The sequence below is a fragment of the Anolis sagrei genome, chromosome X, assembly GCF_037176765.1.
Source record: "Anolis sagrei isolate rAnoSag1 chromosome X, rAnoSag1.mat, whole genome shotgun sequence".
In the NCBI taxonomy this organism is placed as follows: domain Eukaryota; kingdom Metazoa; phylum Chordata; class Lepidosauria; order Squamata; family Dactyloidae; genus Anolis; species Anolis sagrei.
In genome coordinates this window covers 50,185,803-50,296,044 of record NC_090034.1, presented here as the reverse complement: position 1 = coordinate 50,296,044, position 110,242 = coordinate 50,185,803, and the positions used below count along the sequence as shown (strand labels likewise).

Sequence of the window (110,242 nt, the reverse complement as noted above, 5' to 3'; positions counted from 1 at the left end):
TCCCATTGGACTCTATAGGCTTCCGTATAACCTGTTATGGCCGAATTCAGTTGGACTAGATGGCCTTTGGAGGTCCCATTGGACTCTATAGTCTTCAGTATATCCCTTTATGGCCAAATGGAGTTGGACTAGATTGGCTTTGGGGATCCCATCAGACTCTGTCGTCTTCAGTATATATCCCTTTATGGCCAACTGGAGTTGGACTAGATGGTCTTTGGGGGTCTCATCAGTCTCTATAGGCTTCTGTATATCCCTTTATGACTTAATGGGGTTGGATCAGATGGCCTTTGAGGGTCCCATCGGACTCTATAGTCTTCAGTATATCCCTTTATGGCTGAATTCGGTTGGACTAGATGGCCTTTGGAGGTCCCATTGGACTCTATAGGCTTCCATATAACCTGTTGTGGCTGAATTCGGTTGGACTAGATGGACTTTGAGGGTCCCATTGAACTCTATAGGCTTCCATATTACCCTTTATGGCCGAATTTGGTTGGAGTAGATTGGCTTTGGAGGTCCCATTGGACTCTATAGTCTTCAGTATATCCCTTTATGGCCAAATGGAGTTGGACTAGATTGGCTTTGGGGGTCCCATCAGACTCTGTCGTCTTCAGTATATATCCCTTTATGGCCAATTGGAGTTGGACTAGATGGTCTTTGGGGGTCTCATCAGTCTCTATACGCTTCCATATATCCCTTTATGGCTGAATGGGGTTGGACTAGATGGCCTTTGAGGATCCCATCAGACTCTATAGGCTTCTGTATAACCCTTTATGGCCGAATTCAGTTGGACTAGATGGCATTTGGAGGTCCCATTGGACTCCATAGTCTTCAGTATATCCCTTTATGGCCAAATGGAGTTGGACTAGATGGCCTTTGAGGGTCCCATTGAACTCTATAGGCTTCCGTATTACCCTTTATGGCCGAATTTGGTTGGACTAGATGACCCTTGGAGGTCCCACTGGACTCTAGGCTTCAGTACATCCCTTTATGACCGAATGGGGTTGGGCTAGATTGGCTTTGGGGGTCCCATCAGACTCTATAGTCTTCAGTATATCCCTTTATGGCCAACTGGAGTTGGACTATATGGTCTTTGGGGGTCTCATCAGTCTCTATAGGCTTCCACATATCCCTTTATGACTGAATGGGGTTGGACTAGATGGCCTTTGATGATCCCATCGGACTCTATAGGCTTCTGTATAACCCTTTATGGACAAATTTGGTTGGACTAGATGGCCTTTGGAGGTCCCATCAGACACTATAAGCTTCAGTATATCCCTTTATAGTTGGACTAGATGGTCTTTGTTGTCCCTTATTATTAGGACTCCTTTATGGCTGAATGGGGTTGGACTAGATGGTCTTTGAGGGTCCCATTGGACTCTAGGATTCACTATATGACTGAATGGGGTTGGACTAGATGGCATTTGGAGTTTCCTTCCCACTCTAGCCCTCTGTATATCCCTTTAGTGGCTGAATAGATGACCTTTGGGAGTCCTCTCTGATTATGATTCCTTTACGGGCCGAATGAGGCTGGATTAGATACCCTTTGGGGGTCCCTTCCCACTCTAGATTCCTATTTCTTCCCCTTTCCTTGCCCTTTAGGCCTGGAATTGGATGAGCCAATGGTTAAGCCCTGCAGCCAGTCCCCTTTCCTCCAAATCCCTCCTTCTTTTCTCTTTCTTTTCCCCCTTCTCTCTTTTTTTCCCAACAGAGGGCTGAGAAATCCCAAAGCGAAAGGTTCCCACCACTTCGGCCTTTTCCAGATCTGCGGAAAGTAGGTCTATTTCCCTGTTATAATCCCCTCTTTTATATTGATTATCTATCCATTGATATATTCATTGCCTTTATTGATTAATTAATTGATCTCTTGATCTCTTGATTGATTAATTAATTGATCTTTAACTGTCTTTCTGTCTTCTTTGCTCTGGTTTATCCTTTATTATTCTTCCTGGTCATTTCAAAAGTGTATTGATAGATTGATTGGTTTTTCATCCCCATTGATATTTCACTCCAATAGTTTCTATTGATTCTTGACTCTTATTGTATTATTACAATATATTCTTATAACAATATATTCTTGACTTATTATATTTTTATAATATTTTCCTACTATAATCTGTACTATTATTAGCATAGATCATAATAGGAAAATAAATTATTATTATTAGATTTTCCTATAAATATAGTGATTAATAATATAGTATTATAATACTAGCATAATATATTATAATACATATAATAAAGAATTAATATTATATGCATTATTATTAGAGCATATCATAAGAAAATATAATAATAACATATGTTTATTTTTATATAATAATTTATTGTATTATATATTTATTATATTATTGTATTTTTATATTATAATATAATAATGTATATTATATATTAATAATATAATATTGTATTATTATGTTTTCCTATAAATGTAGTGATTAATAACATAGTATAATGAAATAATAATAGTGTAATGGTATAATAATATAATATGTTACACAATTATTTTTTCATTATATAATTTTTATTTCATGGTATAATATAATATATATATATCATATATTATATAATTATTATTTCATGGTATAATAATAATATAATAGGAGCCCCCGGTGGCGCAGTGGGTTAAACCCCTGTGCCGGCAGAACTGAAGACCGACAGGTCGCAGGATTGAATCCGGGGAGAGGCGGATGAGCTCCCTCTATCAGCTCCAGCTCCTCATGCGGGGACATGAGAGAAGCCTCCCACAAGGATGACAAAAAACATCAAATCATCCAGGCGTCCCCTGGGCAACGTCCTTGCAGACGGCCAATTCTCTCACACCAGGAGTCATTCCTTACACAATAATAATAATAATAATAATAATAATATATCAATAATATAATAAATTGTGGCTATACAATAAATTAGTATTATTAGAACATTATAAGACAATATTATATTATATTTTTATTATTATAACATATAATAATAAAATATTATAATATATTATAATTTTATAATAATAATAATAATTTATGATTATTATTATAGTTTCCTATAAATATAGTGATTAATTGATTTTTTTAAAACCCCAATCAGCTTTTCTTATTGGCGCTCCGTTCTTTTAAAGCATTGGAATTTTGACTTTTTCTTTTAAGTTGAAACATTAATTTCAGTCCAAATATTTGCAGGATCTTTTCAGCTGGGATTTAAATCGGGTCTAAACATGTCATATAATGAAAACAAAACATTTTCCAGCCTCATCCGTCAAAATAAGGTTTTAAATGCTTAGACTTGGGAATGATCTAAAGTTCAAAACTTGGTAAAAAGTTTGGGGCCATTTTCCCATTGAATTGTATGTTTACATAAATAGATAGATATAGATATGTTATCATTCTTGCACAAACAAAACATCCAGTTCTCTTGTCAAGTCAGTACAGCATTGGGGTTATTTTTAAATGGGGAAACTTAATATACTACAGATCCCAGCTTCCTTCCTCCTTTGCTTATGATGGGGATGTGTAGTCCGGTGGCTAGCTTGGGAGCAGTTCCTGGGTTATTAGAAGAATGCATTGTTTGTTTTGGGATGTTAGGTAATTTCATCCAAATCCATCATTGGCTGGGTTCGGTTCTCTCTGGATAAGAGAGAACTACAATTCCCAGATTCCCTGGGCAATCCCTTCCATATCCTGACAGTATTTGCAGTTGGCCATGTTGGGTCTGTGTGCCAAGTTTGGTTCAGATCCGTCGTCAGCTGAGTATGTTCATGGGACGTCTGTGTGCCAAATTTCATCCAGGTCTGTCATTTGTGGGGTTACAGTAGTCTGTTGAAGTTAGAGCTGAATTGGGTGAAGGTACTACAAATCCCATCATCTGTGGTCCATCCTCCCCCAATCCACCAGAACGTAAAGAGGCTCACGGGGCATCTCTTTGCCAAGTTTTGTCCAGGTCTGTCATTTGTGTGGGTTCCAGTGATCTGTAGAAGCTGGAGCTTAATTGGGTGAAGGTATTCATAGAATCATAGAATCAAAGAGTTGGAAGAGACCTCATGGGCCGTCCAGTCCAACCCCCTGCCAAGAAGCAGGAATATTGCATTCAAAGCACCCCTGACAGATGGCCATCCAGCCTCTGTTTAAAAGCTTCCAAAGAAGGAGCCTCCACCACACTCCGGGGCAGAGAGTTCCACTGCTGAACGGCTCTCACAGTCAGGAAGTTCTTCCTCGTGTTCAGATGCAAATGCCATCATCCGTGGTCCATCCTCTCTCAAATCGGTACCAAGACATAAAGTGGGTCCCGGTGGTGGGGGCGTCTGTGTGCCAAATATGATCCAGGTCCATCACTCATGAGGGTTGCAGTGGTCCGTGGGAGCCAAATCAGGTGAAGGCACTGCAAATCCTATTATCCGTGGTCCATCCTCCCCCAAACCAGGACATAAAGTGGGTCACGGGGGTTCTGTATGCCAAGTTTGGTCCAGATCCATCAATGTTTGGGTTCACAGTGCTCTCTGGATATAGGTGAACTACATCTCCCCCCCCCCACACACACACACACACAAAGATGTCCAGTATTTTTTGCTGGCCATGGGGGCTCTGTGTGCCAAGTTTGGTCCAGTTCCATCTTTGGTGGAGTTCAGAGTGCTCCTTGATTGCAGGTGAACTATAAATCCCTGTACATACAACTAACAAATGTCCAGGCCAATTCCTCTCAAAACCGACCAGTATTCAAATGTGGGCATATCGGGTATGCATGCCAAGTTTGGTTCAGATCCACCATTGTTTGCGTTCATAGTGCATTCTGGATGTAGGTGAACTACAACTCCTCTCAATCCCTCCAAAGGCCTCGAGTATGTTTTGCTGGTTATGGGGGTTCTGTGTGCCAAGTTAGTTGCAGGTCCATCGTTGGTGGAGTTCAGATTGCTCTTAAATTGCAGGTGAACTACACATCCCGGTCCCTACAATTTCTATAAATCATGGGGAATTCTCTCCGAACCTCTCTAGTGTGTATGTTCAGTTGCTGATCAATTCCTCTATTTGCTGTGTGCCATAGAAAAGAATAGAAAAGGGTTAAGGGAGAGGCGGTGGGTGGGGTCATGCAAATTCCACACCAATGGAGAGAGTCAGAAACACTGGGATGTATGTGGTGGAGGAAACACATGAAATCTAGGACGGAATTGTACCGAATGAAAGCCTTCACTTGGGTGGTGGGCAGCATGGTGTTTGGGGAGAACATTGGCAGGGCTCTTGGACATGTTATAATATATAATACCTAATAATAATAATAATAATAATAATAATAATAATAATAATAATAATTTCATCTCTCACGTCCCTTTGAGAAGGAGGCATCCCTGGCTCTCCTTCCTTACATTCAATTTATTATTATATTATGCCTTGCCTTTGCCAGCCCCGCGCAGGCTTTACGATGCTACAAAAGGCAATGAGCGTCCCATCTCTCGCCTGGGACCAAAGCCATAGATCCAGGATGGATGTAGTATCGCTTTTCTGGAAACCGACCCAAGACGAATTATGACCCGTCTTGTTGGGCTTCCTTGCCAGGTTCCCCAAATTTGGGCCTCTTGAATAAGTTATTTGGCCTCCCATCAAAGCATGAAGACTTGGCACATAATCATAAATATCAGGGCAAGTTGAGAATCTCTTCTCCGAAATTCTCAGGAACAGAAATATTCTGGATTCTGGAATATCTTTATTTATCTATTGCAGGGAAAGTAATTCCACTTAAACATGAGGAAGAACTTCCTATTTCTCCATGAACACGGGCACACACACACTCACACACACACACATATATGAGACTAGATGGCCATCTGTCTGGAGGGAACGGATTGTGCCTTCCATGGGGTTGGATTAGATGGCCTTTGAGGGGTCTCTTCTGATTCTATTTCTCCATGAACCCACTAATGCATATACGGCTGGATGGCCATCTGTCGGGAAGGATCGGATTATTATTTTTTATTTTTTATTATGATATATGTGTGTGTGTGTGTGTGTGTGTGTGTGTGTGTGTGTGAGCCCCCGGTGGCGCAGTGGGTTAAAGCACTGAGCTGCTGAGCTTGTTGATCGAAAGGTCGCAGGTTCGATTCCGGGGAGCGGCGTGAGCTTCCGCTGTCAGCCCTAGCTTCTGCCAACCTAGCAGTTTGAAAACATGCAAATGTGAGTAGATCAATAGGTACCGCTCCAGCGGGAAGGTAACGGCTCTCCATGCAGTCATGCCGGCCACATGACCTTGGAGGTGTCTACGGACAACGCTGGCTCTTCGGCTTAGAAATGGAGATGAGCACCACACCCCAGAGTCAGACATGACTGGACTTCATGTCAGGGGACTACCTTTACCTTATATATGTGTGTGTGTGTGATATTATATTATATCATATTATTCTATTCTATTACTTTATTATTTTGTTATATTTTATTACTTCATTATTATATTATGTTACATTATTATATTTTATTATTTTTATTATATTATGTTATGTTATATTATTATATTACTTTATTATTTTTATTATATTACATTATTCTATATTATTTTCGGAGCCCCCGGTGGCACAGTGGGTTAAACCGCTGAGCTGCTAAACTTGTTGACTGAAAGATCGCAGGTTCAAATCCAGGGAGTGAGCTTCCCTGGATAGTGAGCTTCCACTGTCAGCCCCAGCTTCTGTCAACCTAGCAGTTCGAAAACATGCAAATGTGAGTAGATCAATAGGTACCGCTCCGGCGGGAAAGTAACGGTGCTCCTTGCAGTCATGCTGGCCGCATGACTTTGGAAGAGTCTATGGACAACGCTGGCTCTTCGGCTTAGAAATGGAGATGAGCACCAACCCCCAGAGTCGGACACAACTAGACTTAACGTCAGAGGAAAACCTTTATCTTTACCTATATTATATTATTATATCATTACATTACTTTATTGTTATATCATTATATCATTTTATTATTTTATGTTATTTTAATTTTAAAGAGATTCCACTTAACCATCAGGAAGAACTTCCTGATGGTTAGAGCTATACAAAAGAGTCCTATTGGAGTCTGGATGGTCATTTGTCGGGAAGGATCGGATTGTGTCATCCTTCCTGGCAGAACTGGGTTAGACTGGATGGCCTTTGGGGGTCTCTTAGGACTAGAGCAGTTTTTGATTCCATAGCTCTATTTCTCCATGAACCCACTGGTGCTTATGAGGCTGGAGGGCCATCTGTCGAGAGGAATTGGATTGTGTCGCTCTTCCTAGCAAATCTGTTTAACAACCCCTGGAGTGTCATCTACGGGACGCACGAAACCCCATTAAGCTCCATTATGGATATAATGTGCTTACATTGCGGTTTCAGGCATTTGGGACCAATGTACAAGCTGTGGTCTATTGGATGCATTTTTTCATCCCTTTTCTCATATTAAGTTTCAGATCATATAAGTTTCAAAACTAATCAGATTTCATCGCCAAAATATCATATCATCTGAATCCATCCCGTTCTTGTCTTCTATTTCAGATCATATTAGTTTTGAAACTTATAGATGATAGAAGGATAATAAGAGTTGGAAAGGGCAACCAAAGGCCATAATTACATAATGCAAGATATTATATTATTGTATTATTGTTACATTATTATTATTTTATTATTATATTGTATTCTATTACTATTATATTATTATTACATTCTATTTATTATTTTATTATTATTATTACATTCTATTATTATATTTTATTATTATTCTATTTATTATTTTATTATATCACTATTCTGTTATGTTAATATTATATATTATTTGATTATAATTTGATTATAATTATTATGATATAACAATATAATAACAATAATATAATAGTATAATGTATATTGTTTTATTTTTATTATTTTACTATTATTATATTTTTATGTTATTATATATTATCTAATATTATATTGTTGTATATTATTATTATTTTATTATTTCATTATATTACTAAATTACCATATTATTTTATATTAGTATTATTTTATTATTATTACATTTTTATTTATTTTTATATTATTATATTATATTATTTTTATTATTATATTATATTATTATATTGTTATATATTATTTTATTATTAATAATTATAATAATCCAGTCCAACCCTTTTCTCATTTGGAAGACACTATCCAAACCCACCTGACAGATGGCCATTTTAGTTGGAATCCTGGCTATTATAGATAGCATGGTTTCTGTTTGTTCTTCATCCAGAGCCTCCCAAAGGGTCGTGTCTCATTCGTCATTACTCTTTTGTCAGCTTATTTTGCATCATTTTCCGGAACGACGGGCATTGAGCATTCCTTCTTTCTGACGCATTTTGATTTATGCTTCCAGAGGCTAAACATGGGCCAGATGTTGGAGATGTCAATACACGAAAAAGCAGCTGGGATCCATCTGACAGCCTGAGACGTTGCCGTATCCATTTGTTTCTGGAAACAATCTTTCAAGCTAAACATAACCCATTCCCTAAGCCACTCCTCATTGGAATTCATTGCTTTCAGACATTGCCCTGCATTGCCCGTCTTGTCCCATCGCCTTCTTGAATTGTGATCCACTAAGATTCCTAGATCACAGACTGTTTCCAAGCCCAATGTCCAGACATTCATCTAGAATCCATTAGATAGATAATGCATTGTTAGGCAGGGAGGCATTGGCGGTAACCCTCTTGTGTAAAACTGGTGGGAAATACCGTTCAAATGGACATGTGGTCACACACCTGCTGAATGATTAAGAGGGTTGTGTGATGTGTAACTTTAGGGAACAATCCCATTTAGCCATAAAGGTGGAATATATTGAATCCTAGAGTTGGAAGGGACCCTCAAAGCCCATCCAGTCCAACTCCATTTAGCCATACATTGCATAGAGTTGGAAGGGACCCCAGAGGTCATCCAGTCCAACCGCATTCAGCCATAAAGGAATACATTGAATCCTAGAGTCGGAAGGCACCCCTCCATCATAAAGGAACACACCAAATCCGAGAGTTGGAAGGGATCCCCAAAGGCCATCTATTCGGCCATAAAGGAATATTATTTTTATTTATTTATCATGTCAGAAGCAAATTGAGGGTATAACACACAAAAAGTTTAAAACTTGGCATTGCTCTAAATGTCCTTTGATCAGAAGCTGGCCACTTGGAGTGCCTCTGGTGTCGCTGTGAGAAGGTTCTCCCTTGTGCATGTGGCAGAGCTCAAGATGCATTGAAATAGGTGGTCTGTGGTTTGCTCTTCTCCATACTCGCATGTCATGGACTCCACTTTGTGGCCTCATTTCTTAATGTTGGCTCTGCGTCTCATGGCGCCAGAGTGCAGCGTGTTCAACGCCTTTTAAGTCTCCCCGTCTTCTGTATGCCCAGGAGGGAGTCTCTCATTTGGTATTAGTCATGGATGAAGGTTCTGGGTTTTAGCCTGCCATTTTTGGACTCTTGCTTGCTGAGCTGTTCCTTCAAGTATCTCTGTAAATCTTAGAAGGCTATTTCTTGATTTAAGGTGTTGCCGTGCTGGTTGACATCCAAACAGAGGATAGGCCTTGGTTCTTTCATTGTTGGCTGCTACTTCCCAGCGGGTGTCAGGTGGTGCTAAAAAGTTTAATTTCTTCAGCGCTGTTGAGCGTAGACATCCTGTAATAAAGCGGCATATCTCAGTAAGAGCCACATCCACTGTTTGTACATGGTGACATATGTTCCACACTGGGCATGCATATTCAGCAACAGAGGAGCAAAGCCCAAGGGCAGATGTCTTCACTGTGTCTGGTTGTGATCCCCAGGTTGTGCCAGTCAACTTTCGTATGATATTATTTCTATCACCCACTTTTTGCTTGATAGTCAAGTAGTTCTTCTTGAAGTCAGAGCATGGTCCAGAGTGACTCCCAGGTATTTGGGTGTGCTGCAATGCTCCAGTGGGATTCCCTCCCAGGTCAATCTCAGAGCTCGAGATGCTTGTCCTTCTGATCGTGAAAAACGCACGTCTGCATTTTAGATGGATTAGGACCAGCTGGTTTTTCTTGTAATAGATAGCAAGAGTACCCAAAGCTTCAGAAATCTTCTGTTCAACGATTTCAAAGCTCCCTACTTGAGCGGTGATGGCACGATCGTCAGCATAGATTGAACTCTCTGTCCCTTCTCGCAGTGGCTGATAAACACTGATGGAGCAAGCACACTCCCCCGAGGCAGGCCGTTCTTCTGTTTTCACCATCTGCTTCTCTGACCCTGGAATTCAACAAAAAAGCTCCTGTTTTGTAGCAGATTTCCTATGAAGCAGGTGATGTGGGAGTCTTTTGTGATATTATACATTTTTCTCAGGAGAAGGCAATGAATTACAGTGTCATAGGCTGCTGACAGGTCTATGAAGACAGCTCCTGTAATCTGCCTTTCAAAACTATCTTCTATGTGCTGAGTCAGGTTCAAAACTTGTGATCTGCAGCTTTTGCTTTTCCTGAAACCAGATTGCTGTGGAAATATAAATCAGTCTGTTTTTTTCCATAATTCCATGCAAAATAAGTCTCTCCAGAACCATAAAGGAATACACTGACTCCTAGTGAGAAGGCACCCCAAAAGCCATTCAGTCCAACCACAATCAGCCATAAAGGAATATCATGAATGCTAGTGTCAGAAGGGACCCTACAGATCATTCAGTCCAACCCCATTTAGCCATAAAGGAATATAATGAATCCTAGAGTCATAAGGGACCCCCAAAGGCCATCGAGTCCAACCCCATTCAGCCATAAAGGAATACATGAATTCTAGAGTCATAAGGGACCCCCAAAGGCCATCGAGTCCAACCCCATTCAGCCATAAAGGAATACATGAATTCTAGAGTTAGAAGGGTGTTTGCAAAGTCAATCAGCAAGAGTATCTGCCTGGAGGTAGCCTAACCTTTGTTGCTTGGAGGCACCCTCTGCTTGGGAGGTGTTCACTGACCCTTGATTGTTTGATTAATTATCTTATTAATTCTCCCTGTCAGTTCTTCTTTGCAGCAAACTCGACAAGATGGAAGAGTCGAGGCCTCCGAAGAGTGATGTCACCACTTTAGGAGGCAACGGCCCAATCTCTCACCACTCGAAGTTGGGCTGAGGTTTGGCTGCGATGTGGGACAACTCAAGCACCACTGGTGCCCACTTGGGCTCCTGCTTCCGCTCAACGAATGCCACGGAGGAACCCCCGGCCCCCATCGCCTCGCCGTGGTTCTCAGCCATCTTCGGCGCCATCGGCTTGGGCTCCAACCTCTTTGCCCTGTGTGTCTTGGTATCCTCCTCCCGCAAAAGGCACAGCCGCTCCCGCTCCTCCTTCCTGGTCTTCCTCTGCGGCTTGGTGGTCACTGACTTTCTAGGCCTCCTGCTCACCTTCTCCATCGTGGTGCCATACCACTTCATCCGCTTCGACTGGCGGCGACTTGATCCTGATTGCCACCTCTGCAGTTTCATGGGCCTGGTGATGGTCTTCTTCGGGCAGTGCCCGCTCCTCCTTGGTGCCACCATGGCTGGCGAGCGCTTCGTGGGCATCAACCGGCCCTTCTCCCGTTCCACCAGCATGTCCAAGCGCCGGGCCTGGTCCCTGGTGGGCATTGTCTGGGCAGTGGGCTTCCTTTTGGGCCTCTTGCCCATCTTTGGCCTTGGCGACTACAGCCTACAGTATCCCAACTCTTGGTGCTTCCTGACACTGGTTCATGATGCCAAGAATGTGGCCTTCAACCTGATTTTTGCCCTCCTGGGCCTCTTCTGCGTCGGCCTCTCCTTCCTCCTCAACACTGTCAGCGTGGTAACCCTCTGCCGTGTCTACCATGATTCTGAGGCCATCCAACGCCGCCGGGATAGTGAGGTGGAGATGATGGCCCAACTGGTGGGCATCATGGTCATTGCCAGTGCCTGCTGGCTCCCATTGCTGGTGAGTCGCCTCTTTTCGTTTAGCATCATGGAATCCAAAAGTTGGAAATTTATCCAGTCCAACCCCTTTGCTATGCAGGGGCACACAGTCAAAGCCATCCTGACAGATGACCACCCAGGCTCTGCTTCATAATAATAATAATATAAATAAATAATAATGCCATAGAATTCTAGAGTGGGAAGTCCATCCAGTCCAACCCCTTTGCTATGCAGGGGCACGTGGTGAAAGCCCTCCTGACATGTTAGGTAGATAATGCTGCATTAGAATTACATTGTGTGTGAAAAAATACAGTTTGAATGGACATGTTGTCACAGCACAGTCCACTGAAAGGGTTAAGAGAATAGAGATGTGATCCAAGAGGGACAGCTGAGTTATTTCCTGTTGTCTGGATGGAAGAATGAGAGTAGCTTGTGTGCGCACTTCCTCTCTGACATGTGCTTGCTCTCTACCATCTTGGATAGCTTTCATCTGTAATCCATCACCATCCTCGATGTGTAAGTGCCTTGCTATGCTTGTATCTCTTTACTGACAGCAGACCTGTAAATAATAGGCATGGGCAATCCATGGTTCAAATGGTTCTAAAGTACTTACAAAACTAAAGTTCTGGTGGTGAAAACTAGGGGGCGCTGGTGCTTTCTACAGTGTTGCTAAAGTTCTGGTGGTGAAAAATTCAGAACTCTTAACAAAACTTTCAAAATTTCATTCTAAATGGCAGTTCCTAATTGGTTCTGTCCTAAAAACCACCAATAATGAAATAATAATAAAATTTTGAAAGTTTTGTTAGAGTTCTGAAATTTTCACCACCAGAACTGTAGAAGCAAAGCACCTGGACACTAGGACGCGGAGCAATGGCTTCAAACTACAAGAAAGGAGATTCTACCTGAACATTAGGAAGAACTTCCTGACTGTGAGAACTGTTCAGCAGTGGAACTCTCTACCCCAAAGTGTGGTAGAGGCTCCTCCTATGGAGGCTTTTAAACAGAGGCTGGATGGCCATCTGTTGGGAGTGCTTTGAACGCAATTGTCCTATTTCTTAGCAGAATAGGGTTGGACCGGATGGCCCACGAGGTCTTTTCCAACTCTATGATTCTATGTTCTATTGGTCATGGGGAATCTGTGTACCAAATTTGGTCCTGGTCTGTCATCCGTAAGGGTTGCAGTGATCTGTGGGGGCCAAATTGGGTGAAGTTACTGCAAATCCCATAATCTGTCATCCATCATCCACACAAACCGCTGCAGGACGTAAAGTGGGTCACAGGGGATCTGTGTGCCAAGTTCTCCGGTCTGTCATTTGTGGGGGTTACAGTGATCTCAGGAAGTGAGTGAAAGTACTGCAAGTCCCATTATCTGTGGTCCATCCTCTCCCAAACTACACCAGGACGTAAAGTGGGTCATGGGGGTCTGTGTGCCAAGTTTTGTCTGGGTCTGTCATTTGTGGGGGTCGCAGACTCGCAGTGGTCTGTGGAAGTGGCAGTCAATCAGAAAGCTGCCACATACACACATACAAAATTGAGTTGGGCTTTACTTTTGTAAGTGTTGTTTATGTTTTGATATTATGTTGTTACTAATGTAGTTAGTAATTTTACTTGTGTTTTATGTGTTTATAGCACTAATATGTTCTGTTTTGTAAGCTGCCCTGGGTCCCTTTGGGAGATGGTGGTGGTATATAAATAAAATTATTATTTGAAACACAACAAGATGAGATCACCAGACAAGATCACTCTGCTGGCTGTTGTATTGGATCACACGTCAGACACTTCCCAAGTGTCTAGGACTGTGTGATGTATCGGCGAATGATGCATACAGATCCCAGTAAGGTGGCCTTTTGCAGCTGGCAAATGGTAATTTTGTCAGCGCCAATTGTATTTAAGTGCAGGCCAAGGTCTTTAGGCACTGCAGCCAGTGTGCCGATCACCACTGGGACCACCATTATTATTATTATTATTATTATTATTATTATTATTATTATCCTGCATATCAGATGTTTACATTCACATTTCTTTGTCTTTTACTTGCATTGTATTTTGAAATGGTCATATGATTGGTAAAATAAATAAATTATTATTATTATTATCCTGCATATCAGGTATTTACATTTACATTTCTTCGTCTTTTACTTGTACTGTATTTTGAAATGGTCATATGATTGGTGAAATAAATAAATAAATAAATAAATAAATAATTATTATTATATTACGATTCATAACAGTAGCAAAATTACAGTTATGAAGTAGCAACGAAAATAGTTTTATGGTTGGGAGTCACCACAACATGAGGAACTGCATTAAGGGGCTGTGGCATTAGGAAGGTTGACAACCACTGATTTAAGTGAATGACCTGGAAACTAATGTAAGTGACGGGAGTAAATGGGAAAGAAATTACATTTTATTATGTTGTTTAGTATGGCTCTTAGAAGGCTTGATTTGTGTCGTATCTGTATGTTTTCCTGCCGCCACCACTATGCTATATGTAATCATGCTTGTTCTCTCCTCCTCCAGATCCTCATTGTCCAGACGGCACTCCAGGGCCCAGCGCCCAACGTGGCCCCACATCAGATCCCTCGTGCCACAGAGGAGCTGCTCCTGATCTACCTGCGTGTGGCCACTTGGAACCAGATCCTAGACCCATGGGTCTACATCCTCTTCCGGCGGGCCGTCCTGCGCCGCATCTACCCCAGCTTCAAACCCAGGCCCTCCATCGTCTCCTTGTACCCCGTGATCAATCCTTCCCTCCGCCGGAAATTCACCCAGGAGTCTGTGCTCCAGTAAGAGAGAGAGAGAAGAAAGTGGCTGCATTGAGAGCTAATGGTTACACATTGCTTTGCAATGGTAGCCGCAACCGGGAGGAGAGAATAATTGCATCATTGCGCCACCACGTTGTCCGTCCCTAAAATAGCATGAGCGCTTTCAACCCTGTCGAGTCTCAGAAGGGCAGAGAAATGAGTACCACACACTCTCAGTTAACAGCAACTCTCAAAGTAAAATAATGTTAAATTAATATTGCACTCTCCATACTGTTTTTTATAGTCTAGCAAAGTCAACATAGGTGTGTATGTTTGTCTGATGTTGTGATTGAAGTGGCCCTCTGTGACATCAGTACAGCCAATGGCCTGAATCCAAATGTAATCGACTGTTTGGATGTGGCCAATGATTTGGATATGGTCCATGGTTCAAATTAGATCAACAGTCTGGATATGGCTTATGGTTCAAATGTGGTCAACCGCCCTGATGTGGTCTACATCCTAATGTGACCTATTGTCCAGATGTGGTCTATATACAAATGTGACCTATTGTCCAGGTGTGGCCCATGATCCAGATGTGGCCTACATTCAAATGTGACCTATGTCCAGGTGTGGCCTGCATACAAATGCAACCTATTGTCCAGAAGTGGCCTGTGGTCCAGATGTGGCCCCCACACAAATGTGACCTATTGTCCGGACATAGCCCATGGTCCAGATGTGGCCTACATTCAAATGTGACCTATGTCCAGGTGTGACCTGCATACAAATGTGACCTATTGTCCGGACATAGCCCATGGTCCAGATGTGGCCTACATATGAATCTGGCCTATGTTTAAGAGGTGACCTGTGGTACAGATGTGGCTCATAGTCCAGGTGTGGCCTGCATACAAATGTGACCTGTTGTCAAGATGTGGTCCATGCTCCGGATGTGGGCTACATACGAATATGATATATTATCCAGATGTGACCATGGTCCAGATGTGGTCTACATACAAATATGATTTACTATCCAGATGGCCCGGGAGTGGCCTACATACAAATGTGACCTATTGTCCATATGTGGCCTACATACAACTGTGACCTATGGTCCATATGTGGCCTACATACAAATGTGACCTATTGTCCATATGTGGCCTACATACAAATGTGACCTATTGTCCATATGTGGCCTACATACAACTGTGACCTATTGTCCATATGTGGCCTACATACAAATGTGACCTGTTGTCCAGAGGTGGACACTCCGAATTGGGGGGGGGGGGGGAAGGTAGATACAAAGCTTGGAAATGGGATATATTTTGGACTACAATTCCCCCCAATCCCCAATCCAGCATAGCTGCTAAGGCATAGAGACCATAATGCATGACTGTGGTGACAATAAATACTATGAAGATTTTCTCGAATTTGCTAATTTTTTTTCAAGTTGAGAGTAAGGTTTCCCATTTGATTCCATCTCATTTGGGGTTTCTGGGCCTAGACCTGGTCCTTTGTGAAACTATAAATCTATTACACTATGTAATACATTTTTTGTTCCTGGGTTATCATATGTCATTTCCTAATTGGTTCTATCACAAAAACATGGGAAAGGTTTAACACTTTCAAATCAGGAACAGAATTTTCAAATTTTGTTACATGGCATTATGCATTCTTTGTCTCTCCTTTATTCCAGGCCACATGAATGAAACAGGGCCATTTTTTAAAATAATGATTTATTATTCCAAAAACAAACCAGCTTGGGAGTGAGCGCCGAGAAGACGTCACTTTCAATGGTTTCATAACCCTAAAATAGCCTCCTCTCCCCCTATGTTTTGCCACGCTATGAATCCAAGGGTGGGATGAATGGGGAATCGTAGAGGGAGAAACTGGGAATGCAAGGAAAGAGAAAAGGGGGGTACATGAAGAAGGTGACCCCAAAAACACCTCGCCATCCATTCATTCCTTAGGGACACCTCGGGCCTCGCAGATGGCTGTCCAGACCTCGGCCACGAACTCTTCCGGGAAAGCAAACTCCCCCAGGAGCGAATCCAAGCCGCGGGCAAAGTCGTCAGGACGCTGCCGCTCTTTGGCCATCTCCACCATGGTGGACGCTGCAGAAAGCAGGCAAAGGGGGAGGAACACAATTTGGCCACCGATCCACAGCCCAGATGTAGTCTAAGATGCAGATCTGGCCTATGGCCCAGATGTAGCCTGTCGTCTGGGTGTGGCCCATGGTCCAGATATGGCCCATAGTCAAGACGTGTACCATGGTCCAGATGTGGCCTACATTCAAATGCTACCCATTATCCAGATATGGCCTGTGGTCCATGGTCTGCATGTGGGCCATAGTCAAGACATGTGCCATGGTCCAGATGAGGCCTACATTCAAATGCGACCCATTGTCCAGATGTGGTTCATGGTCTGCATGTGGGCCATAGTCAAGATGTGTGCCATGGTCCAGATATGGCCTATAGTCTGGATTTGGCCGACATTCAAATGTGCCTATGGTTCAGATATGGGACCTGGTATGAATGTGACCCATGGTCCAAATATGGCCCATAATCTAGATGTGGCCCATGGTCCGAATGTGGGTCATAATCAAGATGTGTATAATGGTCCGGATATGGTCTATAGTCTGGATGTGGGCTACATCCACATGTGATCCATAGTTCAGATGTGGCCTATAGTCTGGATGTGGCTTGTGGTTCAAATTAGGTCAATGGTCCAAATGTGGCCCATGGTTCAAAAATGGCCAATGCTCCAGATGTGGTCCATAGTTCAGGTGTGGACTGTGATCTGGATGTGCCAACATACAAATGTAACCTATTGCCCAGATGTGGCCCATGTTCAAGATAAGGCCTACAAACAAACTTGTCTGAATGTCCAATTGTGGCCCATGGTCCGGATGTCGCTTACATACAAATATGACATATTGCCCAGATGTGGCCTGAGGCCTAGACGCAGCCTATCCCAATATGGACCAAGGTCTGGATGTGGCCCATAGTTCAGATGTGGCCATCATTTCTGCATAGGACACTACCCTATAAATTTGGGGTTCTGTATCTCCCCAAACCCTACACCCAGTTAGCCGAATCATAAATTTTCAAAGCCAGGGTCTCAGGTAGCATGTCTTTGAATGTGGAGGGACCCATTGATGTGCTATCCCTCCTGTCCCACGCTACTCACCCAGCTCCACGTCTCGGATGCCCATGTAACTCTCCAGCAGGTCATCGACTTTCGCTGCCGCAGCTTCTTCAAACTCATTGGGCTGCAAGCAGGAGGAGAGCAGGTGAGAAAGTAATCATAAAGAGGCTGGAATATGATTGCCCCGTCTCCTTCAGGCCTTACTCACCGCCTCTTCCAGGGTGGCGTCGCCCTTGGAGCGCAGGCGCAGCGTCTCCCGCCCACTGGAGAGGCTCCCCTCGCCTGCACACTTGCTGCCACGGCTCCGCTGCCCAATCATGTCTGGAAATGGTCAGACAGAAAGGGAACAAAGCTCACTCACAACCATCCTTAGAAGGCCCAATCCAGGTTTGTTGAAACTGTGTTTATTGAAACCTGTTTTGTTAAAACTGTATTAGTTGCAACCTGGTTAGTTGAATCATAGTTTGTTGAAACATAGTTTGTTGAAATATGGTTTCTTGAATCCCAGTTTATTGGAACCTGGTTCACTGAAACCAAGTTTGTTGAAACCCAGTTTATTAAAACTGAATTAGTTGCTATCTGGTTTACTGAAACCTAGTCTGTAGAAACCTGGTTTGTTGAAACCTGGTTTACTGAAACCTAGTTTGTTGAAACCTAGTCTGTAGAACCTCAGTTTTTTGAAACCTAGTTAGTTGAAACCCAGTTTGCTGAAACCGAGTCTGTAGAACCCTGGTTTATTGAAACCTAGTCTGTTGAAGCCTAGTTTGTTGAACCCTAGACTATTTCTAGTCTTTAGAAACCCGGTTTGCAGAAACATAGTTTGTTGTGACACCATTGATCTGTTCTTGCCACAACTCACCGAAAGCCCGCTTGGGTTGGACAAGGCGCAGGGTGAAGGGCTGGGCCTTGGGCATCTCCCTCAGCATCTTGGCCACCTCGTAGTGGCGGCAGCCCACAATGGTTTGCTCGTTGATGGCCTCGATGCTGTCCCCAACGCAGACGGAAGGGATGCGGTTGATAATGCTTCCCTCCTTGATGCGCTGCGGAGGCAGGAGGAGAGAGACGGTCATTAAGGCCACCCTGTGCTATATCCGTCCCTACGCAACCCCAAACAAACCTCCCCTTCCTGACCTTAATGAAGGCATATCCGGCCCCATTGTCGGTGATGGTCAACCCCAAGGCGTCCTCCGTCTTGGTTACCTCCACCTCCTTGGTCTCACCCCGGACGTGGGCAAAGATAAAGTCCTCCAAGCCGATCTGGCCACCTAGCAGCTTCTGCATCTCCACTTTGTGTGTGTTCAGGGTGCAAAACAGGATCTGGGTGCCAGAGATGACAAGCACAAGGGAGTGACTTGCCCAGTACTGTTGCATATGTGTATGTGAGAGAGAGATAGGTCTATCATTGAACCATATCTTATTTAACTTTCTCAATAGGTACACACACACATATGTATGGGAGATAGGTATAGTTGGGTGAGACCCCCAAGGGCCATCCAGTGTAGCCCCATTCTGCTATGACATCATCTGATCCCTCCCAACAGATGGACATCCAGCAGTAGATCTGATAGGTTAGATATGAGAAAGGTAAATAAATATGTTTGATTGATATATATGCGTGTGTTTGTATGTGTATGATATGATATGTATGTGTGTGTATATATATATATATGCACACACGCATACGTGTACATGTATGCATGTGTATATATATATAACTATGTGGGTATATATCTGTGTGTGTATGTGTATAGATAGATATTACTCGTGTGTGTGTAGATAGATAGATAGATAGATAGATAGATAAATAGATATGGCTGATATATCTGTGTGTGAGTGTATGTATATGGATGTGTGTATATATATATAGATAGATAGGTATTCTTGGTAGACACGGATCTAGACCCAGCACAGTCTGGCTTTAGGCCGGGACATGGTACCGAGACAGCCTTGGTTGCCTTAGTCGATGATCTGCGCCGGGAGCTCGACAGGGGGAGTGTGTCCCTGTTGGTGCTGCTGGACCTCTCAGCGGCCTTCGATACCGTCCCCTGAGACGCCTCGCGGGGATGGGTCTTGGAGGTACTGTTTTGCAGTGGCTACGGTCATTCCTAGAGGGTCGATATCAGAAGGTGTTGTTGGGGGACACCTGTTCAACCCCACAACCTCAGGGCTCAATATTTTTCTCCTATGTTGTTCAACATCTACATGAAGCCGCTGGGGGAGATCATCCGGAGTTTCGGGGTACGGTGTCATCTGTACGCGGATGATGTCCAACTCTGTCACTCCTTTCCACCTGCTACTAAGGAGGCTGTTCAGGTCCTGAACCGGTGCTTGGCCGCTGTGATGGTCTGGATGAGGGCGAACAAATTGAAATTGAATCCAGACAAGACAGAAGTACTCCTGGTCAGTCGCATGGCCAAACAGGGCATAGGGTTACAGCCTGTGTTGGATGGGGTCGCACTCCCCCTGAAGACGCAGGTTCGCAGCTTGGGTGTGACCCTGGACTCATCGCTGAGCCTGGAACCCCAGGTTTCGGCGGTGACCAGGGGAGCATTTGCACAGCTAAAGCTTGTGCGCCAGCTGCGCCCGTACCTTGGGAAGTCTGACTTGGCCACGGTAGTCCACACTCTGGTTACATCCCGTTTAGACTACTGCAACGCTCTCTACGTGGGGTTGCCTTTGAAGACAGCTCGGAAGTTCCAACTAGTCCAACGCTCGGCAGCCATGATTTTAACAGGAGCGGAGCGCAGGGAGCATACAACCCGCCTGTTGCGCCAACTCCATTGGCTACCGATCTGCTACCAGGCTCAATTCAAAGTGCTGGCGTTGGCCTTTAAAGCCCTAAACGGTTCCGGCCCAAGCTATCTATCCGACCGCATTTCTGCCTATGAATCCACCAGGACTTTGAGATCTTCCGGGGAGACCCTGCTCTCGATCCCGCCTGCTTCTCAAGCACGGCTGGCGGGGATGAGAGATAGGGCCTTCTCGGTGGTGGCTCCTCGGCTGTGGAACGCCCTTCCTACGGACATTAGACTAGCACCATCTCTAATGGTATTCCGCAAAAAAGTGAAGACCTGGCTGTCTGAGCAGGCATTCGAATAATTAGTGCAATGATTGGTTAATGAACACTGGAATGGAACAAAGGATGACGAATCTGGAACATGTTTTTGATGACGAGACGACAGTGAATGGGTATTGTAGTGACTGTTTATTAATTGTGTAATGTGTTGGGTTGTTGGCTGTTTCTATACTGTAGCACTGAATTTTTGCTGTTCGTATTTGTTGTGAACCGCTGTGAGTCGCCTTCGGGCTGAGAACAGCGGTATATAAGTAAGGTAAATAAATAAATAATAAATATATATATATACACATACACTCACATATAGATATGTATGTGTGTGTATATATAGATATATTTATATTATATATGTGTATGTATATGTATATGAGTATATATATATATCATATAATATACATATACATACATTTTATATATATATATACACACACTCATATATAGATATGTATATGTGTATGCATATGTTTGTGTGTGTACGACTGAGATAGATAGATAGAGAGATAGATAGATATAGATATAAACGTAATCTTCATTTGTGGGATTAACATAACTCAAAAACCAGTAGACAAACTGACACCAAATTTGGACACAATACCCAAACAGACCAACGAGTGACCATCACTCATAAAACCTCCCCAAAAAACAGCGGAAAGGACTTAAAAACCCAAAAAAGCTAAATGACGAAAAGCTAAATGATGATACAGAAAAAGGGAAGGAAGAGGGAGGGACAGAAGGGGAGAAAGAAAGAAAGAAAAAAAGAAAAGACAAGAAAGAAAGAAAGAAAGAAAGAAAGAAAGAAAGAAAGAAGCATGGAAGCAAAGAGCGAAGGAAGGAAGGAAAGTGGTAGAGAAGGAAGAAAAGAGAGAAAGAGGAGGGAAAAGAAAAAGGGGGAAGGAAGGAAAGAGGCAGAGAAGGAAGGAAGGAGAGAAGGAAAGAAAAAAAGGGAAGGAAGGAAAGTGGGAGCGAAGGAAGGAGGGAAAGGGAGAGAAAGAGGGAGGGAAGGAAAGAGAGAAGTAAGGATGGAATCATAAACCGAAGGAAGAAAGGAAGGGAAGAGGTAGAGAAAGAAGAGAGGAGAGAAAGAGGAAGATAAAGAAAAAGGGGGAAGGAAGGAAAGAGGTAGAGAAGGAAGGAGAAAAGGAAAGAAGAAAAGGGAAGGAAGGAAGGAAGGAAGGAAGGAAGGAAGGAAGGAAGGAAGGAAGGAAGGAGGGAGGGAGGGAGGGAGGGAGGGAGCAATGGAAGGAGGGAAAGAAGGAGAGAAAAAGAGAGGAAAGGTTGGCCACAATAACGCGTGGCGGGTACAGCTAGTGTGTATATAGGTATATAGGAAAGACAGGTAAATCATAGAACCTTAAAAAGTCATCCAGTCCAAGCCCCTTCAGCCAGGCAGGAAGGCACAATCTGATCCCTCCCGACAGATGGCCATCCAACCGTAAATAGGTGGCCATAGTTATGTGAGACAAAGAGATGATACATAGATACATAGATAACATTGAGGAAGATGTTGATTATAGATATATCACAAGAGTCGGGTGAGAACCCCAAAGGCCATGTAGTCCAGCCTCATTCTGCCGGAACACCACCCGATCCCTCCCGACAGATGGCCTTCCAGCTACAAATCTGATAGATATTTGAGAAAGTTAAATAGATACGATAGATATGGTTGATAGATGTGTCTGTGAGTGTGTGTATGTATACAGATATAGATATAGATATAGATATAGATAGATATATATGAGAGAGATAGGTATATCATAGTATCTTAGAGTTGGTGGGACCCCCCAAAGGCCATCTAATCCAGCCCCGTTCTGCCAGGACAGGACCTGATCCCGCTTGACAATTGACTGTACTGACGATAGATATATCATAAGAGTTGGGTGGCCATCCAACTGTAAATAGGTGACCATGGATATGAGATATAAAGAGATGATACATAGAAAGGATTGAGGAAGATATTGATAACTGATATATCATAAGTCGGGTGAGACCAACAAAAGGCCCTCCAGCCACATATCTGATAGATATCATTAAGAAAGTTAAATATAGTTGATATCTATTTATACATATACATACATACATACATACATACATACATACATACATGAGAGATAGGTATATCATAGAATCTTAAGAGTTAGGTGGGACACACCCAAAGGTGATCTAGTCCAGCCCTTTCTGCGACACCATCCAATCCCTCCCGACAGATTCCCTCCAGCCATATAGCTGATAGATATCATTCATATGAGAGATAGAATTTTAAGAGTTGGGTGAGACCCCCCCCCCCAAAGGCAATCCAGTCCAACCTCATTCTGCCAGGAAACCATCCGATCCCTCCCGACAGATGGCATTCTGCTTAAAAACCTAGAATTAATCATAGAGTTGGAAGAGACCCCCAAAACTCATCTAGTCCATCCGATCTCTCCCAACAGAGCGCTCTATTGCTAATAGATATCTCATAAGAGTTGAGTGAGACCCCCAAAGGCCATCTACTCCAACTTCATTCTTCCAGGACACCACCCAATCCCTTCCAGCCTCTGCTTAAGAACCAAGAATCCTAGAATGGAAGAGACCGCCAAAAGCCATCCGATCAAGCCTCTTTTGCCAGGACACCATCTGATCCCTCCCAACAGATGGCCTGCCCCTCTGACCTCACCTCAGTGGGAGAGATGCCGAAGACCTGGGCGATTTTGGCGTAGAGCTCCTTGACATTGGTGAAGCCCTCGATCTTGCCAGTGGGGCTGCCGTGGGCCAGCTGGGTGTGGAAGACCAGCCGTGGTCGGGGCCGGGGAGGAGGGTCGGCCCTCCCGGACTGCCCGGCCCGCCCGGCACCCGAAGCAGCGGGGGCCCCGTTCTCCATGGGCTGCGCTGCAGGGAACGAAGGGCTGGCCACACCGGACAATAACACAATTCCAGGCTGAATTATTGATGGCCCAGAGCTGCAGGTGGAAAGGGGCAGCAGGGAAGGCGATCCGGGCCTTGGCAGGCTTCCCAGAAACCCGATCCTTTGTAGGATAAGACTCCAGAGATAGGCCACTTATAAAGCTCCAGTGCTATAGAGTTCTGGGAGTTGTAGTTTCCCAAGGGCTTTCCCCAAGCTTGTTTGCCTTCTCTGCCAAAGAGGGGTTGTTGCTTCACATAACCGCAAGGGATGCTTGGTATTATTATTTTATTATTATTATACAATTAATATAACTATTAATAGAATTATTATGTTATATTATTCATTATATTATTAAAATATAAAAATTAATATTTTTTTAAAATTATTATGCTCCATGTAGTCGTGCTGGCCACATCACCTTGGAGTCATCTATGGACAACACCGGGTCTTTAGCTTAGAAATGGAGATGAGTACCAACCCCCAGAGTCGGACACAACTAGACTTAATATTAAGGAAAACCTTTACCTATTATTATTATTATTATTAGGATTATTATTATATTATACTTTTATTTTATGTTATTATTGAAATATAAACATTAAAAATAAGGTCAGCAGTTCGAATCTGAGGAACAGGGTGAGCTCACACTGTTAGCCCCAGCTTCTGTTAACCTAGCAGTTCGAAAACATGCAAATGTGAGTAGATCACTAGTTACTGCTTGGGTGGAGCCCCCGGTGGCGCAGTGGGTTAAAGCACTGTGCTGGCAGGACTGAAGACCGACAGGTCACAGGTTCGAATCCGGGGAGAGGCAGATGAGCTCCCTCTATTAGCTCCAGTTCCTCATGCGGAAACATGAGAGAGGCCTCCCACGAGGATGATAAAACATCAAAAATCATCCAGGCGTCCCCTGGGCAACGTCCTTGCAGACGGCCAATTCTCTCACAACAGGAGCGGTTGCTCCTGACACGACAAAAAAACCAAACAAACAACTTCTTGGGTGGGAAAGTAACGGTGCCCCATGCAGTCATGCTGGCCACATCACCTTGGAGGCGTCTATGCACAACGCTGGCTCTTTGACTTTGAAATGGAGATGAGCACCACCACCCCAGAGTTAGACACAGTTAGACTTAATGTCAAGGGGAAACCTTTACCTTTTTATTATATTATGAATATTATTCATAATATTATTATTATATTTTTATGTTTCTATTATTTTATAAAATATAATTATTAATATAATATAAAATGATAATAAATAATGTTGTTCATTCGTTCAGTCATCTCCGACTCTTCGTGACCTCATGGACCAGCCTACGCCAGAGCTCCCTGTCGGCCGTCACCACCCCCAGCTCCTTCAAGTCCAGTCACTTCAAGGATGCCATCCATCCATCTTGCCCTTGGTCGGCCCCTCTTCCTTTTACCTTCCACTTTCCCCAGCATCACTGTCTTCTCCAGGCTTTGCTGTCTCCTCATGATGTGGCCAAAGTACTTCAGATAATAAATAATATATAAATATAATTAATAATATAGTGTAAATCATGGTAATAAGATATAATAATATATAACATTATCTACTCATATGATATAAATATCATATGAGTGGTGCAATGGGTTAAATTAAGCCTTGTGCTGGCAGAACTGAAGACTGACAGGTCGGAAGTTTCCCGGGAGAGCGCGGATGAGCTCCCTCTGTCAGTTCCAGCTCCCCATGTGGGGAGATGAGAGAAGCCTCCCACAAGGATGGTAAAACATCAAAAAACACCTGTGTATCCCCTGGGCAATGTCCTTGCAGACTGCCAATTCTCTCACACCTGCACACCTGAAGCAACTTGCAGTTTCTCAAGTTGCTCCTGACACACAAAAAATTATATTATTATTTTATTTTATTATTAATATATATTATTATTATTATTATTATTATTATTATTATTATATTAAGCAGAGCCTGGATGGTCATCTGCCTAGCAAAATAGGGTTGGACTGGATGACCCTTAGGGTCCCTTCTAACTATAGCAGTAGTTGTTTCTATAGCCCTCTTTCTCCATGAGCCCTGCAGGCTCTGTTTAATAATAATAATAATTTATTTATTAACCATATTTATATACCTCCTTTCTTAGCCTGAGGACAACTCGGTAATAGTAATAATAATGATGATTAATAATAGAATTAAAGATAATAATAATAATAGAACTATAGAATCCTAGAGTTGGAAGAGACTGATTACAAGGGCCATCCAAGCTAATTCTATGACTGCAATACACAATCCGATCCCTCCTGACAGATGGCCATCCAGTCTCTGCTCAATAATAATAATAATAAAACGATAGATAATAATGATAATAAAATTATAGAATCCTAGAGTTGGAAGGGACTGACCACAAGGGTCATCCCATGAAGACACAATCTAATCTCTCCCGACAGATGGCCATCCAGGCTCTTAATATTATTATTATTAATATTAATAATAATAGAAGTATAGATAATAATAGCACAATAGATTGTGATAATAATAGTAATAATAACATAGGATCCTAGACTTGGGAGGTACCCCCAAAGGCCATCCAATCCAACCCTATTCTCTAGACAGGAAGACACCATCTAATCATAGAATTATAGAATCAAAGAGTTGGAAGAGACTTGGTGGGCCATCCAGTCCAACCCCCTGCCAAGAAGCAGGAATATTGCATTCAAATCACCCCTGACAGATGGCCATCCAGCCTCTGCTTAAAAGCTTCCAAAGAAGGAGCCTCCACCACACTCCGGGGCAGAGAGTTCAACTGCTGAACTTGGAAGGGATCCATAATAATCATAATAGTAATAGTAATAATAATAATATAGATGCTCTTTAGGACAAGTAAAAATCAAGAAAACAATAGCTTAAGTTGGGATCCTGCCATCGCCCTTTTAATTCCATCCATTACATATATATATGAAAAAAACAACTTCAGCTCCTTTCCCGATTGGCTGCCGCTCCACCCAATCCTCGTGCCCCTTTCCCATGATGCGGTATCTTATAGGAGAAAGGACAACAGCCTATCAGAGCTGGGTGGGGGCCGCTCTGCACCAATCGGCGCCCGCAGAACGAGGGTCATTTGCATAAGGAACCCGAAGGGAGGGGGAAGGGAGCGGGGCTTCTCTTGGGAAAGAGAGAGAAAAGAACAAGAGGAAGGCAGCAGAAAAGTTTGGATCTATTCTTTTGATATTCTCGTTATTGATTTCTTAAAGCTGGGATCTTGCAATACAATGAAGGGAGAGGGACCTGGGAGCAAAAATATTATTATTATTATTTGCAGGAATATATTATTATTATTATTGGCAAGGATATATTATTATTATTTGCTGGTATACATTATTATTATATTATTATTTGCAGGGATTTATTATTATTTGCTGGGATGTATTATTATTATTATTATTATTATTATTATTTGCTAGGCTATTGGGTTCCATAAGGGGGAGATTAAGGAACACAATATTATTATTATTATTTTCTGGGATATTGGGTTCAATAACAAAGAGATTGAGAAATAAAATATTGTTATTATTATCATTATTTGCAGGGATATATTATTATTATTATTTGCTGGTATATTGAGTTTAAGGAGGATATTAGGGAGCAAAATATTTTTTTTTGTAGGGATATATAATCATTCTTTTCTAGGATACTGGATTCAATAAAAAGGAGATTGGGGAGCAAAATATTATTTTGTATTATATTGTGAGCTGCTTTGGGTCCATTAGGGATAAAAGTGGGATAAAAATTAAAGTATATTATTATCATCATCATCATTTGCAGGTTTCCTCCATTGATCGCAAACAGAGCCATGGCACACAGTGCGAAACCCACTGGATTCATGTGAGTATCGAATATCTTACAAATCATTGTTATCATTACTACATATTATTATCTGGTATATTGGGTTCAATGGACGGAGAGATCTAGGAAGCAAATTGTCATTATGATTATTGTTATTATTTGCTTCCTAGATCTGGGACTATTATTCTATAATTATTATTATTTGCTTCCTATATTATAATATATATTATATTATGTATATTATAATATATATATTTTTTATAAAATACTAGTTTGGGTACCCGGTGGTGCCTGGATTATTTGAAAAAGGCATTGTTTGTTTTGGGGTGTTAGGAAATATCATTTAGTTAATTAGTAACACTATTTATTAGGAAAAAGCCAGAATGTGATTTTGTTTTTCATGAATGCTCCCCATGAGAAAATACATAACGATGTGGTGGAACTACAATTCCCAGAATCGTCGGTCAATCCTCTCCATACCAGGCCTGTATGTACAGTTGGCCATGTTGGGTCTGTGTGCCAAGTTTGGTCAAGATCTATCGTCGGCTGGGTTCGGTGCTCTTTGGATAAGGGTGAACTACAACTCCTATATGCCAAGGACAGTCACCTTCAAATCCTGGCAGTATTTACAGTTGGCCATTTTGGGTCTGTGTTCCAAGTGTGGTCCAGATTCATCATCAGCTGGGTTGAGTGCTCTCGGGATGCCAGTGAACTACAACTACCAAAACCAAGGTCAATTTCCCCAAATCCCCGCAGTGTGTTCAATTGGCCATGGGGCTTCCTTGTGCCAAGTTTGGTCTTGGTCCATTTTCGGTGGGAGCCATAGTTTCTCTGGATGCAAGAAAAGTACAACTCCCATATTCCGAGTGCAATGACCTCCCAAACTCCGCCTGTATTTACAATTGGGGATGTTGGCTCTGTGTGCCGAGTTTGGTCCAGATCCATTATTGATGGAGTTCAGAGTGCTCTGGATGCAGGGTGAACTTCAACTCCCATGTGGGTGGGTTGATCCCCCACAAACACCTCCACTATGTCTGGTTGGTCACCAGAGTTGTGTGTGCCATGTTTGATCCAGATCCGTCATTGGTGGGGTTCAGAGTACTCTGGGTGCAGGGTGAACTTCAACTCCCATGCAGGTGGGTCGGTCCTCCACAAACACCTCCAGTATGTTTTGTTGGTCACCAGAGTTCTGTGTGCCATGTTTGGTCCAGATCCGTCAATGATGCACCTGGACCAAATTTGGCACACAAACTCCTTATGACGCACTTTATGTCCTGGTGATGGGTAGGGGAGGATGGACCACAAGATTTGCAGTACCTTCAGCCACTTCCACAGACCACTGCGACCCCCACAAATGACAGGCCTGGACCAATCTTGGGACACAAAACCCCCATGACCAACAGAACATACTGAAGGGGTTTATCGGGGATCAACCTACCCATGTGGGAGTTGTAGCTTATCCTGCATTCAGAGCACTCTGAACTGTACCAATGATAGTTCTCTGAACCGCACCAATGGCTGAATATAAATACATATTACTATTTATTACTAGCCGTTCCCTGCCACGCGTTGCTGTGGCCCAGTCTGGTGGTCTGGAAAATAAAATAATGAGAAAGTTTTGGTTTCTAATATATGTAATGTCTTGATGCTTGTGGGTAAACAGTATTTCTTGTTGTTTCTTTGTCAGTGTTGATGTGGAGATTGTCTGGTTTGCCTACTCTGGAACATGCAACATATCATTGTCCTTCTTTAGGGGTCCCTTTCAAATCTATGATACTATATCTCTCTGTGTGTGTGAATCATATATATCTATCTATATCTATGACTGGATGGCTCTTTATCAGGAGGGGTTTGATTACATTTTCTTGCCCTGGTGAAGAGAGTTGGATTGGATGGCCTGAAGTATTTTCTGTTGGTAATGGGGGTTCTATGTGGGAAGTTTGCCCCAGTTCTGTCATTCGTAGGGTTCAGAATGCTTTTTGTTTGTAGGTGAACTATAAATCCCAGTAACTATAGTTGACTGTGAGAGTCGTTCAGCAGTGGAACTCTCTGCCCCGGAGTGTGGTGGAGGCTCCTTCTTTGGAAGCTTTTAAACAGGGGCTGGATGGCCATCTGTCAGGGGTGATTTGAATGCAATATTCCTTGGCAGGGGGTTGGACTGGATGGCCCATGAGGTCTCTTCCAACTCTTTGATTCTATGAACTACAACTCCCAAATGTCAACGTCTATTTTCCCCAAACTCCATGTTCGTATTTGGTATATGGAACATTAGTGCCAAGTTTGGTCCAGATCCATCATTGTTTGAGTCCAGAGTGCTCTCTGATGTAGGTGAACTACAACTCCCAAACTCAAGGTCAATGCCCACCAAACCCTTCTAGTTTTTTCTGTTGGTTATGGGAGTCCTATATGCCGTGTTTTCTTCAGTTCCATCACTGGTGGAGTTCAGAATGCTCTTTGACTGTAGGTGAACTATAAATCCCAGTACCTACAACTCCCAAATGCCAAGGTCTATTTCCCCCAAACTCCATCTGTGTTCATATTTGGGCATATGGAATATTCGTGCCAAGTTTGGTCCAGATCTATCATTGTTTGAGTCCACAGTGCTCTCTGGAAGTGGGTGAACTACAACTCCCTAACTTAAGGTCAATGTCCACCAAACCCTTCTGGTGTTTTCTGTTGGTCATGGGAGTCCTGTATGCCACGTTTGGTTCAATTCCATTGTTGGTGGAGTTCAGAATGCACTTTGATTGTAGGTGAACTACAAATCTCAGCAACTACAACCCCCAAATGACAAAATCATTTTTTTTGAGTGAAAGACATACATTCTCACAAACAAACGTTACATTTTTATTTATATGGAAGATATTTCTATCCTGCTTTTGAATTGTGCCCTGTAGCAAACTGGCAGCCAGTGGAGTTGACGTAACAGAAGGGTTGTATGCTCCCAGAACGCCACTTCAGTGAGCAATCTGGCTGCCACCCGTTGGACCATTTGAAGCTTCCAAACAGTCTTTAAGGGCAACCCCAAGTAAAACGCATTGCAGTAGTCTATATGGGATGTAACCAGAGCATGGACTACCATGGCCAAGTCAGACTTATTATTATTATTATTATTATTATTATTATTATTTTCTCTGTATATATATATATATATATATATATATATACACACACACACACACATGTAATAATAATAATAATCCCTGTGTGTGTGTGTGTGTGTGTGTCTGTCTATATATATATATATATATATATATAACTGGATACTCCCAATTGCTTCTTGGAAGAGATAGACTTTGGCCGAGTTGCAGAATCCAGGTTCTAGAGGCCTTTTGAGCCCAGAACGAAACATATTAAGAATCCCATTCTCCCTTTCAGGGCCGGTGACAGCCAGCCGGGTGGCTTCCTGGTGTCCATCAAGCAGGAGAAAGGGGAGAAGCCGCGCACAGAGGAAGAGGTGAGTCTTTGAGCATGTACAGAGAGTTTGCATTATTAATAATGATTAAGCTTGCCACCCAGGCTTCCACTTTCCTCTTTTGCAGCCGGCGAAGAAGCGGGGCTGGCCCAAAGGCAAGAAGCGGAAGAAGGTCCTCCCCAATGGGCCAAAAGCCCCAGTGACGGGTTATGTCCGCTTCCTGAATGAGAGGCGGGAGCAGATCCGCACGCAGCGCCCGGACCTGCCCTTTCCCGAAATCACCAAGATGTTGGGAGCTGAATGGAGCAAGCTGCAGCCAACCGATAAGCAGGTCAGGGGGCTTCCCCGTTGTTTATTTATTTTAAAAAATCTTATTTATATTATTATTATTAAATAATAGTTATTACTAAAAACATATATAATATTTTAATAATTAATTACATTATTATTAAATAATATATATTATTTCATAATTGAATATTTTAATAATTAATTTTATTCATATTATATTTAATATAACATTCATACTATTTATATTATTAAATAATTGATATATAATATTTTAATAATTCATTTTTCTTATTTCATTATATATTATAATATTTTAATATATTATTAAAATTATCATTCATATTATTTACATTATTATTATTAAATAATTGATATATATTTTAAAGCTGCAGCCAACCGATGATTATAATGTAGTATAATTATTATATAAAGAAAAATATTGCATTTATGATTAGCAAATAGTTAATATATTTTAACATAATATTATAAAATGCTATTTGTTATATAAATAATATTGTATTTATACAATTATGATAAATACAAGATTATTTGATAATATATACCATATTATTACATTATATTTGATATTATATAATTTTAATATTGTACAATTATTAGATAAACACTATTGTATTTATATTATTATCATTGATAATTCATACAGTGTTAATTCATATTATAATATTTATTTTTGCAGCGCTACCTGGATGAAGCTGAGCGTGAGAAGCAGCAATACATGAAAGAGCTGCGGGAATATCAGCAGTCGGAAGCTTATAAGATGTGCGCCGAGAAGATGCAGGAAAAGAAGATCAAGAAAGGTACAGGATTTTAATAATAATAATAATAAATATAAAGTACTAAGTAATCATAATATAAATAACAAATAATACTAGAAAATAATATAAAGTACTATAATATTATATATATATATATATATAATGAGATAGATAATACTAGAAAATAATAATAACAATAATATAAAGTCCTATAGTAATCATAATATAGATAATACTATAATAATATAAAATAGTATAATTATAATATAAATAACGACAGATAATACTATAAAATAATAATAATATAAAGTACTATAATCATAATACTCATCATAACTTTATTCTTCTATCCCGCCACCATCTCCCCGAAGGGACTCGGGGCGGCTTACAAACGGCACAATAAAATAAAACACAGGCGCATGTAAAAACATCAACTCAAACTCAATCAAACTGCAGCCCTCTACCCGTGGTGGTAAGCTGCTGTAAACATAGCCAAGCTGTAAACATTAGGAATGAAATAAGTACAAGCTGCAGTAATGGAGAGAGGGCATGGGATAAAGTGCAAGGATGGGCGACTACTGCGCAGAACAACTAGGGGCTAAACATTCTCAAAGGCTTGTTTGAAGAACCATGTCTTCAGATCCTTATGGAAGGAGGACAGTGTGGGGACCTGCCTAATCTCCCTGGGAAGGGAGTCCCAAAGTCATGGGGACCACCACCAAGAAGGTCCTCTCCATCCTCATCAACCTCGCTTGAGATGGAGGCAGGACCAAGAGGAGGGACTCCCTGGCAGATCTTAAGAGCCCACGTCGGTTCGTAGGAGATGCGATCACGAAGGTAGGCAGGACCCGAGCTGTTTAGGGCTTTATAGGTAACTAGCCGTCCTCTGCCATGCATTGCTGTGGCCCAGTCTGGTGATTTGGAAAAGTAAAAGAGGGCTTTGGTTATGTTTTCTTGCCCTGGTGAAGGGAGTTGGACTGGCTGGCCTTAAGGCAGCATTTCTCATTCTGGGGGTTGGGACCCTGGGGGGGGGGGTATCAGAAGGGTCGTCAGAGACCAACAGAAAACACAGTATTTTGTGCTGGTCATGGGGGTTCTGTGTAGAAAGTTTGGTCCAATTCTATCATTGGTGGGGTTCAGAATGCTCTTTGATTGTGGGTGAACTATAAATCCCAGTAACTGTAACTCCCAAATGTCTATTTCCCCCAAACTCCATCTGTGTTCATATTTGGGCATATGGAGTGTTCTTGCCAATTTTTGTCTAGATCCTTCATTGTTTGAGTCCACAGTGCTCTCTGGGTGTAGGTAAACTATAACTCCAAAACTCAAGGTCAGTGCCCACCCAACCCTTCCAATATTTTCTATTGGTCATGGGAGTTCTGTGTGCCAAGTTTGGTTCAATTCCATCGTTGGTGGAGTTCAAAATGCTCTTTGATTGTAGGTGAACTATAAATCCCAGCAACTACAACTCCCAAATGACAAAATCAATTTTCTTTGAGTGATGGTCACTTCTTGGGTTAGTAGGTGTCTTGTGGCCAAATTTGGTGGCAATTCCCCCAGTGGTTTTAGAGTTCTGTTAATCCCACAAACGAATATTACATTTTTATTTATACAGATATCCTGCACTTTGCATTCAGACCAAAAACTTATCAGCAGCCAAAGGAGCTGCTTTAATGGGGCCGTTGTGTGCTCCCTATAGCCAGCCCCAGTTAGTAGCCTAGCGACCGATCTTTACACCAGTTGCAATTTCTGAGCCATCTCCAAAGGCAGCCCCACGTAGAGTGCGTTGCAGTAGTTCATTCTAGATGTAACCAAGGCATGGGCCACCGTGGCCAAGTCATATCATCATCATATTTAATTACTTATTAATCGCCCTCCATCCGAGATGTTCTAGGCTTTTTGAGATATGGTCACAGCTGGCGCACAAGATTTAACTGTGCATAGGTCCTCTTGGCCAACACCGACACCTGAACTTCCAGTGTCACTGCTTTCAGGAGGACTCCCAGACTATGGACCTGTGTCCTCGGGGAGTGTGACCCCTTCTGTCTAGCACAGGTTGTCACCTTATCCCCTATCGACTGACCAGGAGGACCTCTGTCTTGTCTGGATTCAGTCTCAGCTTGTTGGCCCTCATCCAGTCCACCACAGCTGGCAGGCACTGGTCCAAGATCCAGGGGGCTTCCTTGGATTTCGGTGGAAAGGAGTAGAGTTGAGTGTCATCTGCGTACAGATGACACAGAACTCCAAAACTCCAGATGACCTCATCCAGTGGTTTCATGTAGATACTGAAAAGCATGGGGGATAGAATTGAACCTTGTAGGACCCCACAAGTCAAAGGCCGAGGTCTTCTACCTTCACCAACTGAGTACGATCCTCCAGGAAGGAGTGGAGCCACTGCAAAGCAATGCCCCCAAGACCCATTCCAGAGAGACACCCCAGAAGGAGATCGATGGTATCGAAAGCTGCTGAGATGTCCAAGAGAACCAACAAGGACACAGTCCCCCTGTCTAGCTCACTGCAGAGGTCATCCACCAAGGCAACCAAAGCCGTCTCCGTTCTGTGACCAGGCCTAAAGCCAGATAGCGACAGATCAAGACAATCATAATATAAATCCGGGGTCCTCAAACTAAGGCCCTCCAAGGTCATTTACCCGGCCCTTGCTCAGGGTCAACCTAAGTCTGAAACAACTTGAAAGCACACGACAACAACAACAACTCTTATCTCATCAGCCAAAAGCAGGCCCACACTTCCCATTGAAATACTAATAAGTTTATATTTGTTAAAATTGTTCTTCATTTTAATTATTGTATTGTTTTAAGTGTTTTTTGCACTATAAATAAGATATGTGCAGTGTGCATATAAATTCATTCATGAATTTTTTTCAAATTATAATCCAGCCCTTTAACAGTTTGATGGACTGTGACCTGGCCCTCTGTTTAAAAAGTTTGAGGACCCCTGATATAAATAATGAGATCGCTAATAATATAAAATAATAATAATATAAAATACTATAATAATAAATGAGATAGATAATACTATAAAATAATAATAATATAAAGTACTATAATAATGTTAATATATATAATGAGATAGATAGTACTCTAATAATAATATAAAGTACTGTAATAAAAATAATAACATAAGTAAATATATAGTTATAATAATTATAATTTATTCCAGAGGATGCTGGACCCGGAGGCTTGAATACTTTACTGAATGGATATAAGGTAATAACCATGATTTTGGCTTTTGTTTTTAGTTTGGTTCAATGACACTGTTATTTAATTTTATTATTTTATAAATTATGATAATGATGATGATGATTAAATTTATCTGAAAAAAGCCTAAGTTTCAAGACTAATCCATTTGGTCTCTTTTAATTATGTCAGAGATAGTCGTTTTCTTTGTAATTTCCTGCTATTGCTGCCTATTTGTTTTATCGGAGAAATTGATATTATTGTTATTACTCTTTTTTTCTCATTTTCCAATTAGACCGGTGAAGGTGGCAGTGACGGCTTCTCCTCCTTCGACGTCCCTATTTTTACTGAGGAATTCTTGGACCAGAACAAAGGTATGGAAGGGACCCCCAAACGCCATCTAGTCCAACCCCAATACAATTACTATTATTATTATAAAATAAAACTCCTAGAGGGGCCATAATATGGTATAATAGTATAATATTATACTACTATAATAATATAATATGGTACAACATAATAATAATATACAATAGAATATGGTATAATAATAATATAATAAAATAATAATGTAATAAAACAATATAGCAATATAATAATAATTTTATATAATAATAATAATTTTTAATTCTTATATCCCACCACCATCTTACATGGGGAACAGACCCAGCATAAACAAGGGTTACAAAGTAACACGCTTAAAACATATAACAATAAAATATAATGAACAATAAAACCAAAACAGTAAAAACATCTTTAAAAGACTTCAACTAATATTGTATAATAATAATATAATAATGTAATAAAACAATAATTACAATATAATATGGTATAATAATATAATTTTATAATAATATAATATGGTATAATATAAAATATTGTAATAATGCAATATAATATGGTATAATAATACATTAATTATAATATTATATTAGAATATAACAGTAAAATAATATTATAATTACAATATGGTATAATAATAACTTTTTTTCGTGTCAGGAGCAACTTGAGAAACTGCAAGTCCCTTCTGCTGTGAGAGAAGTGGATGTCTGCAAAGACGTTACCCAGGGGACGCCCAAATATTTGATGATTTACCATCCTTGTAGGAGGCTTCTCTCATGTTGGCAAAGGGAGCTCAACCCGCTCTCCCTGGATTTGAACCGCTGACCTATTGGTCAGCAGTCCTGCCAGCACAAGGGTTTAACCAATTGCACCACCGGGGCCTCAATATAATATGAAATAATATAATAATAATATAATATTTTATATTATATCTTCTAGAGGGACCATAATATGGTATAATTATATAATATGATATAATAATATTATAATAATACAATATAATATGGTAATATAATAATAATATATTATAATAATACAATATAATATGGTAATATAATAATAATATATTATAATAATACAATATAATGTGGTAAAATAAAATATTAAAACAATATAATATAATACAATATAATGGTATAATAATAATAATAATAATAATAATGTAACTATAATAAAATATTATAATAAGACTCCTAGAGGGGGCCATCCAGTCCAACCTTCCTTCTGCTATAAAGGAAGGCACAATCCGATCCTTCATGACAGATGGCCTTCCAATCTGTGCTTCATAATAATAATATTAGCAATAATAATAATGTTTACACTGTGTTTTAATGTATGTTCACTATTACAGGAGTTTTAGGACAGTGTCTATTTGTATATTTTCTTGGTTTTTGTCTTTTACTGTTGATATGGTCACTGGACTAATCAATAAACTTTACAATAATAATAATAATAATAATAATATCAAAGACTCCTAGAGGGGCTCCTTCTTCTGCTGTAAAGAAAGGCACAATCAGATCCCTCCTGACAGATGGACATCCAGCCATAAAACACACACACACACACAGATAGGTATATCATAGAATCTTAGAGAGTTGTGTGGGATCACTGAAGGCCATCCAGTCCATCCCCCTTGTGCTGTAAAGGAAGGCACAATCTAATCCCTCCCGACAGATGGCCATCCAGCTTCTCTTCTGTCTTTCTCTGCAGCCCGGGAGGCAGAGCTGCGGCGCCTGCGGAAGGCGAACACAGAGTTTGAGGAGCAGAACGCGCTGCTGGAGCGCCACACACAGAGCATGAGCTGCGCCAAGGAGCGGCTGGAGCAGGAGCTGGCAGCCGAGGAAAGGCAGGCGCGGGACCTCCAGGCGCAGCTCCAGGCCGTGCGGCAGGCCCTGGCACGCAGCTTTGCCAGCCTGCCCCTCCCAGGTACACAGGAGAAGGAACACACTCCTCCCTCCCTCCTTTCCTTTCTTCTTTCCTCCCTTCTTTCTTTGGTCCAGCTCCATCAAGCCACGGAGGAGCCTTTGTGGATCAAACATTCATACATACATACTTTTATATAGTTAATAATGGATCTTTCCACCCCATTACAGGAACTGGGGAGACCCCAACCCTTAACACCTTGGATTTCTATATGGCCAAGCTCCACAGCGCTATTGAAAGCAACCCAGTTCAACACGAGCGGCTGGTGGTCCGGGTGAAAGAGATTCTGTCCCGCATTGCAAGGTTGTTGTGTGTATAGATTATATTGTGTATATTTTAAAATTTCTATGTTTCATTCTATTGGGTTTATTATTCTTAAATATTTGTCATATTTATATTATTATATTATTATTTAATCTTTGTAGCATTTATATTATATTGTGTAAATTATACAATAATATAATAAATATAAAATTATAATAAAATATAATAATATTAGAAACCACAGTTGTTGTGCTTGTGTTATTATACATTAATATAATAAAAATATAATAATTGTTGCATTATTATAAAATACAATGAAATAATATAAATTAATAGTAATAAAATATAATAATAGAGACCACAGTTATTGTTTTTATATTATTATACAATAATCAAATATAATTATAATCATAATTGTTATACTATTATCATACAATACAATGATATACGTAATAAATATATTATATAATAAAATATAATAATAACAATAATAATAATGGAGACTACAGTTGTACTCATATTATATAATAATATAGGTAAAGATAAACAGTAAGGTAAAGGTTTCCCCTGACATTAAGTCCAGTCATGTCCAACTTTGGGGGGTTTGGTGCTCATCTCCATTTCTAAGACAAAGAGCCGGCGTTGTCCATAGACACCTGCAAGGTCATGTGGCCAGCATGACTGACTGCATGGAGCGCCATTACCTTTCTGCCGGAGTGGTACCTATTGATCTACTCACATTTGCATGTTTTCGAACTGCTAGGTTGGCAGGAGGTGTGGCTGACAGCGGGGGCTCATGCCGCTCCCTGGATTTGATCCTGCAACCTTTTGATCAGCAAGTTCAGCAGCTCAGCGGTTTAACCCACTGCACCACCAGGAGCTCCATATAATAATATAATAAATACAGAATAATAATAATAGAATATAATAATAATTGTTATATGATTATAATAAAATACAATAATATAGTAAAAATAAAATAATAAAATACAATAATAGAGACCACAGTTGTTGTTATCTATACAATAATATAATATAATAAATATAAAATAATAATAATAATAATAATAATAATATAGACCACAGTTGTTCCTATATTATATAATAATATAATAAACATAAAATAATAATGTTATAGTATTATACAATAATAATATAATAGGCTGTAGTTGTTCTTATATTCTACAATAATGTAATATAATAATGGGCACAAATCCTTGTATTGCAGTGAATCTAATGCTGCTTTTCTTCTCTTTACAGTGAACATCTATGAACGGATTCATTCTATGCTATCCAGACTCGCTACTCCTCGCCTTTTAGATTTATTTGCCTTCATTATCAATCAATACAGAACGTGAATTATATATCAATAGGCAGAGATCAATGTATTTATTAGCACTCTTTTCTTAAAGAAACTTTTCCTTTTCAATTAAAAAAATATTCCTGTTTAATGTAGTTACAGCTTTCTTTCTCATCAACTTTCCTGTGCAATGTATGGAGGGGGAGATCTATATATATACATATATATATATTAGCAATTTAATAAGAAGTAGTTCTATTTCTTCTATGTCTTTTCTAAAATAAAGGGAAAATATATAAATCTCACCTGGCTGTTTTTTTTTATTTTATTTGGTGGGAAAGATGGGATGTTATTATTGTTATAATTTTCCTTATTTTTTATTATTTCATTATTATTCTCATTATTTTATTATCTTCATTATTATTTTAATTATTAATTTTGTTATTATTATTTCCATTATTATTAATTATTATTTTCCTTACTATTCTCATTATTACTGTTTGATTATTTTATGGTCGTTCCCATTATTTATTTCCATCATTATTATTATCATTGCTATCATTGCATGGTGATCCACGCTTTGGTTACATCCCGTTTAGATTACTGCAACGCTCTCTATGTGGGGTTGCCTATGAAAACTGCCCGAAAGCTCCAACTAGTCCAACATGCGGCAGCCAGATTACTAACAGGAGTGGGGTACAGGGAGCATACTACTCCTCTGTTGCGCCAGCTCCACTGGCTGCCAATTAGCTTCCGAGCACAATTCAAAGTGCTGGTGTTAACCTAGGGTGTTAAGCCCTAAATGACTCCGGCCCAGTTTACCTGTCCAAACGTATTCTCCCCTATGAACCATCTAGGTTGTTAAGATCGTCTGGAGGGGCCCTGCTCTCGGTCCCACCGGCCTCTCAGGCGCGTCTGGTGGGGACGAGGGACAGGGCCTTCTCGGTGGTGGCCCCTCGACTCTGGAACTCTCTCCCACTGGAGATCAGAACTGCCCCCTCCATTCTGTCGTTCAGAAAACAGGTGAAAACCTGGCTATGGGGTTTGGCTTTCGACGAGTGAATCAATATTTCTGTGATCGGATAGATGACGATGAATGATGGACAATGAATTCACTATGACGACTGACCATTGTTATTATGTGATTGTATTTTGCTGTTTTAACGTTTTAATTGAATATGTTATACGATGTTTTTAATGATTGTTCTGTGATTTTATTGTTGGAAACCGGCCCGAGTCCCCCGATAGAGGGGAGAAGACAAAATTACTAAATAAAATAACTAATATTTTCATTATTATTTAAATTATTTTTATTATTTTATTTTATTGTCATTATTTTCATTATTATTGGGGTCATTATTATTATTTTCATTATTATGTTCTCTATTATTTCCATTGTTTTTATTTTATCGTTATTAATTATTAGCAGTATTGTTTCCATTACTACTGTTTTATCATTATTAATTATTAGCAGTATTATTTCCATTACTATTATTTTATCATTATTAATTATCAGCAGTATTGTTTCCATTACTATTATTTTATCATTAATTATTAGCAGTATTGTTTCCATTACTATTATTTTATCATTATTAATTATTAGCAGTATTGTTTCCATTACTATTATTTTATCATTATTAATTATTAGCAGTATTATTTCCATTACTATTATTTTATCATTATTAATTATTAGCAGTATTATTTCCATTACTATTATTTTCATTCATAAGTCATGATTATTTTGTTATTCACATTATTATTATTCACATTATTGATATTATTTCCATTATTATTTTATCATTATTATTTATATTATCTTAATTATTATTGTCATTGTCATTATTATTTTATTTTTGTTTTTATTCTCATGGTTATTTATTATTTTATTATTATCCTCAATTATTATTTCCATTGTTATTTTATTTTCTTCATTAATATGTCCATTATTTTTATCATTATTATTTTCATTATCTGCATTATTATCCTCATTATTATCTTCAATATTTTTTTTCTTATTTATTTTTGTTATTATTGTCATTGTTTTTATTTTCATTATTTCCATTATTATCATTTCCATTATTATTATTATCATTTTATTATTATTTCCATTATTAGAATTATTATTTTAGACAGACAGTTGTTCACCCGGCTCCCTGGATTTGAACTGCCGACCTTTTGGTCCGCAGTCTTGCCGGCACAAGGGTTTAACACATTGCACCACCGTTGTTGTTCATTCGTCTCCGACTCTTCGTGACCTCACGGACCAGCCCACAACCCCGTCGGCCATCACCACCCCCAACTCCTTCAAGGTCAATCCAGTCACTTCAAGGATGCCATCCATCCATCTTTCCCTTGGTCGGCCCCTCTTCCTTTTGCCTTCCACTTTCCCCAGCATCATTGTCTTCTCTAGGCTTTCCTGTCTCCTCATGATGTGGCCAAAGTACTTCAACTTTGTCTCTAGTATCCTTCCCTCCAATGAGCAGCCGGGCTTTATTTCCTGGAGGATGGACTGGTTGGATCTTCTCGCAGTCCAAGGCCCTCTCAGCACTTTCCTCCAACACCACAGCTCAAAAGCATCGATCTTCCTTCGCTCGGCCTTCCCTAAGGTCCAGCTCTCACATCCGTAGGTGACTACAGGGAATACCATGGCTTTGACTATGCGGATCTTCGTTGCCAGTGTGATGTCTCTGTTCTTCACTATTTTATCGAGACTGGACATTGCTCTCCTCCCAAGAAGGAAGCGTCTTCTGATTTCCTGGCCACAGTCTGCATCCGCAGTAATCTTTGCACCTAGAAATACAAAGTCTGTCACGGCCTCCACATTTTCTCCCTCTATTTTCCAGTTGTCAATCATTCTTGTTGCCATAATCTTGGGTTTTTTTATGTTTAGCTGCAACCCGGCTTTTGCGTTTTCTTCTTTCACCTTGATTAGAAGGCTCCTCAGCTCCTCCTCGCTTTCGGCCATCAGAGTAGTGTCATCTGCATATCTGAGGTTGTTAATGTTTCTTCTAGCAATCTTAACCCCAGCTTTGCATTCATCAAGCCCCGCACATCGCATGATGTGTTCTGCATACAAGTTAAAAGGTTGGGTGAGAGTATGCAGCCTTGCTGTACGCCTTTCCCAATCTTGAACCAGTCTGTTGTTCCGTGGTCAGTTCTGACTGTTGCTACTTGGTCCTTCTACAGATTCCTCAGGAGAGAGACAAGGTGGCTTGGTATGCCCGGACCACCAAGGACTTGCCACAATTTATTATGATCCACACAGTCAAAGGCTTTAGAGTAGTCAATGAAGCAGAAATACATCCCGCATAGATTACTGCAACGTGCTCTACGTGGGGTTGCCCTTGAAGACTGCCCGGAAGCTTCAGATGGTCCAGCGTTCGGCAGCCAGGTTGCTAACGGGAGCGGCACTTAGGGAGCACACCACTCCGCTGCTGAGCCAGCTCCACTGGCTGCCAATCTGCTACTGGGCACAATTCAAGGTGCTGGCTTTAGCCTATAAAGCCCTAAACGGTTCCGGCCCCACCTACCTCTCCGAACGCATCTCCACCTATGAACCGACTAGGACATTAAGATCGTCCGGGGAGGCCCTGCGCTCGGTCCCGCCTGCGTCACAGGCACGTCTGGCGGGGACGAGGGACAGGGCCTTCTCGGTGGTGGCCCCTCGGCTATGGAATGCCTTACCTGTAGACATCAGACAGGCCCCTTCGTTGCTGGCGTTTCGGAGGAAGGTTAAGACGTGGCTCTATGAACAAGCGTTCGGCTAAACAGTGCAACTGAACTCAGGAAGACGGTAAAATCGAACATAGGAAATGGTATAAGGATTATGAGAACGGATTCTGATTTTTTATCGAGGCGTTGATATGATAATTGATTGTTGTTTTGTCTGTTGTATATGATGTGTTTTAACTACTTGCTATTGTTATGATAATTTGTATTGTGTAAACCGCATTGAGTCGCCGAATTAGGCTGAAAAATGCGGTACAGAAATAAAGCAAATAAATAAATAGATGTTTTTCTGAAACTCCCTGGCTTTCTCCATTATCCAGCCGGAGATTGGCAATCTGGTCTCTCCACCACCGTAGGCTCCTTATTTCCATCATTATAATTCGCGTTCTTCTCCGTCTTCAGGCTACTCCCAGACAGGCTTCACTGGCTCCGGCTAGGCCTTGTTGCCAGGACAACGTCCACGCTCCTTTTCTCCGCCCCCTCCCCTCGAGCGTCGCGTTGTATTGATTTGAACGCGGCCAATCAGAGCGCAAGGGGCGGGACTCCTCTCCCGTGGTGCCCCGCACAGGGTGGGCGGGGCCAGGTGGAGCTAGTGGGCGGGGTTTGAGCCAGCCGCCATCTTGGATGGATCAGAGCAAGAGAAGAGGTGCTCTTTTCTCTCTTCTGCAGAAATTCATCTCTTTTTATTAATTTCGCAGGTAGGAGGCGGGGTTTCTTGTTGGTGGGGGGTTTAGGAGGACCTTCCCATATATATATATAACTATAACTATATATAGGCTTTATATATATATATATATTGTATATATAATGGGACCTGTCAAACCAATGGGAGGACGACACTTCCTGTTTTTTAATGATTTTCCATATTTTTAGGTGACATTTTATAATATTATAGATATATATGTTTGTGTCTGTTTGTAATATATGCTTTATATATTATATATAAAATCATGAGATATGTATAATATAATACACACACACACACTAGCGGTCCCCTGCCATGCGTTGCTGTGGCCCAGTCTAATGATCTGGAAAATAAAGTAATGAGAAAGTCTTGGTTTCTAATATATGTAATTTCTTTCTGCTTGTGGGTAAACAGTACTTCTTGTTGTTTCTTTGTCAGTGTTGATGTTGAGATTGTCTGGTTTGCCTACTCTGGAACATGCAGCACATAATTGTCCTTCTTTAGGGATCCCTTTCAAATCTATGATACTATATCTGTCACATACATATATATGTGTGTGTGTGTGAATCATATATCTATCTATATCTATGGCTGCATGGCTCTTTGTCAGGAGGGCTTTGGTTATGTTTTTTTTCTCTGGTGAAAGGAGTTGGACTGGAAGGTCTGAAGGCAACATTTTTCAGCCTGGGAGTCAGGACCCCTGCAGGAGGGGGTGGTGGTTGTGAGGGGGTGTCAGAAGGGTCACCAAAGACCACCAGAAAACACAGAATTTTCTGTTGGTCATGGATGTTTGGGAGGTTTGGTCCAATGCTATCATTGGTGAGGTTCAGAATGCTCTTTGATTGTAGTTGAACTATAAATCCCAGTAACTGCAACTCCCAATGGTCTATTTTCCCCAAATTCCATCTGTGTTCACATCTGGGCATATGGTTTATTCATGCCAAGTTTGGTCCAGATCCATCATTGTTTGAGTCCACAGTGCTCTCTGAATGTAGGTGAACTACAACTCCAAAACCAAAGGACACTGCTGACGAAACCCTTCCAGTATTTTCTGTTGGTCATGGGAGAACTGTGTGTCAAGTTTGGTTCAATTCCATCGTTGGTGAGATTCAGAATGTAGGTGAACTATAAATCCCAGCAACTACAACTCCCAAATGACAAAATCATTTTTTGAGTGAAGGACATACATTGGGTTGTTAGGTGTCTTGTATCCAAATTTGGTGTCAATTCGTCCAGTGGTTTTTGAGGTCTGTTGATCCCACAAACATTACATCTATCTATCTGTCTATCTATCTATCTATCTATCTATCTATATATATATAGTATTCATGTTATATATATTTCTACTAATAATCCGGCGATGCTCGGATTATTTGAAAAAGGCACTGTTTGTTTTGGGGTGTTAGGTAATATCAGATAATTGGTGACACTATTGAGTAGAACAAAGCCAGTCTTTGATTTCGTTGTATATGAATGCTTCCATTAGAAAATACATAACGATGTAGGTGAACTACTATTCCCAGAATCGTGGGTCAATCCTCCCCAAACCAGGCCTTTATGCACAGCTGGCCATGTTGGGTCTTTTGTGCCAAGTTTGGTCCAGATTCGACGTTCCCTGGGTTCAGTGCTCTTTGGATGCAGGTGAACTACAACTCCCAAAATCAAAATAAATTCCCACAAACCCCTGCAGTATGTTCAGTTAATCATGTGGATTCTCTGTGCAAAGTTTGGTCCTGGTCCATTGTTTGTTGGGGTCACTGTTTCTCTGGGTGCAGGTGAATTACAACTCCCAAAATCTAGATGGATTACTACAAACCCCTGCAGTATGTTCAGTTGGTCATGGGCTTCTCTGTGCCAAGTTTGATCCCAGTCCATTGTCAGTGGGTGTCACAGTTTATCTGGATGCAGCTCAACTACAACTCCCAGATTCCAAGGGCAATCACCCCCAAACTCCACCTGTATTCACCGTTGGGCATGTGTGCCAAGTTTGGTCCAGATTCATTATTCAGGAGGTTCAGAGTGCTCTGGATTCAGGGTGAACTACAATTCCCACGTGGGTGGGTCAGTTCCCCAAACCCCTCAAGTATGTTCTGTTGGCTGTCACGGTTCTGTGTGCCATGTGTGTTCCAGGTCCGTCATTGGGGGTCTCTGAATGCTTTCTGTGTGCAGGGTGAATTACAACTTCCACACAGGTGATTTGGTCCTCCCCCAAACACTTCCAGTATGCTCAGTTGGGAACCAGGGTTTTGTGTGCCATGTTTGGTCCATATCCGTCATTGGTGGGGTTCAGAGTGCTCTGGGTGCAGGGTGAACTGCAACTCCCACATGGGTGTGTTAGTCCTCCCCCAAACTCTTCCAATATGTTCTGTTGGTCACCAGGATTCTGTGTGCCACATGTCTTCCAGATCCATCATTGGTGGGGTTCAGAGTGCTCTGGGTGCAGGGTAAACTACAACTCCCATGTGGATGCGCTGGTCCCCCCACAAACACCTCCAGTATATTGTGTTGGTCACCAGGGTTCTGTGTGCCACGTTTGAGCCAGATTTGTCATTGGTGGGATTCAAAGTGCTCTGGATGCAGGGTGAGCTACAACTCCCACTTCGTTGAGTGACTTCCCAAAACCCTTCCAGTATGTTCTGTTGGTCATGGGAGTTTTGTGTTCCAAGTGTAGTCCAGGCCCATCAATCGTAGGGGTCACAGTAGTCTTTGGAAGTGAGTGAAGGTATTGTATGTCCCATCATCCATGACAAGTTTGGTTCAGAGCCATCGTTGGTTAGGTTCACATTGCTCTCTGGATGTAGGTGAACTACAACTCCTATAAATCAAAATCAATTGCCCTCAAACATGGTCATGAGGGTTCTGTGTGCCAAATGTTGTCCAGGCCGATTGTGTTTGGGGGTCACAGTGCTGTGTCTTGATGCAGGGTGAACTACAACTTCCATCATATTGAGTCATTCCCCGAAACCCCTGTTCAGTTGCTGATCAAGTCGTCTGTTTGCTGAGTGCCATAGGAAATGTTAGAAAAGGGTTAAGCGAGAGGCAGTTGGTGGGGTCATGCAAATTCTACACCACTGGAGAGAGAAAGGAAACCTGGGATGTGGCGCTCATTGTAATCTGTAATGTACATTGGAGGGAGGGCCATTGGTATCTCCTGAATTGTGGCATTTTAGCTCTTTGTGGAAACGGGAGTCTGTCTGTGTGGACATCTCCACCACATACACATTTTTCACTTTTATTATATGTATAGATAGATATACAGTATAGGGATCTGTCAAACCATTGAGCCTAAGATAAAGGGATTATAGGGGACCAGGGAAAGAGGAGGATGACACTTCCAATTCTATAATGACTTTTAATAATTTTAAGTGACTTATAATATATACACACACACATACATATATACATACATACACATATAAATTCATAAATTATATGTGTGTGTGTGTATGTGTGTGTGCGTATGATATAATTATATATGTGTGTGTGTGTATGTATGTATGTATATATAAGCTGTACCTGCAACACGTTGCTGTGGCCAACCTTCCCTCCTTCTTTCTCTCCTTCTTTCTTTCTCTCCATCCTTCCCTTCCTCTCTCTTTCCTTCCTGCCTTCCCTTTTTTTCTTTCCTTCTCTCCTTCCTTCCCCTCCCTTTTTCTCTCTCCTTTCTTCCTTCTCTATTCTTGGACTGTAACTCCCAGCAGTCTTCCTGATTGATTGATCTATCTACATACTATCTATCTCTACCTAATCTATATATCTTATCTATCTGGAGGATTGCTGGGAGTTGCAGTCCAGGAATCGGAAATATGTATGGATTGGGAGTCTCTCAAAGAAATCCGAAGGGAAGCAAGCTTGCAGCTTGGAAGCAGTGTATTTGGAGCATCCTCCTCCCCTAAAGGGCCTGATCTAGGGGATGCTGGGAACTGTAGTCCTAAAGAGAGTGTGGATATGCTTTTGTGTGTTCTGTTTGCCTGGGAAATGTTTTTGCGCATGTTCTGTAGCGTCATTTTGCTTTTTTGGCCTTTTAAGTTCCTTCTGTTGTGTTTTTATGAGTGATGGTCACTTGTTGGCCTGATAGGTGTATTGTGTCTAAATTTCGTGTCAATTCGTCCAGTGGTTTTTGAGGTTTTTTTAATCCCACAAACAAACATTACATTTCTATCTATATCTATATCTCTCTGTATGTTTTATACCATGATTTTTCAAGAAGGTGCCCGTGACATCCCTTGATCTGACACTAGTCTTCCCTTGATGCAGACTAGACTCACATTGGCATTTTTTAGCTGCCACATCACACTACTGGCTCATGTTGTGGTCAAAGGCCTCTTCTACACTGCTATATGAAATCCAGATTATCTTTTTTGAACTGGATTATCTAACAGTGTAGACTCACAGCTGTGATGATCTGGATAATATAGCAGTGTAGAAGGGACCTAGGGTCTCTTCCACACTGCTGTTAAAATCCACATTGAACTGGATTATATGGCAGTGTGGACTCATATATTCTATTTTAGATAATAATAATTGCTTTATTATGTTTTGGTTGTTATTTTTCAGTTACGCCTCCTTCTTTGATCCCAATGTGCCTCGTATGTTTTATACCTTGTAGTTAGCCGCTTTGAATCCCCAATGGGGGAGAAAAGCGGGATATAAATTAATAAATAATAAATCATCCTCATCCTCATGTGGATTACCTGCTTTAAGGAGGTAATCTCCTTTCTCCCTTGCCATTATCACAGGCTCGTCTTGTAAGCACAAGGGAGAGAGCCTTCTCCTCTGTGGCCCCCCGACTCTGGAACTCATTGCCCGGTGACATTAGGAAGGCCCCCACCTTAGAAACTTTCAAGAGGGATCTCAAAACGTGGCTTTTCCGATGCGCTTTTGGAGAGTAGCCATACTATCATACACAGTTGCTCCCCCACCTGTATGAAGGTCTATTTCCCCACCTGTACGAAGGTCTATTTTTACGACCCTGTTCCTTTATGAGTTTCTCACTCTCAAACAATCTGCTCCATCCCTATCTCATCCTGATTATTTGTTTTTTTAGTATTTTAGTATTTTATCTTGCACATGCGGCCCGCTCATTGTTATTGTATTGTGTATGATTTTGTTTTATTGCTTTTTTGTACTCATATGTTGTATGTATTTTACTGTGTTGTTATTGTGTTTTGGTTTTATTTTATTGTAATATGCTGTTGGCCTTGGCCTCATGTAAGCCGCCCTGAGTCCCCATTGGGGAGATGGTGGCGGGGTATTAAATAAAGTTTATTATTATTATTGTTATTATTATTATTATTAATCTGGATTATATGGCAGTGAGGAAGGGCCCTCAGACTCCAGATTCCTTTCAGGTGTTCAGCCAGGTATCAGTCATCCTGCAATTATCTTTGGGTGCAGTTCAGTTTATGAGCTACTAGCTTGGGGACGCGGTGTTGCCCAGGTTATTTTAAAAAGTCATTTGTCTAAAAAGTGTAAGGTTGTGGGTGAACCACAACTCACATCATGCCAGATTAACCCTGAGAAACTCCCATCAGTACTTAAAGTTGGTTATGTTGAGCAAGTTTGCTCTAGATTCATCATCAGTGGGGTTCAGTGTGCTCTCTGGCTGCAGGGTAAACTACAATGCCCACTATGGTGAAGCAGTCCCCTCAAACCCCTCCAGTAGGTTGAGTTAGTTGGGGCTTCTGTGTGCCAAAATGTGGTCCAGGTCCGTCATCGGTGAAGGTCACAGTTTACCTTGTGGGTGAACTACAATTCCCAGAAAGGAAGGTCAGTTCCCCCCAAACCCCTCCAGTAATCAAATTTTGACATATCAAGTATGTGTGCAAGTTTGGTCCACATCCATCAGTGTTTGGGATCACAGTGCTCTCTGGATTTAAGTGAACTACAATTCCCCCAAACCAAGGTAAATTTTCCCCAAAGACCTCCAGTATTTTTTGCTGCTCATGGGGGCTTGTGTGCCAAGTTTGGTCCAGTTCCATCTTGGATGGAGTTCAGAGTGCTCATTGATTGCAGGTGAACTATAAAGCCAAGTATCTATAACTCCAAAATGTCCAGGCCAATTCCCCTCCAAACCCCTAGTATTCAAATTTGGGCATATCAGATATGCATGCCAAGTTTGGTCCAGTTCCATCATTGTTTGGGTTCATAGTGCACTCTGGGTGTAGATGAACTGCAACTCCTATAAATCTCTCCAAAATGTTTTGTTGGTCATGGAGGTTCTGTGTGCCAAGTGAGCTCCAGGTTGATTGTTGGTGGAGTTCATAGTGCTCATCGATTGCAGGTGAACTATACAGCCCAGTACCTACATCTCCTAAACATCATGGTGAATTCTCCCCAAACCTCGCTAGTATGTTCAGTTGCTGATCAATTCCTTTGTTTACTGTGTGCCATAGAAAAGAATAGGAAAAGGTTAAGTGAGAGGCAGTGGGCGGGGTCATGCAAATTCTACACCAACGGAGAGAGTAAGGAACACCGGGATGGCTGTGGAGGAGGAAACGCATGAAATCTAGGATGAAATTGCCCTGTAATGAAAGCCTTTATTTGAGTGGTGGCCAGGATGGCTCTTGGACGTGTTCGTGGTGCTTTCTATAACCCGCGATATCATTGGAAGGAGGGCTATTGATGTCTCCTGAGTAGTGGGAGCTATAGCTATTTGTGGAAATGGACACCCCAGCCACATACATACATATTTTCAATTTTATAATGTGCATAGAAAAAGCCTTAAATAGCTCAGGTCCATCATATCTAAATGGCCGCCTCTCCCTCTGTTGAAGGTTGAGACTCAGGCCGTTCCACACAGCCACATAACCCAGAACATGAAGATAGATAATCCACAATATCTGCTTTCAACCGGGTTATTTGAGTCCATATTGCCATATAATCCAGTTCAGTGTGGATTTTATACAGCTGTGTGGAAGGGGCCTCATTCTCTTGAGGGCGACTGTAAAGGATGCTCACCTTTCATGCAGTCACTGCATGGATCATAGTAATAATTGCTTGTATTGATTATAAAATGTTTCGTATATGCCTTCCCCAGTTCTTAAAAGTGTTTTCTTTACTTGCTTAGAAAAGTGGTGATATCCTCTATGATCAAAAGGTTGTGAAGCCGCTCGAAACACACCCTGCTCCCAACCCTTCTAGCAATTGATTTGCCATGGATCAAGACTATGAACGGCGTCTTCTCCGCCAGATCAACATCCAGAATGAGAACACAATGCCTTCTGTACGTCTGCATTTCCTTCAACATAATATTTATTTATTTATTTATTTATTTACAGTATTTGTATACCGAGGGGGACTCAAAGCGGTTTACACAAAAGTAATGGCAAAATTCAATGCCAGTACAAACAATTACACTTATACACTACAATTAGACATAAATCAAGTTAAAAACAGTGCATCCACAAGCAATAAAACCATCATTAAAACAATAAAACTGTCTGATGATGATGGTGATGATGCTTATGCTTGAAAGTGCTGTATGGTCTGCCTTCCAAAGGGCAAACCCCCTCGTTTGTATGTCCAGCTTATTATGTGCTTTGGGAATCCATCTTTCCTTGGCTGGATAAAGAATCATTTTATGATAGGGTGGTTTAATTCTGTAAAGTTGGAAGTAACATAACTCTTCTACCCCAGGATGTTAATTTTACTGATGTATATATTCGGTTTTATCATATCTATTTACTATATTATTATCATAGTTGGTCCTGAAAAGGTCCATTTGTTTGGTTGGCTGGTCGATTGCATGCTTATTTATCATATCAGGAGTGAACCAAGGGTACAGTTGTAATGTATTTAAAAAAACAACAACACAAAGTTTTTAAAAACTTGGCATTATATTAAGTGTCCTTTGACCAGTAGCTGGCCACTTGGAGTGCCTCTGCTGTTGCTATAAGAGATTCTCCATTGTGCATGTGGCAGGTCTCAGACTGCATTGTAATAGGTGGTCTGTGGTTTGCTCTTCCACACTTGCATGCCGTGGGCTCCACTTTGTGGCCCCATTTCTGAAGGTTGGCTCTGCATCTTGTGGTGCCAGAGGGCAGTATGTTCAGCACCTTCCAAGTCGCCCAGTCTTTTGTGTGCCCAGGAGGGAGGCCTGCCACTTTTGGACTCTTGCTTGCTGAGGTGTTCCAGCAACTATCTTTGTAGATCTCAGAAAACTATTTCTTAATTTGGTCCATTTGATCCAACGAGCGACAGCCAGATTACTAACTGGTGCAAATTACAGGGAGCCGTCAACCCCCCTGTTTAAGGAGCTCCATTGGCTGCCGTTTATTTCCGGTCCCAATTCAAGGTGCAGGTTCTTACCTACAAAGCCCTGAACAGTTTGGGATCCGCCTACCTGCGCTACCGCATTTCCATCTATGAACCTACACGATCTCTTCGATCTTCCGGAGAGGCCCTTCTCTACAACTTCCCATCGCGTGACTTGTGGGGATGAGAGAGAGGGCCTTCTCTGTAGTGGCCCCTCAGCTCTGGAACTCGCTCCCCAGAGAGATTAGCAAGCCCCCACCCTGACAGTCTTTAGGAGGAGCCTGAAAACTTGGCTGTTCCAGTGTGCCTTCAATGATTGAATGTTCAATAATCCTTGACCAAACTCTGCATGAAATGCCCTCAGAAGCACTTTATTTTCCGGGTTGTGCAATTAAACCCTACCTTATCCCCCAGATCCCCTGTCCTGATACATTACATTGCCCTTTCACCCAGTGTTTTAAAATTTTAATCTTTGCAATTGGCCCTGCCCACTGTGATTATTTTCAGTGTTTTAATGTCCTGATTTTATATTATTGTGCTTTTTTATATTGGTTTTGTATCTTATGTTATTTTATTTTCTTATTTTCTTTTGTAATCTTGTGTTATATTGTTTTACTGTATTGTTGGGCGTGGCCTCATTTAGGCCGCCCCAAGTCTCCTTGGGGAGATAGTGGCCGGGTATAAATAAAGTTTTTTTTAAAATTATTATTATTATTATTACTATTATTAATTTAAGGCGTTGGCGTGCTGGCTGATATCCAAACAGTGGGTGGGCCAGAGATGTCACTGCCTTGGTCCTTTCATTATTGTCTGCTACTTCCCAGCGGATGTCAGGTTTTGCAATACCGACTAAAAAGTGTAATTTCTCCAGCGGTGTAGGGCACAGACATCCTGTGATAATGCGGCATATCTCATTAAGAGCCACATCCACTGTTTTAGCATGGTGAGATGTGTTCCACACTGGGCATGCTACCAAGTCGCTTCTGGTGTGAGAGAATCAGCCATCTACAGAGACATTGTCCAGGGGATGCCTGGACGTGTTACTATCCTGCAGGGAGGCTTCTCTCATGTCATGTTGAGTTTCAGGGTCAGAGAAGCAGATGCTGAAAACAGAAGAATGGCCTGCCCCATGGGAGCGTGCTTGCTCCATCAGTGGTTTTCAACCTGTGGGTCCCCAGGTGGTTTGGCCTACAACTTCCCAGAAATCCCAATCAGTTTACCAGCTGTTAGGATATCTGGGATTTCAAGGCCAAAACATCTGGGGACCCACAGGTTGAGAACCATTGATCTACACAAATGAGCAACCACTGCTATAAGGGACAGAGTTTCATTCTGACGATCGTGCCATCACCGCTCAAGCAGGGTGCTTTGAAATGGTTGAACAGAAGCTCTCTGAAGCTTTAGGTGCTCTTACTGCCTATTACTGGGAAAACCAGCTGAATCGTAATCCATCTGAAATCTAGATATGTGCTTTTCACCTGAAAAAACAGACAACCATTGCAAGCTCTGAGGATTATCTGGGAAGGAATCCCACTGGAGCATTGCAGCTCACCCAAATATCTGGGAGTCACTCTGGACTGTGCTCTGACCTATAACAAGCACTGCTTGAATATCAAGCAAAAAGTGGGTGCTAAAATAATATCGTACAAAAGCTGACTGGCACAACCTGGGGATCACAACCAGACACAGTGAAGACATCTGCCTTTGCGCTTGGCTACTCTGCTGCTGAGTACGCATGCCCAGTGTGGAATAAAACAATAGATATGACTCTTAATGAGACATGCTGTATTATCACTGGATATCTCTGCCCTACACCGCTGGAGAAATTATACTGTTTAGCTGGTATTGCACCACCTGACATCATCTGGGAAGTAGCAGCCAACAATGAAAGGGCCAAGGCAGGGACATCTCCAGTCCATCCTCTGTTCGGATATCAGCCAGCAAACCAATGCCTTAAATCAAGAAATAGCTTCCTAAGATCAACAGAGATACTCACAGGAACACCTCAGCAAGCAAGAGTCCAAAAGTGGCAGGTTACAACCTGGAACCTCAGTCAGTGGCTGAGACCGGTTGAGAGACTCCCTCTTGGGCACACAGAAGACTGGGCGATTTGGAAGGCACTGAACAGACTGAGCTCTGGCACCACGAGATGCAGAGCTGACCTTAAGAAATGGGGCTACAAAGTGGAGTCCATGACATGTGAGTGCAGAGAAGAGCAAACCACAGACTACTTACTACAATGCAGTCTGAGCCCTGCCACATGCACAGTGGAGGACCTTCTCATCGCCACACCAGAGGCATTCGAAGGAGCCAACATCTGGTCAAAGGAAATTTAGTTCAACTTTGTTTGTGGTTTTTCTATACATTATAACTGTATTCTCAATTTGCTTCTGACACAATAAATAAATACTGTATTATTATAAGGGTTGTATTTAAGTTCTACATAGTGTTTTATTAAGTTGTGACAAGCTTTGTTGCTTGATCCAGTTTGGTGATATGACCTAAGTGCTAATCAGTAAATGTATTTCTTTATTTGACTGATTGTGTATGTTTTCTTCTACTTTTCTCTCTCTGTCTCTATCTTTAGGTGACCGACATGCGGAGGACTCTGACGCCGTCCAATTCCCCCGTCTCTTCTCCCAGTAAACATGGTGACAGGTTCATTCCTTCCCGAGCTGGGGCCAATTGGAGCATCAGTTTCCACAGAATAAATGTAAGCATTGGTTCAGAACTTTAATTGAATTTAATTAATTGAATTAATGAAGGAATACAGAAAATACAGTGGAAGCGGGTGCCTTTCTCAACCCTGTTGTCTTTGCCCACAGGAAAATGAAAAATCTCCGAGTCAAAACAGAAAAGCAAAAGACGCCACCTCGGACAATGGCAAAGGTAGCTGTTGTATCTTCTCTGAATAATAATAATAATAATAATAATAATAATAATAACTTTATTTGTATCCCACCACCATCTACCAAAAGAGACTCAGGGCAGCTTACAAGGCACTACAAGGTGCAGCATAACATAAACGGTAAGGTAAAGATAAAGGTTTCCCTTGACATTAAGTCTAATCGTGTTCGATTCTGGGTGGTGGTGCTCATCTCCATTTCTAAGCCGAAGAGCCGGCGTTGTCCGTAAAAAAAACCCAAGATCATGTGCTTGGTATGACTGCATGGAACGCCGTTACCTTCCTGCTGGAGCGATACCAGTTGAGCCACTCACATTTGCCTATTTTTGAACTGCTAGGTTGGCAGAAGCTGGGTCTAACAGTGGGAAATCACCCATCTCCCCGGATTTGAACTTTTCAACCAGCAAGTTCAGTAGTTCAGCAGTTCAACCCGTTGTGCCACCAGTGGCATGGATATAAAAACAATATCACAGAAAATTTATAAAAACAACCACGATCATCACATAAAAATAAAAATAAAAACACCGTTTAAAATGCAGAGCATCTGTAGTTAAAAGTAAGTGCCATCAATTCACAACTAAAGTGCCAAAGTGTCAACCTCATGTGGGCCCATTTCAGCCTATTTGAGGCCAAAAGCCTGCTTAAAAATCCATGTTTTAGGTTGGATCAGAAGGAGTCAAGGTCTAACCTAATATCTTTTGGGAGAGTGTTCCATAGCCGAGGAGCCACCACCAAGAAGGCCCTCTCCCTCGTCCCCACCAACCATGCTTGAGACGGAAGCAGGACCGAGAGGAGGAACTCCTCGGCAGATCTTTAGAGCCCAAACAGGTTCATAAGGGGAGATGTGGTCACGAAGATAAGTTGGACCCAAACTGTGTAAGGCTTTATAGGTGATAACTTGCACTTTGAATTGGGTCCGGAAACTTATTGCCAGCCAATGGAGCTGCTTCAGTAGGGGTGTGGTATGCTCCCTATAGCAGTAGTTCTCAACCTGTGGGTCCCCAGATGTTTTGGCCTTCAACTCCCAGAAATCCTAACAGCTGGTAAAATGGCTGGGATTTCTGGGAGTTGTAGGTCAAAACACCTGGGGACTCACAGGTTGAGAAGCACTGCCCTATAGCTTGCCCCAGTTAGTAATCTGGCATCCGACCTTCGCACTAACTGCAATTTCTGAACCATCTACAATAGCAGCCCCACATAGGGTGCATTACAGTAGTCCATTCTAGATGTAACTAAGGCGTGGTCATGTCAGGCTTCTCGAGGCATGGTCACAGCTGGTGCACAAGTTTTAACTATGCAAGGGCCCTCCCACCTGAGCTTCAAGTGTCAGCTCTGAATCCAGGAGGACCCCCAGACTGTGGACCTGTGTCCTTGGGGAGTGTGGTCCCGTCCAGCACAGGTTGCCACCCTAGACCCCAATTGGCCTCATGACTGACTGATCTTGTCTGGATTAAGCCTCAGTTTGTTGGCCCTCATCCAGTCCATCACGGCTGCCAGGCACTGAACCAGGATCCGGGGAGCTTCCTTGGAATGAGGTGGAAAAGAGTAGTAGAGTTGTGTGTCATCTGCATGAAGATGACACCCAACTCCAAAACTCTGGATGACCTCTCCCAGGAGTTTCATGTAGATCTTTAAAAACATGGGAGATAGCATGGAACCTTGCAGGACTCCACAGGTCAAAGACCAGGGGTCTGAACATGTGTCCCTCGACATCACCATCTAAAACACAGACATGTGCTTTTCACCTTAAGAACAGACAAGCATCTCGAGCTCTGAGGATTACCTGGGAAGGAATACCACTGGAGTATTGCAGCACACACAAATACCTGGGAGTCTCTTTGGACCGTGCTCTGACCTACAAGAAGCACTGCTTGAATATCAAGCAAAAAGTGGGTACTAAAAATAATACCCTACAAAAGCTGACTGGTACAACCTGGGGATCACAACCAGGCACAGTGAAGACATCTCCCCTTGCGCTTGGCTGCTCTGTTGCTGAGTACGCATAGCCAGTGTGGAACACATCTCACCACGTTAAAACAGTGAATGTGGCTCTTAATGAGACATGCCGCATTAGCATGGGGTGTCTGCGTCTTACACCATCTGACATCCGCTGGGAAGTAGCAACTAATAGTGAAAGGACCAAGGCAGTGACATCTCCGGCCCACCCACTGATTGGATATCAGTCAGCACGCCAATGCCTTAAATCTAGAAAAAGTTTTCTAAGATCTACAGAGACACTTGCAGGAACACTTCAGCAAGCCAGAGTCCAAAAGTGGCAGGCTCAAACCCAGAACCTCAATCAGTGGCTGATACCAAATGAGAGACTCCCTCCTGGGCACACAGAAGACTGGGTGACTTGGAAGGCGCTGAACAGACTGCACTCTGGCACCATGAGATGCAGAGTCAACCTTAAAGTGGAGTCCACAACATGCGAGTGTGGAGAAGAGCAAACCACAGACCACTGACTACTATGCGGTCTGAGCCCTGCCACATGCACAATGGAGGACCTCCTTATAGCAACACCAGAGGCACTCCCAAGTGGCCAGCTACTGATCAAAGGACATCTAATATAATGCCAAACTTTTGAGCTTTGGTTTTTTAAATACATTACAACTGTACCCTTGTTTCGCTCCTGATACGACAAATAAATACCTTCTGGATACAATCCTCCAAGAAGGACCAGAGCCACTTCAGAGCAGTGGCCCCAAGGCCCATTTTGGAGAGCTGACCCAGAAGGTTAGCATGGTCGATGGTATTGAAAGTTGCTGAGAGATCCAGGAGAACCAGCTGGGACACACTTCCCCTGTCTAGCTCTCTACGGAGGACATCCAACAAGGCGACCAAAGCTGTCTCTGTTCCATGACCAGGCCTAAAACCAGACTGCGATGGATTCCAGAATCCCTGGAGTTGAGAGGCCACCGCCAGAACCTGCTCCAGAAACTTGCCCAAGAAAGAGAGATTAGAAATAGTAATTATTTAGTATAGAGGCATCCAGGAACGACATTTTTAGAATTGGTTGAAGTTATTCTCATTAAACGGATAAACGAACTATTTGCCAGGTGGCTTCATAAGGTTTTTGCTTTTGTCCTTGCAGACGGCCTTGCTTATTCTGCCTTGTTGAAGAACGAGCTTTTAGGCGCTGGGATAGAAAAAGTCCAAGACCCGCAGACAGAAGACCGGCGACTCCAACCCTCCACGCCAGAAAAGAAAAGCCTTTTCACGGTAATAATAAAATAATAATAAATTTTTCTTTTTTAACTCACCTTCTCTTCCCAAGGGAACTCGGGACGGCTTCCAAAATAATATGGCAAACATTCAATGCCAGTGCAAATTCACAAAAAATAAAAGTGGAACAGCCACCAGATATCAAATTATACGTATAGTAGAAAACATATCATATATAACAAAAATTATACAGATTAAAATACATATAAAATATAATAATAATAATAATAATAATAATGGGACACGAGAGAAGCCTCCCACAAGGATGATAAAACATCAAATCATCCGGGCGTCCCCTGGGCAACGTCCTTGCAGACAGCCAATTCTCTCGCACCAGAAGCGACTTGCGATTTCTCAACTTGCTCCTGACAAATAATAATAATAATAATAATAATAATAATAATAATAATCTTTATTTATACCCCTCCACCATCTCCCCAATGGGGCCAAACCCGAACAAGAATTACAATATAACAATACAAATTGCAATAAAATAAACAACATAACATTGAAATATAAAACATCAAAGCATATAAAACAATATACACAGAACATAGGAACTAAACATAATAACAGAATGACAGAGGGCGGGCCACATGTACATAAAATGATTTAAAAACTCCGGGTGAGATAAGGGGGCAGAACTAATTGTAAGGGAGAACTCATAGAGAGATAGGAAAATAAGCAAACCTTCGTACATGGAGGGGAGGGGGGACTCCTGGGACAAGAATGTTGGAGGAGCACCGGCATAAAATTTTGTGGCTACTCTTCGAAAATATACACTTTCCTTTTGTGATTGAGCGCCTGCATCCCTATAAAGGTAACTAAAATAGATATAAGCGAAGAGACAGCTGAAGAGAGGAGGTCTCCCTTTCCTCCCCTTCCACTTCTCTTTTGGAGATGGTGGACGGGAGAGAAAAAGTGTCTCCATGAGACTCCGTATTGCCTACTCCTTCCTGATATAGAATCCTAGAATCCTCAATCTGTAAGAGACCCCCAAGGGCCATCCAGTCCAACCTTCTGCCATGCAGGAAGGCACAATCAAAGCACTCTCAATAGACAGCCTCTGCAGAAAAGCCTCCAGAGAAGGAGACTCCACCACACTCCCAGGCAGCCAAAGCCACTCTCCAGGAAGTTCTTCCTAATCTTTTCAGTTGAATCTCTTTCCCTGCCATTTGAACCCATTGTTCCCTTGTGCCCTGGTCTCTAGAGCAGCAGAAAGTCAGTTGGGACACCCTTTAAAATCTTGAAAGTCAATGGGATACCCTTTAAAATCTTGAAACATGGTTCTCATGTTTTCTCTCTGCCTTCTCTTCTCCCAGGTAAACATCCCCCAGGAGGAAGGAAAAAGAGAAGGGAGGGAGGAAGAGAAGGAAGGAAGGGTGGAAGAGAATATAGGGAGGAAGGGGGGAAGGAAAGAGAGAAAGAAGGAGAAGGAAGGGAAGGAAGGAGAAAGAAAGAGGAAAGGAGGGAGGAAAGAGGGAAGGAAGGGTGGAAAGAGAAAGAGGGAAGGAAGGGGTCGATGTAGGGAAGAAGGAAAGAAGGATGAAAGGGAAGGAGGGAGTGAGAAAGATGGAGGTGAGGGATGGAAGGAAGGATAATAATAATAATAATAATAATAATAATAATAATAATAATACTTTGTTTATATACCGCTCCATCTCCCCGAGGGGTCTCAGAGCGGTTCCCAAGTAGGAAGAAAAGAAGAGAAGGATGGAAGGAATGGAGGGTGGGAAGGGAGAAGGAAGGAAAGACTAGAGGGAAGGATGGAAGGAAGGGGAAAGAGTGGGGAATGGAAAGGATAGAAGGGAAGGAAGGAGGAAGGGAGAAAGAGAGAGGGAAGGAGGAAGGAAGGATAGGATAGTAAGACAGAGAAGGGCCTGAGAAAAGAGCCCAAGGCCGCTTCTAGGCGAGGGTTTGCCCATACCTAGGTTAACAACATAAAAGGCAAATATTCAATGCCAACAAGTATATACATACAGACAGAACTTAATAAATAGCATTTAAAATCCAACAACATTCAATAATAAAAAAATCATAATAAACAATACATATATTGTTTATATATGTATAAAAAGATATAGTTGATATCATGATTTTCGTATAAGGTCATTGGGTTTGTCCGATGGAAAAGCAGACGAGAGCAGGCGGCAACGTCTGTAATGTCTGGACCGTTGCTGACGTTTATTCCTTCCGTTTCAGTATTCCCTCACTACAAAACGCTCCAGCCCAGATGATGGGAACGAAGTCTCGCCGTATTCCCTCTCCCCCGTCAGCAACAAAAGGTGAGCTGCTTTCGGAACTAAAAGGCTATTTAGAGAGTTTAAGGCAGGGAGAACAAACTGGTGTATATGCTTGCTTGCAAGTTAAATGACTATTAGGCAATGATGATTTGGGGATTGTATTGTATCTCTAGAGTGGATAGATTATTTGATAATTTTTAATTAGATAGGTTATTAAATGATGATGATGATGATGATGATGATGATATAGGGCTCATATTGTATCTCCGCATGATTAGATTGGCAAAGATTGGCAATTTTTAATTAGATAGATTATTGGAGTTAAATAGAATATTATTATTATTATTATTAGATGATGATGATGATATGGGGATAGTATTGTGTCTCTAGATGATATGTGACAGATTATTAGATTTCATTAGATGGAGTATTATTATTATTACTATTATATATTATACTAGCTTGGGTACCCAGCATTACATAGGCTATTTGAAAAAGTCATTTTTTAATTTTACAAAATGTATAAGGTGTGGGTGAACTACAACTCAAATCATGCCAGGTTAACCCCCTGATACTTCATCAGTACTTAAAAGTTTATCATCTTGGGCAAGTTTGCTCTCTAGATGCATCATCGGTGGGGTCCGTGGGGTCTCTGGCTGCAGGATGAACTACGGAGCATGGTGGGTCAGTCCCCTCCAATAGGTTCAGTTGGTCATGGGGGTTCTGTTTGCCAAGTTCGGTCCAGATCCATCATCGGTGGTGGTCACAATGTCTCTGGATGTAAGTGAACTACGGCTCCCAGAAAGGAAAGTCAGTTCCCCACCAACCCCACCAGTATGTTCAGTTGGTCATGGTGGTTCTGTGTGCCAAATTTGATCCAGGTCCATTGTCAGTGGAGTTCACAGTTCCTCTGTTTGTAGGTGAACTACAACACCCAAAAGTTAAGGTCAATCTCTCCCAAATCCCTGCAGTATTCAAATTTGGTTGTACTGGGTATGTGTGCCAAGTGTGTTTGGGTTCACAGAGCTCTCTGGATAAAAGTGAACTACAACTTCCCAAAATCAAGGTGAATTCCCCCCAATGCCCTCCAGTATTTTTTATTGGTCGTGAGTGTTCTCTGTTCCAAGTTAGGTCCAGGTCCATTGTTGGTGGGGTTCAGAGTACTCTTTGAATGCAGGTGAACTATAAATTCCAGTACCTCCCATATGTCAAGGCCAATCCCCCCCAAACCCACCAGTATTCAAATTCGTGCATATTGGATATGCGTACTAAATTTGGTCCAGATCCATCCTTGTTTGGGTTCATAGTTTACTCTGGATGTAGATGAACTACAACTCCTATAAATCCCTCCAAAGACCTCCAGTATGTTTTGTTGGTCATGGGGGTTCTGTATGCCAAGTTAGTTCCAGGTCCATTGTTGGTGGAGTTCAGGGTGCTCTTCGATTGCGGGTCAACTATACTTCCGAGGACCTACGACTTCTATAAATCAAGATGAATTCTTCCCAAACCTCTCTAGTATGTTCAGTTGCTGATCAATTCTGCTCTGTTTGCTGTGTGCCATAGAAAAGAATAGGAAAGGGTTAGAGGAGAGGCAGTGGGCGGGGTCATGCAAATTCCACACCAGTGGAGAAAGAAAGAAACATTGGGATGTCTCTGGTGGAGGAAACACATAAAATCTAGGGTAAAATTGTCCCTGTTTGAAAGCCTTCACTTGGTGGTTGGCAGTGGTGTTTGTGGAGGACATTGGCAGGGCTTTTGTACGTGTTCACGGTGCTCATTATAACCTGCCATTGGTGTATAGATTATTATTAATAGTATTAATATTATTAATAACAACAATAATACATTTATTAATTACCCACCTCTCCTTACAGCTTATTAGATGTACCTAAAACAGCCACTGGATACCAAAAATAGAGGAAAAATATTCTTCATTTAAAAAACACAAAGCCCCTTGTCCATTTGAAAGTGTTTCCATGTCTCCGTCTTATTTGTTCCCTCTCTGTTTGCAGCCAGAAATTGCTCCGATCCCCCCGGAAGCCCACACGCAAGATCTCCAAGATCCCCTTCAAAGTGCTGGATGCACCGGAGCTGCAGGATGACTTCTACTTGAACTTGGTGGACTGGTCCTCCCTCAACGTCCTCAGCGTTGGCCTCGGGACCTGCGTCTACCTCTGGAGCGCCTGCACCAGCCAAGTAAAGCCTTCCCTCTTTCCCTCTGAAACAGTTTCCTTTCTTGCCAAGGAGCTCAGGCTAGTTGCCTTTTCTCTTAATTCCCTTTGTCTTCCCCAGAAACCTCTCTCCGTCTTTCCTTTCCTTAATGGACACCTTACAAATAACTGGAAAGTCACCCAGAGTATACGAAATGTCCTTTGACCAGAAGCTGGCCACTTGGAGTGCCTCTGGTGTCGCTGTAAGAAGGTCCTCCATTGTGCATGTGTCAGGGCTCAGACCGCATTGTAGTCAGTGGTCTGTGGTTTGCTCTTCTCCATACTCGCATGTCGTGGACTCCACTTTGTAGCCCCATTTCTTAAAATTAGCTCTGCATCTCGTGGTGCCAGAGCGCAGTCTGTTCAGCGCCTTCCAAGTCACCCAGTCTTTTGTGTGCCCAGGAGGGAGTCTCTCATCCGGTCTCAGCCACTGATTGAGGTTCTGGGTTTTAGCTTGCCACTTTTGGACTCTGGCTTGATGAGGTGTTCCTGCAAGCATCTCTGTAGATCTTAGGAAACTATTTCTTGATTTTAAGGTGTTGGTTTGTTGGCTGATATCCGAACAGAGGATGGGACAGAGATGTCACTGCCTCGGTCCTTTCATTACAGCCTAGTACTTCCCAGTGAATGTCAGGTGGTGCAATACCGGCTAAACAGTATAATTTCCCCAGTGGTGTAAGACAGAGATATCCAGTGATAATGCAGCATGCCTCATTAAGAGCCACATCCACTGTTTTAATGTGGTGAGATGCATTACACATTGGGCATGCGTACTTAGCAGCAGAGTAGCCAAGCACAAAAGCAGATGCCTTCACTGTGTCTGATTGTGATCCCCAAGTTGTGCCAGTCAGCTTTCGTACGATATTATTTTTAGCACCCACTTTTTGCTTGATAGTCAAACAGTGCTTCTTATAAGTCAGAGCACAGTCCAAAGTGACTCCCAGGTATTTGGGTGTGCTGCAGTGCTCCAGTGGGATTCCTTCCCAAATAATCCACAGAGCTTGAGATGCTTGTCTGTTGTTAAGATGAAAAGCACATATCTAAATTTCAGATGGATTATGGTTCAGCTGGTTTCCCCTGTAATAGGCAGTAAGAGTATCTAAAGCTTCGGAGAGCTTCTGTTTGACCATTTCAAAGCTCCCTGCTTGGGCGGTCATGGCACAGTCATCAGCATAGGTGAACCTCTCTGTCTCTTCTTGCAGTGGCTGGTCATTTGTGTAAATGTTAAACATTGATTGAGCAAGCGTGCTCCCCTGAGGCAGGCCATTCTTCTGTTTTTGCCATTTGATTCTCTGGCTCTAAAACTCAACAAAAAAGCTCCTGTTTCGTATTAGATTTCCTATGAAGATTTTCCTATGATGATGATGATAATAATAATAATAATTGTATATTTAAATTGTATGCTGATGCTTTTACGTTAAGCTGCTTTGAGTCTCCTTTGGTGAGATAAAGCGGGATAATAATAATAATAATAATAATAATAATAATTTAAATACATTCTAATTGGGAAATGTTGTACAGGTTGAGCGTCACATATTCAAAATACTTGGGACCAAAACTTTCAGAATTTTCAAATAATTTTCCAAATATTTACAAAAGAAGACAGGGCACACGTCTAAACCATAGATGGACCTTATACGTGGCCCGAAGGTCATTTTATATGATATGTATTAATAATTGCGTGCCAGGAACAAAGTTTGGGTACACTGAATCATCAGAAAGGAATCAGCATTTTGGAGTATTTTCATATTCTGGATATGGAATGCTCAGTCTTTGTCACTAGGCTTTCCAGTGGGCACATTTGGAGGAATTAATACAGTGTTCATTAATTGTTAATGTCTTTGCAATCCCTTTCTGGAGTTCTCTCTCTTTACAATGTTTTTCCACCAAGGTGACGCGACTGTGCGACCTCTCTGTGGAAGGCGATTCAGTCACCTCTGTGGGATGGTCAGAGCGGGTCAGTATCCTTGCTGTTTTGTGGTATTCCGCTAAAGGATCTCGATCAGGCATAGGCAAACTTCACCCCTCCAGGTGTTTTGGATTTCAACTCCCACAATGGTTGGAGTTGAAGTCCAAAACACCTGCAGGAGAGCCAAAGTTTGCCCATGCCTGATCTAGAGTTTCCTAGAGAGAACACATCTCTCAGCATGAGCTGGTCACCGTTAATGTTGTCCACCAGTGTGCTTGGAAAGCATTTTAGTGACAGTCTCATTAGGCAGGGAAGGGGCCACAAGACCTTCAGCTGGCAAGAAAAGAGAAATATTATATATAGAGGGGAGGGGGGGAGGAAGAGAGAAACTTTATACCATGGTTGTGTATGTCCCCAAGCTGCAAAAGCACTTAATATTTGGGAATGGACGTAGTTATATAGCCTCTTTGAGTCTCCTTGTGGAGAGAAAACGCGGGGTGTAAATGAACGTACCGTATCTACTTAAGTATAAGCCTTTTTCTTAGGATGAAAAAGCCCCCCTTGGCTTATATTCAGGTGATGATCCTGGTGGGAAGGCTGAAAGAAGGCCTTCCCTCCAGGACTCTCACCTCTCCACACAGTAACGCAGCTCTTCTTCCTCTCCTCCTCTCTTGGCGCAGCGCATGCCTTCCTCTCCTCCGCTCTCAGCGCACCGCACACCTTCCTCTCTTCCTTTCTCGCTCCTCTGTCTCGCAGTACACCTTTCCTCTCTTGCACAGCTCGCGCACCTTTTTCTTCTGCTCTCTCTGTACAGCGCACTCGCTTTCCTCCTCTTTTGGTGCAGTGTGCGTACTTTCCTCTCCTCCTCTCTTGGTGCAGCACACGTCTTCCTCTCTTCCCCTCTCACACACCATGCGTACCTTTCTCTCCTCCTTTCTCGCTCCTCTTTTGCGCAGTGCGTCTTTCCTCCTCTCTCACACAGCTCGTGCACCTTCCTCTGCTGCTCTCTCAGCACAAGATGCATACCTTCCTCTCCTTTCTTGGCACCTTCCTCTCCTCTCAACGTACCATATGCTTTTTTCTCCTCTCTCTCACAACGTGCTTCTTTCCACTCTCTTGCGCTTCCGCTCCTCTGTGGGTAGAGCGCTCATGCCTTTCTCCCCTCCTCCCTAGGTGCAGCACACACCTTCCTCTCCTCCCCTCTTGCGCAGCACAGGTGCCTTCCTCTTTTCCTCTCTCGGCACAGCACACACCTCTCTCTCCCCCCTTCTTGGCGCAAGAACCCATTTTGGTTGTTGTACTGAGAGAGGAGGAGAAGCCACGCACCTCAGTTCCTCTCCTCAGTCCTTCCCACTTCCTCCCTTCCCATCTTAGTTTTTCCCCCACTTTTCCAGCCCCCCTTTCCCAACCTGGTGTTCCCTTTTACTATTTTCCCCCCTTCCTCAGCCAGTCTTTAGTATCCCCAGCTCCTCTCTCTCATTTTTCCCACTCCCTTTGCATCCTGGCCTTTCCCAGGTTCCAGCCACTCTTTCCCATTTCAGCCTTTCCCCTTTTCCCACTATAGTTTCCCACTTTCCCAGCCCCTCTTTCTCACCCCAGACTTTCCCAGCCCCCTTTCCCACCTCAATCTTTCCCACTTCTCCACTTGCCCCCTTCCCACTCTAATATTTCCACTTTTCCAGCCCCCTCCTTTTGCACCCCACTCTTTTTCATTTTTCAATCTTCCTTTCCCCATTGGAAGCCTTTCCAGCTGCCTCTCTTTCCCACCCTAATTTCCCCAGCTTTTCCCAATCCTGTCTTCATACTCTTGACTGGGGTCTTTCCCACTTGTCCAGTTCCACTTTCCCAACCTTTCCCAGTTTCCAGCCCCCTTTCACACTTCAGTCATTCCCCCTTCCCCAGTTGCCCCTTTCTACCCCCATCTGTTCTACTTTTCCAGCTACACCTTTTCCACTTCATTTTTCCACTTTTTCAACCTCCCCCCCCCCCCCGAGCCAGTCTTTCCCACTTTTCTTTATTCATATACACACATCATTTCCCCCAAAATGTATAGTTAAAATAAACTGTGGTGATTATTAGAAGGGATACGTAAGCACATTTACTTTGAAGAAGGTTAGAATAATGATTTAATCAGAGTTGGGCAGACTTATCCTAAACTACAGTTTTATGTAAACATTCAAAATCATTTAACCTACTGAGACCTCAATTAATGTAATTTTATAGGTATCTATTTTTGTTTTGAAAGTTAGCAGTAGTTGCTGCATTTCCCACCCTCGACTTATACGTGAGTCAATATGTTTCCCCAGTTTGGTATTTTTGGGTTGGCTTATACTCAAGTATATAGGGTAATAATACTCTGGGAGCTGAAGTCCAAAACATAGGTTGAAGAGGCTTGCAGTAGACCCAAAGGCGAAGCTTTAGGTACTACCACTTTCTGTGAAGTCTCTTCATTTGCTTTTTGGTTTGTCCCACTTTCAGGGCAACTTGGTGGCCGTCGGGACCCACAAAGGCTTTGTCCAGATCTGGGATGCTGCTGCGGGGAAAAAGCTCTCCATGTTGGAAGGCCACACAGCCAGAGTGGGTAAGGGATGAGACACCTTTGTATGAAAATGTATAAACCCCATTTGGAACCACCAAGTTTTCGATTTGCAGGGTTTGGGGGCGGTACTTTAGTTTCACCCATCCATCTCTCCTTCTTTCGTTGCTTCAGGCGTGTCATAAATCCATATACATAATAAAAGTGGAAATATGTATGTATATGCGTGGCTGGAGTGTCCACTTACACAGACAAGCTCCTGCCTCTACAAGCAGGTATAGCTCCCACCACTCAGGAGACACCAAAGGCCCTCCCTCCAATGACATTGTAGGTTAGAGTGAGCGCCATGAACATGTCCAAGAGCCCTGCCAATGTCCTCCACAAATACCATACTGCCCACCACCCAAGTAAAGGTTTTCATTTTGGGACAATTTCATCCTAGATTTCATGCTTTTCCTCCACCACGGACATCCCAGTATTTCTGACTCTCTCCATTGGTGTGGAATTTGCATGACCACACTCATTGCCTCTCCCTTCACCCTTTCCTATTCTTTTCTATGGCAGACAGCAAACAGATGAATTGATCAGCAAATGAGCATACTAGGGAGGTTTGGAAAGAATTCACAATGATTTATAGAAGTTGTAGGTCCTGGGATGTATAGTGCACCTGCAGTCAAAGAGCACTCAGATCTCCACCAATGATGGACCTGGAACTGACTTGGCACACAGAAGCCCCACGACCAACAAAACATACTGGAGGTCTTTGGAAGGATATATAGGAGTTGTAGTTCACCTACATCCAGAGCACACTATGAACCCAAACAATGATGGATCTTGACCAAACTTGGCATGCATACCTGATATGCCCAAATTTGAATCCTTGTGGATTTTGAGGGGAATTGGCCTGGACTTTTTAGAGTTGAAGGTAACTCCCTCAATACTTAGTGCATCATATTGGCAAATGTGCTCTAGATGCATCATTGGTGGGGTTCAGTGTGCTCTCCAGCTGCAGGATGAATGACAACCCTCACCATGATGAGTCAGTTCCCTCGAATCCCTCCAGTATGTTCAGTTGGTCACGAGGATTCATCATTGGTGGGGTTCGGAATGCTCTTTGATTGCAGGTGAACTATAAATCCCAGTACCTACAACTAACAAATGTTAAGGTCAATTCCACCCGAAACCCACCAGTATTCATATGCCTGCCAAATTTGGTGCAGATCCATTGTTGTTTGCGTTCACAGTGCTCTCTGGATGTAGGTGAACTATAATTCCTATAAATCAAGGTGAATTTTCCTCAAAGCCCTCCTGTGTTTTTGTTGTCCATGGGGGTTCTGTGTGCCAAATTACTTCTAGGTCCATACTTGGTGGGGTTCAGAGTGCTCTCTTATTGCAGGTGAACTATAAATCCCAGTACTTACAACGACTATAAATCAAGTTGAATTCCCCCCCAAACCTCTCCAGTATTTTTGTTGGTCATGGGGGTTCTGTGTGCCATATGTGGTCCAGTCAGTAGAGTCACAGTGCTCTGACTTGATGCAGGGTGAACTACAGCTTTCACCACGTGGAGTTAATCTTCCAAACTCCTCCAGTATGTTTCGTTGCTGATTAGTTCTGCTCTGCTTGTTGTGCAGATAGAGTTGAAAAGAGTAGGAAAGGGTTGAGAGAGAGGGAGTGGATGGGATCATGCAAATTCCACACCAGTGGAGAGAGTAAAAAACACTGGGATGTCTGTGGTGGAGGAAACACAGAAAATCTAGGCTGGAATGGTTCCCGTACAAAAACCTTCACTTGGGTGGTGGGCTATTGGTGTATCCTGAGTAATGGGAACTAGAACTGTTTGTAGAGACAGCAGCTTGTCGGTGTAAGTGGACACCCCAACCACACACACACACACACATATTTTCTGTTTTATTATGTGTATAGATTTCTTGCTGATGTTGCTCCAAAAAGTTGTAAATGAATGACATGTTGTTTTCCAGTGAGACCCTGCTGACTCCATCAGTTCCAGATAAATGTTGGTTTCCTTCTTAAGGAGCTTTGTTTGGCTCCCTTAACTGATGTTGGTTTTCCTTCTTAATGTAATGCTGACTTAACTTAAAAGAGTCAATGTCTCTGGTCATATAAACATGTTGTGTTCCCCCGCAAGTTAATCTTTTGTCTTTGGCCATCAATGTCAGTAGTTCAGCAACTTTCCGTTACAGTTCATGAATTCTCCTTTTGGAGTTTTCCAGGCCTCAGTCTTAGGGTAGCATCCTATTATTATTTTGTTATTGTATTTTATTTGCTGATGCATTTAGTTTTTTGTATTCTGTATTTTATTGCGTTTTTTTAATTGTGTAAAAGGGCTTGGCCTCATGTTAGCCCCCCCCCCCCCCCCCCGGGGAGTCCCCATTGGGGAGATGGTGGTGGGGTATAAATAAAGTTTATTATTATGTTATTACTAGCCTTCCCCTGCCACACGCTGCTGTGGCCCAGTCTGGTGATCTGGAAAATAAAGTAATGAGAAAGTGTTGGTTTCTAATACATGTAATTTCTTTATGCTTATGGGTTAAAAGTATGTCTTCTTGTTTCTTTGTCAGTGTTGATGTGGAGAGTGTCTGGTTTGCCTACTCTGGAACATGCAACATATAATTGTCCTTCTTTAGGGTCCCTTTCAAATCTGGAATACTATATCTATATGTGTGTAAATCATATCTATCTATCTATCTATCTATCTATCTATCTATCTATCTATATCTATGGCTGGATGGCTCTTTGTCAGGAGGGCTTTGATGACGATGGTGAAGGGAATTGAACTGGATGACCTTAAGTATTTTCTGTTGGTCATGGGGGTTCTGTGTGGGAAGTTTGGCCCAATTCAGTCATTGGTGGGGTTCAGAATGCTCTTTGATTGTAGGTGAACTATAAATCCCAGTAACTACAACTCTCAAATATTAATGTCTATTTCTCCCAAACTCCATCTGTGTTCATATTTGGGCATATGGAATATTCATGCCAAGTTTGGTCCAGATCCATCATTGTTTGAGTCCACAGTGCTCTCTGGATGTAGGTGAACTACAACTCCAAAACTCAGGGTCAATGCCCACCAAACCCTTCTAGTGTTTTCTGTTGGTCATGGGAGTCCTGTGTGCCAAGTTTGATTCAGTTCCATCATTGGTGGAGTTCAGAAGACTCTTTGATTGTAGGCTAACTATAAATCCCAGCAACTACAATTCCCAAATGACAAAATCAATTTTTTGAGTGATGGTCACTCCTTAGGTTAGTATGTGTCTTGTGGCCAAATTTAGCGACAGTTCGTCCCGTTGTTTTTGAATTATGTTAATCCCACAAACAAACATTAAATTTTTATTTATATAGATTAGACTATATAGACCCCCACCCATAAACCTTTCATACAATGTCAGTTTCAAACCACATATCCTATTTATTGCAGGCGCCTTGGCGTGGAATGCGGACCAGCTCTCTTCCGGCAGCCGGGACCGCATGATCCTCCAGCGGGACATCCGGACCCCTCCTTTGCAGTCTGAGCGGCGCCTCCAGGGCCATCGGCAGGAGGTCTGTGGCCTGAAATGGTCCACGGACCACCAGTTGCTGGCATCCGGCGGGAATGACAACAAGGTATGGCACTCGAGGCTTGCCTTGAAAGAATCAGTGCAATTCTCTTCCTGCATATGGGGTAGAATAATAATAATAATAATAATAATAATAATAATAATAATACATCAGGCAGTCCTAGACACTTGGGAAGTGTTCGACTTGTGATTTTGTGATACGAAATAATAATTATAATATAATAATAATAAGACTTTATTTATACCCCGCCACCATCTCCCCGAAGGGACTCGGGGCAACTTACATGAGGCCAAGCCCGTCAAACACAAATACAACAGTCCATCAACAAAGCAAAATAAAACAATATAAAAATATAACTAAACATATAAGTAATAACACACAACAGATTTAAGATACTATGGCAGGGCCAGATGTGATAAATTAAAATTTTAAAACACTGCACGTGTACAGAGTAGGGTGTGTCTAAACATGGGGGTTTTAGAGAGTGATGTAGGGAGATCAATCCAACAGATAGATAAAGTGCTTCAGAGGACATATAGAAGGATATTGGTCAGATTGGTTATTATTTCCAGCATATAGATCTTGTTTGCTGTGACATACTGTGGTTTTGTGTAATAATAATAATAATAATAATAATAATAATAATAAAATAATCTCCCCAAAGGGACTCAGGGAGGTTTCCAACACATATGGTAAACATTCAGTGCCAAAAAGTGAAAACATTCAAACAGAATTACATCAGGGCAAACCGTATCGAACAATATAAAACTCTAAAACTCAATAACAAACAAAATAACCAACAATAAAAATTTAATGTATTGTCGAAGGCTTTCATGGCTGGAATCACTAGGTTCTTGTGGGTTTTTTCGGGCTATAGAGCCATGTTCTAGAGGCATTTCTCCTGACGTTTCGCCTGCATCTATGGCAAGCATCCTCAGAGGTTGTGAGGTCTGTTGGAAGTAGGTGAGAGTATATGTCAGGTATATTAGTCTTCCTCCTCTCCGTATGTCAAAGTGCAGAGTTTTGTTTTTAGCACCTTTTTAAAGGAGAGGAGGGAGGGAGAAGTTTTCAGTTCATTTGGGAGGGGGTTTCAGAGGCCAGGAGTGATTACGGAGAAGGCCCCCTCTCTCATTCCCACCAGACATGCTTGAGTCAGGGGTTGGACCGAGAGAAGGGCCTCTTCTACAGATTTGCAAGGCTTGGGCCGGTTTGTATATGACGATGTGGTTCTGCAAATAGTCTGAGCCTGAACCATTTAGGACTTTATAGGTAACAACCAGCACTTTGTATTTAGCCCGGAAACAGATCAGCAGCCAGTGGTGCTGCCGCTGCATTGGAGTCATCCTCTTATGGTATGGTGCTCCTGTTAGCAATCTGGCCACCGATCTCTGCACTAATTGCAGCTTCTGAACTACCTTCAAAGGCAGCCCCATGTAAAGAGCGTTGCAGTAGCCCAGGCGGGAAGTAACCAAGACATGCACTACCATGGCCATATCTGGTGTCTCAAGGTACGAGCACAGCTGGCGCATGAATTTAACTATGCAAAGGTGCTCCTGGTCACCATTGACACCTGGGATTCCAGAGTCAGCAATGAGTCTAGGATCACCCCCAGACTGTGAGCCTGTGTCTTCAGGGGGAATGTGACCCTGTCCAACACAGGCTGTAACGCTATAACCTGATGCACCTTCCGACTGTCTTTTCTGGATTTAATTTCAACTTATTAGCCCTCTTCCAGTCCATCACTGCTGGCAAGCACTGGTTCAGGGGCAGGATGGCATCCTTGGCATTTGGTGGAAAGGAATAATAGAGTCGCCTGCCATAGATGTTGGTGAAACATCAGGAGAGAATGCTTCTGGAAAATGACCAGACAGTCCAGAAAACTTACAGCAATCCAGGGATTCCAGCCAAGAAAGCCTTCGACAACACATATTAATTTTTATTTTATTTCTTACCTGCCTCTCCTCAAGTCTAAGTCTAGACATTAACCTAGAATCACATTGGCTTTTTAAGCTAATGCATCACATTGTCGACTCATGTTCAGATTAGGGCTCTACTAAGACTCCTAGACCCCTTTTACAATGACTGTTTTCAAACCAAATGTACAATTATTATTATTATTATTATTATTATTATTATCATCATTATCATTATTATTTTATTTTTTACCCACCTCTCCTCAAGTCTTATATCTAGATATACCTAGAATTTCATTGGCCTTTTTAGCTGCTGCATCACAGCATTGACTCATATTCAAATTGAGGCTCTAGTAAGACTCCTAGATCCCTTTCACAATATTTTCAAACGCTATTATTGTTATTGTTGTTGTTGTTGTTATTATTATTATTATTATTATTATTATTAATAGAGAACAAAATTGTTAAAGAAAAAACATGGATGTGGCTCACAAATGGAACTCTGAAAAAGCCCAAGAATAGGCAATTAGAACAAATGCCATCAAAGCCAGAATTTAAAAGTCGGTGACAGATCCCAAATACAGACTCTGCAAGAGAGCAGATGAAACAATAGATCACATCCTCAGCTGCTGCAAGAAGATCACACAGGCAGACTACAAGCAGAGGCACAACACCATTGCTCAAATGATCCACTGGAACTTGTGCCACAAATACCACCTGCCTGCGACAAAGAACTGGTGGGATCACAAGCCTGAAAAAGTTACAGAAAATGAACATGTCAAACTCCTCTGGGACTTCCGGATTCAGACTGACAGAGTACTGGAGCACAACACTCCTGACCTCACAATCGTGTTAAAAAAACAAAGTATGGATTGTCGATGTTGCAATCCCAGGCGACATCAGGATTGAAGAGAAACAACTGGAAAAGCTGACACGATACGAGGATTTAAAGATCGAACTGCAAAGACTCTGGCACAAGCCAGTCAAGGTGGTCCCAGTGGTGATCGGCACACTGGGTGCAATGCCTAAAGACCTGGGCCTGCACTTAAACACAATCGGCACTGACAAAATTACCATCTTTCAGCTGCAGAAGGCCACCTTACTCGGATCTGCACGCATTATTCGCCGATACATCACACAGTTCTAGACACCTGGGAAGGGTCTGATGTGTGATCCAATACAAAACCAGCATAGTGATCTTGTTTTCTGTGTACACATCTTGTTGTGTATCTAATAATAATAATAATAATAATAATAATACAAAATTACCACCTGCCAGCTGCAGAAGGCAACCTTACTGGGATCTGCATGCATAATTCGCCGATACATCACACAGTCCTAGACACTTGGGAAGTGTTTTACGTGTGATCCAATACAACAGCCAGCAGAGTGATCTTGTCTGCTGTGGACTCATCTTGTTGTGTTTCTAATAATAATAATATCATCATCATTATTTTTATTTCTTACCTGCCTCTCCTCAATCTTTTTCACATGTACTCTATTTAGGCAAAAAAAATGAAATGCAAGGTAACAGAATTGGGGGGGGGGTGCCTGGCTCAACAGCAGTATGTGTGAAAAAGATCTTGGTGTCCTCGTGGACAGGCAGGTGAACATGAGCCAACAATATGATGTGGCAGCTCAAAAAGCTAATGGGATTCTGGCCTGCATCAATAGGAGTCTAATGCCTAGATCCAGGGAAGTCGTGCTAGCCCTCTCTTCTGCCTTTACCTAGAATCACACTGTGTCCAATTCTGGGCACCACAATTGAAGGGAGATGTTGACTGGAAGGTGTCCAGAGGAAGGTGACTAAAAGGATCAAAGGTCTAGGGAACAAACCCTATGAGGAGCGGCTGAAAGTGCTGGGCATGTTTAGCCTGCGGAAGAGAAGCTGAAAGGAGACATGGTGAGGGCCATGTATAAAATGTGAGGGGAAGTCATAGGGAGGAGGGAGCAAGCTTCCTTTCTGCTGCCCTGGAGTCTAGGATGCAATGGAGCAATGGTTTCAAACTACAGGAAATGAGATTCCATCTGAATGTTAGGAAGAATTTCCTAACTGTAAGAGAGAGCTGTTAAGCAGTAGAACTCTCTCTGTATGGTGGAATCCCCTTTGGAGGCTTTAAAGCAGAAACTGGGTGGCCATCTGTCAGAGGTGCTTTGAATGGGATTTTCCTGCTTCTTGGAAGAATGGGGTTGGACTGGATGGCACACCAGGTCTCTTCCAATCTAATGTCAAAGAGTTTCATCTTCCTCACAACCTCTGCGCCACTGGGGGCTCCTTAGGATTCTTTGATTCTGTGACATGTTCAGATTGGGGCTCGACTAAGACTACTAGATCCCGTTCACAATTCCTTGTTTTCAAACCAAATGTATAAAAATAAGAATTTTATTTCTTACCCGCCTCTCCTCGAGTCTAAGTCTAGGCTTTAACCTAGAATCGCATTGGCTTTTTTAGCTGCTGCATGTTCAGATTGGGGTCTACTAAGAATCCGAGATCCCTGTTGAGGCGTCACCCATCCTATTTCTCGTTTTGAAAAATACATTTTGTGGACCCTGTACTCTAGTCCATGCAGCCTTTCTGATCCCTTCCTCTCCACTCTCACCAACCCACAGCTCCTGGTCTGGAACCATTCGAGCCTCAGCCCCGTCCAGCAGTACACGGAGCACCTTGCGGCCGTCAAAGCCATCGCCTGGTCTCCCCACCAACACGGGCTGCTGGCCTCCGGAGGCGGGACAGCCGACCGGTGCATCCGCTTCTGGAACACCTTGACTGGGCAGCCCCTGCAGTGCATTGACACAGGGTCACAGGTCTGCAACCTGGCCTGGTCCAAGCACGCCAACGAACTGGTAAGGATTTAGAACCGTGCAAAGCTCCGGTGGTCCCATTTTGTCATTCGGAGATTTGTATTGATTCATTGTTGGAGGATGATGGTCCTGCAAGTGTAGTATCTTAGTGGGTCTGTAGGTGGCTGTGGAGCCCGCTTCTTGATCTGCTTTTCTCCTGCAGTGAGGACATTGGTTTCCAGGTGGAAGGCGGTCCTGATCAGGGTTGGCTTGACATGCCTTCCTCTTGGCATGTTTCTCCCTTTCGCGCTCCATTCCTGCTCTTTGAATTCCGCAGCACTTCTGGTCACAGCTGACTTCCAGTTAGAGCGCTCAAGGGCTAGGGCTTCCCAGTTCTCTCTCAGTGTCTATGCCACAATTTTTGAGGTTGGCTTTAAGCCCATTTTTAAAATTTCTTTTCCTGTCCACCAACATTCCATTTTCCGTTCTTGAGTTCGAAGTAGAGTAACTGCTTTGGGAAACTGTGATCTTCGGGCATTCAGGCAACGTGGCATTGATGGCGTAGGAGCATCGCTTCAATGCTGGCTTTTTTCAGCATGCTGACATTTGTCCGCTTGTCTTCCCAAGAGATTTGCAGGATTTTTTGGAGGCAACGCTGATGGAATCGTTCCAGGAGTTGCATGTGACAGTCCACATTTCGTAGGCGTATAGCAGGTTTGGGAGGGCAATAGCTTTGTAAACAAGCACCTTGGTCTCCCTATGGATATCCCAACCCTTAAACACTCTCTGCTTCATTCTGAAAAATGCTGCACTCGCAGAGCTCAGGCGGTGTTGTATTTCAGTGTCAATGTTGACTTTTGTGGAGAAGTGGCTGCCAAGGGAGCGGAAATGGTCAACATTTTCTAACATTACACCACTAAGCTATATTTCTGGCATTGCACAGGGATTGTTGTGACTGCTGGAATAGCACTTTGGTTTTCCCAATGTTCAATGAGAGGCTGAGCTTCTCATATGCTTCTGCAAAGGGGCTTAGAGTGGCTTGTAGGTCATGTATCTATTTGCAGTGTTCTTACCCTTGTTCATGTGCATCTTGCATTGCACTCGTCCTGCTGTTATGAATCTCCGCTGAGCAAATTTGGTCTTTGAATCCTAATAAAGATTGGGGAAAATTGGGGTTTTGGGCGGGGGGCAGAATTGATTAATTGCTTTTCAACGGGCAATTTTCTTTGAGATAAGAGCATTTTGAGTTAAGAACTTGCCCCAAAACGAATTAAACTCTTAAGTCAAGGTATCACTGTAGGTCGTAATGCCTTAGCCCTATACATTCCGCCATAGTTCCCAATGGCCAACCTCATCTGTTCTGCTTGTCCATTTTCTCCCTTTGTCTTTCTGACCAGAAGGCCTTCTCTCCCCAGGTGAGCACTCATGGCTACTCGCAGAACCAGATCCTTGTCTGGAAGTATCCTTCCTTGACTCAGGTGGCCAAGCTGACCGGCCACTCCTACAGAGTCCTTTACCTGGCAATGTCGCCTGATGGAGAGGCCATTGTCACCGGAGCCGGGGATGAGACGCTGCGGTTTTGGAATGTCTTTAGCAAAACCCGCTCCACCAAGGTATTCTTATTCTTGTTGTTGTGGTTACTATTAACTGTTGTTTACCCAGAGGGACTCAAAGTATCTTACAATTACATTATCCCTTCTCCCCAGAGGGACTTGAGTTGGTGATTATTTTTTTTCCTAGGTGAAGAATGTCATTTCCTAATTCGTTCTCTCCTAAAGACATGGGAAAAGTTGATTAAACTGCAAAAACTTTGCTTCTGCGGGAGGGACATTGTGCAGCCCACCTTATTATCCTCCTTATTATCATTCATTTAGCTAGCGCCATCACTTGAAAGAACAAGAAGACATTTCCATGCCCTCTCCATGTAGTGAAGACGGGATCAAAAAGCTGCTTTGAGTCTCCTTTGGGAGAGATAAAGCAGGGTGATAATAATAATAATAATAATAATAATAATAATAATAATAATAATAAATACATAGCTGCATTGAGTTTCCTGCGGGAGATATAAAGTAGGGTATAAATTATAATTATAATTATAATTATTATTTACCATATTTATATCCCACCTTTCTCATCCTAAAGGGAACTCAGGGTGGATCACAGAGCATACATATGCGGCAAACATTCAATGCCGTTTATACATAGACAAGACAGACAACTGTACATAGATAGAGGTATATATAGGCTTTCCCATCTTTGGCTTCTTGGAGGCTGTGCTCGGTTCCGGCCACCAGGAAGGTTGCTGTCAATCCATCTCCCTGCCGAAGAGCTTTGTTTGTAAACTTCCTACTTGTTCGAATTGCCGGCATTTTTCGAGCATTTCCTTATAGGTACCTTAAATACCTCCCCACTTAGCAGTACCTATTTCTCTACTCACATTACTGTTTTCAAACTGCTAGGTAGGTGGAAGCTGGGCTAAAGGTCAGGAGCTCACCCTGACCCGGGCTTTGAACTGTCAACCTTTCGGTTGGCAAGATTGACAGCAGCTGGCGGTTAACCTGCTGTGCTAAAGCCCAGCTCACAACTTGTAATGATGGAAGAGTAATAACGAGCACTTAGGGGACTTAATCTAGAACTTTAACTAGTCCTATGATACAAAGACAGTTACTGAACTTGTAGAGATTGGTGATATCTATTATCGTTAAACCGTAAGTCAGAACTTGATGTTATTTATGATTCAAACATTGTAGTGACGTATTGATTCCCACTAGACTTCAGCTGAAGGTTTATTGACCAAAATAAAGGCTACTGACTGACTGATAACTGATTTGAGTAGTTGTTCAATCGATAACAGTGTCCACGGCTTTGGGATTAACGGTTTCCTTTTCCTCTCCCCTAGGAGTCTGTTTCGGTGCTCAACCTCTTCACCAGGATACGGTAAAACAAAAAACCAATGACACACACCGAACGAACTGTGTTTTTTTTTGGGGGGGGGGGTCAAAACCACTAACCGGCGTGCATGGGAACGACGGGAGGGGGGGAGGGTGGTGGGAGCGGGATATGTGGGGGGTGCAAGAAGATGATGATTATTACATACCTGTGAATGCAGTCGGACTTTAATTTGCTGGGAGAAAAAGAGCCGCCGAAAAGATTTCCAGGACAAAAAAAGGGGTGGAGGGGAAAATACCTGGGATTTCCAGATGTGCGAATGTTTGATCGAGATGCATGATGTTATTATATGGATGCCGGACTCGTCAAAAGAAAAAAACTTGGATTACAATGAGTCGTTAATTATTTTGATACGGAAGGAAAGCGAAGAACGGCAGTTCGCGAAGTTGAACAGGTTTCAAGAATAACAACAAATCCGAAAAGCAACCATCGCAATGAAGATACTGACTCTTTTTATTTGAGGCGCCGCTTTCCAAATTTGGCTGGGGACCATGGGGAATAATGTGCTTTAGCGTATCTCTTTGATGGAAGGCAAAGAGAGGTTGAACACAGTTTTTAAAATCAAATCTTAATCCTTCTTGGGGGAAACGTTGAGATCCGCTCGGTTTCAGTGGGGTTTTCAAGAGCGGAATTGGAAACTGACACAGGATTGAAAGCTGTCTCTGAATCAGGGGCGGAAAACAGGAATTTGGAAGCAGAAATGGGTAAAGTTGCATTGATGCAGATCCTTTCCGTGGTTTTCGTCTGAGCCTCAAAAAAAGGAGAACAAAGCCCTTCTTTTCTTTCACTTTGCCTTCACCTTCCACCCATCTGTTCAGCACATTTCTTCCTTTGTCCTTCTTTGTTTTCAGAAGAACTCGGAACATTTGTTTGTCGGTTCACAAGGAACTGACTGTTTGTCACATCGTGTTTTGGGATACGTTGGACTACAACTCCCAGATTCTTATTCTTCAACATGCCAATGGAAACATTAGGGTTGCTTTTGTGGTTGATTTCTTTATCCTTGTTGTGAGTACAGGAAGGGCTTTTAGCCACAGTTTGAGTCATTTTAGATCAGGAGTTGGATACAAGAGGCTAGAAATCCCTTCTAATTTATCTCCCGGCTTCAAAGGAGGCAAAAATGAGCGATTTCTAGTCTCATTCTAGATTGAAAATGCTCTTTTTGTGCCCCAGAATATGGTGACAATGCCCCATGTTTGGGATCCCAAAGCTCTCCTTTTATAGCTAAGAGCATGTGGTTGGCCCCATTGTAATGAAGCCCTGAAGCTTGAAGCCATCACTTCAATTGTCCATCTCTTTCCATCGTTTCGATAAAAGGAAGAACTCAGTTGGATATATGGTGACAACGCCCCATGTTTGGGATCCCAAAGATCTCCTTTTATAGATAAGATAAAGAAGCCCTGAAGCTTCAAGCCATCACTTCGATTTGCCATCTTTTTCCAACCAATTTTCCATTGGTTTGATAAAGGAAGATCCCAATTGCTTATATAGTGACCTTGCCCCATGTTTGGGATCCCAAAGCTCTCCTTTTATAGCTAACAGCATATGGTTTATCCCAGTTGTCGAGAAGCCCTGAAATGCGAAGCCTTCGCTTCCATTTTCCATCTTTTTTGTTTTGTTAGAGGAAGAACTCCGTCACGTATATGGTGACCACACCCCATGTTTGGGATCCCAAATATCTCCTTTTATAACTAAGAGCATGTGGTTCACCCCAATGGTAGAGAAGCCCTGAAGCTTGAAGCCATCGCTTCCATTTTCCGTCTCTTTAGACAAGATTTTTACAACCAATTTTCCATCAGTTTGATAACGGAAGAACCCAATTGCATATATGGGGACAATGTCCATGTTTGGGATCTCAGAGCTCTACTTTTATATATAAGATAGAGAAGCTTGAAGCCATCGCTTTGATTTTACATCTCTTTTCCATCTGTTTGATAAAGGAAGAACCCAATCACATATGTGTTGACAGTGCCCCATGTTTGGGATCCCAAAGCTCTCTTTTTATAGCTTAACAGTGTGTGGTTCACCCCAGTTGTAGAAAAAGCCTGAAGCTTGAAGGCCATTGCTTTGATTTGCCATCTCTTTCCAACCAATTTTCGATTGGTTTGGTAAAGGAAGAACCCAATCAATTATGTATTGACAGTGCCCCATGTTTGGAATCCCAAAGCTCTCCTTTTATAGCTATCAGTGTGTGGTTCACCCTAGTTGTAGAAATAGCCTGAAGCTTGAAGGCCATCACTTTGATTTGCCATCTCTTTCCAACCAAATTCTCATTGGTTTGGTAAAGGAAAAACCCGATCGCATATATGGTGACAATGCCCCATGTTTGGGATCCCAAAGCTCTCCTTTCATAGCTAACAGTGTGTGGTTCACCCCAATTGTAGAGAAGCCTTGAAGCTTGAAGCAATCACATCGATTTGCTATCTCTTTCCAACCAATTCCCCATCGGTTTGATAAAGAAAGAACCCAATCACATATATGGTGACAATGCGCCATGTTTGGGATCCCAAATATCTCCTTTTTATAGCAAAGAGCATTTGCTTCAATTATAAAGAAGCCCCGAAGCTTCAATTTTCTGTCTCTTTCCAACCAATTCCCCCAGTCTGTTAAAGGAACAACTCGCAACTGTTCCATTTCCCAAAACAGGCCATATTCTCCCTTTCCTCCTGCCTTTTTTGGCACAACCAGGTGTCTTATGTGCGCGTTATGCTTATAACTGCCTCCAAATCAGTACAGTACAGTATATATATGTATGTATGTATGTAATGTATATTTGAACGTATGTCTTAAGTTTGTCGGCCCGCAGCATGTCCCATAAATCTTAAGAGAGCGGGCGGCTTAAAAAACGGGAACCCTTCTTGTAACTTGATGTGTAAAAGTGACGTATGTACCTGGCATTAAAAACAAAAAAGGACTTGTGAATTGGACTTTGGTGTCTGCGGTGTGTTCAAAGCCCGGGCAGGAATCCTTGGCGACATTTGAAATGATGCTTTGATCGCATAAAATGCAAATGTTTCAAATTGGGGACAATTATTCTTTGAATCGGTGTGTACACATTACAATACTTGTCCCACAAAATGTGATATTTTGAATTGGGAATCATTGCACTTAGATCATGGGAAGTCAATCATTTGAGCCATTCTGTGTTTGATTCTGTTTTAATATCGATGTGTTGCAGGTTTTGAAATGTATTGCTTTGATGTTCTGAATCTTATTTAAGAGAGAAATGCAGGATATAATAATAATAATAATAATAATAATAATAATAATAATAATAATATCCAAATCTTTGGATGCTTTAGCCCAGTTATATTATTATTACTAGCTTGGATATCTGGTGTTGCCTGGGGGTATTTGTATAATTTTTTGATTATACAAAATGCATCATGTTGTGGGTGAACTACAACTCACATCATGCCAGGTTAACCCCCTGAAACTCCATCAGTAGTTAAAGTTTGCTATGTTTGCCAAGTTTGCTCTGGATGCATCATCGGTGGGGTTCAATGTTCTCTCTGGCTGTAGGGTAAACTATAAGTCCCACTATGGTGAGTCAAACCCCTCCAGTAGGTTGAGTGAGTCAAGGGAGTTCTATGTGCCAAGTTTGGTCCAGGTCTATCATTGGTGGAGATCACAGTTTCTCTGGTTGTGGAACTACAACTTCCAGAAAAGAAGGTCATTTCCTTACCCCAAATCCCTCCAGTAATCATACGGCAAATCAGGTATGTATGCCAAGTTTGGTCCAGATCCATCGATGTTTGGGTTCACAACTTCCCCAAATCTAGGTGAATTCCCCCGAAGACCTCCAGTATTTTTTGCTGGTCATGGGGATTCTGCGTGCCAAGTTTGGTCCAAGTTTGGTCCAATTCCATCTTTGATGGAGTTCAGAGTGCTCATTGATTGTAGGTGAACTATAAATCCCAGTACCTACAACTCCAAAATGTCTAGACCAATTTCCCTCAAACACCATCAGTATTCTAATTTGGGCATATCAGATATGCATGCCAAGTTTGGTCCAGATCCATCATTGTTTGGGTTCATAGTGTGCTCTGGATGTAGGTGAACTACAACTCTTATAAATCCCTCCAAAGACCTCCAGGATGTATTGTTGGTCAGGGGGGATTTGTGTGCCAACTTAGTTCCAGGTCAATTGTTGATGGGGTTCAGAGTGCTCTTAAATTGCAGGTGAACTATACATCCCATACCTACAACTCCTATAAATCATGATGAATTCTCCCCAAACCTCTCCAGTATGTTCTGTTGCTGATCAATTCCTGTTTGCTGTGTGCCATAGAAAAGAATAGGAAAGGGTTATGGGAGCAATAGTGGGCGGGGTCATGCAAATTCCACACCAGTGGAGTGAGTAAGAAACACTGGGATGTCTGTCGTGGAGGAAACATGAAAATATAGGATGAAATGGTTGCCGTATGAAAGCCTTCACTTGGGTGGAGGGCAGTATGGTGGAGGACATTGTCAGGCGTCTTGGACATGTTCATGGCGCTCACTATAACCTGCAATGTCATTGGAGGGAGGGCCTTTGGTGTCTCCTGAGTAGTGGGGGCTATACCTGTTTGTGGGGCAGGAGCTTGTCTGTGTAAGTGGACACCCTAGCCACACATACACATATATTTTTTTCACTTTTATTATGTGTGTAGATGTTTGTTTATTTATTTATACCCTGCTTTATCTCTCCCAAAGGAGACTAAAAGCGATTATATACAATGACATATCAAAATAGTTTGTAGCACTGTTTGTCACTTTGTGTCTCTGCAAAGCGGCATACCAATAATAATAATAATAATAATAATAATAATAATAATAATAATAATAAAAAGAGCTCAAACAGGTGCAAACTGGTTGATATGGGGTTCCCTGCTCAAATATGAGAATTGCTTTTCCATTCATTTCCTCCCTCGTCATCATGGGAGGGAGGAAGTGAATTTTTGGTCTCTGTTTATCTCCTGGATTTGACTGAAGTCAGATTGCAAAAAGAATAGGAGCAAACCACAAGGAACATCCACAAAAAGGTCTATCCAACCGCTTGAAAACCTCCAAAGAAGGTGAGTCTCTCCACTGTCTTCCATTGTTGAGCAACTCTTTTAAGAGCCACGACTTTCTTCCTAATGGAATAGAATATCGAAGTCGTTTCCGAATTACAAGGCATTTATCCACGAGCTTGGCTCCGTTTTGCCATTGCTGTCCTATGAGACCAATAAAAACAATAGCAAATCGGAGTCCTTTCTGACTTACAGGGCATTTCTCATCAAGTTTTCTTCCTTTTTCCATTGCCTTCCTATAAAGCCAGTAATAAGAGATCACAATAGCAAATTGGAGTTGTTTCTGACTTAACGGGCATTTCTTGGCAAGGTTTGTCCCTATGAATGGGACCCAAATAAAATTTATTTCTATGGCAGAGTGAGGATTCAAACTCAGATCTTGGTGGAGTTTGATACTGAAACCCGAACAGAGAATATTTGGAGGACAATGTTTCCCAAACCCCATCAAGGCAAGGGCTTACTTGACGGCTGGAAGGCCGCCCCCTCTCGTTCGTTCCCCATCTCCTCTCGTTGGTTTGAGGGGGTTTGGATCCCATTTCCCACCCTACATCCTGCACAAAACCCATCCTCCCCAAGGCTTGGGCTTGGCTGGGTTGCTAAGGGGATGGTTGCCGAGAGGTCTGTCTGGCAAACAATGCTCACCCAAGGAGGAGGGCATTTGCTCCTTCCTGTCTTGTCCAGCCAGAGGAAAGCCAGCTGCTCTTTCTCCCCCAAGCTGGCCTTGGTTGGGATGAACCATGGCGTATTCGGGGCTGAACTATCGGGATTTGGTCCTCGACCGGCCTTACGTCACTCCCAGCACCTTGGAGGCCTACTTCCCCACCCCACACTACAGGTAAGCTGCCAATTTCGTGTCGCGTCACATTGGGCGCCCGAGGCAGAAATCCGTCATTTTCCCAAACACCTTTCTTCATCGTGGTCTCTGTGAAATCTGAAATTCAGTTTCTTCTAATGGCACGTTTTCTTGGCAAGGTTGCCTTGAGTTTCTTGGCAAGGTTGTCTTAAAGGCTGAGAAAGTCACGCAATGGGCTCCCGTTGAGTGGGGATTTGAACCCAATTATGTTGGCTCTTATGGCCACTATTCTAAGTCTTTCATATATATATATGGTATGATACCCATATCCACAGATAGCAAACCCTGTGGAAACGAAGGCAAGGCTCAAATTATGTGGCCTCTTATGAGTCACATATATAGCATGACCCCCATATCTGAAGATTTAAAGCATAAATAATTGCAAACGAAGACAAGGTTCAAATTATGTTGCCTCTTGTGGTTGCCACTCTTAAGTCTTATTTATTTATTTATTTATTTGCAGTATTTGTATTTCGCCCTTCTCACCCCGCAGGGGACTCAGGGCGGATTACAATGCACATATATATGGCAAACATTCAATACCATAGACACACAACATATATAGATAGACACACAAAAGCTACTTAACATTCCAGCTTTTTGATGAGGGTATTCTGGTCACCAGGGGAGCTGTTGCTTCACTGTCCATTTGTGACACTGATGAAGCACTTCTTCATCCCATTCTTTGCATGTTTGCTGGAGATTTTTATCATATTGTAAATTAGTTAAATTAGCCTCCCCGCATAAGCGGTACCTAAATTTCCTACTTGACAGATGCAACTGTCTTTCAGGCTGCAAAGGTTGACAGCAAGCTACACAAATTGGTCGGAAGCTCACTTCAACCCAGGCTGGCTTTGAACTCATGACCTTTCGGTCACCAGTGATCTTAATGCAGCTGACTCCCAGCCAGCTGTGCCACAGTCTCAGTGCTAAGTCTTATAGAGTATTATAAGTCTTATAGAGTATGACCCCCGTATCCACAGATCGCAAACCCTATAGAAACGAAGGCAAAGCTCTAATTATGTTGCTTCTTATGGCCGCCATTCTAAGTCACATATAGAGTATGACCTCCATATCCGCAGCTACAAAACCCTATAGAAACAAAGGCAAGGCTCAAATTATGCTTCCTCTTATGGTTGCCATTCTAAGTCTCATGTATAGCATGGCCCCCATATCCACAGATAGCAAACCCTGTGGAAACGAAGGCAAGGCTCAAATTATGTTGCTTCTTATAGCCGCCATTCTAAGTCACATATAGAGTATGACCCCCCCCCCCCATATTTGCAGATAGCAAACCCTATGGTTGCCATTCTAAGTCGCATATGGAGTATGACCTCCCATATCTGCAAACTTAAAGCACAGATCATCACAAACTGGATGGAAACAAAGGCAAGGCTAAAATTACGTTGCCTCTCATGGCCACCATTCTAAGTTGCATATATAGTACGGCCCCCATATCCGCTGATAACAAACCCTATGGCCGCCATTCTAAGTCACATATAGAGTATGACCGCATATCCGCAGATAGCAAACCCTATGGAAACAAAGGCAAGGCTCAACTTACGTTGCCTTTTATAGCTACCATTCTAAGTCGCGTATAGAGTACGCAGCTCCATATCCGCAGATTTCAACCACAACAGCAAACCCTATTAGAACAGAGTCTTGAGAATGCTACAGGCTTGCTCTGGGGGGACCTAGAAAACAGGCCGATGTGTCCCATTCGAAGCATTTTGGGGAGCAAGGGATGATCATCACCCCAAACTCATCCACACTTTCTCCTCCCAATCCTGCAGCGATGAGTATTTGTCGGTGAGGGGTGCCCAGAACACCCCCGCCGTCAGCCAAGCCGTACGCTGGAAATGCACCCCAATGGGGCGGGACGCCATCCCCCAGACCTGGTACACGGGGCTGACGAACAGCCACAACCGCCAGGCCTGGTACACGCTGACCGACACCATCGGCCGGGAGCCCTACCACCGCTGGCAGAAGACCCACGCCAAGCGGGAGAAGGATCTGGCCCCAGGTAAGGATGGAAAGAGTCTCCATTCTAGATCTTGCATGGACGACTCCTAGGTCAATCTCAGTGTGTATGTGTTTTAGCAGACATGAGTCAGGGCAGCCAAAAAGGGCCGATTCCAGCCTGTGTCAATAGGATTCTAGTATCCAGATTGTGGGAATGGATGGATAGAAGGATGGATAGATATTGGATAGTTGGATGGATAGTTGGAAGGATATATGGTCAGATGGACGGATGGATGGGTTGATGGATAGTTGGATAGATAGTTGGATGGATGGATATTGACTAGATGGGTGGATAGTAGGATGAATAGTTGGATGGATGGATGGATGGATGTTGGATATATGGATGGATGGATGGAGTCCTGGATAGATGGCTGGATGGATATTGGATAGTTGGATGGATGGGTAGTTGGATAGATAGATGGATGAGTATTGGGTAGCTGGGTGGAAGGAGTTGCCAAGCCGATAGAGCTATACAGAGAGACATACACACATGTATGCATATATATATGTGTGTCCCACTGTGTTCTGTTTCAAGTCTTAGTACAAAGCTGATATAATTTTAGGATCTTAGAGTTGCTTTACAGTTGCCATTGCTTTCAATTCTACAAAACAGGAATGGTATTGGCCTTTCTAGCTGCAGCAGGATGCTCATAGGGATTGTGTCCTCTTTCCACAGCTTATTGGCAGCATTTGCAAGATAGCAGCTTTTACGACCCGATTGTGCCGGCCCAGACCTTGGATATGAATACACGTTGGGGGGCTTTTCTCTGGAGGGACAAGCCCATCCTTGGGAAAGAATACGGTAAGGAGCCAGATGGATGGATGCAATGAATGGGATTTTGGGGATTTTGGGATTCCATTAAGCTTCTGACACTAGCCCTCTTCCATTTCTCCCGTTGAGATATCAATGTATTGACGTCTTCTGATTGCATCTGAGTACTACAATATGTGGTTTGTAGGTTTTTTCAAAAAGGTTTAACTCAGCCAGTATTTTAAGTTGGCTCATGAAGTGTATGTGTACCAAGTGTAGTCCTGATCCATCAAACCCTGGAGGAGTCTTTGATGAACAAATGTACAAATATATCTTCCATTTGTCCTCTCTCCTTTTGATGTAGCCTTTCTATCTCTGTACTTCCCTCTTGTGGTCGTATCTGAATACTGCAATATGTGGCTCATAGTTCCCAAGACAAGTTTTTGAAAATAAGGCAACAAACCAAAGGAAGGATTAGTTTAAACCCAGCTAGCATTTTAAGTTGGATCACGAAGTGTAAGTGTACCAAGTTTGGTCCTGATACATAAAGCCCTTGAGGAGCCTTTGAGTAACAAACATATGTACTTAATGTTTGCATTTTCCCTCATTTCAGTTGTCAACCGCAACCGATGCACTGAGGACTTAAAAGGGAAGCCAGGATATGTTCCAAATTTGTGTTTCCACGTCCCGGAGTTCGCCCAAAAGGACTACCGCACTTGGAGGATGTTTAGTCACCAGCCCTCCACCAGGAACCAGTAAAGCCTTCTTTCTTCTCGGCACAAATGCATCCTCCTTTTTTGGGGTCTGAGACTTCTCTCTCACCTGTAATGGGTCCATATGCGGCTGGGATGCCATTGGGGCTTCCATTTGCTATGAAACGAGAAGGAAGGCCAAACGAGACTCTTTTCAAGAGTTCTTTCTAGGAAAAGTGTTGGGTTGTGTCTTAGAGACCTTACCAAGAAGGATCTTCAGGTTCATAGGGTTTAATAAGCGGAAACAACACATCCGAGGAAAGACAGACAGGTTTTCCTCTGCATCAACATTTCTTTTATTATTATTATTATTCTTTTATTTAAATAACACACAAAGGAATTCACGGTCAGTTCTCCGTCTCTCAACCCAACTCTTTAGAACCTGACCCCAATTGATATGCTTTTAAATAACTCATAGAATCCGCCCTCCTTCCTAACTCCACCCTTGATAGATTGCCAAGAGTCGATCCATATCTTTGATCTCCCCGATCCGGACCTTATATAACATCTTCATATAAAGTTGGGAGGATCTGGCCTTCCCTATTGATCTCCAAAAATAGATCTTGATGGGAATAGAGACGAAGAATGGATCACATATCTAGGGGGCAAAGGATCCGCTCCGGTTCTAGGCTTTAAAGGTATATTCCGGCATATAAGACGACTGGGCGTATAAGACGATCTCCAACTTTTCCAGTTAAAATATAGAGTTTGGGATATACTCACCGTGTAAAACTACCCCTCTTCCAACACACACCAAATAAAAATTTTAAAAGCATCAGATTTGATTTCAATATGGTAATTTTCCTATGATTGTACCTCCTTCTCTGCCTCTCAGATCTCACACATGCACACATGCACCGCTTCACTGCAGTCTTCAGGAGCGAAATCTGAGAGGCAGAGGAGGAGGTTCGGTAATAGGATACAAGGGTGGGCCAGATGGTGTGTTTTTATGGGCCCAGAGCCACTCTTATCTCTTTTTTCCATACCCCGGACGCCTGCAGCTTGCTCCACCCTTCACTTCCACCTTCCCGGTGAGGCGCCCCTTCACCTAACCATCGGGACCACATTAAGTCCACGAATCCTGATGAATGGATTTTCTTCTACCGTACTTGTACAGCATCGCCCTTAATGCTTTCATACAGTCACTGCATATGGCAGGGACGCGGCCATTGCCATTTTTGAGCTCCCCCCACAATATGCAGCAACCACAGTTTCTCCAATCCAGATTGGAAGTTTCAGCACCCGCACTATAAGACGACCCCCGGTGTATAAGACTACTCCCGCATATAAGGCAACTCCTGTGTATAAGACAACCCCTGACTTTTGAGAAGATTTTCTTGGGTTTAAAAGTAGTCTTATACGCCAGAGTATACGGTAGTTGTCCTCAGATCTTGGAAAGCTTTTCCAAAAATATAGAGGAATATATGTATATAAGTGTATATCTGTGTGTATAGCTCTATCTATCGGCTAGGCAACCTCATCTATTCAACCACCTATCCATCTACCAACCATCCATTCATCTATCCAACTATCTATCCATCCATCTATCTATCCTACTATCCATCCATCCAACTATCCATCTATCCAATATTCAACCAGCTATTCAAACAACCATCCATCCATCCATCCATTTACCTAACCATTCATCCCTCCATCCAACTATCCATCCATCCTTCTATCCATCCCTCCATCCAACTATCCATTCATCTACCCAACTATCTATCCATCCATACAACTATCAATTCAACCAACTATCCCAGCTTGGCAACTCTATCCATCCATCTACTTTTCCACCTTGAAGAGTTATTTGGAAACCCTCTTTTCTGATCTTGACCTTTCAAGTCAACCAAAAACTGGAATGGATTATTTGCCCCATTGACTGGAAAGTCGCTGTCATGGCTTTATATCTCTTTCGAAAATAAGGCAATGTTATTAACTGGCATTTCCATACAGAGGAGTGTACGGTCATCTCTGCCCGGTTATAAATAAATACTTCACTTACGCACAAGAAATACAGCAAAACACCATTAGAATCAAGGCATACTCTTCAAATGAAGCGGAGGACCTTCTACCAGGGAGGGCTTCAATGGTGTCAACCTGGTAGAAAGAAGCGAGACTGGATGATCTTTGGGGGTCCCTTCCAACCCTATGGCTATATGGATGTGGGCCTCTGCTTCTCCTTGAGATACTTAATACAGTAAGCGAACCTAGCAATACGACATCTGCGTTGACGGCAACATATTGTTTGGATATGATCTTTGGCGGTCAAGCGTCCAACTTCTGACCAGGAGGGAAGTGGACTTCAATGACAATGTGTCCCATCGCTCTCAGGTGGCTCTATACCTGTCAGGAAAGAGAAAGCTTCAAACTTGGGCAAAGATGGAAGAAGTCAATGGGGATTGATGGGACTTGTAAGCCGAGACTCAGGTGGACGAGTCTCATCTATTATTATTATTATTATTATTACAAGCCAGAAGTCCTGGTCTATTATTATTATTATTATTATTATTATTATTATTATGACTCACTGATCATGGCGGTCCAATTCGGGCCAGGCTCCCAGAGAGGTCAATTGTTTCTCCAGCTGGATGATGCGCAACCCGATGTAACTCGAGGACAGGAGCAAAGCCAACACTCTGCAACAACAAATAGAGATGCAAAATATAAATATTTATTAAAAATTAATTTCGATGGTTTGGTTCTATCCTAATCCATTCTATTCCTATTCTATTCTACTGCATCTACTGTATTGTGTATTATGTTATTGTGGATCCCATTACATTCTCTTGTTAATTGTATCTATTCCATTAACATTTATTCTGTTCTGTTCTAATCCCATTCAATTTCCTGTAGGAGAGGAAATAATAATCATCATCATCATCGTCATCTGTCATTCTGTCACTTTGAAGTAATCACATTAGAGAATAAATCCACTTAAAATCCGGTTTCTGCCTCCTGCAAAATTCTGGGGTTTGTAGTTTAGGGAGGAGCCTTTAACAGCCTCACTAAACTACAAACCCCAGAATTCTGCAGGAGGCAGAAACCGGGTTTTAAGTGGATTCATTCTCTCGTGTGATGAAGTGGTGAGTCTCCTGTAGGAGAGGAAAGCATGAGAATGATGATAATAATAATCTCTTGTTCTGTAGCTCTGAATCTCCTGTAGGAGAGGACAGCATAATCATCATCATCATCATCATCATCTCTCATTTTGTTGCTTTGAGTCTCTGATAGGGGAGGAAAGCATAATAATAATAATAATAATAATAATAATAATAATAATAATAAATCATTTTCACAATTATGAAGCCTGTTAGTTTATCATTTTGAGGTTATTCTATAAATTATTGCATTGAGTTTTCTGCTCACAAGACTAAATAGATGAGGATAATCGTATGGAGCGGGTTCGAATCCGCCGTTGGCCTTTGCGAGGTCTTTGTCGCCTCTTCTTTCCCTATAAAGAGAAAGGGAAATGTGTCGGCAGGACTACTATAAGCAGATAATATTTTCGGATTCAGAAAAAGCATTTGACAACATGCATTGGTCTTTGAGACTTACAGATAATAATAATAATAATAATAATAATAATAATAATAATAATCTTTATTCTTTATACCATCTCCCCAAAGGGGACTCGGAGCGGCTTACATGGGGCCAAGCCCGAACAAGAATTACAATATAACAATACAAATTGCAATAAAATAAACAACATAACATTAAGATATAAAACATCAAAGCATATAAAACAATATACACAGAACATAGGAACTAAACATAATGACAGAAAGACAAAGGGCGGGCCGCATGTACATAAAATGATTTTTTAAAAAACTCCGGGTGAGATAAGGGGGCAGAACTAATTGTAATGGAGAACTCATAGAGAGATAGGAATAATAATAATAATAATAATAATTTATATCCCACTTTTTTCTCTCCATAATGGAGACTCATAGCAGCTCACAATTGAAAGCATTACAATACAATTTAAAATATATAAATATTAAAACAGTATTATAATTCTATATTATTAGTAGTATTATATTTAATATATTATTATATTGCAATATTATTTATTATATATTTATTATTATATTGTATTATATTATAATAGTAGAAGTAGATATATAGTATACAATATATTATTAGTATATTATACTATTAGTATTCTATATTATAAGTAGTAGTATCATATATCATATCTAATATATTATTATAGCATAATATTAGGATTATATATTATATTATTAAATATTAGATTACAATATAATATTAGATTACAATATTAGTAGTAGTATTATATGTATAATAATATTATATGATTATATTACAATATATTATTAGTATAGCACAGTGTTTCTCAACCTTTGGGTCCCCAGGTATTTTGGCCTACAACTCCCAGAAGTCCTAACAGCTAGTAAACTGGCTGGGATTTTTGGGAGTTGTAGGCCAAAACACCTGAGGACCCACAGGTTGAGAACCACTGGTATAGCATAATATTAGTATTATATATTATATTGCAATATTATTAGTAATATTATATGCAATATATTAGTATTATAATAATACAATATTATTTCCATATATTACATTGTATTACATTACAATATTATTATTATTATTAATATTATATAGTATTTATATTATATTATTATATTATTCTATTATATTACAAGCTGTAGTATATTATTAGTATTCTATGTCACCTACCTCTGCTATTTGCAACCTCTTCTGGCAAATCGTTTGTCATTTGAGGTGGCATCACTGTCTCGTCTGGCTCATCTGCAAAATAAAAAGGCTTTTACTTGTATTCGTTGTCCCAGGAATTGGAACCAATTGTCATTGAGGGATCGAAACGAAATAAAATGAAGGCAGTGGATTCTCACCAAATTCTTCCAGAAGTGTTTCATGCTCTGGCAGGTTATCAGTTTCATGCTCCGGCAGGTTATCAGTTTCATGCTCTGGCAGGTTATCAGTTTCATGCTCCAGCAGGTTATCAGTTTCCTTGGACATCTGGAAAGGAAGAAGAAGAAAACGGGGCTGAAAACGAGTGTGATGCTTGTAAATCAGGCCAAAGAAACAGTTATAAGACCAAACTCAAACAAGCTGAAAAATTAAAGATATAATAATAATAATAATAATAATAATAATAATAATATATTACTCAAAGGGATTGTATTATACTACTAGTCTCCCAACCCCTGCCATTGTCCTCCCCAAACACCATACTGCTCGCCACCCAAGAAATGCTTTTATTCGGGGGCAATTTCATCCTACATGTTCTGTTGTTCCTCCAGAATGGACATCCCAGGGTTCCTTTCTACATTGTTGTGGAATTTGCATAACCCCACTCACTGCCTTTCCCTTAACCCTTTCCTACCCTTTCGTATGGCACACAGTAAACAGGAATAGATCAGCAACTGAACAAGAGGTTTGGGGGGAATTGACCTCGATTTATAGGAGTTGCAATTCACCTCCATCCAGAGAACACTGTGAACACAATCAACAGTAGCTCTGCACCACACTTAACACAGATGATGGGATTTGCAATTGTGCCGTCACACCCAGAGCCTATAACATTAAAACTAAGATGTGCTTTTCTCTTTATCTGGGTGAACCGCTGGGGGTCTTTCTTTGAAGCAATAACTCAATACTTTCAGCAACTGTATTGTCGAAGGCTTTCATGGCTGGAATCACTAGGTTCTTGTGGGTTTTTTTCGGGCTATAGGGCCATGTTCTAGAGGCATTCTCTCCTGACGTTTCGCCTGCATCTATGGCAAGCATCCTCAGAGGTAGTGAGGTCTGTTGGAATTAAGACAATGGGTTTATATATCTGTGGAATGGCTGGGGTGACGCAAAGAGCTCTTCTCTGCTGGAGCTAGGTGTGAATGTTTCAACTGACCACCTTCATTAGCATTTGAAGGCCTGGCTGATGTCAGTTGCTGTTTATTTCCAAAGTCCTTGGCCGACTTGGCACAGCTTGATAAAGTTAGAACACAAACAGTCAATTTGAGAAACCATAGAGATGTTCTTCCTTTCCCTTTTTCTTCAGTTACTGAGGCAACCTTTCTCCAAATGGTAGAAAAAATCCTGAGATATTTCACCCTAACCCTGAGCTGCTATGGTTAGAAAAAACAGGTCTTTCCCTATTTAAGCACAAGGTCAGTTTTGGAGATGAAGTAATGCTCAATAGTACTCAATAGCTATTTCTATTTCTCAATTACTCAGTTACTATCTCAGTATCTTAATATATATCTCTCTATAACTCAATAAGCTTCTCTTTATCTCTATAACTCAATATCTATCTATAACTCAATAGTACTCACAATGGGTTTTTCAGAGCTCCCTGCCTGACCAACAGCACATCCGAGGTTCTTTTCTCTACTGAAGAAAGCAGGGGAGATTCCAAAATGGAGATTTCAACCCCCAGGAAAAAGGGCGGACTCCAAACCCAAAGGGATACTTTCTAAACCAATAACTGCAGAGGGCCTGCAGCCTGGCTTTCCAGACTCTGATACTGTTTAACTTCCAGGGTGCTGCTGGGTCTATAGCAACCCTGGGAAAATGCAAAGGAATGCTATCCCATGCAGCTAAAAGACAATTCAAACCAAGCTCCTGGAAGATGGAACAGCAATACCTTCACTCACTTCTCAAGACCACTGCATCCCCCACAAATAATGGACCTGGACCCCTCATTACCACTTTACGTCCTGGTGCCATTTGGGGGAGGACGGACCACAAATGATGGGATTTGCACTACCTTCATCCATATCCAGGGACCACTGCGACCCCCATGAATGTCGGACCTGGACCAAACTTGCCACACAGACCATCCCCCATGATCCACTTTACATCTTGGTGCAGTTTGGGGGAGGATGGAACATGGATTATGGGATTTACAGTACCTTCAGCCACATCCAGACACTACTGGAACCCCCACAAATGATGGACTTGCACCAAACTTGCCACACACTCTCCATGATGTACTTTACATCGTAGTGAGATTTAGGAGAGGATAGACCAGGGATGATGGGACTTGCAGTATCTTCACTCATTTCCAGAAACCACTGCAACCCAAACGAATTATGCACCTGGACCAAATTTGGCACACAGACTCCTTATGATGCACTTTCTATCCTGGTGAGGGTTGGCGGAGAATGGACCACAGACAATGGGATTTGCAATACCTTCACTCACTTCCACAGACCATTGCAACCTTTCCAATTGACGGGCCTAGGCCAAACTCTGAACACTGACCATGAGATTGTTTACTATTGTGTTATGTACTGATGTTTTTAACCTGTTAACTGTTTGATTGTTTTTATGTATGTATGTATTTTTGACACAGGCATCGAATTGTGCCTTCCTTTGTAAGCCGCCCTGAGTCCCCCCTTGGGGGTGAGAAGGGCGGGGTATAAGTAACTGAAATAAATAAATAAAATAAATAAACTTGGAACACAAAAACCCCCCTGACCAACAGAACATACTGGAGGGGTTTGGGGAACTGACCCACCCATGTGGGAGTTATAGTTCACCCATCCAGAGCACTTTGAACCCCATCAATGATTAATCTCAACCACATCTCGAACACAGAACCCTGGTAACCAACAGAACATACTGGGGGGTGTTTGAGAGGGGACAACCTACCCACATGGGAGTTGTAGTTCAACCTGAACCCAGAAAGCATTCCAAAGCACCCAGTGGCAGATCTGGAACACATGTAGCAGAACCCTGATGGCCAACAGAACATACTGGAGTGGAGGAGTTGGGGTGGGAATGACCCACCCACATAGGAGTTGTAGTTTACTCTGCATCCAGAACACTCTGAACTCCCTCAATAACAGTTCTAGACCAAACTTGGCACACAGGCCCAACTGCGAATATAGGCATAGTTCGGGGGTGATTGCCCACGGAATCTGGGAGTTGTAGTTCACTTGCATCCAGAGAAACTGAGACCCCATCAACAATGGACCAGGACCAAACTTGGCACAGAGAAGCCCCATGACCAACTGAACATAATGCAGGGGTTTGTGGGAATTGAGCTTGATTTTGGGACCTGTAGTTCACCTGCATCCAGAGAGCACTGAACCCAGCCAACATCGGATCTGGACCAAACTTGGAACACAGACCCAACATGACCAACTGTAAATACTGGTACGGTTGGGGGGTGATTGTCCCTGGCATATGGGAGTTGTAGTTCACCCTTATCCAGAGAGCACTGAAGCCAGCCAATGATGGATCTAGACCAAACTTGACACACAGACCCAACACGGCCAGTTGTGCATACGGGCCTGGTTTGGGAAGGATTGACCCATGATTCTGGGAATTGTAGTTCACCCACATCCTTAAGCATTTTCTAATCGAAGCATTAATAAACAACAAAATCAAAGACTAGCTTTTTCCCCCTAATAAATTGTGTTAGTAATTAACTAAATGATATTATATAACATTCCAAAACAAAAAATGTCTTTTTCAAATAACCGAGCATCATCAGGTACCCAAGCTGGTAATATAATACAATCGTTTGAGCATCCTGTCCCATGAAACGCACCCAAAGACACTCACTAGAGATAGGAGGTTTTCGGAGCTGGCATAAGGCAAGATGGGGTTACTATTTTGGTCAGCATCCTAGGAAAAAGCAGAAAAGAAAGAAAGAAAAGCTTAGTCTCCAAGAAACACATTGGGAGTTGTAGTTTCCAACCCCAAATGCTTGTGTTACCTGGAGATGTTTGCAAACAGAGCGCAGCAACTGGTAGGTGCTTTCTCTGGACCGGAAAGATGAGAAAAGGAACTGGAGGAGAAAAGATCAATAATAATAATAATAAAAATAAATTGACTTTTTCCAATTATGGAATATTTCCAATGACAGTTGAGCCTCCCTTCTCCGAAATACTATAGTATTTAGGATTTTCTCCAATGCTGTATTGCAAAATTTTGGAGATCTCACCTTCTCTCCTTCCGTTGTGCGGATGCAAATGGCGTTGGGCACCAAGAGGGCTGTATTGGCTTTCTTAAGGACGCTAATGTTTGGCACTGGGATGATCACCTAAAACCGGAAAATAGCAAATTGTTGTTGTTGTTGTTGTTGTTATTATATAATGTATTATTATTTAATATAAGAATATAATTATAATTATTATAATTAAGTTTTATAAGCATATTGTTATTGTTATTGTTATTATTAGAGAATGTTTAGTAGTATTATTGCCAGTGAGGCCAATGTGCTAATGTCAATATTATCAATATTATTGTTATACAATATATTATTGTTATTGTTGGCTAATGTCAAAATTATTATTATACTCTATTATTATATATTGTAATAATGTGTTGTTGTTGTTGCCAGTGGGCAAATGTGCTAATGTCTATATTATTAGTATATTATTAGTATTAGTATTAGTATTAATATCATAATGCTGTTGCTCAGATGATCCACTGGAACTTATGCCACGAATACCATCTGCCTACAACAAAAAACTGGTGAGATCACAAGCCTGAAAAAGTTACAGAAAACGAACATGTCAAACTACTCTGGGACTTCCAAGTTCGGACTGACAGAGTTTTGGAGCATAAGACTCCTGACCTCATGATAGCTGAAAACAAAGTGTGGATCGTTGATGTTGCAATCTCAAGTGATAGCAGAATTCACAAGAAGCAACAGGAAAAGCTAACACAATATAAGGATTTAAAGATTGAACTGCAAAGACTCTGGCACAAGCCAGTCAAGGGGATCTCAGTGGTGATCAGCACACTTGGTGTAGAGCCTAAAGACCTTGGCCTGTACTTAAAAACAATTGGTGCTGACAAAAATTATCATCTGTCTGTTGCAAAAGGCCACCCTACTTGGTTCTGCACGCATTATTCGCCAATACATCACACAGTAATAGACACTTGGTAAGTGTCCAATGTGTGACCGAATACAAAAGCCAGCAGTGATCTTTTTTGCTGTGTACTCATCTTGTTGTATATGGTTATTGCCAGTGGGCCAATGTTCTGCTGCTGCTGCTGTTGTTAGTACCAGTAGACTAATGTGCTAATGTTGTTGTTGTTTTTGTTATCTACCTTTACTTCCCGCCGGATCATGCTGCAGTAGAAACAGATGTGATGCAGGGTGACATATAAGCGGCCATGGAAAGGGGCTTCACGCTGCCAGGCACAGGAAAAGGCTGCAGGAGACGATAATATCATTATCCTTATTTATTTATTGGGATTTATAGTTTTCTAAGGACACTTTCCCGGGGAAACTACAGATCCCACAGCACCAAGGATCGAGCTGCAATGGGTTCTGCCATTAGGGCAGAGCTTTCCAAGTAACTTCCTAAGGGGCGATAACAACAACAATATAATAATAATATGTTGAATGTTAATAATAATATAATAATATATAAATAGTACTAAAATATAATATAAATAGTAGTAATATTATATAACAGTATAGAAAATTATATAATAATATTATGTAAGTAATAATATAAAAATAATATTAATAAAATATAAATAATAATATATAAAAGAACAACAAAATAATTATAATATATAAAAGTATATAATAATGTAATATAAAATATAACACTACAATATGATATAATATAAATAATACTAATATATAAAATATTATTTATAATAATATATAATATAAATAATGGTAATATTTTAAAATAATATATAAAATTAATAATAAATAATATAAAATATTATGCAAAATATAATATGTACTAAATAATATTAATATATGTAGTAATATATAGTAATACATAATAATTAAATCAAATAATAAAATATAATATATTAATATAAAATCTAATAAATATATATACATTAAATCAAAATAATAAATAAATAAATAAATAAATAAATAAATATCATCATCATCCAGCAAGCAAGGCTTGTTTATAAAAACTTGTTGGGAAAAATCATGAGACTGGAGGAAATGCCTTACTTTCTATCAGCTCCTCATCTTCAGAGAGGTCTCCAAACACACGGTGGAAGTTTATGGCATGTTTCATCAGCTTTGGAAAATGGAGAAACAGTCCAGTTATCAATTTTATATTTTGTCTTATATAACATTAGAAAGCCGGCGTTACCTCCACATATGCCAATGTACCTATCATCATCATCATCACTATTATAGATGGGCCAATGGGCCAGCATCAGTATTATTATGAGAATGGCCACTGGGCCAATGTGCAAACATTAATATTATTATGCGAATAGTCAATAAGCCAATGTGCAAACACTGATATTATTATTATTATTATTATTATTATTATTATTATTATTATTGGCAAACATTGATATAGTGTAGATCCTATATGCCCTAAAGACACTTTATTTTGGGTGCTAAGCCAGGCCGGCCCTGGCTAGAATTTGGATAGGAGTCTGCCGACAGCTGAAACTTACATTGGAGATGGTTGGCTCTGAATTCCGGTGACGGATCAAAACCGCTTCCTTGTCTCCCTCTTTCAGAAAAGACGGATCGTACGTCTTTGACCTGAAAAGCGGAGACCAATTGGATTAGGTATATATATGTATACGTATATGTATATATGTGTATATATTAGGGTCACAATGGACAGTCTTTGATAGCGAGATTGTGAGATGCCGAATCTCCAGAAGTTAGATTCAATAATGTGGGTTACATTACAGAGACGGAGGGCGATTAACCCATTATAATGAGGAGACAGGTTGGATTAGAGACATACACACACACACACATACATATTAGAGTCACAATGGATAGAGTCTTCGATGGTGAGACTGCAAGATTCCAAAATGCTGTAAATTCTGGAAGTTTAATTCATTAATGTGTGCGACGGAGAACGATCCTGTCAACCCATTATTATAATTCGTTGTCCACCAAATAAACATCTACCCCAACCTCATACCCAAATGGGGACAATGGGAGTTGTAGTCCGACTCAATCACTCACCGGGACAAAGGTGGACGGGGCCCATTGCGAAATCCCTCTTCCAAGCTTTGGGATTTTATTTGCTCTGACATCTTTCTTTTGCTCTTCCTTGGTTTTCCGGGCGGATCGGAGACGAAGCTACAGAGAAACGAGACCCGGTTAACGGGGTGGAGTGGCCCTCCTTCACTCCGGGACTTCGACTGAGGTGGAATCATCCATACAAGTCACTGCTTGTCGTGCCAACGATGCCGGGAATTGTTGGCCAAAGTCCCGTACCAGCATACTTACGTACTTAATTTCGACTCCTGTTCCATTCTCTTAACCCTTTTCCCCCGATGCTAACTATTAGGACCTTTTGCCCAGAACACTATGTCATAGAGTTATAAATTATCATTTCCTAATTGGTTCTATCATTAAAAACATGGGAAAGTTTATTAAACTGCAAAAAACTTCTTTTTTTTTACGGGAGAGACATCCTGCAGAACCATCCCAAACAAGGGTTGGGACTGGGAAAAAGCCAGTCGGATCGGTTCCACATTCCAGGATCCTCCGCCCACAGTTCCCCTTTTATCTGCTTTCTTCTGGACTTCCTGGGTGTGAGAAGCATTACAATTGTTCAATGGGCTTAATAAAGCATATGCTTCAGGACTCCAGTTCCCACCATCCCCAGATATCGAAACACCTGGGGATGATGGGATATGTATTCCTTGCCGAAGGCATGCCGTCACCATCATCCCCCTTATTACATCAACTCCTCTTTTTGGGGACTTTGATTCTCATCATTCCCAGATATCAAGATACTGGACGCCAATGGGATATGTAGTCATACTCAAGGCACGTCCTCGCCATCGCCTTCCCTACGCTGACTTCTCTTTCAGGACTCTGATTTCCATCATCCCCAGATATCAAGAGGCTCAATGGGCTATGTAGTCCTTGCCAAAGGCACACCCCTGTCATTGTCTTACCTATATTGACTCCTCTTTTAGGACTCAGTTTCCCATTATCCCCAAATATCAAGATAAGTGGGGGTAATGGGCTATGTAGTCCTTGCCAAAGGCACACCCCATCATCCTCAGATATAGAGATACCTGGAACCAATGAGCTATGTAGTCTTCACCAAAGGCACATCATCACCATCATCTTCCTTATATTAACTCCTCTTTTGGGAATCTGGTTCCCATCATCCCCAGATATCGAGGTACCTGGGGGGCGATAGACTATGTAGTCCTCACCAAAGGCACATCCTCTTCATTTCCCGACAATTCCTCTTTTGGACTTTCACCCCAACCTCCCCCTCAAAATCCAAATGGCTGGGGATGATGGGCTGTGTAGTTCTACCTGCTTTTCCCATCATTCCCAATGATGATGGGAAAGGTAGTCCAAAGAGATGGTGTTTGAGCAAAATCAAACCCTTGCTAACCCTTCTTTAATCTGGAAAAGGTCCAGGATCCCATCATTCTCAGACCATCATGAGGATGATAGGAAATGCAGTCCAAGGGGGAGGCCTTTCCCAATGTTGTTGTTGTTGTTTATTGTTTATGTTTGATGTTTTATAGTGCACTGATTTTAATCTATTATTATATGTATTATTTTTATTATGTGTTCTGTTTTATACTTTGTGAGGCATTGAATTTTGCCATTTACTGTGAACTGCTTTGAGTCCCACTTGGGGTAGAGGAAAGCAGTAAATAAATAAATAAATAAATAAAATTATGAAGCTTATTTTTATATTTCAATAGGTAGGAGTTCAACACCCATCATCCCTAGGCAAGGGGATGATGGGAAATGCAGCCCAAAAAGGAGATTTCATGAATACTCCAAATAATGACTTCTCATGATTGTTATTTGGCCTATTTTGATTAAGTAAACATTAACTTAGGTTCACAGCACCCATCATCAACAGCAGATGGGGATGATGGGAAAGACAGTCTCCCCCGGCTGTCATAACTACGATCCAGCCTGTCAATAATCCAAGAAATACGTCAAATCCCCATTTCTCCCTGGCAACCGGGGATGCAGATCTATTTCTGGCATTGCCAACTGTTCTGTATTTTCTCTGAATTGATTCAGTTTCCTTTGGTCTCTGGCCTGATATCCTAGTTAGTGGGAATAAAATGGCCATAAAACAAGTATTTTTATGGGTCCACAAGACCTTGATGCAGGAGCATGAAAGGCAGCGGCTCAACAGGGAGGCGAATTCTAATCCTACCAAAAAGATTAGCGATTCCTTTGGCATGAAAGCCTGGATAAAGGGCCCAAGAGGACGATTGAAGTAGATAGATAGATAGATGGATGGATGGATGGATGGATGGATAAGTAGATGGGTAGATAGATAGATAGATAGATAGATAGATAGATAGATAGATAGACAGATACATACGAAGGTAGATAGGTAGATCTACAGGTAAGTAGATAGGTTGATATACAGATACATACATACATACATACATACATACATACATACATACATAGACAATTAGGTAGGTAGGTGAACAGGTAGATAGATAGTTTTATAGAAAGGCAGATAAGTCAAAAAACAGGTAGATAGAAAGGCAGACAGGTAGAAAAACAAGTATATAGGCACAAGTAGGTAGATGGAAAGGTAGGTAGGTAGAAAGGCAGATAGGTAGATAGATACTGGTAGATAGAAAGGTAGGTAGATGGATAGGTACACAGGTAGGTAGGTAGACGGATAAATAGAAAGGTAGGTAGACAGAAGTGTATAGATAGACACAGGTAGGTAGGTATACGGGTGGATAGAAAGGCAGATAGGTAGATAAACAGGTAGATAGGAACAGGTAGGTAGGTAGAAAGGCAGGTAGGTAGATAAACAGGTAGATAGGCACAGGTAGGTAGGTAGAAAGGCAGGTAGGTAGACACAGGTAGATAGAAAGGTAGATAGATGGATAGGTACACAGGTAGGTAGGTAAATAGAAAGGAAGATAGGTAGGTAGATATGCATGTAGATAGAAAAGTAAATATATGGGTAAATAAGGTTGATGGACTGGTAGAAAGACAGGTAGATAGACATAAGTAGGTAGACAGGTAGATAGAAAGGTAGTTAGGTAGATAGGTAGGTAAAAAGCCAGGTAGGTAGGTAGAAAGGTACATAGACAGGTAGATAGAAAGGTAGGTAGAAAGGTGGATAGGTAGGTAGGTAGATATACATGTAGATAGAAAAGTTAATATACAGTTAGATAAAAAGGTTAACTGGCAGATAGACAGGAAGATAGAAAGACAGATAGAAAGATAGATAGAAAAGCAGATCTACCTACCTACCTACCTACCTACCTACCTACTGCACCCCTAACCTGTCCATGCCTCCAAGATTAAAATTGGTCAAATAATAATCATGAGAGTTGTTATTATTTGGCATACTCATGGAACACCGTGCTAGGAAAAAGCCATTGGAAGGAGAGGAAAAGAATAAAGGAACCAAGCACATAAATATAGGGAAGGAAAGACAGCACATTCCTGGAGTAGGGTCCCAGGGAGGAAAGGGCAAGGGGACTCACAGCTCGGTGGGCCTGCCCTTGCTGGGCTCCATGGCTGGGAAGAAGGCCTCTTTGGCTCTTCCGCTCCGTTCTCTTCCTCCTTCTCTTTCTTTCCTTCTTCCTTTCTTTCTCGGTGGTTTGGATCCAGGGTCCAAAGGTCTTCTTGCCGGGATCTCACCTGCGGGAGGTACGCCACCAGGAAGGAGGTGGAGGAGGAGGCTCTGCCAAGCCCAAGTTGCCTGGAGACCGACTCACATCTTTCACAGTTTCTAGGGAGACAGGCAGCAGGAGGCGGATTCCTCCTTCCCAGGAAATGATGATCACGATGCCTCCCCAGATAGGGACCCCAAAGGCCTCTCTAGCCCATGGACTCAGGGGGAAAGCAGCAGGAAGCAGAAATTGTGGACAGGTAGATAGAAAGGTAGATAAACAGGTACTTAGATAGACAGGAGGAAAGAAAGAAAGAAAGAAAGAAAGAAAGAAAGAAAGAAAGAAAGAAAGGAAGGAAGACAAAAAGAGGTAGATTGACAGATTGGTAGATAGACAGGTAGATAAAAAGGTAGCTAGATGGATAGATAGATAGATAGATAGATAGATAGGCAGACTGACAGACAGACAGAAAGGTAGATAGATATACAGGTAGGTAGGTAGGTAGGTAGGTAGGTAGAGACAGGTAGATAGGTAGAAAGAAATAGAGAGGTAGAGAGGTAGATAGATAGATAGATAGATAGATAGATAGATAGATAGATAGGTAGATAGGTAGATAGGTAGATAAACAGGTAGACAGGTAGACAGGTAGAAAGATAGACAGGTAGAAAGACAGATAGGTAAGTAGAAAGGTAGATGGGTAGATAGAAAAATGGACAGGTAGGTAGATAGACAGATAGGTAGATGGACAGATAGATAGGTGGACAGGTAGGTAAATAGACAGGTAGATAGATATACAGGTATACAGGTAGGTAGGTAGATATACAAGTAGATAGATAGAAAGGTAGATAGACAGACAGGTAGGCAAATAGAAATATACATAGCAGAAAGGTAGATAGAACAGTAGATAGATAGGTAGGTAGATATATAGAAAGGTAGATAGGTAGATCGGTAATGGAAAGTTAGGTAGGTAGACAGGTAAATAGACAGAACAGTAGATAGAAAGATAGATAGGCAGACAGATAGACAGGTAGATAGGGAATAGAAAGTAGATAGACAGGTAGATAGAAAAGTAGACAGGAAGGTTGATAGAAAGGTAGTCATAATGGGTAGATAGGCAGACAGACAGGTAGGTAGGTAGATAGGTAGGTAGGCAGGTAGATAGAAAGGTGGTCAGGTAGATAACTGAAAAATCTTTTAATTTTTCAGTCCTGTGATGCTGAGAGAGTGTGACTTGCCCAAGGGGCTTAAATTGGAAAAAAAATGCCTACAAATCAGTGGATGAGCAGATCTTTCTGAAACTCAGCAGGAATGATGCCCTCCTCATGTTCAGTCACCAGGGAGAAATACACGAGGATACCTCTTTTGTTTGTTTTTTAAAAAACATTTTATTTGTAATAACTTTAGAAAATGGCAGGAATGAAGCCAAATGGTGGGTGGGAATAAACCTCAGAAGGCAAAATGATGGCTGTGTGTTCTCTCAGGAGGCAAAATGGCGGCCATGCGTTCCCCTCAGGAGCCAAAATGGCAAGAAGGAGGCAAAATGGCAGCTGTGTGTTCCCCTCAGGAAGCCAAATTGTAGGAAACAAACAAAATGGCAGCCATGTCTTCCCTTCAGGAGGCAAAACGGCAGGAAGGAGACAAAATTATGGGTGGAAGTTTTAAGGAGGCAAAATGGCGGCCATGAGGTCCCTTCAGAAGGCAAAATTGTGGCCGTGTTTTCTCCTCAGGAGGTAAAATGGCAGGAAGGAGGCAAAATGGTGGCTGGAAATTTTCAGGACGCAAAATGGTGGCCATGAGGTCACTTCAGAAGGCAAAATGGTGGTCGTGTGTTCTCCTCAGGAGGCAAAATGGCAGGAAGAAGGCAATATGGTGGCCATGAGTTCCTCTCGGGAGGCAAAATGGCAGGAAGGAAGCAAAATGGTGGGTGGGAGTTCTCCTCAGGAGGCAAAATGACAGGAATGAGGCAAAATAGTGGATGGGGTTCCCTTCAGGAAGCAAAATGGCAACCGTGTGGTCCCTTCAGAAGGCAATATGGCGGATTGGGGTTCTCCTCAGGAGGCTTGTGCAATAAAATGGCTGCCGGTCCTTATCTGCCAAGACACCGTTCTCCCGAACTCTCTTCGGGTTCTATCGCGTCAATCTCCGTCTGCCTCTCGCTCTCTGGAGAGCGCAGGAGACCACTGTCCTCCTTCTCTCTGAGTGAGTCCTTCTGTGATGATGAAGCAGCAGAGATCATTGCCAGATCCATCCTGTTGTCCTCTCTCTGTGCAGACATTTTTGGCTGCTGTCTTTGCAGCACAATGAAGTGCTACTCACACTACCAGTGCTGTGACTGGGGGCTCCATTCCCTCCTCTCCGGCCCACTTCTGACGGTGCTGCCCAATCTGGCTCTGGGAAGTAATTACCACGGGGTGACCTCCCAACCCCTGGAGCACAACTTGTCACAGCTGTCTGCCTGCTTTCCTCACCACCATCAACCGGTGCCACCCACCAGGTCTAAGCCACCCACTGTGCAGATGAGGCCCAAGCAAGAAGAATCCATCTGGCATATCAATGCTATGAAGAGGGTGCCTGAAACATCTACTGGCACTACCACAAGAGGCAATACCGGGCAGTGAAGGAAGGTTGGAGCGACGTGGCGGCACTGTGGGAGGAAGAGAAAGCAGCCCTCATGGCCCTCTTCCGACGCTTCCTCTTCCTTGAGTTTCTAGAGCTGGAAGCCCACTCCAGGCTAGCCCAGGAAGGCAAAGAGATGCTCTTCTCCATCTTGGAAGATGAGGCAAAATGGTGGAGACTTCTGCAACAAAATGGCTGCCAGGCCCCGTTCTCCTCCTAAACCCTACTCAGGTTCTGCATCCATCCTGTCATTCTCCGTCTCCCTCTATCTCTTTGTTGAGCCCAGGAGACCGTTCTCCTCTGTCTCTCTGAGAGAGTCCTTTCATAAGGATCAAGTGGTGCACTACCAGTACTGCAACTGGGGGTACTCACTGCCTTCACTGCCAGCCCCCAGGGGCACTGCCTCCACCTCCTATTGAAGTCGAACATGACCCCCCCCCCCCCCCAAAGATAGTAACTTATAGTTTTGCTAAGGACAAGGACACCAGACGGGATAATAAGGGTTAAGCCTTGGTCAATTTGCCAAGACACTAACAACAACAAGGACCCTTCCCATGTTAGATTGTGTGTACGTTTAATCAAGGTTTTATGGCCTGTGTTTCATATACAGCAGAAGGTAGTACATTTATTACTGAGAAACCACCTCCCTTTACACTTATGTGCTCTCTTGAACTTCTATGGGACTCTGGGGGGAGGGATAAGTGGGTATATTTTCTGTATCGTGATTTCTATACTTTCATATTTTCTCCCTGTGTAGCTGACCTTTTCCTGACCCTCTTGGCCCCATTCCCCTTTTGAAAATATATATATATAAATGCATTAGGAAGTCACCCTGACCCTGGAAGGGAAGAGATTAGCAATTGCAGAGACCCTTATCAAAGAACATTCCTTGCATGGACTGTAACAAAGAATCATGCCCCTGGCCACGGAGGATTTGGCCACCAGGGAAATCATTGCTTGGCAAATCTTGATTATATTACAATAGGACAAGGGGAAGCCTTTGGAAAGCTCCCCCCTCCTGACCTGTCACCTATTCAACTCTCTCACTGAAGGCATCCACTAAGTTTCCCCCATTGTTCGTCTGTTTTGGTGTAAAAGGAAAACCTGGATTATGTTGGTATCGCCAGCATCAATGTTTATTTTACTCAATCACCAGACAATAGTAAAACTTAGCTCATAGGCCATTTTAGGACTCGCCAAGCCCCTGGACACTTCCTGATACCATAATCCACTCAAGAATGCATTGTATTCCCTTATCCTGCCTCCCTCCCTCCTGATTCGCTGGAGCGCCTAGGCGGCAGAAGCCTCCTGATTGGCTCTGGCGCACCGCAGAAGCCCTGTGATTGGCCCAGGCACTCGGGGGGCGGCTGAGCCTCCTCCCAGCTCTTAGCGCGCCAATCACCTTCAGGCCGAGTGAGGGGCGGAGAGCGGAAGATTTGAACCACACAACTCTGTATTTCTATAAAAATGGCGTTTATTTGTGTACATGTTATGCTTAGCTTGGCGAAAGATTGCTGCTTTGCATCCTTTTTAGCTGAATCGCAAAAAAATCATCTGGCGCTTTTTTCAACTTTGGTGAGATTCTTTTTGGGAACCTAGGGAAATTATTTTAAATTGGGCTTCTCTTTGCTCACCATTTCAGCGATCCCTCTTTGGTGGGTCCACAGGGTCTCTCCTACAGAGCCAGACCCTTCTAAAATCCTCCATGATTTCGCTATCCTCCCCGGCTACACCTCTCCAGCCTGTTCTTCATGGTGCTCCTGAATCTGGCTTTGGGAAGCAGTTATTGCGAACTGAACTCCTGGCCCCTGGAGGGCTCCTTTTCGCCGTTGTCTGCCTACTCACCTCACCACCATCACTCAGTGCCACCAGCTGGGCCTTGTCGTGCCCACTGGGAGCCAGCTGCCCAATGGGCTGGCGAGGCTAGTGCCAATAAGATCCACATGGCCTAATGGCACCTAGAAGATGCTACATGGAACATTTACTGGCACCACCATGAGCAACAGTACGCAGCAATGAAGGATGGCCAGAGTGATGTGATGGCCCTCAGTGAGGCTCAGCAGGCAGCTCTCATTGCCCTCTTCTGCCGCTTCCTCTTCTTTGAGTTACTAAGGCTGGAAGCGCGCTCCTGGCAGACCCAGGAAGCCAACGAGCGGCTCTTCTCCATCTTGGAAGACAAGGCCCATTGGGAGTGTGAGTGGAAACAGATCGCCGCCATCATGAAACATACATTTATAACAAAGTTTATTACAATATTACATTATAATATATTAAATAATATTGTAGTATGATGATATGTAATACTGCAGTATATTATCATATTATATAATATTATGATACAATATAACATATTATATTATGGTATGTTATATTATATTACAATATAGTATAAAATGGCATCCAGGCCTTCTTTGCCAAGGATTTATTCTCCTCCTCATCAGGTTCCAGATCCATCCCATTGTCCCAAACAGCAGTTGCCACGGAGTCCGTCCCACAACATCTCTCTCATCATTGCCACTGCTGTGTCTTTGCGCTGTCCACACTATCACTGTTGTGACTGGGGAGCCCATCTGCCTCTGGTCCCAGCCCCAAAGGGCTCCGCCTCTGCCGCCTTTTTGCCATGCTTCTCCGGACCACTCCTGACAATGGACCGGAACCTGGCTCCAGGGAGCAACTACCAGCGGATATGCTCTCAGCCATTGGAGCGCTCTTTTCTGCTACCGCCAGACTATCCGTCTCACCACCACCATTCAGTGTCAGTGACCAAGCCTCATATTGCCCCATGAGAGCCAGCTGCTCATTGGGCTGACAAAGCCAGCAGAAAGAAGAGCCAGCACAAAGAGGCCGCCGCATGGAAGATCTACAAGCAACATCACAAGTGGTAGTACACAGCAGTGAAGAAAAGCCGGTGTGACATGGTGGCCCTGTGCCCTTGCCCTCTTCCCCTGCTTCCTTTTCTTTGAGTTCCCAGGGCTGGAAGCACACTCCCAGTGGGCCCAGGAAGTGAAGGAGCGGCTCTTCACCCTCCTGGAAGCCGAAGTCTGCTGAGAGTGCGAATGGAAGATGATCTCCTCCATAATGAAACGGGCCAAAGAAGAGGACCCTGTGGAAGAAGGCGAGGAAGAGGAGCAGCACCACTAGCCCCCACTCCTCTGCCTTGACACCATGCACTTTTCGGCACCACATCAGCCTCAGCCACCACCTCGCCAGCCTTCCTTCACTTCCCTGCAGCCTTGGCACCGCTGCCTCCATTACCAATGAGCAGGGCCGTCGTGGTGGATAGGCAAATGCAACAACAGCAACATTCTCATGGTGGCAGCACCAGCCAAGGCCTCCCTCCACTGAGAGTCGTGGGGAATCCTGATTTCCTGAGAATATCATGTCTGTATTACATTATTCATAAATAAGATATTCCTGGAGCTTCAAGAGTACAAGGAAATTCATGAGGGTTTTCCTGTGACTCATGAATTATAACAGGCTTTAAGATCTAGCAACTGTCTTTCACCTATATCTTGGGTCTTATGTATATATATTTGTCTGTTGATATTTTTGATTGACTGCACAATGTATGTCTATTGTTCTGCAACCAAGTATTTTCTTTTCTTTTGAGTTATGCATTCCTGGATTCTTCATTTATTATTACTATACTTCTATGTTTTAGAATCATTAAAAATAAATATATTTACAATATTCTTGTAATAGGTCTTCATTTCTACCACATGCTTTTTGCAAAGGTCGCAACTAACTATGAATTCGGACTTTGTCACAGTTCGCTCTGCATCAAGAAGAAGCCCAGATCCCCAGCAAGATGCACTGAAAAGAAAAGAAGGAAGGAAGAAGAAGAAAAGAAAGAATAAACAAGAGGAGGGAAGGTACAAATGATAGATGGAAGGAAGGCAGGCAGAATGGAAAGAAAAGATGAAGAATAGAAGGAAAGAAGGAAGGAAGGAAGGAAGGAAGGAAGGAAGGAAGGAAGGAAAGAAGAAGAAGAAAAGAAAGGAAAAAAGACAGAAATGATGGAAGGAAGGCAAAATGGGAAGAAAAAAAGGAAGGAAGGAAGGAAGGAAGGAAGGAAGAAGAAAAGAAAGAAGAAACAATAAAGAAGAGAACGAAAGGCAGAAATGATGGAAGAAAGCAAGGCAGGGAGAATGGAAAGAAAAGAGGAAGAAAAGAAGGGAGGGAGGAAGAAGAAAAGAAAGACAGAAATGATGGCTGGAAGGAAGGCAGAATGGGAAGAAAGGAAGGAAGAAAGGAAGAAGGAAAGAAAGAAGAAATGAAGAGAAGTTACAAATGATGGAAGGAAGGAAGGTGGAATGGAAAGAAAAGAAGGAAGAAGAAAGGAAAGAGAGAAGTGATGGAAGGAAGGGAGAATGGAAAGAAAAGAAGGATGAAGAAAAGAAAGAAGAATCAATAAAGAAGAGAAGGAAGGGCAGAAATGATGGATGGAAGGAAGGCAGAATGGAAAGAAAAGAAGAAGAAAAGAAGGAAGGAATGATAAAGAAAAAGGAAAGAAGGAACAAAGAAGAGAAAGAAAGACAGAAATGATAACAGGAAGGCAGCATGAAAGAGAAAAAAAGATGAAAGGAGCAAAAAAGGAAGGGAAGAAGGAATGATAAAGAAGAAATGATGGATGGAAGGAAGTCAGGCAGAATGGAGAGAGAAAAGAAGAAAACGAAGGCAGAATGGAAAGGAAGGAAGGAAGAAGGAAAGAAATGAGAGAAGGA

General features: G+C 42.1%; 6 protein-coding genes across 8 annotated transcripts; 4 read left to right on the top strand and 2 right to left on the bottom strand.

Annotated features, from left to right (window-relative positions):
* The first annotated feature begins 1,603 nt into the window (after window positions 1-1,603).
* TBXA2R (thromboxane A2 receptor) lies at window positions 1,604-14,862 on the top strand. The gene is made up of 3 exons (XM_060784035.2): window positions 1,604-1,771; window positions 10,946-11,865; window positions 14,364-14,862. Exons 2-3 carry the CDS (start codon window positions 11,068-11,070, stop codon window positions 14,631-14,633), a joined length of 1,068 nt encoding a protein of 355 aa, XP_060640018.2. The 5' UTR covers window positions 1,604-1,771; window positions 10,946-11,067; the 3' UTR covers window positions 14,634-14,862.
* A 1,505-nt stretch (window positions 14,863-16,367) lies between these two features.
* Window positions 16,368-23,658, bottom strand: GIPC3 (GIPC PDZ domain containing family member 3). The gene is made up of 6 exons (XM_060784036.2): window positions 23,455-23,658; window positions 18,857-19,042; window positions 18,585-18,765; window positions 17,934-18,046; window positions 17,768-17,849; window positions 16,368-16,692 (listed from the first exon to the last, which is right to left on the bottom strand). Exons 1-6 carry the CDS (start codon window positions 23,656-23,658, stop codon window positions 16,538-16,540), a joined length of 921 nt encoding a protein of 306 aa, XP_060640019.2. The 3' UTR covers window positions 16,368-16,537.
* A 3,128-nt stretch (window positions 23,659-26,786) lies between these two features.
* HMG20B (high mobility group 20B) lies at window positions 26,787-39,312 on the top strand. The gene is made up of 10 exons (XM_060785179.2): window positions 26,787-26,862; window positions 27,479-27,538; window positions 30,878-30,956; window positions 31,042-31,245; window positions 31,903-32,023; window positions 35,162-35,208; window positions 35,474-35,552; window positions 37,231-37,446; window positions 37,614-37,746; window positions 38,968-39,312. Exons 2-10 carry the CDS (start codon window positions 27,507-27,509, stop codon window positions 38,978-38,980), a joined length of 924 nt encoding a protein of 307 aa, XP_060641162.1. The 5' UTR covers window positions 26,787-26,862; window positions 27,479-27,506; the 3' UTR covers window positions 38,981-39,312.
* A 4,013-nt stretch (window positions 39,313-43,325) lies between these two features.
* On the top strand, window positions 43,326-80,851 carry FZR1 (fizzy and cell division cycle 20 related 1). 2 transcript variants are annotated; one of them, XM_060785181.2, is made up of 13 exons: window positions 43,326-43,382; window positions 50,491-50,646; window positions 54,265-54,390; window positions 54,503-54,566; window positions 57,677-57,804; window positions 60,010-60,092; window positions 62,063-62,246; window positions 64,152-64,217; window positions 66,648-66,750; window positions 70,142-70,326; window positions 74,805-75,038; window positions 76,391-76,588; window positions 77,875-80,851. In XM_060785181.2, exons 2-13 carry the CDS (start codon window positions 50,578-50,580, stop codon window positions 77,914-77,916), a joined length of 1,482 nt encoding a protein of 493 aa, XP_060641164.1. In that variant the 5' UTR covers window positions 43,326-43,382; window positions 50,491-50,577; the 3' UTR covers window positions 77,917-80,851. The 2 variants fall into 2 exon arrangements, with proteins under 2 accessions (XP_060641164.1, XP_060641163.1); XM_060785180.2 differs by having other exon boundaries at window positions 43,339-43,434.
* Window positions 80,852-82,385: 1,534 nt separating this feature from the next.
* TEKTIP1 (tektin bundle interacting protein 1) lies at window positions 82,386-87,387 on the top strand. Its single transcript, XM_060785184.2, has 4 exons — window positions 82,386-83,813; window positions 85,625-85,854; window positions 86,530-86,655; window positions 87,218-87,387. The coding sequence occupies exons 1-4, from the start codon at window positions 83,716-83,718 to the stop codon at window positions 87,361-87,363; spliced, it is 600 nt and encodes a 199-aa protein (XP_060641167.2). The 5' UTR covers window positions 82,386-83,715; the 3' UTR covers window positions 87,364-87,387.
* A 907-nt stretch (window positions 87,388-88,294) lies between these two features.
* LOC132781169 (GRAM domain-containing protein 2A-like) lies at window positions 88,295-102,901 on the bottom strand. 2 transcript variants are annotated; one of them, XM_060785182.2, is made up of 13 exons: window positions 102,774-102,901; window positions 99,280-99,396; window positions 98,751-98,841; window positions 98,290-98,359; window positions 97,413-97,516; window positions 96,298-96,396; window positions 96,070-96,141; window positions 95,916-95,978; window positions 92,237-92,363; window positions 92,061-92,132; window positions 90,723-90,807; window positions 89,885-89,992; window positions 88,295-89,699 (listed from the first exon to the last, which is right to left on the bottom strand). In XM_060785182.2, exons 1-13 carry the CDS (start codon window positions 102,803-102,805, stop codon window positions 89,684-89,686), a joined length of 1,056 nt encoding a protein of 351 aa, XP_060641165.2. In that variant the 5' UTR covers window positions 102,806-102,901; the 3' UTR covers window positions 88,295-89,683. The 2 variants fall into 2 exon arrangements, with proteins under 2 accessions (XP_060641165.2, XP_060641166.2); XM_060785183.2 differs by lacking the exon at window positions 102,774-102,901 and adding an exon at window positions 99,547-99,750.
* Window positions 102,902-110,242: the final 7,341 nt, after the last annotated feature.

Coding starts and splice junctions, on each gene's coding strand:
- TBXA2R (XM_060784035.2), top strand. CDS start 11,068: ATGTGGGACAACTCAAGCACCACTGGTGCCCACTTGGGCTCCTGCTTC. Junction 11,866..14,363: donor CCTGCTGGCTCCCATTGCTG/GTGAGTCGCCTC, acceptor CTCCTCCTCCAG/ATCCTCATTGTCCAGACGGC.
- GIPC3 (XM_060784036.2), bottom strand. CDS start 23,658: ATGGAGAACGGGGCCCCCGCTGCTTCGGGTGCCGGGCGGGCCGGGCAG. Junction 19,043..23,454: donor TCGGCATCTCTCCCACTGAG/GTGAGGTCAGAG, acceptor TCTGGCACCCAG/ATCCTGTTTTGCACCCTGAA. Junction 17,850..17,933: donor ACGCCACCCTGGAAGAGGCG/GTGAGTAAGGCC, acceptor TCCTGCTTGCAG/CCCAATGAGTTTGAAGAAGC.
- HMG20B (XM_060785179.2), top strand. CDS start 27,507: ATGGCACACAGTGCGAAACCCACTGGATTCAT. Junction 31,246..31,902: donor TGCAGCCAACCGATAAGCAG/GTCAGGGGGCTT, acceptor TTATTTTTGCAG/CGCTACCTGGATGAAGCTGA. Junction 32,024..35,161: donor GGAAAAGAAGATCAAGAAAG/GTACAGGATTTT, acceptor AATTTATTCCAG/AGGATGCTGGACCCGGAGGC.
- FZR1 (XM_060785181.2), top strand. CDS start 50,578: ATGGATCAAGACTATGAACGGCGTCTTCTCCGCCAGATCAACATCCAG. Junction 57,805..60,009: donor AAAAGAAAAGCCTTTTCACG/GTAATAATAAAA, acceptor CTTCCGTTTCAG/TATTCCCTCACTACAAAACG. Junction 76,589..77,874: donor GCAAAACCCGCTCCACCAAG/GTATTCTTATTC, acceptor CCTCTCCCCTAG/GAGTCTGTTTCGGTGCTCAA.
- TEKTIP1 (XM_060785184.2), top strand. CDS start 83,716: ATGGCGTATTCGGGGCTGAACTATCGGGATTTGGTCCTCGACCGGCCT. Junction 83,814..85,624: donor TTCCCCACCCCACACTACAG/GTAAGCTGCCAA, acceptor CCAATCCTGCAG/CGATGAGTATTTGTCGGTGA. Junction 85,855..86,529: donor GGAGAAGGATCTGGCCCCAG/GTAAGGATGGAA, acceptor CTCTTTCCACAG/CTTATTGGCAGCATTTGCAA.
- LOC132781169 (XM_060785182.2), bottom strand. CDS start 102,805: ATGGAGCCCAGCAAGGGCAGGCCCACCGAGCT. Junction 92,364..95,915: donor CCGAAAACCTCCTATCTCTA/GTGAGTGTCTTT, acceptor CTTCCTTTCCAG/ATGTCCAAGGAAACTGATAA. Junction 92,133..92,236: donor AACACTTCTGGAAGAATTTG/GTGAGAATCCAC, acceptor TTTATTTTGCAG/ATGAGCCAGACGAGACAGTG.